This window comes from Vipera ursinii (assembly GCF_947247035.1).
Source record: "Vipera ursinii genome assembly, chromosome: Z".
Taxonomy (NCBI): Eukaryota; Metazoa; Chordata; class Lepidosauria; order Squamata; family Viperidae; genus Vipera; species Vipera ursinii.
The window spans coordinates 94,411,600-94,542,719 of record NC_139517.1 but is presented as its reverse complement, the minus strand read 5'-3'; the positions used below and the strand labels follow the sequence as shown (position 1 = coordinate 94,542,719).

At 36.6% G+C, this 131,120-nt stretch overlaps 1 protein-coding gene across 1 annotated transcript; it reads right to left on the bottom strand.

Moving 5' to 3' along the window:
• Nucleotides 1-9,526: 9,526 nt before the first annotated feature.
• Nucleotides 9,527-69,791, bottom strand: MEOX2 (mesenchyme homeobox 2). The gene is made up of 3 exons (XM_083377210.1): nt 69,029-69,791; nt 27,855-28,027; nt 9,527-10,797 (listed from the first exon to the last, which is right to left on the bottom strand). Exons 1-3 carry the CDS (start codon nt 69,564-69,566, stop codon nt 10,573-10,575), a joined length of 936 nt encoding a protein of 311 aa, XP_083233336.1. The 5' UTR covers nt 69,567-69,791; the 3' UTR covers nt 9,527-10,572.
• Between the last annotated feature and the right edge of the window lie 61,329 nt (nt 69,792-131,120).

The window sequence follows — 131,120 nt, the reverse complement described above, 5'->3', positions numbered from 1 at the left end:
GGTAATATTTATTTCTTTGCTGGAGTGTCTATGCTCCTGTGCAAGTCTTTTATGGAGACTATTTGAAAGATAAAATGTATCTTAGTAACCACATCTTTCAATATTTTATTAGCTGGATATTTGCATCTGCAGTTGCAAATGTTTAGAAGCATTTCCTAAAACAGAAAAGGGAAACAAATCCACAAATAATGGAGTATAAGAAATTATGTATTGTACAGATTTTAAACAATTATGTTAATAATATGCAAAAATATGAATTTATATATAGGTATATATAGACAATCTTAAAATTTCAGTATAGTTGCTGGAGTATAGCACTAATATGAAATGTTAAGAACTGGCCTCCAGAGGGCAGCTAAGACTTTATAGATCATTAAGATGAATATATCACATACATATATTACAATTTATAATAATAAAACATGCAAATTAAATTAAAGATCAGAGAGAGAAGGGGAAGAAGTATAAGATAAAAGAAAATTAAAATTAAAAAATCAGTAACTTCCAACTCTTGGTGCAGTAAAATACAATTATAGCCTCAGGTTTCTGCTATGAATTTCTGATAGATACAAACCATTTCTATAATAATGAAGTTAATTTAATAATCACATTGTCATTTTTTTTCTCTTTTGAGGATAAAGTTCAGAACTTATTTCCATGTGGAATCAAACTGGACAGTTAACTTTACCATGACTGTCAACTCTATCACTCTTTCCATCCATTCTTCCATTTGGGGAATTTACATCTTTTTCCATTTTTGCACATATAAGATTTTTGCCACTGTCAACATATATAATAACAAAATTGCAAATTTTCTTTTATGCTTTTTGTCCATAAGCCCTAAAAGGAAAGTGTCTGGTTTCAGTTTTATATTTGTTTTAAGAATCTTCTAAATTAAATACAAAAATTTGATATCAATATTTCTGTGCTTTATCACAAGTCCACCAGAGATGATAAAAAGAACTTTTTAAACAATTATATTTAGCATACATCTGAGAAATCTTTATAAATCTGTGACAATTTCTTGGGTGGGGCTGTCCCAATGATACATCCTTTTTTAAAAGTAAGACAAATGCATCTTCCTCCATTCTTACAAGGTCGGTAAAATGAAGACCCAGAGTATTGGGGGCCATATGCTGATCTGTAAACTACTTAGAGAGGGCTGTACAGCACTATGAAGTGGTATATAAGTCTAAGTGCTATTGCTATCTTTTGTATAAATGTTATTCAAAATGCTTTCATGTATATTTTTATTAATGTTTTTACAGCCATCCAAATTGAAACATCAGGATAGAACAATCATATGGAAACCTTGTTGATTCCTTCTTCCAGTGAGTGTGGTTAACGCAATGGCAGCAAAAACAACTACATGGTGTTAAGAAATATTAAAAATATAAATAAAGCGACCAAATTTAAATGCAGTGTCTTAAAAATGACCTTGCCTGTCGTCAAAACTTTTAAACCAGTGGTCACATTTGGAATTTGGACATTCTTATATAATAGCTATCATGGAACATATATCATCCATTTCCCAGAAGGCAAACTGGGAAGATTCATGTTTCCTGTCTCCTTCTGACCCCTTCCCAAAAATTGTCTCTACCAATACAACATTTTTCTTTTGCAACTAGGTAGACACACTTTTAAACAAATTCTATTATTTTTATTTCTTAAGGAAACATATGTGAGATCTAGAAGTGTTCTTGAAATGAAGTTGATGTTAAAGGCATATTGTTTGCTTTAATTAATAAAATGAAAAATTAAAATAACATTGGATAAGTTGTTCCACTTGAAACATTGCTGCCCAATATTGAGATAGATTTTTATATAGAATGTGGGTGAGCTGAATAATCATTGGACATTAGACTTACTGTTCAATTATAATTCTAGTTATGCATTATGCTCACAATTTAAAGAACTGGAGATTTTATTGGTGTGGGGAAATGGAAATGTGAATTGCAACCTGTAGTAACTGATGTAAATTTATCAAAGAGATATCCAACCTAAAACTAAAGAGAAATTTCCTGATAGTGAGAACAATTAATCAATGAATCAGCTTGCCTCCAAAAGTTGTGGGTGCTGGAGGTTTGGAGGTTTTGAAGAAGAGATTGGACAGCCATTTATCTGAAATGGTATAAGATCTTGGGCAGGGGTTGGGCCATAAGACCTCCAAAGACTCTTTCAACTCTGTTATTCTGTATTCTGTAACATACAATTATTTCAAGGTAGAGTAAAATGAGAATAAAAATTATTTCACTCCCATTTCTATAAAGTTTGAACTACAAAGTGACTATTAATTGAATGAATGAAAATATATGTACCAAAAGAAAACATTATTAAAGGGCTATGCAATTACATAGTTTAATATAGCCATACAAGATAACTAGGCTTTAATGCCTATATTAAAAGGAAACGAGCAGCAAGACATTTTTGCAGATACTTCTAGGATAGTAATTCTGTCTTCAGATGGAAAATATCCTGTAAATAAGAAGACTTATCATCCCTGGGGATAAATTTTGTTTTTTTGTGGTTGTTCCAGAGATTGCCATGGAGCACATGAGTTTGCCTATAAACTTAGTAGTTCCCTTGAGATGTGCAAGGCAATTAAAGGAACAACAAAGGGGAAAGTTCATCCAGATGGAAGACTTGAGCCTTTGTATGTCTCAAATTGTACCTCCCCATCCCCTCCTTCCCTGTCTCTCTGTTTTAACTCTATTAGAAACATAGCTGCCAGAACTTAGGGACCTTGTTCTCTGTTTATCTTCAAAAAGCCTTTTGTTGTTGTTATTTAAGGTCATTACCAATTATATACACAAATCTTCTAGGGAAAAAATCCATAAATAGTACATTCAGTTACAACACAGAAACTATTAAATATTGCTTCAGATCTCAAGCTGATCCCTCATTGTATGTATGGGTTGTTTGTACAGATCCAAAATATATATTGATCCAAGAGACTCAACTGGAAAAAATTCAGAAAATTCAGCACAAAGTCTTGGACTAATATTTTGTTCTTAACTAGTGCTGTTTTTCTTCATCAAGAAAGGAGACAAAGATCAAGTTCAAGGTTTAACTTTTTAAAAAATGAAGTTTCATCATTTAACAGTGTAGAATCCAAAGCATATAGATTTACATAGCTGGCATAGGTGGCATAGTGCATTCATCTGCCTAATTAAGATCAGGAACTAGTACTAATGGAGGACTTTTGCAGGTGCTTGGCCAAAATTTAACTGCACAAAATTCATAGGGCCATGAATTATATGCAATGAATTCAAATGCATAAAATTGCCATCTGATTATGTCAAATAAACTTATATGACAGTTTAAAAATCTGATTTGTAGAGACAAAGTATCAGTTACATCTATGTTTTCTTCTTCCAAATATCAAGGAACCTGCTAAGTTCAGGGTCAAGGAAGGCACCACAACCAAAATATTACTATTTAGGCCAAACAGATCTTGATACATGTATCTAAAAACTCAGCTGCTTGTGGCATAATGGTCCTGAACTACCTGGTAAGGTAAGGCCAGGGGTAGGCAACCTCGGCTCTTTTATGACTCATGGACTTCAACTCCCAGCATTCCTGAGTCAGCTGACACAGGAATAGAAGATAGTGGTAAGAGAGAAGAATAAAGCAATTGAAAAGGAAAATACTTCAGTTACAAAACTATTAAGACTTGCACCTACTACACCACACTATTTGACTGATCAATCAAGAAAGCCCATTAACATGACACAGCTCTGCATTTTTAAAATGGCAGCCCATGAGCAAGATAGCATGATTCACTATAATTCTCTAAATAAACTTGTACAGGTAGTCCTCAAATTACGACCACATTTGAACCCAAAATTGCCATTGCTAAACAAGACAGTTGGTAAGTGAATTTTGCCCCATTTTATAATTTTTTCTTGCCACGGTTGTTAAATGAAACATTACAGTTGTTAAATTAGTAACAAGGTTGTTAAATAAATCTGGCTTTCCCATTAAGTTTGCTTCTCAGAAGGTCACAAAACGTGATCACATCATGCTGGAACATTGTAACCATTATAAACAAATGTCAGTTGTCAAGAGTCCAAATTTTGATTATATGACCCATGTTACAATCCATCTGTTCTGGAACCAAACTTTACCTTTAATCAGAACATGTCATTGTAATTTCGAACTCTCACTAAATGAATGGATGTAAGGCAAGGATTATCTGTACAAATGTTGCCTAACTACTAAGTAGAGTTACATAGGGCTATCAGATTTGAGATGCTAAAATCTGGACAACTAGATGGCAACAAAAAAGTTTTGTATATCTCTTTATTACATTTAGTGATTCATATTTTTGCAGAGCAGTTCTGGTTGCTAAATGTTAGGAAGTCCAGTTTTTGTCATACAACTAAAGGATTTGAAAGTGAATGAGAAGATGTTACACATAATACATAGCTGTACAACAAAAGAACAGAACACTGAGAACAAATGTCACACTGGAAAAATTACTTTTAATTTCAGTATTGATTATTATGTGCATTTTCTTTTAGTGTTCACATAATTGCCAAATTGCAATAAAACGTAAGTTTAAACTTGTTTGAGTTTGTGAGAAGTTTTATATCAAAATATATTTTATTTTTTATATTGTTTCCATCTTCCTTTAAAACATTAACATTTCCATTCAGGACAAGCTCCTCTATAATCTTAAAACCCATCTCTTTAAACAAGCTGGCCTGGCCTGATGGGACGGGGTGGGATTTTTATAAATGAATTTTAATTTTAAATTTGTATTAATTTTATGGGCATTGTTTAATCATGTTTTAATAATTTTAATTTTTGTATCTAGTTTTTATGTATTGCCCTGTTCACCGCCCTGAGTCCTCTGGGAGAAGGGCGGTATATAAATTAAATAAATAAATAAATAAATAATAATAAATAAATAAAAACTGTGTTTCTGTGCCCCATTTCATTGCCCCTTAAAGGCAAACTCTCTGCTTTTAGGAATATTTTTTTTCTTTCCTTACACCTATCTGGATCTAATTTTTATTTTATTTTTATTTATTTTTGTGCAACCCTGCTCGAGTTGGAACCCCAAATTATTATTCTGATGAATGGCACCCCAGATGAGAACTCAAAACTAGCCTGGCTAGTGGACCTAGCCTGTGTAAGTTCACACAGCTAGCAGACCATTTTTGTCTGTGGGTGTTGCTCCCAGACTCTGCCTGTTTGGCACCTGTAGTAAAGGGGTTTTGAGTTTTGAATCAGACAGCTGCTTGAAAAGAAAAATCTTGCAAGCACCTCCAAATTTTAAGGGGGTGTGTCTGCCCAGGGAAGGAGTGAGTGAATTGTGTGGGTGGGTGGGTGAACTCTTTAATCTCTTTCCACTCTGCAACCTATTCTGACCTTTTGCAACTGCTAAATCTTTATTGATTCTAAATCTCTTTAAGAAAACTGTGAGGAATAATCTTTCCACCTTGGGTTGCCTGGCCAGCAAGGCAATGTGGAGAGAAATCTCTTTTCTCCTTTTCCATCCTTTTCTTATTCCTTTGCCCCCCCCCCCCAAATGGGACAGTTCTGTTTTGAAAATCTTGTGTGAGCATCTTGGTCAAATATTTTTTCCTGTCTGTAATATGTTTGTCAATTCTGCAAGGACAGTTCAGTAGAAAATTTAATCAATCCTAACTTTAGTCAGCTGGTTTCTTGAATTAATTCTGGTTAACTTACTGTTTTACTTATCACGTGTGCTAATTAAGAGGAATAAACTGCAAACCCACAACCCAGCAAAACTTGATTTCCAAACTCCATATATATGAAGTATATTAAAAGTAATGCTAGCCCAGTGCTTATTGTATTTGTAAAATATATTTAAGAAATGAGTGAAATGTATACATAAACATAACTGCCATGTTTACAGCTTTGATTTTCATAAATGTATATTCTTTGCTTGTAAGAAAATTAATGATTTGTAGCTAGATTGCATGTAGAAAGGGGAATTTGAGAAAGGAATGCCATGTTTTAGAAGAGTAGTCTAGATTAGATGAAGAGAAGAAGCAGGAGAAAAGCTTATACCGTATATAGTTAGTAGGATGAAAGTTTAAGAAATGAGATTCAGAAGATCTGAAGTTAGCATATGGTATGTAGCAAAATTTAAGTGATAGTTGTATTTTCATCTGGCTGTATCCTTAATAATGCATTTGGCATTACAAAGAGAAGACTAGTCGCTAAACTTATTTTTCTTTCTCTTAAAACCAAAGAAAAGAAGGTAAACAAATTTGTGATAAGAATCAGTTTGGTCTAAAGGAGTGGGGGGAGGGAGTAAAGAGGTGATGGTTCCATGCGAATAGAGCTTCATGTGCAAGTGCAAGCACTCAACACTCGTGTGAGTGGAGCTTCACTCATGAGCACAAATATTTGCCATTTACGCAAGCACTCATCCACCACTTGCATGGCCCAATTCCAAATAGGCCACAGCCCAGGGAACCCCTGGTTTAAAGAACCAAATTAGAAAGTAGAAGAATGTGAGTTCAAGTCTTACCTCAGCCATGAAAGCCACCTTGATGACTTAGGGCATTTTCTCTCAGCCATAGGAAAAAGGCACATTTTTGCTTTCCCAACTGTTGTAGCCTAATCTGCATACCATTGCCTAATCTCCTGTGCTGTCTCCAAAACAAATATGTATTCCATCCTCTATCAGTAACCCTATCAATTGACATTTCTTTATTGTTGACTCCATATGGGCCAGTAAGAAAAAAAACCTGAAGCTGTGTGACTTTTTTTTACCTTTTACCTGTGTTTTATCTTTAAAAAATCCAAAATGAGTCATGAGAGCATATTTACTGGGTTTTATCTTTGTTACTTAACATGTTGTCTGGTAAGGATAAAAAGGGAGGAGGGTAAACAGTATTTGATTAACCAATAGTCCATCTGAAACATGGGGGGGGGGGAATGCTTCCACCTCTTGGCTTTGGAAGCAATACAAGAAATAAATATATTCTCAGCTACCCATCCAGCTTTGCAAAACCTTATTCTGGGTAATTATTAAGAAATAGGAAAGCATTAGACACCTTTGCAGTTCAAGTAAAAGACAGTTCAAGTCTTGCCTTAAAATATAGGTGAATGGAAATAGTCCTATCACAGTATGGGTGGCAACTGGGATAATTTAATTTAATTTAATTTATTAATATTTCTATACCGCCCTTCTCCCGGAGGACTCAGGGCGGTGTACAGGGCAAGAATAAAACACAGAAATTTACAAAAACTAAAAGATGATTAAATACATGCCCAATTAAAATACAATTGATACATAGTAAAAACCCCAATACAAATGATAAAAAACCCCACCAATCCCCCCTCAGGCCAGGCCGGCTTGCTTGAACAAGTATGTTTTCAGATCGCGGCGAAAGGAGCGCAGATCGGGCGCCGTCCGGAGTTCAACCGGTAATAAGGCCCATGACAGGAGACTTATGAGATTCTGAGGTTGCAAACAGCTTGACCATGGAAGTGGAACCCACTTTGAAACTAAGCCATCTTGAATCTCAATTTGTTGAGCCTCACCCAATCTATGTCTAGCAAGAGAACCCTCCCTCAAGAAAGAAGGTTTGCACACTTCATATGTGGTAAGAAGAACGTGCTTTCCTGCTGGTGGACATAATTGAGAACTAGAGAAATAGATCTGAAAAATGCCCAATATCATCAATATGGAACCTGATTGGACACTTAATAACAGACTTGGCTCTACTGGGTATAGATGTATCATGAGTGTTAATGGAACCTGGCTCCCACACAATAATACTAACAATTGTCTTGATTCAGTAGACTTCAATAGTCACTTCAGAAAGAGTTCTCCAAGCTACTGAAAATTAAATAGCATTGAACTTGGTTAGCCTTCACCAACCAATGATGTTCTATTGCACCTCTTCCTGCTGATCACAATAGATGCCAAGACTAACCTACCAGAGTGTCATCACTGAAGAGTAACAGAATTGATTGATATATACTGGGACTCATGGAACAGAGGGATAGTGGGGAAAATGGATAATCGTTTGTATGCTTGTAACTATTGGCATGCTCTAATATATGCTATTATTATTGATGTACCATGTATCAACAATGCATGTGGACAAAATAAGACTATAAAAGAACCTCCCATCAAATAAAACTCCAAGAAAACTTGTAGTAGACTGGGTATACAAGAGTGTGAAGGTTATCACTTGTTGGGATAATTGGTCTTATATTGTCCCTTTCAAATTATTTTCCTCTCAAAATAATTTCTCAGTCCATAGAAAATAGGATTGAAAAACTTGAATTACTACAGCATTGGGGGTTTTTTCTAACAATGTTAATTAATTAACCACTCTTCCTAAAGATGTTTCCCTTATGATATTACAAATGTGTGTGTGTGTGTGTGTGTGTGTGTGTACACAAGGGGACAATTGTGAGAAGTTTTATACCAAAATGTATTTTATTTTGTATACTACTTTCATCTCTCATTAAAACATTAACAGAATCCACATTGGACTGAGAATCAGCATGTCCACTAGATAATTGACAGTCAAGATGAACTAAGTTAATCGAGTAAAAATAGCAAAAGGGGGAGGGAAAATTACTCAGACTTTCACAAAACCCCAAATAAATTACCCAGGCCTACTCCACATATCAAAGGATAAAGGCTGTAAACACAAATAAATTAAATTAGATCTCCCAGCAGAATTGCATGTTCACAAGAAGAAACATCATAGATATACCTACACACACACACACACACACACACACACACACACACACACATACACAGACACAAGTATCAACCTAAAATCAGCATGTTGACATTTCCATACCAGGACAAGGTCCCATATAAAAACTGTGTTGCTGTATCCCATTTTTCTGCAGCTGCCACTAAAAGCAAACTCTTTGCTTTTAGGAATAAATGTTTCTTCTTTCCTCACAACTGTCTGGATCTCATTTTTATTTATTCTTGCACAACCCCTGCTCAAGTTGAAATCCCAAATTATTCTTCTGACAAATTCTATGATGAGATGGGATATGACATTATTATTAGTTAAATTCCATTTAATATTTATTTATTAAAATTTATTTTCTTTAAAAATGTTGGGAGACTTATGTCTTTTCAAATAGTTGTGATCATAATGAATGATTGTTTAATTTACACCACATTTTAAAGTTACCATTTCCCTCCTTCCATTTCCAGATAGTAAGTGGAAGAAAAATATCCATTTCACAGTTGTATGAAACCTGGGAAAGTAGTTTAGCATAGTCCATGTTGTTCTTGGCAAAAGGTTTCTTTCGGATTGCTTTTTCCTATTAGAGGAAAGAATTTCCCCACTGGATCAAGGTAAAAGCTTTATCCAATATGAAGTACCCCATTTGTACAATGCAAACACAAGTACCATAGAGAATATTATTGTTCTAATATTTTGAATTGTCCATAAAACTCTAAAGAAGAACAAGTCTTATTCAAAAGGAACATTTATTAAGCATTTCCTTTACAAAGTACAATCAATGTTTTGTTTAAATTTTTGGATTGTTCCTATTTCATTGTATATACACAAAAGCTTAAAAGAGGGGAGAAAATATCCTTATTTTTTGTGTTCTGTACACAAACATATTTAATAAAACTTGATCATAACACAGAGAACTTTACCTTATTAATTTGAATACCTAATATTGGAAAATTAATACCTGATTACTAACACAAAATAATGGAAGGTAACAACTTTCCCATTTGTAAGAAAATACTGTTCACAATTCATTTTTAAGCAGCTTTGTTGGATATACTGGTGCTACTCTGAATTATATCCAGCTACAAGAATCATATGCCTATTATATTATTGTAGTAATAAATTCTAATTATTAATTAAGATTTAGTTTTATTTTCATTATAGGCATGATTCTTTAAAAATACCTTTGCTGTTAGAAAGTAAGATTTGAGGAACAAGGTTTAATAATTTCTAATTAGCAGCAGTTGATAGTAAATGCAACATAAAATTTGTTTTGTCTATGATATAAGGATTTCAACTAGCAGACTCATTTATACTACTTGTTATGTGAATGCAAATGTCTGCATGTATTCTATAACTCTGAAACACAAAACAAAAAACAGATTTAAAAAAGCCATTTATTCTCATGGGTGACTATTGCGGTCAGCTAATATGAATGCACAGCTAAAATGAGTGAAAAGTAAAAATGCTGAAAAGTAGATATATACAGAGTTAAAATACAATTCTTATCCTCTTGAGATAGTGTTTCTGTTGACACTGTGTGGAAAGCAACGTCATTGTTTGATGCAAGCTAAAGCAACAATATCTGCTCCATTGTCACTGAAAGGACAAGCGAATCTGGAATGTTCAAAAACAAATGTATCTCCTGTTTCTACTCACAAGGCACATGGGAGGCATGGCACTTACTGAATCTAAGCACAAAAAATAATAATAGTTCAAGAGTAGCAGAAATAGTAAATCCTAAGTTACTTTCATTTTGATTGTCAGAAAGTCAGTCACTTGCATACGTCAATGTCCACATAAGCTCGCTGTGTTAAACATAGCTTTCCTGAGAACAGAGCTAGGATTCCTTCCTGCCTTATCATAAGTGTGCATGCTCAGAGCTATGATCACTGTCGTGGCTGTCGTCATTTGCCAGGGAGTCCCCTGTATGTTGGAGACTGGCAGCACCAATACCAGAAAGCTCTGAAGGGAGCAGAGTGCCTTTTTTGACGTTTACCAATTCTTTCTCTCGGGCTGCAGCTCCCTGTTGCCCTCCTTTTACCCGTTTCCATTTCATCCGTCTGTTCTGGAACCAAACTTTTACCTTTAATCAGAACATGCAAACAAATAAGAACACCATCAGTAAATGGCCATACATCTCTCATCAGGGGGAAAAAGCAACAGTAGGTGCTCGCTCCTTATGTTTTAAATTGCTTAAAACAGGCAATAAGCAACTTATGGTCCTAGGCTTGATGGGCCTATGATTAATTTCTGAGATATATTCAGAAGATCCACTCAGATCTCTGGTAAGAGCTATCAGTTGGTCCTTATGTCCTGTTGAAAAGAGAAAAGAAACCTTTACTTGATTTTTATCTCATCTTTACTATTGTTATAAATAATGCAAGGCAATGAACATACCTAATACTCCGTCCTCTTCCTATTTTCCCCACAACAACCTTGTTGGACTGAAAGAGATTGACTGATCCAAAGCCACCTAGCCGGTTTTTCATCTTTAGGAAAGGACTGGAACTCATGATCTCCTGGTTCGTAGGCCAGCACCTTAACCACTAGACCGAATTGTCAGAACTTGGTGTGAAAGCAATAAGAGGTACTTTTCTTCAACCAGGCTCAGCATATGGTATCCTATAAAAATGCACTGGAAGAAACTATTTAGGATAAAGTCATTCCAAATAAATGGTTATTGTTTAAAGGTTCTTGTAGGTATGTGTTTATAGTTTTCAAATGGTTTTATGGTATTGCAACTATTGTATCTACTAGGAAATATTTATAAAATTGCATGCCTATTTCATGTTAGAAGTCTAGCCAAGAATATGTTGCTTAAAACCTTAGATTGGTAACAGAAACGTGAATTTAAAATAAGCCAATCTGAATATATTTTTTTTAATTTAACTATTTTTGTGGGTTTTCATTTGTATATTTATAGTTTCCAAGTAGATGTCTGGTGTTCCAAGCATTGTATTTATTAGCAAAAAATTATAAAATACATTTGAGTCATCTGAGGATTGAAAAATCTTCCAAGATCCTATTGGGTTTTCTGCCAAAGTGAACCAACATGCCATTATTAATATTAGTTTCACCACTGTTCAGTAATTGGCTGATTAGCTCACCACTGTTATAAAGTGTTGGAGCACAGACATTCATTTGCACCCTTAAAAGCAGACAGGCTTATTAATCTTAAATATCTATTTATACTGTGGTCTTGGGATATCAAAAATATGTCATTCTTAAGGGAGAAAGGACTGGATAGAAAATTCTGCACAGTGGAAACTTGTGGAAAGGGGAAAGTTGCCATATCTTTGGCTATAGCTAATTATTCACGTTTCAGAGCTTTAAAAAAGCAACCTCAAGGACTTTTATAGCATGATGCATTGTACATTAGCTGAAGAACCACAATATTTCTGTATTCCAAAGTCATATTTTATATTCACGAAATGTATAGATCAAGAATACATTTGGAAATTAAATTAAATTCTATTAAAATGATTTTGTTTTTAATTTTAATTTTAAAGTTGAGACCTATAATGCGAGGTTGAATAATTCACTTATTTATGTTCAGTCTGCTATTGTAACTAGAAATGTCTAGAAATTGGGCATAATGATTTCAGATTAGTAAAAAGCTTCTCCACCATGCTGAGCACACATTTCTTTTATACAATTTGCCAAAGCAGGCTAGTAAAACAAATCTGGTCAAATGAGGAATGTATTTAATTGCTAACTGTTCTGATGTGAAGAAATGCTGTTATGCCAACTGTCAAAAGCTTTCATAGAAACAATGTCAAAAGATTCATAATGCTTGTTCTCTTCATGTACTTCATTTGATAGATTATACGTGTCACTTTTCACAATGAATTTCCTCTAGTAAAATGTTGATACGATGGCTAATGCCAGCCTGCATTAACTATAATGTTTGGGATGATTATGTTGATATAAAATTGGTGAATTTGGTAAACTATAGGTTAACACATACTGTATCTTGTATCTTATCAAATCATTTTTTTATTAGTTTCATTCACAAGTGAACAAACATGTTTGGAGAAGTGGGAAAACATTCGTTTGTCATTGTCTGTCTATCTCTATATGCTGTATTTACCTCATAGAAAGACACAGTTTTCTTCTCTGCACACATTTAGGCTGTGATTTAGAAGGATGGGATGGGATAGATTAGGATAGGAGATAGGAAATTATAAGATATAGGAAATGATAGGAGACAGGAGATATTAGGAGATAGGATAGGATAGGATAGGATAGGATAGGATAGGATAGGATAGGATAGGATAGGATAGGATAGGATAGGGTAGGGTAGGGTAAGGTAGGGTAGGGTAGGGTAGGGTAGGGTAAGGTAGGGTAGGGTATATATATAAGACAGGGTAGGGTAGGGTAGAGTACGGTAGGATAGGATAGATAGGATAGGATAGGATAGGATAGGATAGGATAGGATAGGATAGGATAGTGCAAAATAAATAAAGAAATACTATTGCTAATAAACAATAAGTTACTAATTCAATTGTTTCAGTTTCCTCATCTGTCCATTTTTGAAGTGTGGCAGCTGACAGACATGCTCATAGATTGCATCATGTATACATACATATATACTTACAACCATAATTGGGACTGGAACTTCCATTGCTATGTGAGGCAGTTAAGTGATATGGCTTCAATTTTACAACTTTTTTGCTGGGGTCATTAAGCAAATCACCATGGTCATTAAGTGAATTATACAATTACAAAGCCAATATGGCCTCCCTCATTGACTTTTCTTGTTGGTAACAGTAAATTATCCCAAGAAGTTGCAGCCTTAATAAAAACACAGTGGTTGCCAACCGCGTGGATTTTAATCATGTGATCATGACAATCTTAAGTGTGAGGACCAGTTAAAGTCATTTTTTCAGCACCACTATATCTTCAAAGTCACTAGTTGGTTGTTAGTTGACAACTACCTGTCCAAATCTTTCACAAGCAAATCTTTATTGGGCAAAGGAAGGACTTCAATTGGAATGTCAGCTAAATTGATAAGATGTAAAAGGTGGATATTTATTTACTGTTTTGTATGTTCCATTCTTTTGGAGTGATGTTTTATATATATGTATGTATGTATGTATGTATGTATGTATGTGTATGTATGTGTGTGTATGTATGTATATGTATATATATATATATATATATATATATATATATATATATATATATTTGTTTTCTGAGGTTTTCGCGGGTGCCTGTATGTGGATCCTTGGTTTTTCGGGTTTTTCCCCGCGTAGAACTAAAGGTGTAGGCGCAACGTTTCGATGAAATCCCATCCATCATCATCAGGCTAGTGGTTTCTGCTTCCTTCTTCTGGGAGAAGTATGTATACTTCTCCCAGAAGAAGGAAGCAGAAACCACTAGCCTGATGATGATGGATGGGATTTCGTCGAAACGTTGCGCCTACACCTTTAGTTCTACGCGGGGAAAAGCCCGAAAAACCAAGGATCCATATATATATATATATATATATATATATATATATATATATATATATATATATATATATATATATATATATATATATGAAATTAATGGCTGCTGGGGCATACATTTTTGTCCAAAATGACTTCATATGTATTTTATTCAAACTTCTCAGTCTATAAAGTATAAAGGTAAAGGTTCCCCCGCACATGCATGCTAGTCGTTTCCAACTCTAGGGGCCGGTGCTCATCTCCGTTTCAAAGCCAAAGAGCCAGCGCTTGTCCAAGGACATCTCCGTGGTCATGTAGCCGGCATGACTAGATGCCAAAGGCGCACAGAACGCTGTTACCTTCCCACTGTAGTGGTCCCTATTTTTCTACTTGCATTTTTACGTGCTTTAGAACTGCTAGGTTGGCAGAAGCTGGGACGGGTAAGAGGTGCTCACTCTGTTACGCGGCACTCGGGATTCGACCCGCCAAACTGCCGACCTTCTGATCGACAAGCTCAGCGTCCTAACCCAACTGAGCCACCACGTCCCTACCTATAAAGTATACAATGTAGCAAAAAAATCATGTTTAGCTCAAGAGAAATGAACAAATCAAGATAAAAAATTTAACTATTCTATCACTATGATATATTAAAATCTTATACCCTTATTCACCACATGTAGTCCTCAACTAAGAACCATTCATTTAGCAATTATTCAAAGTTACGATGGCTTTGGAAAAAGTGATATGACTTGCACTTATGAACATTACAACATTGCCACAGTCATATGGACAAAATTCAACACCTGGCACCTGGCATGTGTTTACAATGGTTGCAGCCTGCTGAGGTCATGTGATTACCATTTATGACCTTCTTAGCCAGCTTCCAATGGGGAGGGGGGGAAGAGGGACCACATGATTTACTTAACTGCAATGATTCATTTAACAACCATGGCAAAATGCTTGTAAAATTATGTGTGACTCACTTAGCAACATTTGCTTAGCAATGGAAATTCTAGTCCCCATTATGGTTGTATGTCAAGAATTACCTCTAATGGAAACAAAGACTAACAATACAAAAACAGCAATCTTCCATTATGTCAAAATGTAACCAACTCCCCCCCCCCAAAACTGGAGACCTTAAAATTTTATGAAACTTGACTGAAGGAAATCTAAGACACATCCTTGTAAATTTTGAATTGTATCACAAGGGAATATAAGGTCAACTTGTATTTTGCACAGCGAACTAAAAAGAATAAAAAAGGAGATGTCTGTTTAAACTAAATACTGTAGCTCTCAGATTAATCAGTTGGTAAACTTTAACCTTATTTATGTTCAGAAGTAGATGATCATAGCCTATTACTAAGACAGATGAAAGAACAGATGTGTTCAGTTTTGCAACTGGTTTGTTTTAAGGAAATATGGATTAATGTGAAAGGAAAAATAACATTCTGTATATCTGAGAAATTCAGATAGAGGGGAAAAAAGAGCCTGAAGTAGAATGTGAACATGAGGAAACTAATGTCAAATATAATCATGCATATAAAATAGCAAATGCTATTAATGTTTGTTTATTTATTTATTAACATTAGATTTATATGCCACCTATCTTGTCTAGGAGTGACTCTGGGTTTTTAATTGTACTATGGGGTGTTCTGTGTGTCCAAGCTGGTTTGTAGTGTTGGGCAAACACAGGTAGATAAAGATATTTTAACTGAATTCACTCTAATAAAACATATACGTAAAAAGGATCAAGGCAAGGACCTTCTGAGGACCCAAGGAAATGGAAGTGGGAGAACAGGTCTGGCCAAGTTTTTAATAATAGTCCTTTATGGCAATGTTCTCTAGAGGAAGAAAAATTGGGCTGGTCAGTTCTAATCAGACTTTAGTTTTCTTTCTGCTTGTAAGAATATATATCTAAGTCATTGTCTTTTTGCAGAAGAATTGCAAAGAGAATGGAAAAACAGATAAAATTGCTTGAAATATAATAGGCTAAACTGCAAAGGTCATATGTAAAAAGAGGTGTAAATTGGCAAGTATTGGTTAGTCTAAGGAAGTGAGTAAGCCTATGGGAGTCTAAGTCAATCTAAGGGAAGCTAGGTTGGCTAGCACATACAAGCAATGCCTGGAAGAATGCATAAGTTAAACCATCTGAGCTGTCTCTAAATTTAGATGTCTTTTGGCAAAATCAACAAATAGTCTGTGTAAAACAAGACAATCCCTTTCTCCCTAACTCCTTTTATTCACTTTTACTTTCATTAGACCAGGTTGTGAATAAAGTCAATTAATTTATTATTCTCTTGGCATGAGTCTTAGTACTTTCCATTTAATGAAAGAAATTTAAGGGTAAGTGCTCTAATTTAGGGACTGAATTGGCCAACCTACGCATTAGATTTCAAGGCTGACACAGAGGTTAGATTCACACAAGCTGCAAAAGCAGAGTATGATTTATTTGTGACTGATCATCATATAGGTATTGAGCCATTGACTTACTCAGCAACCTGGTTTAATAAATTCTGCTCTACTATGAAGTATACACTAAGCCAAAGGGAGAGAAGAAGACCATAGCTCAGTGACTGAACATAAGCTTTGCAAGCCTAAGATTGCAGGGTTGAACTTCAAGATCTCAAGTATCCATGTTGAAAAAGACTTTAAAGCCTTGTAAGAACTGGGTCAGGGACAGAAATGGTATAAAAATCAGTCTGAAAACTGGACCATGGCATAGGAACATTATCTGACAGACTGCCTATTTCCAATCACTTCTGAGGTTCACCTGAGGTCTTCTCAGAAACTAGTCATCCTATTGGACCAAGGAAACATACTTTCTCTGCAGCAGACCCTGCCTTATGGAATATCCTCATCCCAGAGATACCTATGACATCCTAGGGTTTTGGAAGATCTTTAGGGTCTTCCTTTTGACTCTGTTTCCAGGCCTGGAGGTTGTATCCTATAAAGCCCTTGTTATGTTTTAATGGTAGTTATTTTTAGACTGCGCTGCCACATCTGGCTTAATGGGGGCCTTATGGGCAGCCATAATAAATTTAAATCATAATAATAAACCCATGATAAAGGGAATTAGAAATGAATACTTCTTTCACACAGATCAGTAAAGCCTTTCTGCCTTCTAATAAAAAGCTGAAAAGCCACTTCCAGTATAGTCTTAATTATTAGAACAATTTTGTATATGTACTTTCAGGTCGGTGTTGATTCCTAGTGACTGCTTGGATTACTCCTTGTAATTTTCTTGGAAGATATTGAAAGTGGTCTGCCATTGCCTCCTTCTTAGGTCTAAGGAAAAATGACTTGCCCTAGCTGTGTTTGTATCTAAGACATGACTAGATTGCACAGTTTCCTGGTTTCTAGTCTGATGTCTTAACTACTATACCAAACTGGTAATTGCAAAATCCACATTTATCAAATCAAATTAAGTAATATCAAGTTATTAAGAACTGCAGAATTCTCTTAAAGATGGCAATACTTTCAGAAGTCAATTCATTCAACATGTTGAAGATAATTCCCACACTATGGAAGAACATCCTCAAACATTTTATTTATCTCTTCTTATTTGATAGAAAATGAATTCAGCCTTATCATTCAACCAGGTCTTTTAAAATGCTATTATGTTATGTATTTTTAAAATGTGTTTTAATAATTTAATTTTTTTTAAAAATTAAGCTATCAGATAGAACAGCACAGAATAAATTAAACAGTGAATTATTGTGTTTTACATTTTGTAATATGTGCTAACTCCAGCTGGCAAGCAATAATGAGATAAAATAATGGTCTTTTTACAATAATAAAAATCATTATTTTTTCTCAATCTTCTCCATTTAGAACTCAACCAAAACACAGAAACATAAACTGATATTTAAGCCAACTAGGAGGCTATCTGCATTCACTTAGCAGAAATATTTTCATAGGTTTCAACCCATTCTGCTCTGTTATTGCTATCTTTCTGTAGATTATCTCTTAAAACTTCTAACAATTATTTTTAAATTATGTTGACATCATAAAGCATCTAGACCTCTGTAAAATTGATATAGTTCAGCTTAACCACTTAAAACAGGGGTATCAAATTTCCGGCCTGCGAGCCAGACAGGTCACGTGGAAGCCACGCCCACCCCATTGCCGGCAAGGGTAAACTGTCCCGATACGTTATGTGATGTCACATGACGCCGCGAATTTGACATGTCTGGTTTAAAATATTCCATGACTGCAAGTCTTCTTGGTAAGCTTTTGGAAGTGGTTTGCTGTTTTCTGCTTTCTCAGCCTGAGAGAGAAAGAAAGTGACTGGCCCAACTGACTTAGGACCTTATGATGGGATTAAAGCTCATGGTCTCTCAGTTTCTAGTCTGGTGCTGTAACCTCTATATCAGATTGGCTGTCTCATGTTAATTATTGGTTTTAAACTGAATTTATAACGAGTGGCTTGAGCTAGTCATTTAAAATACAGGCTTTCAAATATTTTGTAAGTCTGCAATACTGCATATAATTATTTAAACCTACTAAGTTTTATCATGTCAGTAGGATCTACTTCCAGGTAGATGTTGCTTAGTTAGACTGCCAAATTCTTACATCTTACTTATTAGAGAACAAATTATATAAATCTCTTTGGAAATAAATAGGTCTGAACTCCATTTATCACTTGTACTAAATATAACATCCTGGATGTTTCATATACTATTTCCTCCAGAGATCAAATTTAGAGAGATGAAATCTGAACTTCCACTGGATTTCATGATGAGTCAATAACGGAATGGATATATTATCCTGTAACATTTCAGAAATAGGAAGGATATATGAATTCTGAGAATGAATTCTCTTAAATTCCTGTAAATCTTGTATACTTGAAATTATTAAATAGCTTCCTTGAAAATCTGGATCTCTATAAACAAGAATTATCAGAGTAAGGAAGAAATGCATTCTTTTTCTTTATTTTTAGAAAAATAAATGACTAAGGTTGTTTTGCTTTTGAAATATTTTGATCTGTTTAATTAGTCAAACCTTATACTGCACAAATCAATGTCAATTACAGTATATTCCATATTCAGATAGTCATCGACTTACAACCAAAATTGAGCCCATAATTTCTGCTGGTGAGTTAAGTGTTGTGCCCCATTTTACAACCTTTCTTGCCACGGCTGTGAAGTGAATCACTGCAGTTGTTAAGTTAGTAAAATGGTTGTTAAGTGAATCTGACTTCATCATTGACTTGGCTTGTCATAAGGGACAAAGGATGATCACATGATCCAAGAACACTGAGGTTATCATAAATCTGAGTCAGTTGCCGAGTGTCTGAATTTTGATCATGTGACCAAGGGGATGTCTTAATAGTTGTAAGTGAAAAATGGCCATGAGTCACTTGTTTCAATGCCAATATTTTTTCCAAACAAACTGTTGTAAGTCAAGGACTACCTATATTTTAGTGGAACTAAAACACAAATCTTGTAGTTGAGGACAATATAAAAAGTATATCAACATAAAAATTCTGACCACCACATTAAATAAAGTTTTGTTAGATTATATATTATTTAAATACATTTTTAGAAACTTGTTTTTCTAAAATCAGTTAGATTTTAAAGCATAATTAAAAATTATGTTAAATTATCCTCATGAATGTTTAAGTTACACTTTTTCCATTAACAAACGTGTTTCCCTAAATATTCCATCTTAAAATTAACTCTGAAATACAGAACACATGGTTTAGGTTTTGGGATTTCATCTTAAGCTTATTGTGCACCTGATGAAAAGTTCTGGAAAAACTGAATGTTTACCCACATTCTCTGTCATTTTTATTGGCAGTAATGACCCAACTATGGATTTTTCAAAGCTTTATGCCTCAAACTGTTATGTAGCTGTGCATTTGCATTTGTAGTTGCAATATGGAAAATATTTTAAGTTGTAGCCAACTTTTTATCTATTCTATGTGTCCAAATCTAGTCCAAAAGATTTCCTAATTTTCCAGACCCAATTTGATTATGTGCAACAAGTGGAAGGAAGAATTAAAATCCATTGTGTTCTAGATGCTCTTTTGCTACAATGACTATAAATATTAGTTTGTATTTGTAATCTGTTTGCAACATTTCCAGACAATAGTCCCTCTGGAATGATGTTTTAATTTTAAAACAAGAACTGTAGTTTTTCACAGAACAGCATTGACTTTTTATTTAACATTGATTTGGATTCTGCCAATGTAATTTAGAATTGTAAATAAATTTATATGTTTGTAAATTATAATAATAATAATAATAATAATAATAATAATAATAATAATAATAAGTTGGAAGGGACCTTGGAGGTCATTTAGTCCAACCCCCTGCTCAGGCAGGAAACCCTATACCATTTCAGGCAAATGGCTGTCCAGTCTCCTCTTAAAAACTTCCAGTGTTGGAGCATTCATCACTTCTGGAGGCAGATTGTTCCACTGGTTAATTGTTCTAACTGTCAGGAAGTTTCTCCTTAGTTCTAGGTTGCTTCTCTCCTTGACTAGTTTCAATCTGTTGTTTCTTGTCCTGCTTTCAGGTGCTTTGGAGAATAGCTTGACTCCCTCTTCTTTGTGGCAGCCCCTGAGATACTGGAATACTGCTATCATGTCACCCCTCACCTTTCTCTTCGTTAAACTACACATACCCAATTCCAGCAACCGTTCCTTATATGTTTTAGCCTCCATAATGGCAGGAATCTACTTTGAATAAAGCACTTTAATACCGTACGTCATTCTAAATGCAATTATATTTATACAAATAGCTTGTGAATCTGACAAAGAATCAAACCTGATACCATAATCCTATGAAAATATATTTGTTAGTCGTATTTTGTTCTAGAGTAAGAGTGAAATCAGTTTGAAATTAATTTTCAACAGTTCTTTATTTGAGTATATTTTTAATGTCATGGATATACAATCCATCTGGAATGTGTAAAGGGTTATGTCTGAAGAACTACTATGTTCTTCAGATTTCACAAATAAAACATAAAAAACCTATAATTTACAATTTTCATGATTTTCTTCTTTAACTTGATTCTGAATCCACCTAGCAATATTTTATAAAAACATCCTATACAGAAGAAGTTAGTGAAGTATCCAGTATTTTGAAAGGAAAGTATCGTAAAATCTATACACTTCTAAATTTATCAGTTTGGGAAGAGGAGACACTATTGTTGTTTATTACATTATTAATTTCTGAAGATTTATAACCTGATTCCAGCTTCAGCCTAACTAAAACTGGAAAAAAAAAGAATACGGGAGATTATGCCCAGCAGGAAGTAGCTCAAACTTCAAGCTGAGTTTTTTGTCAGATAATGAATAATTATTTAGGGAAAATCAATACATGGATTAATGTCATTATCTTTTTAAAAAATCAGAATATTCTGAGTTAAATAAATGCAAAACAAAATTTCTGGGAATAAAATCTCCAGCAATTTTAAAAAAAGAGAGAAAGATATGGTGTTCCTAGTTAAAACCTAATGAAAAAATAGACTATTGTCAGTTTGAGGTGCTACAATTATTATTCAACAAATTAGGTCATATGTTTTTAATATTTATATTAAATAGAATATAAATGTCCAAAGCAATAATTCCTATGCATCTTTTTAATTAGTTTTGTTGTTTAAATATTTTAAACAAAACAGTTTATATCATTGCATATGTCTAATATATGTGATCATATAAAATGATAAAATATTTATGATTATAAATATAAAAATCATGATTGTATATTTTCTTATCATATATGCCTTATTTTATTTTGCATATTCTATTTTGTTTTATGTAGTAAGTTTTATGTAGTGAGTATGATATAGTTGGGATCATTGATCTATAATAAATAATTTGAATTTGAAAACCAGTCATTAAAGACAAATACCCACTGAAATGGAATTGAATTATACTATTATATTATAGCTGCTTATCTTAAGCATTTAACTCTGGAAGGTGAACTTAATAGAAAGAAATATAAAACTTCTAACATGAGCTGTGGTGGCTCAGTAGTTAGAATGCACTACTGCAGGCTGCTTCTGCTGACTGCCGGTTGCCAGCAGTTTGGCAATTCAGTTCTCACCGGCTCATGGTTGACTCAGCCTTCCATCCTTCCGAGGTTGGTAAAATGAGGACCCAGATTGTTGGGGGCAGTAGGCTGACTCTATAAACCACTTAGAGGGGGCTGTAAAGAACTGTGATTCCCAGGGGGAGGGTGTTCTCTGTGAGTGTGCCCGCCCTTTGGAACGAACTGCCGATGGAGCTTTGGACTGCCCCCGACCTTCGCTCGTTTCGCTGAGATTTAAAAACTTGGTTGTTTGAATTGTCTGGCCTGGACTGAGGGATTTTAAGTTATATTAATTAAATAATTAAATTAAATTAAATTAAATTAAATTAAATTAAATTAAATTAAATTAAATAATTAATTTTAAATTTAAATTTTTAATGTTATCTTAATTGTGGGCTGTATTAATTTTATTTTATTTTATTCTCTCTTTTGTATTGTTTTTAACTTGCCCTGTGAACCGCCCTGAGTCCTTCGGGAATAGGGCGGTATATAAATTCAACTAATAAATAATAAATAAATAAATTAACAACTATCTTACTTAGCAACAGAAATTTTGGGCTCAATTGCAGTTGTAATTGGACTACTGCAGCATGGACTACAGGCTTTTGAAATTTGGAAAGAACCATGAGTCCTTTTATTATAATCACTTTTAAAATTATTTTGTGATTTACCATGCCCAGATATTAGATTATGCTTTGCTTCTATGCAGTCTATTATAAACATCATGAAAAGGTTATTAATGGATCTCATTTACTTGAAAATGTTTCAAAAGAAGTCTAAGAAACAGAAAGTCTCACTGAGATCCAACTCTTCTCTACAACCAGAACAATCAACATATTTCTACTGGTTGACATAAGAAGGCATTTCATAGGCATGGTTAAAAATTGGATGGCCCATTTGCAATTTGCAATTCTCTAAACTCCCATTTATCAGAAGCTAAGTTGAAGATGTTATTCCTTACTTTATCCCTTTAGGGAATTGGCCACCATCTCATCTTAACTTTTTTTAAAAAAAACTTTTTGTAGGTGGCTGGCATATTTCCAAAGGATACTTTGGGCTACAGGCATCAGTTTGTTTTGCTTTATTTTATTTTTCTAAGAACAATTATGGCTATGTCAGACTCCCCCAAGGCTAGTACAACATGCCAGAGAGTCTAAATGGCTAGGATTCAATTTTTATTGTAATTCAAGAATGGTAATTATTACAAATAGTAATTAGCCATTTAGGCTGATTCTGAGTATCTCATATGTGGATTCAAATCCAGCATCTTCTCTTTCCATGGTTCCCTCTGTGACATGATATCCTGGCCTTTTTTCCCCCATAGTTTTGAATGCCAGTTGCTTATTTACATTATTTGCATTTCTGATCTGGGAAAAAAATAGATAATAATGAACCCTGACAAAATGACAATTGGAGATCAGTGCTTTCTTTTGCAATGTATACCAGCTTCCTGTACCAAAGTCAAATGGGTTCCAAGACAGATGCCTGAAGATAGATCAGTGTCAGCAGGAATGTATATATAATTTTATCCCATTATTCGCATTATCTAATGCTCATTTAAAGAAATAATTCTATGAATGCAGTCATAGCATGCCTTAAGCATGAAGCTTTTTAAATTAAAGCAAAAGTTTTGTTGCGTATTTGTCATACTTAATTGAAAGAAATTGTCTAACAAAAAGAAAAATGTCAGAAATTCCTTTTTCACAAGCTCTGTCCTTCTGTACTCTACATATGTTTAGTCCCAACATTTTTAGAGTAGCACCAACAGAACTGATAATTCTGGACGATGATTACTATGCATATATATGGAAGATGCCCGAACAAAGACAGATGGGAATCTTTTTGCTTTGTCTTTAGAGAGGGCAGGAGCTGAATCTAGTAACATTTGAATGCAAATTATTCAAAACTCTACAAATTCTGCTACAGGTAGTCCTCAACTTACAACAATTTAGTGACCGTTCAAAGTTACAATGGTATTGAAAAATGTCACTTATGATGGTTTTTCAGAGTTTTGACCTTTGCAGCATCCCCACGGTCACATGAGAAAAATTCACATGCTTGGCAAATGTCCCAGGGTCATTTGATCCCCTTTTGTGACCTTCTGCTAAGCAAAGTCAATGAGGAAACCAGATTCACTCAACAACCGGGTTACTAACTTATCAACTGCAACGATTCACTTAACAACTGTGGCAAGGAAGGTCATAAAATGGGACAAAACTCATTTAAATGGGTCGCTTAACAACAGAAAGTTTGGATTCAATTATTGTCATAAATCAAGGATTACCCGGATTGAACAATAATTGCAGCTAATTTGACACAATAGTTTCCATTCCCCTAAAAGACAAAGGAGCCTTGGTGGAGCCATGGGCTGATGCCTCCTTAAGTAACACCAGCTGCCTGCAATTAGTGCAGGTTCGCATCCCACCAGGCTCAAGGTTGACTCAGCCTTCCATCCTTCCCAGGTAGGTAAAATGAGGACCCAGATTGTTGGGGGCAATAAGATGACTTTGTAATAATGCCGCTTGGGGGGGTTGTGAAAGCCCTAATAAGCAGGCATATACATAGAATGAAGGCTACTGCTAAGTTTGTAAGCCGCCCTGAGTCTTCGGAGAAGGGCGGGATATAAATGGAATTTTTAAAAAAAAACTACTTTGCACCTTACTTTCCCATCTGAGAATTCTATAGGTATACATCAAAGAAAAAATTCTGAGAAATTAAAAAAGTACTTCACATCTTAAACATTCCTCCACCACCACCTCCAGAATAATTATATAATTATTCAGCAAAATGAGAAAGAGAGAGAGAGAAAGTGAGTGAGTGAGAGAGAGGGAGGGAGAGAAGGGAGGGAGGGAGAGGGAGAAATATCTCTGCACAATACTAGCTTGGAGACTTCTTTCCTTCTCACTCACTCCCTTCCTGGAGAACGCCTACAGTTTTGATATATCTCAAATTATGCTGATGGTGCTGCAGCAGCAACATAATCAGTTATTTCTCTATAGAGTGCTGAATCACCCAAAAAAATGAATTATTGCTTTGGGGACAATACGATCATTTCACTGCCTCTTTATTTGTTGCTTCATTTCTACTTCTTCTCTCTTCCGCTCTCCCTCTCCCTCTGTGTGTGTGTGTGTGTGTGTGTGTGTGTGTGTTTGTGTGTGTGTTTGTGTTCCATAACTTTTCTATTAAAAGCCTGAGGGCAAAGCACTGAGCGCATGGTAATTATAGCCTGTCCTTGAGGTTATGATTGTTTCAGCACCCGTATAATCATGTGACCAAATTCACGTTCTTTGGAGCCCATCCACATGAATGATTCAGAGTTCAATTCCTTCCACATACCTATCTCCCTCCCATTTGTAGTCCTTTCACTGCCCTACACATTGTTACCCCAGCCACTCCACTCCAATACCTGCCATCTCTAAAAGCCCCAGCTGACCTTTGCCATTTTCTTCCACCCATGGCTGATGAGGCAAGCCTGTCCTGCCCTTGATGAGGCAGCTGCTGACAGCCTGAGGTCTTCCTGAGGAGATTTGCAATGAGGCATCAGGAAGGTCTTGTCTCACAAAAGGCCAATCAAGACTTGTCAGCAGAAAGAGGAAGCAAATGGCAAAAGTAGGGTGGCAGAAAACAGCAGGGACAAAAAAGTTCATAAGAGTGGGTGGAGAGCAGAGCAGGGAGGGGGCAGAGTGCAGAGCAGCAGGACAGTCAAGTCAGCAGCATGCAGAATGTCCAATAGGATATAGGTTTGGTGGGAGAGATAGGCAGGTGAGGGGAATTAAAATAGAGGCAGGCGTAAGTGGGGCAGAAGTGTGAGATCCTGGCATAATGACCATAACTACCAAAATTGCTATCACTATAGTCACATGGTGTTCCAACTACATTTCTATAGTAATGGAGATACCATTCCCAATTAAGGTTGTTAAGCAAGGACTATCTGTATTAATTATATCTTTCAGCTTCCTTTCTATCATTGTTCTTTTGTTGATATAATATTTTGGATTAAAGTCAATTTGTTCACTATCACATGTAATGGGCTGTAATAAATTAAATTATATGTAATAATAAATATGTTCTTTATGCTGCAAAAATATTTTTTTTGTTCTAAGATGCCTTGGGATTAATATGATTCTGTTTCATTATCATTAACATAAATAAATGGGTTTCCTTTAAAATCATCTTTTGAATTCCTCCAAAATCCTCTGAAATGATAGATTTATATAGTAGATTTATATTTGATAATATGAATCCCAGGTCAATGCTTTCATAGCCAATTTATGGCTGATTTGTGATTTGAATAAGCCACCAGCAGGTGGCTGATCTTGGCTAATTTTGAAGAAACAAAGTAAGTTCTGACTTGATTAGTACTTGAATAGGCTATAATTATAAAATGTGGGGGCTATGGATTAGAGTGGGATGGAATATAAAAATAAAGATTTCAGAAGGCAATGGAAAATCACTTCAGTATTGTAATCAGGAAAGGGATATAAATACATCCATAATCACTAAGAGTCTAGCTCAGGGGTGTCAAACTGCTGGCCCACAGGCCGGATGTGTCATGGCAAAACTATGCCCACCCCATTGCTAGCAATGGAAAAAAAGTTGTGATATGTCGAGAGACATCATGTGATATTGTGAGTTTGACACCCCTGGTCTAGCTTAATTCAAGGAACCCCACCTAAGCATAGAAACCCTAAATGCAATTTTAATTTATTGGAAACAAAACTTGAAGTCAAACGTTGGGCTTTTGACTTCAGTATTGTCTCTATTGAGGAATATCAACTCTGTAGGATCTTATATGTGGGTCTTTCCCAGATTCCAGGAGCTGATTGTTGAAACTTTCACATGCTCATAAAAACTTCCAAGACAGACCTAGTCAGAGGAAGAATTATGCTACTGTTCTGTAGCTTTGTTTTGATTAATGACTTATTGCATGAAAAGTGGACTCTCTCTTACTGATATACAATTTATTCCTAACAGAGAATGAATAGCTTAGAGGAGCACAAAAAAGAAAAATATCAGATAACTTATACCTGGTATGAGGTTAACTCTGTTTCTGTTTATTTATACTATTTCTGTTTATAACATATCTGTATTTAAACTATAGTAGCAACACAGCAATAAGCCATTAATTAAAACAAAGCTACAGAATAGTAACATCATCCTTCATCCGACTATGTCTTTCTCAGACCTTATTCCTGCAGCATGTGAAAGTAAGTTTCAGGTATGTACAAAGGTTTATATACTTAGCAAGCATCAGGCTCAGTTTTTATTAGCAACTTCAACATCAATTTTTTTCGTATTTATTTTAAATGCCAGAATTAAATGAAGTATGAGTATGGTTGAATGGGGATTACAATAGAGAGATATGATAAATGAAATAAAAGGAAACATGCTGTCATTAAGAGAAAGCAGGCAGAGTGAATAAATGGACAGTGTCTCTAGGAGAGAAAGACTAAGATAATTAATTCTCCATGCTGTTATAGTGTGCTAATTTTGGAAATATTTTTAAAGATAATTACTGTTATCCAATAGGGGTGCACATTATACAAATGTTTCATTATAATTGTATTTTATTCTGCATATTCTTATGTTTACTTGTAACTTGGTTTGATCTAGTATGAGGTAACTTACAACTCCACTTGGAACACCATTAGCTTGTTGTATATCCATACCTGTCTTTCAGTGAGATCCAGGTTCACAGCTATTTCATATCTCCGCAGCCTGGTGAGGTAGTTATGATGGGCAAACTCTGCTTCTAACTCTCTGATTTGCTCTTTGGTGAAAGCTGTTCTTTCTTTTCTTGGTTTGCTATTGACCTCAGATTTATAATTTCCCTCTTGAGAATCTGAAATAAAGACAAAATCAGGTCCAGAGTCAGGACAATTCTACAATTTATTTGAAAGGAATGATTACAGATGAAAATATTGTTATAGATTAAAACATTGTAGTAAATATTTTATTATAAAAATATATGTAATAAACATGTTTCTGATTTAAAGTCATTAAAGTTGACTGGATTATCATTCAAGACCAACTCAGTGTTGTATTACTGACATCAACACTAAAAGTCATATTAGTTACTGTTTCATTGTTTTGGTATTATTTATTTATTGTTTGATTATAAATGTGAGCTACCCTGAGTTGCTTAAATAAATACATTGAAAATAATCTGCAATAAATTCCATATCAAAATATTAATCTAGAGAGAAGCAAGGAGAACAGCAGTTCATATGTAAATTATAAGGTCATTTGACCACATTGCGCTATTAATCTTAATGGCAGAATAATGCCATTAATCCCAGGTTTTTTTAAAAAAATACTGGTCATCAATAACCATGGGCAATAGAGGGTGAACTGGAATTAAAATCAGTAAGATTAATATGCTTCATTGATTTCACTGTCCCCTTATTAAGCATAATTAAATCTAGATGTAACTCATTTGTTCAGTACAAAATGTTTTCTATGCAATAATAAGAACTTTCACAGTTATACCAAACTGCCATCCTCTCATTCTAATTGTTTATGTCATTCAAAAGGCAATATAGTCATATTTTTATAATACTTTTATGGAAAGTTCATTTAAGAAAAAAACCTTTTAAATGTTTTTAATAATTAAAGTATCATTTTATTCTTTTTTTCATGCAGTCCCCAGGAATGCACTTGTTATTTTTTTTTACCTATTATAATAATTTGCTGAGGACAGGAAAGCCTGGAGGAACGTTGTCCATAGGGTCACGATGGGTCGGACACGACTTCGCAACTAACAACAACAACAATAATTTGCTGTGCATGTTCTAATCTCATAGTACAATAGTAATTACAGTCTTATACTGTAAACAAATATTCATACTGAATCAATTATGTAAAATTGTATCTTATATAAGATCCATTTTCCATATCAATTTAAGGGTGCCTTTGATTATTTGATCCCTATTTCTGTTCTTTGAATTTTTTTGCATTTGGTTACTTAATAAATACCACTTCTATGAAAAAGTTAAGAACATACTGATTAGTCTTTATAGCATATTGTTAATTTATGGAAGTTATATCAATATAGGAAGTCATCCCATACAACATGCTTTTAAATCAAACTATGATTCAGTTATCAGATTTCTTTGTCCTCCCTATCCCCAATTTTATAGCTATTTGTTTCTAATCTTGGCTATGCTATCTGGTGTAAATCCAAAATTAGCTAGTGTTCCACAAGAGAATCACTGGTCAACTTTTGGCTTCATCAACCATCTTAAAAATGTCACAGATAAATTCACACTTCGGCTGATGATTTAAATAGAAACTGCTTCAGCTTCCAAAAAGATAGTCTCATAAGCAGAATCTTTATGACACTGAAGGATACAACATCGGCATTCTGCAGATTATCTTGTTCTGCCACAAAATGTTTACTGACTGCAACTTCTTTTAAGCTGTAAAAGACTTGGATCCATGTTAAACAGCATTCTTTAGAGAAACAGTGAAAAAAATAATAGTTTTAAAAGATATTTTTGTGATAATCTAATCATTATTGGTACTAGTGTAGTGGCCATTGAGAAAATATTTTATGGAAAACCCACAGGTCCATTTATTTATTTAAAAGCACACATTTAAAAAAGAACTGTGTACTTACCTGTAACCGTAGTTTAAACTGGTTATCTGAATTCACACCCATGACATATATACCTATATAAAGCCCATTAGGAATCTTCTATAATCCCATTCCCTATGTGTACCATGTTACTAGGTTCTTGCCATAGCCTTTCAATTTGATAGCACAGAGTTCCAAAAGACTAGGAGGTCACCTGAGATCAAGTGGAATAGGAAGGAGATTATATGAATTTTCATATGACTATTCAAAGCACTGCAGTAACAAATGAGTAGTCAGCATTTCTTCAGCGTGAGCTAAACCTCAAGTTCAAAGAAATATGCTAACATTTTAAAGGCGTTTTGGATGCAAATAAGCACTTGAATATATTGCAGATAAGAAAAATGTTGCAATTTACTGTTTAGCAAATGCTTACCAATGTTTATAAGTGTGCATTGCATGATGTTTACCTATACAAAATTACATAATTCATTGCCATTCAAGTTAGATAAGGGTATTTGCCTCTGAAATACTCTCATGTATGAAATAAGACTGTAAGTCAAAAATCTTGATGCCTGGGAAAGGAAGAAACGTATCCTGAAAAGCAACTCTAAGTGATTTTGAATAAGAGTTGAATGAAAGAAAGTAAGGAAGAAAAACTAAATAATTTCAATAGAAGAGAAAATGTACATGCTAACTTTATGAGATCAACGACAAATCAACAGTGTTCAGTGGGAGCCATAAATAAATCACAGAATAATTATTTTGTTTTAAAAGGTTAATAAAATTAGGGTTGTATATAATTAAAGGAAATAGTTTTTTTTCTTTTTTAATTTAGAATGCCTAGTCATCAGACAAAACTAATGAAATCAGAGCTAATACCATTATTATCTGTTTCTGAGCTTTCCAGAGAAACCCTTTTGGGATGCTGGACTCATGGAACTTCTTAAGCTTTTGTCTTGTATACAAAACAAACATTTTGTATCACAAAAATATGGTCTTTTTTACTAGCCTAAGTCTCAGGTAACTAAGTCTCTAGTAACTTTATCAGCTGACCTATCTATACTTGTATTACATAACCAACATGTGAGGCAGGCATACCTGCAAAAGACAAAATGACAGGCACAACTATGAATCAAAAGTCCACCATTTGAGCATACAACAGCATCACAAATAGAAAGGGGAGTCTGCCGGTGAGTCCACCATATTGAACCTTCTTAATTATGGATGCTTCAGATATAGATTGTTTCTTCATACCTACAATAGCTTGCCAGACAAACCAATTGCCAAAATTGGTAAAACATTTTTATACTTGTTTTACACTTTTACACTTATTCATAAAGACCAGTGGCAGGCAATTTTTCACATTTTAAACCTCAGTTAATAATAAGCCATTGGTGTGTTTCTCAGTTGAAGAAAATGAGTCATAGCAAAAAAATGGATTATTTGCACTGTAAACTAAACGATTAGGTATGAATGCAGAACAGGTCACATTATGTCAATTCAGAAAGATCCAGTTTAAAGCTAACACATAAGAAGACACATAAGAGATCATTAGATCTCTTTGCCTTTACTAAGTAGCACTGTTTCATTGGCAGACTGGCATATAATAAAGTCTGCACACTACAATTTAATTGTGTATCATATACATAGACTTGAAGGCTTAGCAAAGTCTTTATGTCATGACTATTCATCTTATTGTTTTCATCTCTGCCTGATTGTTTTTTCTGTCATTTGTTTTATGTAATTAATTGAAATCTTTATAAATATATTAAAATATATTTTCATACATAATTAATCATAATTAAGAACAGTGGTAAAGAGTATACAAAAATGTTTACTATTTAATTAGTGAACCAGAAGAATGTTGTGGATATAATTTACTTGGACTTCATTAAGGCATTTGATAAAGAAGATCACATCCTACTACTTGATAAGATAGAAAAATGTGTGTTAGACAGCATCACCACCAGATGGATTCATAGCTGGCTGACAGGCAGTACTCAGCATGTGGTCCTCAATGGAACCACATCTACATGGATGGAAGTGTGTAGTGGGGTGCCCCAGGTCTCTGTTCTGGGCCCAGTGCTCTTCAACATCTTCATCAACAATTTGGATGAAGGGATAAATGGGGAACTCATCAAATGAGGACCCATATTGTTAGGGGCAATAAGCTGACTTTGTAAAAATGCTACTTGGGGGGGCGAAAGCCCTAATAAGCAGGCATATACATAGAATGAATGCTATTGCTAAGCACATTGATTTGTGCTTCTTAGATTGTAAGCCGCCCTGAGTCTTCGTAGAAGGGCGGGATATAAATGGGATTAAAAAAAATTGCAGACGACACCAAGCTGGCAGGAATAGCCAATATTCCAGAAGATAGGCTTAAGATACAGGAGGATCTGGATAGACTTGAACACTGCGCGCTATCCAACAAAATGAAATTCAATGGTGAAAAAAGTAAGGTTCTACATTTAGGCAGGAAAAACCAAGTGCACACGTATAGTATTGGTGGTACCTTGCTCAATAGTAGTTACTGTGAGAGGGATCTTGGAGTCCTAGTGGACAATCACTTCAATAAGAGCTAGCAGTGTGCTGCAGCTGCCAAAAAAACCAACACAGTGCTAGGCTGCATTAACAGAGGGATAGAATCAAGATTATGTGAAGTATTAATATCACTTTTCAATGCCTTGGTAATGCCACACCTGGAATACTGCATCCAGTTTTAGACACCACGATGTAAAAAAGATGTTGATACTCTAGAAAGAGTACAGAGAAGAGCAACAAAGGGGACTGGAGGCTAAAACATATAGGGAACGGTTGCTGGAATTGGTTATGTGTAATTTAATGAAGAGAAGGGGCTGCCACAAAGAAGAGGGAGTCAAGCTATTCTCCAAAGCACCTGAAAGCAGGAAAAGAAGTAATGGATGGAAACTAGTCAAGGAGAAAAGCAACCTAGAACTAAGGAGAAACTTCCTGACAGTTAGAACAATTAACCAGTGGAACAACCTGCCTCCAGAAGTGGTGAATGCTCCAACACTGGAAGTTTTTAAGAAGAGACTGGACAGCCATTTGTCTGAAATGGTATAGGGATTGGAGTAGATGATCTCCAAGGTCCCTTCCAACATTATTATTATTATTATTATTATTATTATTATTATTATTATTATTATTATTATTATTATTATTATTATTTACTAATGATCAAATAAAAACATATATTTTTAATGCTATCCACATATAACCCTGCAACAGGAATGAATTCATGCTGAAATTTATATTATTCCCTCATAATTTGTATCAAAGAAGTAAATGTAAAACAGTTTGTTGTTAGAAAGTACTGGTACAATGATGTGATACTTTTTTTAATTCCAGTTTACTCCAGATGTATTGAACTATAACTTTTGCTTACCTTAAACAATTTCTAGAGGGGGCTCTTCTATTATACAAATCTCATACAAACTGGAAAAATAAAGTGACAAAACGTGATCTGCCAGAACTTTAAACCTGATTTACAATTAAAGTGGAAAATCTCTAGTTGATTTGTATAGCTTCTATAATATTACTATGAAATCCTTGCTAAAAATGTTGTTTATAATGCCCTTTCTAATATATTGAATATGGTGAATTATATTTTGACCTTGCTGAAGTATTTGAGATATAAAATGAATTAAAAAGTTACACTATATTTAATATTTAATTAAATGACATATTGACATATCTAAATGATGTATTTGACATATTATAACATTCAAGTCAGTAAAAAAGCGAATAAAACATAAACAAAATATATTATAAAATTGCCAAAGTGCATAGTAATCCAAAGTCCTGATTACAAGACCTATGCAGCAGAATTAGAAAACTTTTAACACTTGCATTTTCACAAATACATTGCTTTTATTCAAATTTCATTTGAATATTAATTAAATGAAATTTATTAAATGTTGCTTGACTTGGAATTCCAGAAATCTAAGTCATCTTAAGTAACTTAAAAACATAACAATCTTTTAAAAGAGCAAACCCTAAAGCACCAAGTACCTATTCCTTCCGCCACAATATCTCCAAGTTCTTTTCTACAAGTAGCTCCAACTTGATTGTTCTTTATGCTTGCCGGATGTTTCCTAACATTGCATGGTATCAGCATTTTCTGTTGCAGCCTTCCTAGCCAGGGACCACTTGAAACCATTCAGGGACATTACAATCTTATTGGCATCATAGGTCCTATGATTCTATTAATTCTGTGATTTCTGCCAGCTGAATCAGAAACTCAGTAAGAACAGGCATACTGAAAAACTGCAATGGAACAGATGCCAAAAGGGATAAAGAAATAAGAATCCTAATATCTATATTAAACAGAACACTATGGTCTTTCCCTAAATCTTCCTTTTAGACCAAAAAATTCTGGATTGTTCTTCTCCATTCTTCATTGACAATGAAAAAACTAAATTCTTGATTTGGGCATATTATTCTCTATTACCCTTAGTTCTCCCTTCTAAGTTCTAGATATACTTTGGGCAGGCACCTGTTGTTTCCCTTTGTACCAGTTAATAGTATGGCCCTGAACGTTATTACCAAAATTATAAATTTAGTACTAAAACAGCTGAAAAAATGTGGCTAGACAAAAAACACACACCCCTTTTTATATAAAATTGTTCACTTTAGGCCTATCAGCTGGTGATCCTTTCAGCTGCTGCTGAGAGGATGACATGAAATACAGATTGTCATTTTACAATTTCAGGAGTTCATCAGCTTAAAAAACAAAACACAATCTGTGTGATATACTGTATGCTACTGATCTAATCATTATACCTTTAGGAACTGCCTAAGCTATTCCTAAGAATTCACTCTGGTATAATCACATACATGGTGTATTATTGTGATGTAATTCAGAGATGCCAGTGGAGCAATAGATTTGAGAAACTAACAGTAAAAATACCCTTGAGGTTATAAATTCTGGAAGAATAGGCTTAACATGATACTTAATTTAGGACCCTACTTTTGTTTTGTTTTGTCTTTTGTTTTGTACCACATTTTCTTTATTTTCAATTAAAACCAAATTACTTCTCCAACGACAGCTTCTCCAGGCCCCGGTCGACCATTTTTACCAGGAACCTTAGACAGCGACGATAGCGGAGGCGGCGTGGCATCTCCGGCCCGCACCCTGAGCCGTTTGCAGCCGTTCCAAGTGGGTGCCGACGACTCCTCTATGCCCCGGCCCCCTCAACCTTTTTCCTGGGCGGCGGCAGTGTCTCCGTGCCGATCTTCACCAAAGGAGACACCACGGACCAGCTGATCAGTGGAGACTGAACCATCGAAGCCGACGCCAGTAGATGAACCTCACAACCTTGCCTCTACCAACTCTCAACCTTCCTTGCCCACCCTCTCCCCACAGGACATGACGGGCCTGGGTGCAAGCGACGGTGGCAGAATGGCTTGGCCTTACACCTGCAGCCCCATAGAGGTGGGAGCTCTATTGGGTATGCTTCACCCAGAGTGCGTTCTGGACCACCCCCGGAAACAGAGTCACAACCCATCGTGAGAGGATGGGGAGTGGCCTGCTTCTAGGGTTCACCCGGCCAAGTGTCAGTGGCTGGGTGACGGTCCAGATACCCACCTACCCGAATCAACCCTCCTGCTAACTCTCCATCCAGGGGACTGCCTTCCCGAAACCCTTGTGACTCTATGCTCCTTCAATACTCCAGCACAGAACTGCACGCCCTCAGGGGTTCCCCCCTCTCCTGGGTGCGACCCGCCTACACTACATCCAATCTCGATGACGGGCCCGACCATTGGGCCTCTGAGAGATGGCCAGGCAGGGTCAGGGGCCTCCAGCATAAGTCCAACAAGAGGCCCCTGGTTAAGTTCTTAGTTAAGTTTTTTGTCGGGTTAGGGAGGGGGGTGGGAGAGGACTATGGTTGTTCGGCGAAGGGGGGCCTTGCAACAACCATAGCGCAGGCCAGGCCTACGATCGTTCGCAAAGGTGAGGAGCGGGGTTCAGTCGCCGACAAAGCCCAGTGGCGAGCTGACGGACAACCAATTCCCAGGACGGTGGGGAACGGCAGAAGGTGCACAAGCAGAGGGCCGTATCGACACCGGGAGGGTCATCTCCACTTTCTACAAGTACCCTCTGTACTTTCCCTGAGGACCCGGGAGCGAAAATGTGCAGCCTCCTGAGCTCAGGCTGGTCTACCTAAATGCCAGGTCCGTTGCTAATAAGGCTCCTCTTGTTCGAGACCTAGTGGAGAGTGAGCACGCGGACCTGGCTTGCATCACGGAAACCTGGCTGGGCCCAGAGGGTGGTGTCCCTCTGGTTGACCTCTGCCCGCCTGGTTTCCGGGTGCTGCACCAGCCTCGGGCCCATGGTAGGGGCGGAGGAGTGGCAGTAATCATCAGGGAGACCCTTAGCCCGCAGGAGACCACCATCCCTCAGATAGTCGGGTGTGAGTCTCTCTTTCTGAGATACGGCCCTGGGGCGCAGTTGGGCCTGCTGCTGGCATACCTTCCACCTAACCGCTCAGCGGCAGCCCTGCCTAAGCTACTCGATGTCCTCTCGGGGTTGGTGGTTGAATTCCCCAAACTCATGGTTTTGGGCGACTTCAACCTACCATCCCTAGGAGGATCGTCCGAACTAGCTCGGGAGTTCATGGCTTTCATGAAGGCCATGGACCTGTCGCAAATAATTTCAGGACCGACTCATGAGGGAGGCCACACCCCCGACCTGGTGTTCCTATCTGGACGGTGGCGTGATGATATTGGTGGGGGCTCCCCAACCGTTATGCCCCTGTCGTGGACCGATCATCACCTCCTACGGCTAGACTTCCGCTTCGCCACCCCCCGCCGTGGGTGCGCGGAGCCAACCAGATGGTACTGCCCCAGGTGCCTAATGGACCCTGATAGGTTCCAGGCAGCGCTTGGGAACCCACCTGCACTCCCTGCTCACAGCTCGGCGGATGCCTTAGTGGAAGCCTGGGAAAGGGCAGCCACAGAGGCACTTGACCGAGTTGTACCCCTGTGGCCCCTGACCCAGCGCAGATCCCAGCGAGCCCCATGGTTCACCGCAGAGCTCCGGGAGATGAAGCGTCGGAGACGGGGCCTAGAGAGCCGTTGGAGATCCAGTCGATCCGAATCCGACCGGTTGCGACTAAGAAGCCACACCAGGTCTTATCTCGCAGCGATAAGGGTGGTGAGATCCAATTACTTTTCCACCCTCATCGCGTCCGCAGATAATCGCCCGGCTGCCCTGTTCAGAGTGACTCGCTCCCTTCTGAACCAAGAGGTGAGAGAGGAACCCTTACAGGGTCGAGCCGAGGAATTCGGTCAATATCTGTTGTATAAAATCGCTCGGATTCGAACCGGCCTGGACTCCAACTGGGCAGAGTCTGAGGAACAGGACATGGGCAGTCTTGTCAATGTCATCTGGGAGGAATTTGATCCTGTGACTCCAAAGGAAGTGGACAGGACTATGAGGAGGTTGAGCTCCTCCACATGCTTACTGGACCCGTGCCCTTCCTGGCTGGCTTATGCAGCTCGAGAGGGGACACGAGGCTGGTTTCAGGTGGTCATCTCTGCTTCTCTGAGTGAGGGTCACTTCCCCGCCTCCTTGAAGGAGGCGGTGGTGAGACCTCTCCTCAAGAAGCCCACCTTGGACCCAGCTTCATTGAATAACTTTCATCCAGTCTCCAACCTTCGCTTCCTTGCGAAGGTTGTTGAGAGTGTGGTGGCGCATCAGCTTCCTCAGGTCCTGGATGAAGCGGATTATCTAGACCCATGCCAATCGGGCTTCAGGACGGGCTACAGCACGGAGATGGCATTGGTCACTCTGATGAATGATCTTTGGAGGGCCCGGGTCAGGGGCCATTCCTCTGTCCTAGTCTTATTAGACCTTTCGGCGGCTTTCGATACCATCGACCATGGTATCTTGCTGCGGCGCCTCAGGGGATTGGGAGTGGGAGGCACTGTTCTGCGGTGGTTCTCCTCCTTTCTCCTGGGACGCTCGCAGTCGGTGTTGGCAGGGGGACAGAGGTTGACTCCGAGGCCTCTCGTTTGTGGAGTCCATCAGGGGTCGGTTCTCTCTCCTCTCCTGTTCAACATCTACATGAAACCACTAGGTGAGATCATTCGTGGTTTTGGAGTAGGGTACCATCAGTATGCTGATGACACCCAGCTTTTCATCTCAACTCCAAACAGCATCAGGGATGCCCTCGACGTGATGTCCCGTTGCCTGTAAGCGGTTCGGGAATGGATGGGGAGGAACAGGCTTCAACTGAACCCGGATAAGACTGAATGGCTGTACATACCGGCATGCCAGAATACTCAGAGCATTCCATCCCTTAACATCGGGGGTGAGTTATTACCCCCTGTTGATAGGGCCCGCAACCTGGGTGTCCTCCTAGACTCACAGCTATCCTTGGAAGATCACATAGGAGCTGTGACCAGGGGGGCCTTCACTCGGGTTTGGCTGGTGCGCCAACTACGACCTTATCTGGACCTGGATGCCTTGCATACAGTCACCCATGCACTTGTGACCTCTTGCCTTGACTACTGCAACGCTCTCTACATGGGGCTGCCCTTGAGAGCCACTTGGAAGCTTCAGCTGGTGCAGAGTGCAGCTGCACTAACACTTTTGGGAGCCTCCCGATACTCCCATATCACACCTCTCCTCCGTGAGCTGCACTGGCTTCCGGTTGCCTTCCGAGTGAAATTCAAGGTGCTAATGATGACATACAAAGCCCTACATGGCATGGGTCCGGAATACCTACAGGAGCACCTACTGCCAACGTCAACACCCCTCCGTCCTGTGCGCTCCCACAGAGAGGGCCTCCTCAGGGTGCCACCGGTCAAAGAATGCCGGCTGGTGACCCCCAGGGGGAGGGCATTCTCAGTGGGTGCGCCAACCCTCTGGAACTGCTTGCCTACCGATATCCGGATGGCCCCCGACCTTCGCACCTTCCGGCGCGACTTAAAAACTTACCTGTTCCAGCAGTCCGGCCTGGCCTGACAGCTCTTGGGGTTTCATTTGTTTTTTACTATTGTTTAACTGTATACATACGTTGCTCTGTACACCGCCCCGAGTCCCTCGGGAGAAGGGCAGTATATAAAAACAAATAAATAAATAAATACTTCCATTTCTTTCTCTACTTACTGTTTTGCTTTTCAAAACAGATCAATGTTATTTTGCTATAGTCTTCCCTTTCCATTCTTAGGTATTTTGAGCAGCAGGTATTGAAAGATTCCGTTCCTTTTTGAGTTCAGAATCTGTATTGAGTATCACCTGAATGTTTTTTTTTTCTTTGGTGGAAAATGGCTGAAAAAAATCTGGAAGAGATTTCTGGCATGATTCATGTCAGCCTCCCATATGTTTCACAGCTGTTGCAATTGAAGCAAACCCTTCACTTTTCCTCTTCTACCTCCATCATACGCCAAATGGTAGATGTAGCAGCAGCAGTAGAAGACTAAAAATCTGGAAGGGCCACATAATTTCCTCCCTCTCCGTATATAACACTTTAAGTATTAACATATGGTATGTAACACCTGAGGTTAAAGGAAGACATTATGCATAGGATATATTGTACTCTTGCCCTTGTTCCAACTTGCATATATTTTTATAAAATGTAAATTAATCATCAGGATGATTGCTCAGTTGTAGCCTTTGTTCTGCAAAACTTTTGTTCTCTGTGATTAAGCTAACTCAATCAGACAACAAATATCAGGAAACATACCAGTTTGCTTCCAAAAATTGTTTCCTCTTTAGGCTCTAGAATGCTCCAGGGGGATCTTAAATTTAACTGCTATGGCAAGAAAAGAAACTGCAAGTCTTTGCTAAGAGACAGAGGGCTTCTTTCAGTTTGGGACTGAACCTTTCAATACCTAGGCAAATATTCAACTGTTCTCTTTTTTCACATATGACAAATGGACACAGAGAGAAACTGTAAGACAAATGGTTATGATTATGTTAGCTGAGAGAATTAAACCAGAGCATTAGATTTAGATTGGCTTTAGAGTCTCTCTCTCTCTCTCTCTCTCTCTCTCTCTCTCTCTCTCTCTCTCTCTCTCTCTCACACACACACACACACACACACAGAGAGAGAGAGAGAGAGAGAGAGAAAGAGAGAGAGAGAGAGAGAGAGAGAGAGAGAGAGAGAGAGAGAGAGTCAGTCAGACACATACACAGAGTGCCATTGACAATACTGGCATAAAAGTCACAACTTTCACTGAATATTTATTCTATGTACTTCAACATTTCTTATTTCTTATTACATTTCTTATTACTTATTACTCTAGAAAGAGTGCAGAGAAGAGCAACAAAGATGATTAGGGGATTGGAGGCTAAAACATTTAAGGAACAGTTGCTGGAATTGGGTATGTGTAATTTAATGAAGAGAAGGGCGAGGGGTGACATGATAGCAGTGTTCCAATATCTCAGGGGCTGCCACAAAGAAGAGGGAGTCAAGCTATTCTCCAAAGCACCTGAAAGCAGGAGAAGACGCAATGGATGGAAACTAGTCAAGGAGAGAAGCAACCTAGAACTAAGGAGAAACTTCCTGACAGTTAGAACAATTAACCAGCGGAACAACCTGCCTCCAGAAGTGGTGAATGCTCCAACACTGGAAGTTTTTAAGAAGATACTGGACAGCCATTTGTCTGAAATGGTATAGGGTTTCCTGCCTGAGCAAGGGGTTGGACTAGGTAACCCCCAAGTCCCTTCCAACTTTATTATTGTTGTTGTTGTTATTGTTATTATTATATTTAAATGCATCAGTATTTATTTATATTCCATCTTTATTATTTTTACAAATAACTTAGGCCAGCAAATATATCCAACACCCCTTCCTACTTTCCGCACAACAACAACCCTGGTTGGGTTGAGATAGCATGACTGGCCCAAAGTCACCTAGCTGGCTTTCATGGCTAAGATGGAACAGTATCCCACTTTCTAGTGTAGGGCCTTACCCACTAGACCAAATTGACCTAATGATGTCATACGTTATGCTAGCACTCATTGCTTGAAATTAATCTGCTACTATTTTATATATTTCCACATGTTGCTAAGCATTGTCTAAAGTGGTCTTCACTCCTATAACTGTTTTCTTTTTTCACACTTTAATTTTCTTTCAATAGTAAAGAATATATGTAGTTCCAGACTGAACTGTTGGTTTCTTGCTGTTCTCTGAGCTTGACTGTTTTCTTGTAGATTATTAGGCCAAGCGCATCATCAATTTTCTTTACAATATATATAATATACTGTCATGTTAAGCAACCCTATATACACAGGAAAGGGTTAATTGAAGCATTTAGTATAGATAGTCCTCGACTTATGATCACAATTGACCTAAATTTTCTGTTGTTAAACAAAACATTTATTAAGTAAATTTTGCCTCATTTTACAACTTTTCTTGTCATTGTTGTTAAGTGAATCACTGCATTTGTTAAATTAGTAACATGATTGTTACATGAACCTGGCTTCCCCATTGACTTTGCTTATGAGAAGGTTGCAAAATCTGATCACATGACCCTAGACACTGCAGCCATCAAAAATTTGAATCAGTTACCAATCATCCACATTTTGATCACATGACCATGGGATGATGCAATGGTTATATGTATGAAAAAATGTCATGTCACTTTTTCCAATGCCATTTTAATTTTGAATGGTCACTAAATGAACTGTTCTATGTCAAGGACTACATGTACCTTGTTAAAATAGCCACATTGGAAGTCCCATGGTGGTTTCGGAAGATTCCTTTGTGAACTGTTGCTGATACTTTTCTTACCTTTCCTTTATTTTATGGTCACATGGAATAATAAATGTCTCCTACTTCCTTTTGGACATTGTACATAAATAAAGTAGATATTTTGGCTGAGGTTTGTTGTCCAAGCTTGTTTCAATATAATTTCTGAACATTTGTTACCAAACTAGGTAACATCATCAGCAGGATTTTCTTGTCCTATTCTCTTTAGCTCAGGGGTGTCAAACTCAATTTCACTGAGGGCCGCATCAGCATTGCGGTTGCCCTCCGGGGGCCGGGTGGGTATGGCCTGGGTGGGCATGGCCTACTGGGTGGACGTGGCTAGAGTGCATATGGCCTACTGGGTGGGCATGGCCAGCTCTACATCGTTCGCATCAAGGGTGCCTATGGGGGCCTCGGCAGGAGTGGGACAGATCTGAGGGTCTCTGGCAGAAGGAGGGTCTCTGGGCCAGGGCCAAGGCAGTGGGGGCCATTCCCTCACTGTTTCCAGGATGGCTTCGGGGGCCACATGAAACCACTTTGCGGGCCGGATCCGGACCCCGGAGTTTGACATGTCTGCTTTAGCTTATATAGACTAGTTTGTAACAAAACGTTCAGAAATTATATTGAAATAAGCTTGGACAACAAACCACAAAATCTAAAACCTGAGCTACAAGTATTCTCTATTATTTCAAAGTAGATATTTGTCTAAATGTAAATGGTGCAATTCTTTAAGAGGACCAATTGGTCCAGAAGACGAAGAAAGACAAGGAAAGAAATGAAGATTAAAAACAGAGCTGAAACCAATTAAAAGCTGTAATTACAAGATTATGTAATAATTTATATTACTTATTGTGCACAGGGAAACCCGTATAATGAAATATTCTACATCTTTTTTTCCGTTCAATTAAGTTAAAACTTCTTGAATTCAAGAGTTATGAAACTAGCTTTAGAATTCTTGTTACTCATTGATCACTTACATTCCAACAGAACATTGATGTAATTCAAACATGTAAAAATGTTAAGAAATATATTTGTTAATCACATATTATTTTCTACAGAAGAATTACTTTTTGTGTAGAAAAATAATATATTCAAAAGCTTTGTGTCAAATAGGATATCTTGTAAAACTAAACAGAAAAAGCAAAGAATTTTACTGTTCATATTAAGCATTTTTCAGAACATATTTGTAGTTTTCAGTGAAGGTGAACAAACATCTTGGTTTCTATAACTACAATTGGTAGTGATTTTTGAGTGTTTTATAACTGTGGGTTACCTATCCTAAAGTACAGAGGAAATTATAAGCAACATTCATTTTACTTTTTTAAGCTTTCTCATAAGCATTTACAACATTATCTAAGAGTAAGCTCTCACAAATGATTATTTTGTGTACAAAAAAACTGAATCAAGTTTTATGCTAATTTGTTTACCCTTAGAAAAGCAGAAAGGTTATGGGAAAAAATGAGAGCAAGTATTTATATGCAGAATAGTTCAAATTCTGCCATCTTCCGGTAAACCTGGAAAAATTATTCTTAAACTCGATGGTGTGATGTGGTAAAACAGTTCATTTACTCAAAAATAGCATCATTTTTAAATGTAATTTGGAAATAAGCATAGTTCAAAATTTTACAACTACAATCACAAAATGTTAGAGGTCAATCGTTATACTGGTAATATGTTTCCTCTTAGCAGTTTTTTCCTAGTTATGTAATATCTTAGGAATGTATGTGGAAAGGCATTTGCTCAGAGGACCAGTTGGTAACAAAGAATTAAAAGGTTAAAATAAAACATTATACTGAAATGAAATTTTATCTTTCAAATAACTAGTTTTTATAGAGAATAAGGCATTTAATGAATGATATGTACAGGTAATGAATTATTTATGATCTATTACAAGACAAAGGCTCAAATACAAAAAGTTGCAAGATGCAAGAAAAAAATCCAAAATGGCTAGCAATTCCAAATTTCCAACTATTATCATGCTAGTTTCCAACATGGATTTCATATTTTTTTATGGTTCCTTTTCTTCCAGGGAAAGGGAGTTCTATCAGAGAATTTGCATAGATATATCTTGGCCTATATTTACAGACATAAACAATTTGCTATGCAATATTAAGCTCCTTATTAAATATTTGGGACATATATAATAAATAGATAAATCCAGATTTTTTTCCTCTTGCTTTTTTTAATGGAAATTTATGATGACCATGGTACTAAAAATGTCAAGATAGATCAACTTACATACTCTATAACAGACATGTCAAACACAAGGCCCGGGGGCCGGATCCGGCCCATGAAGTGGTTTCATGTGGCCCGCGAAGCCATCCTGGAAACAGTGAGGGAACGGCCCCCACTGCCTTGGCCCTGGCCCAGAGACCCTCCTTCTGCCAGAGACCCTCAGATCTGTCCCACTCCTGCCCAGGCCCCCATAGGCACCCTTGATGAGAACGATGTAGAGCTGGCCACGCCCACCCAGTAGGCCATACGCACTCCAGCCATGCCCACCCAGTAGGCCACGCCCACCCTGGCCATACCCACCTGGCCCCCCGAGGGCAACCGCAATGCTGATGCGGCCCTCAGTGAAATTGAGTTTGACACCCCTGCTCTACAACAAGATTAGATACCTACATCTTTTACTACATAGTGCTTTTCTACATTCACTTGGTTCCAGTACTTTTATTTAAATAGCACAACCCCCCCCAAAAAAAACTACATGTACAATGGAGAATATTATTGTTTATTAAATTTATATACCACTCACCTTAGTATCAAACTAAATACTGAAAAGTTTCGTTCAATTTTAAGCTTTTACAATACTGAACAATTAGGCACAATCTATAGTTTACTGGTGAAGTATGTCTTAGAAGCAGTGGTGGGATTCAGCCAGTTCGCACCACTTCGGCAGAACCAGTAGCTAAATTTGTTGCCCAGACCCAATAAGCACCTCCGGAAGTGGCATCCACACAGAGAACCAGTTGTTCACATATTTGAATCCCACCACTGCTTAGGAGCCAAGGAAATGCACTATTATATAATTAAATAGAAAATCTGAGTATAGTTATGGAGAAGTAAAGTGGAAATTTCAATGGAAAAATGTTTTCTTGAAATATTATACTCAGAGAAAACAGATATAAAGTATGCATCATTCCATTTTAATTCCTAAAATAAGTGATTCATTTTTTTGAAAAATGCTGGAAATATGTGTATGATGTGAAGTCTCATGCATATCCCAAAGGAGCAGCACTTCAAATGAGATCACACTGCTTTCATCGTTTGATCAAATTAACAAAATCTTATGGTTACAACTTGTTACCATTCAGAGGTAAATCACACAAACTCTGCTGGACTTAAGTGTAAAGCAATTGTCACCAATCTATCATTGTTTCTGTTTCCTTTTATTTATTTATTTATATACACAGCTGCCTCATCACATACCTTTGTTCACAGAAAACACAAGATAATCCAAAGTAGAATGGTGCCACAAACAGATTGGAATAAGGTTGCTAACTGTTCTTTTAGCTTTAGGTTTCCTCTGCTTAGCTATAAAACTGAAACATTGACAAAGACTAGTTAAGTTTTTTGTTTCAATAACTTTTTATTGCTTTGCTGAAAAAAATGTTATTTGGAAAGTCAACTGTGCAGGCAGGTTGCACAAAGGACAATGGCAATTTGTACTAGCAATTCACCAATGCTTAACCTTAGATAACAACAAGGATAGAAATAAGTGTGACATGGCCCAATTCTCAGAAATATGAAACACTCAACAAGGGAGCCATAACGTGTACTGTACATTGTTCTTTTCTCCTTCTGAACAAAAGGCACTTGAGTTAATAGTAAAGTTTCCTAATGCTGTTTGCTTTGCAAACTCCATTGAGTTTGCCAGAATTATAACATATGCAGGTAGCTCAAATTAATCATGCAGCAATACTAAATCACAAACATGCTTAATCAATAATACCTGTAATATAGGATATTACATACATAGAGTGAATAGGGGTCAGAAAGAGTTTAAGATTCCACATTACTGGAAGCATCAACAATGAATATTCCCCAACTGGTGTGCTTTCTTTTCAATAAATAATACAGTGCTCCTCTTTTTATTTTTTTAATTGGAAAAAAATAATAAAACAGATATAAATAAATAATATTAATTGCATGAATTCCAACTTTTTAAAAATAAATAAATAAATAGCCTACACTAAAATAGTGACTGTTCCTGATACCCATCAATGGGCATATGTGGACAAAGAGATCATATTTAAATGATATATTGTTGTTTTTCATCAGAGAAATTGCTGAGAATGTATAAAAACACTTTGAATCTTTGCTGGAAATGTGAAATACATGAAGGGACATTTTATTACGCTTGGTGGACATATAGATTAAAAAATGGATACAAATAGATCAATTAATTCAGAAGATTTTAAAGGTTAATGTACAATTGAAACCAGAGACTTCACTTTTGGGACTAATGAAAATGTAACTAGAAAAAATTGTTTTATGCATGACAACTGCAGAAAGATTACTATGCTCAAAAGTGGAAAGTTTCAACAATACCCACAATAGATGTATAGTTGGCGAATTCATTTCTGATTAGAGAAATAACAGTATATTTATGGCTGACTGAAAACCCTTCATAGACTTTTTGCAAGAAATGATAAAAAATGCACTTATGATTTGTGGTTTTGCTGACTAGAAAAAAAGAAGGATAATAGAAAAGAGTGATTTTGTAATGCCAATGGATAACCTCACTCAATGGTTTCATGTAGATGTTAAAATAGCAGTAGAGAACAGATAGATTTAAATAATTAAATAATTAAAATATATAGCAACCTCTTCTGAAGAAGTAAACAAAGCTGTCTGGTTAATCAGTTCTCTATCATTTATGAAAAATATTTTTAAAAAAACAAAATTTTAGTGTTTCACTTTTCAAAACTGCACTACATTACCCATATCCCCACATATCTGATAAAAATAAACATTAATTTACTCAAAACTGCAGGAAAACCCCCTCAAAAATTAAAAGGAAAGAAACAAGCTGAAAGCCACCAGGATAAAGAAACTACCATGAAATGTTACAAATTCCATTTGTAATCAGCAGTTAAACTCCACAAGAATAAGGGTTCATGCTGGATAAAATCTGTGTATGACTCATCTAACAATGAATCAATTGTCAGCTTGGATAACCACATTCTCAGAAGCTGTTTTAAAAAATAAAAATGTTTGAGTACTCCAACATTACTGGAAAGTCTGTTACTTTCCCAGAAAAAGGGTAAAAATTAGGAAGTATAATTTGAAGAATAATAGTATAATAAAAAGTGTAGGATTATAAATGTGGTTACTGTGATTAATCAATCCACCTTAGGTGAATAGACCCACATTAAAAATCCTGGTAGACAGTATTGCAGATTAAACAATATTGTAAGAATTTACCTCAAATGGAGATACTTTTTCATCTAATAAACTGAGATGAAAAATGATGATGAAACAAAAAGAAATATGATCAAGAGCATCCAGCTGTTTTCCAAAGTTAATTTAAGAACTTATTCTAGCTAAACCTATCACAGATCCAGCCTTAAAATGTGTGTAATATGTTTATTTTATTTTTATCAAATTGATATAGCCATCCAGCTCACCAAAGACGATTCTAAATGACACACAAATAGATAACCCGCAAACTACAAGATAGCAAAAATAAATATAAAAAACATAATAACAAATATCCTAAAAATCAAAGCATATCAATAAATGCAATGATAAATGAAGAATTAATAAATGAAGGGAGAATAAAAATGTCTCCCTCAACAAAAGAGCTATCGAGACAAGTTGATGGAAGCCCAGGCCTTGTGATGCAAGAGACTGCACAAGAACTGTCTCTGGTACAGGTATGCCTTACATACTGCTGAAAAAAATATAGTTTAAGATCTACACATCAAGGGTCTTGACATTTCTCTTTGTGTTGAATGAAACAAATGTGTGTCCTGATATATGTCTAGTATGTTTGTCCTGTTTCTGGCTGAAACATGGCTAGTGATACATTTATGCATGTGGTGCTTTCAGAAGATATACTTATGGCCTCTGTAATGGACGAGTCATTTTACATCCAAAGATCCTGACCACTGGTACAATAGCACTACTGTTCTAACCAAACCCTTCAACCAGCTTTTGCCCATATTTTCTCTAAAGTCGTGGAGAGGTTATTTGCTGGAACCTAGAGAAGTGTGTTTTCCTTGGCATAAATCTACTTACATCAATGAAACAATTTCCTTACGGAAGAAAATATTTAACAAACTGAATCGAAGCTGTATTTTAGTACAAGAGTTATATGTGTATTTACTTTGCTCTACTCCGGCTTTCAAGGTAATTAGCAAAATTTCAAATAATAATACAATTCACTATAAAACAACTCTACTATCCATTATTGTTTATATTATTAAAAACATATAGTTAACTACACTAAATATGTATAAAAGCATACAGATAACCATAATAAATAAATACAAAAGTATCAAGTAAACCATACTAAGAAAGAAATATTTATGTTTTTCCTACCACACATCTTAACTAATGAATGAATATAAACATTCATACTTTTCATTTAACTAGCAACTACCACTTTTTTAAAAAAGCAAACCTAAAGCACTATCAAGTGCAAAACAATCCAGAAATAGGAAATTTACTTCAAAGTATCTTTTTTTTAATTTCTAGAATATCAGTCCCAATTCAAGCCTTAATTTCATTTAATTTCTAATCTAACATATCTTTCTACATTGAAAGATAATTATCATATGCTAGTTTAATTTATCTTCAGTGTAGTTCTTTTACAGTAGCCATCAATCAATTAATGTTTTATAGAGAAATAAATTATATGAAAAAGAATATTTAGTTTTTAACCTATGTTTAATCCAATTATCTTTCCCCCCAGCAGTTAATGATTTCAGCTGAATTGTGACTCAGCTGAAATCTTTTAAGTGTTTCAAACATAGTAATCACCAGTAATTGGTCACAGTCCCTATCTTCTAATTTTAAATGAAGAAATTCTTCAAAAATTGCTGAAACAGGAATTTATTAACAATAGGGAAAGGTAAATGTATTTGACTAAATTTTGAATAGTTTGTTATTTATTTTTCAAACTGTCATTTCTCAAAGTAAAGTACATGAAATTAAATTATATCTTGTCCAGTCTGATTTTTGTTAGTCTAAATTGGGTACTACAGATGAAGCTTTGGAATCCTACCCCATAAATACATATACAATATATAACTTTGGTGTGCCTGTATATTTATATATTTCTGCCAGAAACTACACTCTCACAAAAAAGCATGGTCAGAGCAAAAATAATTAACATGGGTTGAATTTAATCTATATATTAATACAGGCTTCTACAAGTCAGATAAAATCTCATAAAGCTTAGTCTATTCCATTTTGTCTCTCTTCAGCCCAGCTCTAAGAATATTATCAAAAAAGCTCAGGAATAAAGACCTTAATTTGTTTGCTTGATTATTTTTTTATCCCCCCCTGTGTTATTTTCTTTAATAACTGAAGATGGTGAACCTTCTTAGTACTCCTTTTTTCCTCACAACAACAAGACTGGGAGGTGAGTTGGGCTGAAAGAAATGACTAGCCCATAACCAGTCTTGAAACTGCAACAATGCATTCTTTCTTGTACATAAAGAGAACATTAACAATTGCTTTTTAAAGGAGCCAAATCTCTGGTTGGAAAAAAGCTGGGAGAAGGAAGAAATTAATTTCAAACAAATATAATGAAGTCTAATCAATTTGGTTAATTGCTTGCCCTATTTTGGTCTCTTAACCAGTTCCCATATTTGGGAAAAGGATAGAGTGTTGGGGAAAGGGTAGAGTTTTTGCCTATGTGGGTCCTGCACTATATTTTTGTGTGCTTCCTGCCTTTAGCTGCAATCAGTTCAAAGGTTACAAGGTCCACAAAAAAGTGTTTTAAGGACTGCATCCTGAAATAAGAAAGAATTTTCAGACACAAACATGGATTCTGAACCAGCATTGGTGGCACTGAAGTGAAGGAAGTTCTCTTTCTTTTTCTATTAAAGACTGTAAGAATATAATACATATATATTTCATTAATTTATAAATATAGGCTAAATATAGCTATAGCTATTTAGATGCTAAATCCAAGATCTTTTTTAGAAACAATAAAAGAAACTGCAACTATAATGGGCTTCTTTATTAGAAAGGCATGGTGAGCTGATGCTTCAGACAAGAAGAAACATTGAAAATGTTGATATGTCATTTTTCTCAAGTCTTATCAGAGTTCTAGCTAGTTGGATCAAAATTTCTTGGAATTATACACATGATGTAGTAGGGATGCTTTGGCTCATAATTTTTATAAAGAATAAACAACTCTTCCTGTTCTCATATTTGTCAGCTAACAGACATTGGGAAGAAAAAATAAATAAAGTGTAGGAATAGGAAAAAAGTGTGGCCTCTTGACGTGGAGCTCCTGATGCAAAACACAACTCTTGAAACATTTAAAGTTCTATGGTAACTCTAGATTATTTACCAGACATGGCATGAAAGACGTCTAATTTTTCTAAGTTACTGCATGCCATGCCTCTGGCTATATGCCCAGGATCTGTAATTAAGATTTAGTATAGGTTGGCTTCATTTTTTAAACACACATCTGGAAATAAAGCCACAGATGCTAAAAAGGTTCCTGCTGATAAAAAGAACAACAGAGGTCTTCCTGGCAACACCACCATGTCTGAGCTCTGCTTGGAGTTTTTCGCCTAGTTTTTCATTCAGTTCATGTTTCAGTTTTTACATACATATAGTGCTGGAACTAAGCCAGGGCTTTACAACTTAACCTAGGATCATTTGAAGTTATTACACCAACAACAGCTTATTTCTAAAATTTATTCATTGCCCTATAATAAATTGCTCTTAAAGAGATACAAGATGATACACAGGAACATAGACACATATCAGTCCAAACAGAAACTATGTTTTGGAGAGTTATTGGCACACCTACTCTACCTGTCAGTGCCTCCTTAAAAAATCTTCACCATTTCTTAAATTTACAGAATAACTGCACAGTGGTGAAAAAAATATGTGTTCGACAGTGTAGTTGCATTCTATTTCAACCTCCTTAATACCTTCTTAAATTAAACACACATTTTCTTAGAACTTATACATAACCGTTTTGACTTCTTTTAGAAAACGTTCAACCTACAGGAAACAATATACTGCTCACCACCACCTTCCTACCAGTATTTGCACTTCTTAAAATCTTCCCATCTATTTCACTATCTGTATTAAAATTTAACAATACCAAATTCATACACTCATCCATTTGCTCTATTTTGAGGCATTAATGTATAACTGGTAATTAGTCACTCCTTTATCCTGTCAATCATAGCTACACTGATCTTTAATGGATTATTTTTCAGATACTCTTATTGTATCACAAAATTTATCCACTGTTCACTGCAAAATAACCTCTGTCGTTTATCGGAACCATGACAATTGAGTTGCTGGTTGAAGGAAGCACACATACAGTATCTTCTCATATTTATCCAATTTACCTGTAACACTACATTCATTCCTTACACATTTATCTATATTTACATAGGATCTGTGATAGTGCAGTGGTTAGAATGCAGTAACTCTGCTGACTGCCAGCAGTTCGATCCTAACCAGCTCAAAGTTGACTCATCCTTCCCAGGTCGGTAAAATGAGGACCCAGATTGTTGAGGGCAATGTGCTGACTCTGTAAATCGCTTAGAGCAGGTTGTAAAGCACTATGAAGCAGTATATGTCTAAATGTTATTGCTATTGCTATATTAAATAACTGGGGGAAAAGAGACATCCTTGCTTTACTCCCTGCTTAATATTGCTTCAACAGTTCTGTAAAATTATCATCATCATCTTTTTCATCATCATCTTCATCATCATTCATATAAATCAAATTTTAAAAACCTTCATAAAATTATCCATTATAACAGGAAACAAAACATTGAAAGATTGAAAACAAGCAGAATAAAATTTAAAACCTCCACAAATAAGTATTTAAATCTGAAACACCAAATAAATTTGTTGTGCCTAAATGTAAAAAAAATAAATGCAAATAAGTTAACTTTGAAAAAAAATTAAACCAACTTTGATGAATTAAAGGTGAAATTGTCTTAAGAAATATCCTCCAAGTGCTTGTTTGAAAGAATTATTTTTCATTATTTATATACGTGTGGTTCAGAAATTATGCTCCATAGATGATCCAATAATGATGCAATTATTTATGCAGAGAAACTGCCATCTGAAAGGAAAGTGTTACAGTAGCCCAAGGATAAAATGTGTAGAGGAAAAGCAGTTGTATCAGCTACAATCTAAGAATCGATGACAAATACCCTTTATGATAGCTAACAATTCCCAAAGGCTTGTGTCTTGCTTATTTCATGCATGGATGTAATCAGCTAGAACTCTCTATGTGCAATGCTTATTATGGTTTTTTTAAAAAAAATAACTTTGTGAGTGAAACAGATGATCCACTGAATTTAAAATTATGGTATGTCAAATCTAAAAGAACTGTAAAACAAAAGCAATCCATCATAATTAATAGACTGTGATTGGCAGCAAACGTGATGAAAGTCAGATAAAGCAAACACATCTTAAACATCCATTTTAATAAGAAAATGTGAATGGTCCATTAAAAAAATGAAATTTGTCTGAATGCCAAATGCCCTGCATTTTATTTTTTAAAAAATATTTTAATGTTCTTAGCATTATTCTGATTACTACAGATAATTCAATTGTAAAATCTATAGAATTATTCCAATTCCGCACCAAATGGCATAATTTCATTCTTAAATTACTAGTTTTGGAAATATAATAGAAGACTAAGATATTAATTTTCTAGGAATCCATAACTACTTTCACTAGGATACCGGGTAAAAAGTTTGGTTAAACAATTCAAGATTTTTTCACAGTTGTCCAATCCAAAACTATAGAAGTGCTTTGCTAAAAAACTATAAACAGAAAATGAACACATTTGGCTTTAAACAAAACTAAAACGGATTGTTCCGTTATTGTAGTTAAATGGCAATTCTCATGCAGTCCATAAAGTATAATACTAAGTGTTTAAATAGGCTATAATTTTTTTTCTTCCTTCCTGCAAAATGTGAATTAGTTGTTACATAAATAAATCTGCCAAGAACATGCTTCAAAACTTCTAAAAGATCTTTTTTATACTTCCTGAGAGGTACACCTGTCCTTGTTTAGCTTTCTTTGCTTCCGTTTCTACGTTTATTTTCAAACCAGTTAAAAGAGGTATGAAAATATTAATCTGAATGATGATTCATATTTGCAAATGCCCATAGCAAGCTTAGCAATGCTTGATAGAAATAAAAATAAATGTAAAAGAACAAAGACACTTAAAATAGATACACTAACATCCTGAGCAAATGCCAAAGAAATGAAATCATACGCCTAAACCACTCAAAAATGTTATGCAGTAAGCATTTTCAGACTTCTTTAATAACTTCAGCTGAAACATTATTCTAATTAAATGTTTTTTTAATATCAATTGTATTAAATTGTGCTAAAGAAACACACTTTAATTATATAGATATTTTAAACTGCCATTCATCTGGAAAGATGTGTGATTTAATTATATTCTTATATATATGAAATTCATATGAATTTATTTCCTGCTAATAACATCACTCTGAGATACATAACTAAACAGAACCATGAGCTAGGTTCAACAATTGAATTTTTCTAAACTTTATTTAAAAATAAACAAAAAATTCTGTTCCTATCATTAAGGTAAAGGTAAAGGTTCCCCCGCACATGCGTGCTAGTCGTTTCCGACTCTAGGAGCCGGTGCTCATCTCCGTTTCAAAGCCGAAGAGCCAGCGCTTGTCCGAGGACGTCTCCGTGGTCATGTGGCCGGCATGACTAGACACCAAAGGCGCACAGAACGCTGTTACCTTCCCATCGTAGTGGTCCCTATTTTTCTACTTGCATTTTTACGTGCTTTCGAACTGCTAGGTTGGCAGAAGCTGGGACGAGTAACAGGCGCTCACTCTGTTACGCGGTACTCGGGATTCGACCCGCCAAACTGCCGACCTTCTGATCGACAAGCTCAGCGTCCTAACCCACTGAGCCACCGCGTCCCTTTCCTATCATTATAAGTGGTATTTGTCTTCCTCAGACTTAGTCTTCTACCACAGGCCAGGGAGGAATTTGACAGTTTGAATCAATATCTTAGCTGCTCCTAAATATATCCAGATCCAGATTTGTGTGTGTGTGTGCACATTAGTAAAAGAAATACTTTTTGTTTTGTAACTGTGATATTTTGTGTTCTACAAGTAGTCTTTGACTTAAAACAGCTCATTTGGTGATTTTTTGAAGTTATAGTGGCACTGAAAAAAAGTTTCTTAAACTTATGATCATTGTAGCATCCCTATGGTCACAACTGGTCAAAATTCAGATGCTAGGCAAATGACTCGTATTAACAATAGTTTTCAATGTCCAAGGTCATGTGTACAGCTTTCGAGACCTTCTGACAAACAAAAGTCAATGAGGAAGCCAGATTCCCTTAACAACCATGTTACTAATTTAACAAATGTTTATGTTATTTATGTTGCTAACATAAAATGGGACAAAACTCACTGAACAAATGTCACTTAGCAACAGAGATTTTGGCCTCAGTTGTGGTCATAAGCTGAGGACTATCTGTGCTTTCAAAGGTAGGAAACTGTATTTCAGTTTCTGAAACTGTGGAGACTAAAGGACCCATCCTGGACTTGACCCAAAGTTCTAAACATGAAAAATGAAAGAAATGTTAGAAATCTCCAGGCCTTGTACTTAAGAAGTAATAGAATAACAAATTCCTTTTAAAATGCAAGGACTTATTAATATAATGGGGGGAAGGGATAAGTATAGTAACAGTAGATTTCTTTTCAGTGCAATAGCACCCATTATATCCCATACAACTGTCAACCACTTACACTAGAATTCTACATAGAAATAAATATAAGTAAATCCCATGGAAGTTGACAAAACTTACAAACACATTAGAAATCATTAACTTTTTAATCTATTCATTTGCTTCTATTCACCCAAGCATAAAGCTTATACTGTATTGCTAAAGATGGAACTTTTTATTTCAGGAGTAATATGTGTAGGATATTTTACAAAGTCTTGTTCTGACATCTTAAAGATATTACAGAGTTTTAGAATGGCATCTATTAAAATACGGAGATATTCTGAGTTGTTGTTGCTCACCTACTTGTAACAGGATATATATTTTACTGAAGAACTACATTTCATGTATTCTGGTTTATTTCTCCAATTATTTTTTCAATTTTAATTTTGCAAGGAACTGAAACTCCCATCACACTGAGCTAGGTCAGTAATATATTGTATTTTATTTTAGCCATAGATTGTTACCAGATCAATGACATAATTAAAAAGTTAATTATTCTCTAGATTTAAAAAATTCTACGGTATACAAACTTTCTTTACAATAATGAAAACTCTGTGCCAAGAAAAGAACTGCAATCTTAATAAGATAATTAAACACATTTTTATTTGGTTTTTTGAGTATAAGCAGGGGAACAAAGAATTACAACACATTTACAAAGAATGTTAACCATTCAAATTTCCTAATAGTTTTAGATATTTCAACAAGCACCTCGTAAACCAGGCCTGTAGAAGAGACAGCAGACTGATAGCTTAAAGTAATTTTGGCCCACAAAGGAATAGCTGGCTCGTCAATCAGCTACTTGGTAACTAGAGCATAGCGGCAGCTCTAGTGAAGGATGGAGGTGTTGGGGGCCCTTGTGAGTGTGCCTTTCAGGGTGGAAGTAGCGGCAGAAATCTAGGCTGCTGTGCCAGATCCTTCATTGGGGCAGCAACATTTGGTGGCAATGGATTATTTTCAAAAATCTCAGGGACCATGCAAGGGTCCTTAGTGGCCCACATACAGTAAATAGGTACATGTTGTATTGGCCTGTCCTAAACAGTTTTACTTCTACCTAAAGGCTTTTAAGACTAAAAGCTTAGATCTTCCTCCCTTTTTTAAAGGGATGCAATATAACTGAAATAAAATTGCTTAATCACTACTTTGACTTTTGTTCCACAATTACTTGCCTGAGTTTCCAGAGACACAAAAATGTAATCAGATTTACTTTTCTTAAGATTCATACAGGAATGCAAAAACGTATTTAATTTTCATATAGGTAGCAGCACCGAGAAATTAAAACCTCAGAACAAATAACCCATACATAAATTTTTCATGGTGATACAACTAATGAAAATTAAGGCATAGGAAACATTCAGCTTTATAAAATAACTTTTCAAGGAAGGAATTAAACTGTTCCACATTTTTATATACAACACAGGGTGTGCGTTACATATAAACATCACGATGATGATTATTATCATGATGATGACTATGATGATGATGACAATGATACAGAACTAACATTGCATTGTTCCAAAATAGTTGATTTTCAGTTCTTTATTAAGAAAAGGATAGTTGTTTTATTAGATAGTGACCAGCTAGTTGTATTTTTTATCAAACTGGCTTTATTTTAACCATTCTGAAAATCCTACCATTAATGTCTTTTGGTAATCAGCTTTTCTCCCACCATCCCAGGGCGCTGGGTTTTGTTTTAGTTCCTTTTGAAATCCACTGCACTGTCCAACAGGTATGAGCATGGGAGGATTCCTTCAGCTGCACCTCATTTCTACTTTCTGACTATTTTATCTCAATAGCTGAACCAAAGTGGCTTCTGGGTTTCCTGGAAGCCCTCTGCTTCAAAGAGACAAATAGCGATTTGTTTATTTCAAAGGAAATAGAGGCCAGGAGGTGATGATAGATTTATTACTTACATGAACATCTCTCTCACAAACACAGTCATGCTGGATCGGCTAAATTCTAAGCAGAAATTCATAATAAAAGATGAGGTTTGCATTACTAAAAATCAATTATTCTCATTCAGAATTTTATAGCAACATAATACTCTGAATGCTAAAAGTCAGCCTTTAAGGTTATCCTATTTCACATATCTCTGAATATTATATTAAGCTATCATGGTTTATCTAAAAACTGACTCTCTGATCGTTTTAGGAATTAAAATGCTTGAGGTAATTTGAAAATTCACAGACACAAGGAGAGTGCTTAGTCTATTAAAATGTATCATAATTCCTATTGCTTGATTTTGATTTTGTTGATTTTGTCCAATGATACTGATGTTGCTGCCCCTGAACACCTACCCACCCATCCACATAAAACAATGAGGTCCCACCTTTAAGACTCATGACATCTTAGGAAGAAACCTTTTTGCATTCTTAGAACTTGCCATACTCTTATGTAGTTGTAAAGGAGGAGCAATCTAGTAATCATGGAGCAATCTAGTAATCATGATATAGAAATTCATAGATAAATCGAACACTGTGACTGATTAAACTTAGACTACAAAAATAGGAGAGCAGACGCAGATGTTCTTAAACATAAAATAAAGGTATGTTATAATAAGACAGCACAAGTCTTTTTAGTGAAGAAAATCAGAGTTTTATAGAACTAGTGCAGCCTGCCAGTAAGCAGAAAACATAATGACTATTCTAATAGCTGTATCACTGGAAAAAGGGAAAGGAATCATAGCAGCATCAGCAAGTTTGGCTAACTGCTGATTTTCCATTATATATATGAAAGATTTGATTGCAGCAGGCAGTGAAATCCAATCAGGAAATAATCTTTGATCCAGATTAATTTTGATTTAAAATCCGATGTCTCAGCCAAACATCTGTAAAATTGGTCACTTGGAAAATATATGTTATTTTCATCAAGATTAAAATATAGTTTTGCCTCATATCTATAGACAGAAATAATTGAATTATATCAGTATCCTTCACAGATAGAAATCCATACTAGATTTAACATTCAAATATATTTCTCCCTGATTTTTTCTCTTGTTCCTTCAATACATTGTTAACTCCTAGTGACTGCCTGTCCCTGCAGTTTTCTTGGTGATGTTTCCAGAAGTGGTTTGCCATTGCCTTCTTCCTGGGGCTGAGATAGAATGATCTACCCAAGGTTACTTAGACGACTTTATGCCAAAGGCAGACCTAGAACCCAAGTTTTCTTACTCTTGGTCCAGTGCTTTAAGGACTAAAGCACTTTAAGCACTAAAGTGACTCCCTCCCTGGTCTTAAAAAGGCCCAAGATTTGCTTGGTACTTTTAATAACTACATCAAACCGACTCTTTTCTCTGACTGCTAGGTATAACATAAACATATTTTAGTAGTGTGGATTTATTTAGAGATGACTCTTCAGGATCACATTTGTGATTCATAAAGACTGATCAAGTAACAATAAGAATGAACAATCTAAAGCATGGGTGTCAAGCTTGTCGCATCACATGACATGTCACGATGTATCGCGACTTATTTGCATTGCTGGAGCTGGGGCGGGCACTGCCTCCAGATAATGCAACCGGCCCATGGCTGCCAGTTTGACACCCCTGATCTAAAGGTCTTTGCAACCCTTCCCTTTCAAGTTGGAACATGCTAGTTTGGTTTTTTTAAAGCAAAACCCTTTGCTGGTAATAAGACTATTTTCAAAACACTCATTAAACCTTACTTTATTAGGACAAGTCAAATAACAGGAAAAAAAATGTGCAACTGCCAGAGATAGCAAAAGATTTCATCTTCCCTCAGATACAAACATCCAAATCCACATAAGAAGAGTTCAGTTAGCTGTTTTATTGCTTAAAAATAAATCAGGAATCTTCTGAGACTAGCAATTTGCAGCTAGATAAGCCTAGATAAGGTTTATCCTCTTATGTCCATGTAAGGTTTCCAGACTAATTCTCCATTCTTTAACATTGACTAAGGTTGTGATCTTGAATTTCATTTGAATTTTGTTTACAGCGTCTTTTGTGATTTAGCTAGCTTTTGCTTTTCTATTTGGAAACTAAATTTGAGAAATAGGTGCTCAATTCAATAAACAATTATAGTCATTTACTATAAATTCAAAAATGAAATTTAAAATCTTAGGAACCCTGCACTGTTGTGACTGTAGACAACTATAATAGCAGCTAGAAGCTATCAAATGTACTGAATGAGATTACTGGGCCAGGCTGAAAGTATCTAACACAAATATTGAATCTAAATGGTATTGTTCAGCTCGCCTGATCTCTTAAAGATCAAACAATTAAAAAAATGGCCAGAGCTGCTGCTTGTAATTCTGGCTGAGATCTTTTCCATTCACTAGAATATAAATATAAATATTTAAGTAATTACTTAAATTCCACTGTTCATTGATTTTATTAATATAATTCTAACTTTTCAATTATTTAATATAAAGAAATCAATACAAACAATATCTCAAAAAACAATATTTCAGTGGCATGGTCTTTCAGATATTGCTAAACATTTATCCGCTCCTGCCTAATATCCAAAGGAAAATTTAATGCATATTTAGGTGCAGTTACAAGTCTTCCAAAATAAGTATTTCAGAGGTGCACAGACTGATATAAACAGGCCACATCTGTCTCACTTGGTAAATGATGGGATAAGAAAATAGGACTCTGGACAGACTGAAAATCAGCATGTAACTGGGAAGCCACTGAAAGTTTGCTAAAGAACAGCAACAAATAAGAAACTGCAATCCGTAGAGCTAGGGTGTTTGAGAAATACATGTGTTCTTCAAAAAAGCATAAAGCAACTAATATAATTGCTTAAAATTAAAATGGTGGATAAAATTGTAATTTGTAGTAATTAGTAAACATGTATGGTTTGAATAGAGTAATAGTTAAGGTATTTTTATTTACTTGGTACTTTTCATACAGACAAGATTCCTGCAGAGCTTAAACATCTGTGAAAATCCTTTTATTGGCTTTGGATAATATCATGATTTACTATTCTAGGCCGATACTCATAAGATTATTATTTTATTTCACAAAAGTGCCATGAAATTTGGCTTTTTATAACTAAGATTAATTTAGCATTCATAAAAATTAAATGATTTATACATGGCTAGAGGCAGGTTAACTTAGACAAAAAGCTGTAAAAATATCTCCAAAAGAATTGTGCACATGTAACTCAATCATGACACCTATTTTTCCCTTCATTTCATTCCTAAAACAGAAGTCTTTGGAACTGAGTCTTTATTTTTTGTCAAATTGTAAGGGGGATTTCTGAAATGGGAACAGACCGAAGATCTTTGGGATAAGTAGTAGACCAGCCAATGTTTAATTTATATGCTCATTTCAGCTATTGTTAAATACCATAGAACCCTCCATTGCTTAAATCCAATTGACTTGGGGTTTACAGTCCAACACATTCTAAGGGACACATGAAAGTAAGCCACTTCAAACAAGGCTTAAAAAAATAATAATGAGAATTTCATTTACACAACAAAGGAAACTGCTATATTAATTTCCACCTTGTTCTTCAGAAAATTAAACAGGTTTACTTATAGTTTGCTTTCTTAAATGCTTCTGTAGCCAATCTTGCAGGAATTCCATAGCTAACTTCTACTTGGAAAGGAAATCTTCAGGCTTGTGGAGTTGGGAAACTGACTGAAGTTATAAACAACAGTAGAAGAAGCTATTAGCAAATTGATTCTGTATTGTTCTCAAGAAAGCTGCAGACACATGTTTTTATTGTTGTTCAGTCATCATTTTAATGGAATAAATGCAAATAAATCATGAAGTAATAAAAATTATGGGTAAAAAACAAAAAGAATTTCATGAGATAGAGGTTTGAAGAAAAGAATCAGGGTATACTTTGATCTTGACAACATTCTTAATAGTATAGTGAAACTTGGAAGTAAAAGGTTTTAATTCCTTTCTTTGAAAATAAATTGATTTTTTTTTCATCTTGTTTTACCCGTAATCAAAAAAGCTCTTCTGTCGCTATTCTAAATACTTATAATTAATACTTTCTAAATAATAAGACAGCACCTTCAGCAGTTATTAATTTGAAGCTACTTTTTATGTTTACATTGGAGTGATGGACAGAAAATGCCTTTTTTAACCTTCCTCCTCCTTTCTGAGAAGATTTTTATAATGTTGATAAAAACAATGACATATAAAGCATATGAAAATTAATCTTTAGTGGATGTTATTTAATTAACAGAATTACATCAGCAACATGAATGCAGGATAGCTATCTACCCTATTATTTTAAATATATTATTTTTTTAACAATAATAGATTAAGAAGCTGCATAGTCCCAATTTAGATAGGGAAGGGAGAAAGAGAATCACAATAGGCAGAACCTAGAATCTCTCAGGCTATATCTAGTAGGTTAAAATTATAGCATTAATTTGTCAAGATTCTGTCTATTAGTTGCAAGCAAATAAAGGATCAAACTTGACTGGATCTCAGTGGTCTTGTTCTGATCTTGCATCTGACATATAGCCACACAAGCACATATTAAGATATAGTAGAATCACAGTTGAAATAAGAACCAGGGATTCCAGGCTACAGATGGTAGTTAACTGCTTGGCTTCAAGATCATCATGGCTTCAATACCATACTATATTCATTATTTCAGGAAGACAAGAGCAGAAGCCCTACATTTAAGCTTGAAGACTAAAAATGCCATTTACATCTTCTGACTGGTAGTATTAATCACCTATTGTATGTGTGAGTGAGTGTGGGTATAGAGTATATGGCTTATTCTTGGTCTAGAACTAAATTTCTAATCTAGCCAAAGTGTGATCTTCCTACCAAGACTTGCAAGGTGTTAAGTTAAATTGCCAAGTGTTGGAAAATCAGTAATTTGCTGCAAAATAATGATTGGAAAAGGTTGTCAACATGACTTTCTCCTATGTGCTAAAGAAAAGGAAAGACTTTAGGTTACTGCACTATCTTTTGGAAAAAAGAATCATTCATACTTTTCATGGTACACAGGTTATGTAATTAAAACTTATTATTGAGCTTCATGCATAATTATTTGTGTAAAAGGAAAACAAGCTGAGTCTTGAATTGGTTTATATTCTATCAATTTGAATTTTGTGGCACATGTTTTAGAGTTCCAACACAAAACATAGTTTTTCATTTAAAAGCTATGTCAACAAAAGGAGTGAGGAAAAATGACTTGTAAAATAGTTTCCAAGTTATCTGCTTAATAAATGTTTACTTCCCCCATGGTTAAAAGCTATGTTCTTCTGTATTCTATACAAATAATAAAAGAGGTTAACACTGAAATCAGCTCTAATCAGTGGTGAGATTCAGCCGATTTGCACCACTTCAGCAGAACCAGTAGCTAATTTTTTGTTGCCCAGGCTCAGAATGGATTTCTGGAAGCGGCATTCACACAGAGAACTGGTTGTTCACATATTTGTATCTCACCACTGGCTCCAATAAAACAAATTTCAAGAAAGTTTACATTGCCTTCTAAAAAGCAAATAGATACAAGGAAAGTAAAATCATTTGCAGGACAGCAATTATAAATTCCAAATGCCACTGAACTAATGAAATTCAGGAAAAAGTCAATAATCAATACTGACAAGATCAGAAGATCCAAATGTTTCGGTAAATTCCTGCATTCAGCAATGGCATGAATTTAGTACCTAAACAGCCTTTTTCAACCCTTTCCTTTTTGGATGCTCTCCCTAAAAAATTACAAACAATGATCATACGATCTTGGAACACTGCAACTATTGTAAATACATGCTAGTTGCCAAGAGCCAGACTTTGATCTTTTCATTGTCAAGATGCTACAATGTTTGTTAAGTAGAACTGTCAAAAGTTATTTTTTTAGCACTACTATAACTTTGAACAGTTGCTAAATGAATAATTGTAAGTCAAATACTATAATAATGCACTATTAAATGTTTCACAATTGCTTCTGCTGGCTCTATTACTGCCACCATGCAGCACAGCTAACCACAAAGCAGGTCATAGACATACTACATATCTAAGGTCAGCTTTGCTGTCCACTGGATCAGAAAATTCCAGAAAATTTAACAGCCAGATCCAGCATATAATTCCAGACAAAACAACCTGTTTCTAAAAGAGCCATGTTAGTGTATCACTAAAACACATAATATTTCAGGTCTATTAGTACGGCATTTTGGATTACAAAGATTTAAATACAGATTATGAAGATTTTGATTATTCAGTGTTTGAATCATTTGTTGTGTTTCCTAGTTTCTAGCATTTAAATATAGTGAAGAGTGGAACATGAACAGAACAGGAAGAAAGTAATGGCGAACCACTTCCAAAATCTTGCCAAGAAGACTGCAGATAATTCTCCAAGCAGTCACCAGAAGTAATCCTTTTGAGGTAAAAAGAGAAGAGAAGAGAAGAGAAGAGAAGAGAAGAGAAGAGAAGAGAAGAGAAGAGAAGAGAAGAGAAGAGAAGAAGACAAGACACTGTAAATATGTCTTGCTTAGAATCTGAAAACACATACATTGCTAGTCTTTTAAAAGAATCTATTCCTGTATCAATCCCAGCTATGTAATTTAAAAACTACACTTGGCCTTGATGTTTTCAACCTTAAGAATTTTCCCTTTAGCCAGGTCTTTTGAAATATATTTATAATAATGTTATTATTAAGACATTTTAGATAAAAAATGCCTGAATTTTGTTTGAACTGTCTCATTAATCAGAACCATGACATCTACCTTTTCCCACTGGGATTTAACAATTACAATAAAAAAGCTACTACCTATTTTTTACTGCCTTATATTTTCTGTGAGTGGGAGAAGCTGATTATAAACTGAAATAATAAATGCTAAAACACACCTAGTCTAACCCATAATAATTGAGATAAATGTCAGTGACTCTTAAAATGAAACTTTCCATTTTAAAGTTAAATTATTGGGATGAGGCTAATTTTCTTTTTCAATAAGTACAATATATTAAATAATTAACATTTGTTTTTGTTTTTCATTAAGCTTAAAATTAGCTGTCTGCAGAAGGGATCCACTTTTATCTGGTCTAATTCTTTAAAATAAATCTGAAATCATCTTTATTTTAAATCAATTAATATAAAATTATTTTTCCCCAAACAATCTACACTCTACTATATTATTGTCATAGTAGTTATGATTCCAAAATACTATACTATACTATACTATACTATACTATACTATACTATACTATACTATACTATACTATACTCTCTCTCTCTCTGTCCCTCCCTCTGTCCCTCCCTCCCTCCCTCTTCCCCCACCCATGAACAGGATCTAACTTTGATAAGGCAACACCCAGTATCACATGGAAAACTGTATTTTAATTTGGAGGGACTTCAGAAACAGCTTGTATTTGGTACTGGTGTTTACCATTTAGACAAATGGAATAAAAAAGTGTTAGGGCTTGTACTGCCAATATTAACCAGGAACCAAATGCTCAACTTAAATGACCAAAACATTTCCTATGGAAATTTTTCGCTGTTTTTATAGAGGAGCATTTCCCATGTCCTAACAAAAGTTCAAAAGCAATTCACCATGTGGCATGGAGAGTTGCTTTTTAAGAACTAGGAAGCCCAAGTCCCAATAGGCATCATGCATGTTGATAATGAAACCCAGTATCGTTAACAAATTAACTCTCTCCAGAAGAAAATCACAAAGAATTCTATTTGCTTGTTTACACTTAGCAGCATGCTGAAAGGTTTAAGAACTTTGATGAATCATTTATAGTGCTCCTTTTGAAAAGATATACAAGTCATTTTTCTTACTGAAATGTTTTGGAGAGTAATTAGAAGTTACTAAAAGCAATGAATTCATATTGTTAACACCGATTTATCAAATCATTTTCTCCGACATGTATATCTTCGAATGTACATGTTTTTTCAAAGACATTTCTTGGAAACTACACTAAATATTTATAAAATAATCCATCAAACATTACTTCTGGACAATCTCTATCCATTGAGTAACATAGGACTATTATATTAGTGCTACTTCAATATAGAAAACTGTGCATCAATTGTACTCACACACAATTACAAAATTATAAGCCCTTTATTTAAAAGGTTAAAACATGTACATTCTGTCTCGACCTTTAAATATGGCATAGCAACATATATTACACTAGAAGTCAGAATTTTAGAAAAGCTTCATTTTCTTAATTTTTGAAAAAAGTAAAACATATTTTAAAATGTATCTGTTCTTTTTAATTTTGTGATCTATGGAGAGATCATTAAATATTTCAATGTGTAATCCAGAATAAATGCTAAATCTTTTTACCTTTCAATCATCATTTTGTTAAACTGGTGTAATTGTCCCCTGAACTTCATTGGCCTTGTAGCCTTTCATTTAACTTGGGGCTGCAGGATCAGAGCTTTTTAATTGTCTGTGTAGCCTTTTAAATACAAACTATAACATCACATGAAAGGAAGATGAGAACATATTATCAGCCCAAGAAAATAATGAAGATAGACATATACTATATAATATTTTGGAATTCCAATAACAGAGCAGATGGTGGAAGAATAAAAAAGAGAAATTATCTATCATCTCTCTCTCTCTCACACACACACACACACACACACACACAGACACACAGACACACAAACGCACATACACAGAGACACATCTATCATCATCTAATTTCCTATTTCTTAACCATATATCTCCTTTTAGAGTTGTCAGTTTTACTAAATGCAAATTTATTTGTGATTTTATTTTCAAGATTTTATTATAAATATTACACAATATTTCCTGAAATAAAAAAGTAAAATTGTAAGCAATATGAGTCATTTAAAATGAACAATTTTATTTTATTTTATTTTGCTTATGTTGCATTATATTAGAGAAGGTGGGTATATTTTGTCAAAATAAATTTTTGGCAACAAAATACAAGCAATCATCTATTACTTTTGATTACTATATTTCCTACTGTGAAATATATCATACTCTGCTTTACTGGGTTCCTGTTATATGCTGTTATATGCAGGGAAATCCTTACTGTCCATGGAACATCAGTATAAGACAGAATAAAAATTATATTTCTTCAGCTTTCTGTGACTTTCTTTTCTATGCAGAGGTTTAATTGGGAGTCCCTGGCTTCTATGGTAACAACCTTGGATACAGTGGTGAGATTCAAATATGTGAACAACTGGTTTTTTGTGTGGGTGCCGCTTCCAGAAGTCCATTCTGGGCCTGGGCAACAAAAAATCATCTGAATCCCACCACTGCTTGGAAGTCCACTTTCAGTATCAGTCATCAGCCTAGAGGTATACTCACAGAACAGACTTGCTCACAAGAATAAACAGCAGCAGAAATAGTTCAAGGTATCCTCAGACTACAACTATCAGATTTGAGCTATCAAAATCTTGAGTAGATAAAAACAAAGAGAATTGACTGTTTCTCTTTGGTTCTATCTCCCGGTACCTAGTCTCCACCCTTAGTGCAGGTAGTCCTCGACTTTCCACCACAATTGAGCCCAAAATCTATGATGCTAGGCAAGAAATTCGTTAAATGAGCTTTGCCCCATTTTATAACTTTTCTTGCCACATTTGTTAAATGAATCACTGCAGCTGTTAAGTTAGTAACACATTTGTTAAGTGAATCTGGCTTCCCCATTGATTTTGCTTATCAGAAGGTTGCAAAAGGGGATTGCATGACCCCAGGATACTGCAATCATCACGAACCAATTGTCAAGCATCTGAATGTAAATCACATTCACTATGGGGATGCTGTAACAGTCATAAGTGTGCAGAAAAAAATTCACACTTTCATTTTTTTTCAGTGCTGCTGTAACTTCAAACGGTCACTAAAATGAACTGTTGTAAGACAAGGACTAACTGTATATTCTGAGGCTATCTGCCATTACTTATTTGCTCCACCCACAAACCATAATGCCAACCTGCACAATTGCCTAGATTTCAGTATGGGACCATGTTGGCCCCACAGGAGAATAAATAAGATTTTTTTAAAGATCAGGGGCCCTATTCCTAAGAGCAACAATGAGGCTGTGAGACCTGCCTTGTTACCTCTGTATCTATACAGCATCTATGCCAATGTTTTAGCAAAGGACAAACACATTGCCATTTATATTGTAAGTATTCCACAAATAATTCAACACCAGAGAATACTGTACTGCAGAAATAACTAAAGAATATTTTCTCTATTTAACTCTAAATAAATATTTAAATATTTTGCGAAATTCTTTCTTGATTTCTTTATGTTAGAAAAGTATTTTTTAATTAATGCACTGATCAAATTAGTCTCTCGTATGGCTTTACATCTTTTATTTTAAATATATGTATGTAAATATAAGAAATGATAAGATAAAATAAGGTAAACATACAGCTCCATAAAAATATTCAGATATGTAAATAAATATAATCCATTTATCATAATATATGCAGAAACATTTGGCATATGAAAATATATGGGTTTTATTATCTTAAACTTGATATTAGCAATCTGTAGTTACACTTATATTGAAAATACTGTTCAAAAGTATAGTGAGTGTATTTTATACTGTATAAGAAAAATTAAAGAAAGATATAGATTATTAATGCTAAGGTGGTTGATATTATAACCTTATATTGGAAAGTTACTCACACTGAATTTTTTTCTTTGTAAAACCTAAACATAAAACTATAATTAAGACTAATTCCCAATCAAAGTTTTATAGAATTGTGTTCTAATATTTAATTAAATATATCACAGAGCAATCTACTATAATTAATTTTTAATTATCTATGTATCTAAGCTTTAATAAAAGTTAAAGGAGATTAATATTTCTGTTTAATATTTATAAAGATTTTCTTTTAATTATCACATAACACTTTTCTTACAGTGCATTATGTAACATTATTACCCTTACAAGTCAACCAACTATTATGTCTCTGGAATATAATAATTACTTTTATTTGATTCATAGATAATTATAATTCAAATAAATCCCAATTGATGTCTCTTTCAAATCTTTAGCCTGTCAGTTACAAGAAACAATTATCTTAAAATTTAAAAAAATGATATAATTCCAGTTTTCTTGATCTAATTAACATGGAAAATAGTTGAAACAATTCTAAACTAATCAAAAATATGGACAATTTAAAAAGCCGTTAATTTTTTTAAAGGAAATACAATTTTCAGTAAAAGATTCGGATTTCTTCTTATTTTTATTCATAGGTAGAAATCCTTCAGATTTCTGTATCAGCTTTATACCATCCTATTGCATGTGTGTGAAGATGTTTGTACATGTATACAAATCTATTTCTTACCTTTAGCAGTGTTACAATGAAATCCTTCATCCAGGATTGCCTGAAGATTTCTTACCCATTTAAATATTTTTATAGAAAAGTATATTTTGTAACATAGTTTTTTAAATGCAATTCAAATCAGCTTTTCAGTTTCTCTTCCTGAACTACAAGACAGAGTACAACAAATTTCAAAATAAGTAGGACTCAAAATATTTTGCATTAAACTGTCAAGGAAGTACATTTCTATATAACAGTCCTAAGAATTCAAACATAACTATGGATAGTTTTTCACTTTCAAATTTCAAAGTAGATCATGACTTTTACTTGATCAAAACTTGGAATTATATATATATATATATGCACACATGTATGCATAGACACACACATATACACATACATATATACACAGACACACACACATACACACACATATAAAAGCAAATTTAAACATTAATTTAATAGTACAAATATAATTCAAAAGTATCCAACTAAGCATGAGAAAACAAATATAATAAAATTAGTGTGCCAAGATGCTAACTTAAGTTATATGAAATAATTATACTTAGAGCAGGAACATACAAACACTCATATTTGTACACATACACTTTCATTTGATTATTTTGATGTACTTTTTGAGGCATAGGAATCCATTTCATTTGAAAAGTAGAATTGTTTGCATATTTGCACAATCTGTCTTCATTCTATAAGCCTAACCAAAGTAAAACTACAGGCTTCTGAGAAGTAGATTCTATCTCAATTCTACCAGTGTTCCAGAAATACTTTAGGTGGGCAGTCCTAAAAAGAAATGGAATATACTCCTTGAGTGGCATGAATACAGACATATCCTTTTTCTTAGGTAGAATTTTGACAAGAAAGAAAAGATATAGGTGACTGAGGGATAAACTTAAAATATTAGATGTCCCCAAACTGCGTCCTTTAGAAAGACTGTGATTCTGCAATCCTTCAAGGGTCCTAACCCCAAGGTGTCCTAATCTGTATTCTTAACACTTGTGACCTGTCTCTATCATGAGACATGGAGCAGCAAATATAACGATTTAGTTAGTGTAGTGGTAGGCCAGTGTGCTACAACTGGGGTCTTGTCACTACCACTCAAGGTATCAAGCAGTCATGCGCCAAACGCTTCCAGAACAAATCCAGTACCTGGCTTCACGATCACCCATCCCGGGTTTTTTTTTGTTTTTTTTTATTTTATTATTTTATTTTATTATTTTATTTTATTATTTTCTCTCTCTCTCTCTCTCTCACACACACACAGAGAGAGAGAGAGAGAGAGAGAGAGAGAGAGAGAGAGAGAGAGAGAGAGAGAGAGAGAGAGAGAGAGAGAGATGAATCACTTTCCCGGACAGAAGAAACGCAAGGGAGGGGGCTTTACCTGAGCTGTCGCTTTTCCGCTTGCCCATTCTTTTCTCCGTCTCCACCGGGGACAGCGCTTGCCTTCCGTAATCTCCCGGAGCGCATGCTGCTCCTGTCGGGGTGCCGGTCCCCAAACTTGATGAATTCGTGCACAGTCCGGGGGGACTACTGGCTAGATCCGGTGGTCCAGCCGAATCGGGCTGAAGGCACAGACTGTGTCTGGATGAGGCGGACTGAGGCGGTGGAGGCGGTGGCGGGGAAGCCATCTGCGGGATGTGCCAGTTTGTCTGTAAAGACTGCTGGTGCTGCGGCTGCTGTTGTTGGTGGTGGTGGTGATGGTGGTGGTGGTGGTGGCCCCTATGGTGCTGGCTGCTGAACATGCCCTCCTCGTTGGGGTATCCCGCTATGATGCAAGAGGAGGAGGACGCGGAGAGCTCCGGGTAGGACATGTGATCTGAGCGGCCGTGCAGGGCAAGCGCAGACTGTGAGAATGGGTGCAAGCCCTGGCCAGGGGGATGGTGGGGACTGCGCAGGCAGCCGAAAAGCGTGTGATCCATGGCATGCGGCAGGACTCCGAGCGGCCACCCCGCTGCCAGCGAACGCCCGCCGGAGGACAAGGAGCGACTCGGTCCTCCCCTCTCCTCCCAGCCACCTCTAAGGCCGGTGGCTGCGCGCCGCGTCGCTCGGGTGTAATCCAGATCTCCTGCGCTTGGTTACCAATCCCGACCGTGGCTTCCCTCGGATGTTTCAAGAAGCGGCCGCTCGGGCTCGCAGGCGGCGGAACAGAGGTGGTCCGCGCTAATGATCGGAGGGGGAAGCGCCTCGCCGAAGTTATAAATACAGGAGTGTGTAACGTGAGCTGGGGGCTGGCTTAGCGGCGCGGCGCTGACCACATACGAACGCCAGCCCAACAGCCACCCCAACAGCGACCTGCAGCTGCCCTCACCCCCGACCCCAGTTCAGCTTCGCTCTTTCTTGCCAGGCGTCGGGTGAGTCCCAAGAAGTAAGCAGTTCCAAGACCTTAATAAGCTCTGGGCGAGAAACCTTTAGGGGGACCAGCCTGCCCTCACCCGTGGCCCTTCCAGCGCCGAGCTCCGCCCAACACGCCCCTCATAAGGCGCGGGGCATGAAGGCAGACCTTGCTCTTTATGTGGCGCAGAACGAGAGTGCAGGTAAGAGAAGTACACCTGTCACATCTGGAGCTTCCTCGTCCTTCTTTGTGACCTCGTTAGGGCTAGTAGTGGATATACTGGAAACAAGGATGTTCCAGAAAGTGCAACCAGGAAAGTCTGGAAGGGCAACATTTACATATTAATTTCTTTAAGAGGTTTTGTGATAAATACTAGGTGAAGTATTCTTTCTGGTTAGAATGAAGGAGAGGATTTTGGATTATTCCAGATGTGGGCAAGGAACACTGTCGGTTTTTGCTTATATTTCTTGGTGTAACCCATGTCTTCTTACTATACCTTCTAGAGATCACTTTCTTGTCATTTCTCATTCATCCACCTGCAATTGTTCTTTAAGAAGTGTGGTGATATGAAAAAGGGGCTTTGGAATCCAGGTTCTCATTTTGTCACCCAGAAAAAAAGGAGTAAGTGGATGGACCAAGTGACCCTACAAACTGCCTGCTATTTCTTTGCCGAGGTTTTGATGCTCTGGAGAGTGAAAGTGAATTGATATTGCATATGGGCTAGCTGCTCCTATATATATGGCTCCATTTCTTTCTACTTTCCACTTTCTGTCACTTGAAAAACTATCATATCTTGTGGGAGTGTTCTGACAATACCAGCTCTATAGCATCAGCAGGACAAGCATTATTGTGCCTCAGAATATCCTGGTTGCTGAACATTCAAAATCTGTATTCTTTAAAAGGTAAAGGTTCCTCCACACATGCGTGCTAGTTCTAGGGGCCAGTGCTCATCTCTGTTTCAAAGCTGAAGAGCCAGCACTTGTCCAAGGACGTCTTTGTGGTCATGTGGCCGGCATGACTAGATGCCAAAGGCGCACGGAACGCTGTTACCTTCCCCCCATAGTGGTCCCTATTTTTCTACTTGCATTTTTACGTGCTTTCGAACTGCTAGGTTGGCAGAAGCTGGGACAAGTAACAGGCGCTCACTCTGTTACGCGGCACTTGGGATTCGACCCGCCAAACTGCTGACCTTCTGATCAACAAGCTCAGCGTCCTAACCCACTGAGCCATCCAAATCAGAAATATCCACTATGCAGTGCATTTTTCACCTCAACAAGGCTTTTATGATCCAGTTGCTCACAAAAATTTCCCTATCTATACATCACAGTTCCTGCAAGGTCAGGCTAGCACACTGATCATTACATTCATATTGATGGTGGACATCTCCTCACACAGAAAGTAACAAAGCTGAGAATGAAGTAAAATCGCAATTTATTTCCAACCAATATTCAAGCCAATGTTGAAGTCAAATTAACAGCACCCATTTATTTCAACCTGTTTATTCGCAGAGGAAAAGTTTGGACAATTGCAACTTTCAATCATCAATGACTTCATTTAAAAAGCAATATTTATAGAAGTGTATTAACGTGATCAACCATGGTTTTAAACATAGTTTATTATGCTAAACAGATCCCAGGTGTGTGGCTATGTTAGAAGCTTGCCATTTGATCAGCACATTGTAGGTGACAAGCTTTTTTTGAATATGATTATTTTGAAAACAATACTTAAATTTACCTTTTGGAATTCTACTTTATGGTATAAAAATAAAGGCACTTTTAAAATTCCATTGACTGGTTTAAAGTTCTGAATAACAGCTTCATTTCCTAGTTTCAGTGTTGGGGATTCTAACATGTCACATTAGCTAATGTATTTCCTATGATGTTCAGATTTAGCAGCGGTATTTCATGGTACACCTGGAACAGAAGCAGAGGTTTCTCACAGAATGTATCGTATGACAATTATGATTAAGTCTTCATTAGCAAATAAATATTTCCTTGTGTCATCTTCTCAGTAGAGTCTTTTCTTGGTCACAGCTACATTCCATGGAATTATTCAAGCACTGTAGAGAAAGTATCACTAGATGTGGCAATGAATCTTAGTAAAACTGCATGGGATTGGGATGTTATTTAGAATTGTGTGACTCCAAAACTTATAAAAGGCTTGATATTACAAAATAATCTAGAAAAATTTCTTTTGTCACAGTTTACAATATAGGAATAATAATACTTGGGTTTATATTAATACTGATTGCCAAGCCAATCTTCAGGTTTTCTCATTATTCTGTCCAAATAGTAATTCTCAGAGTGTGCCACAAATATGGAATTATTTTAAATCTGTTTTAATGTCAGATAGGAACACTCACTTTCCTTCAAAAGGTCATACTGTATAGATTTCAAAGGAATTCATTATAAAAATTATCACTTCCTATAAATGATTAGATTAGGAAAAAGGTAACATGTTTCTACTGCATTTAGTTCTTTGGATAGAAATGCAATGAATAAACCAATAATTTTATAATTTATAATTCATTCTTATGAAGTGTCACTTTACACTAGAATATAAATAATTTGGGCTATTTGTTTTGTGGTAAAGAAAAATAATACAGACCATTTTCCCAATAGGGCTTATCCAACCTGATTAAAGCGTACAAATGCTTTATTTGGGTTGGATAAAACCTCAATATTTGATTGAGTGATTTATATCCTCTTTTTCCTCAATATTCCTGGCTCCATTCCTTACTCCCTTAAAAAAACCTCTATAAGATGTTTGGGCTGAGTGAGAGAAGAACTGGTCTACAGTTATGTAGTGAGCATCTGAATTTGACAAGCTCTAGTCTATTAACCCAACAGAGACATGAAGTCTGTATGGCGAAGACATAGACAATTGGTAGATAATGAGTGCAATGGTTTACAGGCAAGTCATTCTTTTTATTATAGTCTCCATGCAGATTATTTTATGAACTCTATGGATAAATTTGGGGCATCTGGTTTTGTATCAGGTACAGAATGGCACAAAAATTATGATATAGATAAATTATCTTTCTTTGAAATCATTTCTAGACTTGCCAAGTTCTGTTAATAGATCCTTCAGGTTGAAACTGTAGGCCAGTTCTTCTCAACCTTGGCAACTACTGGTAAAAGAGGCATGAAGTTCAACTACCAGCAAGCTAGTTGGGGAATTCTGAGAGTTGATGTCCACATCTTTTCAAGTTGTCAAGATTGAGAAATCCTGGTAAAAGATAAACAATTGTTAAGGTCTGGATCCACACATTTTGTCTCTGGAAATATCTGATAATCTCCTAAAGAAACACAGACCCTTTTCATTCAAAACATCTGATCCAAAAGCTTCAATTCTTACTGAGCCCAGTTTGTAGAGTTCTGTTTAGACTGGTGATTTGGGGACTCATGTCCACATTTGGCACTGCTTTTTTCTAAAGATTTGGGCACCGTATCATTAAGGGGAAAGGAAGTTCAGCCTTGAGCCTTTGTTATGCTGGACCTCATTTCGAAGGACAAGCCATCCTCAACAACAACAACAACAACAACAACAATAATAATAATAATAATAATAATAAAAAATTTAGAAGGAAGGTCATCTAGTCCAACTTGGAGGTCATCTAGTCCAACCCCCTGCTCAGGCAGGAAACCCTATACCATTTCAGACAAATGTCTGTTTAGTCTCTTCTTAAAAACTTCCAGTGTTGGAGCATTCACAGCTTCTGGAGGCAGGTTGGTCCACTGGTTAATTGTTCTAACTGTCAGGAAGTTTCTCCTTAGTTCCAGGTTGCTTCTCTCCTTGATCAGTTTCCATCCGTGGCTTCTTGTCCTGCCTTCAGGTGCTTTGGAGAATAGCTTGAGTCCCTCTTCTTTGTGGCAGTCCCTGAGATATTGGAACACTGCTATCATGTCCCCCCCTAGTCCTTCTCTTCATTAAACTAGACATACCCAATTCCAGCAACCTTTCGCTATATGTTTTAGCCTCCAGACCTCTAATAATCTTTGGAAAGGCTCACTTGGATAGGGAAAAATTAAGCAAATGAAGCGTAAATGCAAAGCGGGGGGCAAGAGAGAAGCAGGGTCCAGAAAGGTACACCTTCGAGGCAAAGACCCAGACCTTCGGATATGCGGGGCGCTAATGGGAAGCGCCGGAGCCGAAATGTATCAGCGGCGCGAGAACCGTTTCCCGCCAGATCAGTTTGGTTCATTTTCAGCAGATCCGGGAGCGTCCCAGAGGCAGGGAGGGATTGGACTCCTCCCGTTTTGTCACGACTAACAAAAATAGAAATCTCGGGCCCGCCGCCGGTTTCGAAATTACTGCAAATCCCCCGAAAATGCCATATAACAAACAGCTCTTGACAAATCAGGTGGAAACGATGCTGCCGCGTCCGCAATTGCGCTGGAAGACTTCCATGACGGCATCAAGGTCGAGTTTTACCGCGACCCAGCTCAAAAGACTCGAAAGCAATATCCAGGCAAAACCAACAGTCTAGTACCTCTCTCTCTCTCTTTCATTCTCTCTCTCTCTCTCTCTCTTTCATTCTGTCTTTCCCTCTCTCATTTTCTCTCTCATTCTCTTTCGTTTTCTCTCTCTCTCTCTCCCCCTCTCCCTCTCCTCTCGTTCCATTTATCCACAAAACACTCCTCGCAAGAACACGTGCCTGATGGAAAAACTCTGCTTGTCCCCTGAAAAGAAAAAAACAAAACAAAAAACAAAACGCAAGCGCACGACACCCTAAGAGCCTTGATTGCCGTCCTTTCAAAATAACGTTTCCGCCTTCGCTTTACGGGACACCTTCCCATTGAGCGAAAAGTTTATTTTGTCTCCCTTGGTGGCCTCGCCTGCATTGTCTCAGGTGTCTGGAAAAAAATCGAGGGCGCTTCGCGAGACGCCAGGGCGGTAGAACGAGCAGTATTAGTTCACGCTAGTTCAACAAAGTAACTGTTAGTTAAAGGTAGGGTCTTTAAAGACATCAGGGTTATTTTTCCTCCCTTCGCGCACCTCCAAGTCTTGTTTTGATTCTTTGTTGTTCCAGTCCCAATCCATGAGATTTCCAGTGCTTTGCATGAAAACACGCGCCCGCGTCATTTTCATCTACCACTGGCAGGGCCCGCGGGGGCCGTTATGAGAATTGCAAGAGGCAGTGGCTTAAACGGAAATTGAGTCTGATTTTGTAGGGAATTAGTTTTGCAGACTTTCAAAAAAAAAAGAAAAAAGAAAGAAAGAAAGAAAAGTTTTGTTCAACAGATGCTCTTCAGGTCGCCCGGCTCCACAGCGATCTTCTGGGGCTGGTAAGAGTTTTCTCCACTTTTTGACCCTATTTGTTATGATGTTTATAATCGTCTGAAATCATTGTTTGTGATGATGCTTTCTAGTATTTCTTTCTGGAAAAAAATAGTGATGGCTATAGTGACTGAGAAATCCAGAGTTGCAGTACATAGTTTTCTGTCCCCTTCTTTTTTCAAAGGAATATAACAACTCTGATTGAATTTTCTATGCCTTATGTTTTCAGTTGGAAGTTCCAGTATACATGATTGAAATGAAATGCAGCCTTCTCCATTGCTGATCTTTCTGAGGAAAACCTTCCTTCCTTCCTTCCTTCCTTCCTTCCTTCCTTCCTTCCTTCCTTCCTTCCTTCCTTCCTTTCTCATATCTATTAATATGTTGCAGCTTTAAAGATGCCTCTACTGTACAGTTGTGGCATGTTGGTAAAGCTGTTATTTGGCTGCAAATGCCCAAGCAGTTAAACTTCCATCAAAAATGAGACTTACTTTTTGAACTGATGTAAGTAAAGGTGCACTGGCAATTTGATACCCTCCCTGCTGCCATTTGGTAAAGTACAAAATTTTAACACAATTACTTTAATTTTCATTAAGATGCTTTGGAGAAATAACTGGGAATCTCAAAGGCAAATATCACTCTGGTCTTTCAGGTGAACTATAAACAGTGTTGCCTTTAATCTCTGATAGGTGGAATAATTAGCCCATGATTTGGGCTAAATTCTCTTCCCTTATTTTCCATGGTTAATGTGCCTTGAAACATCTTCCCAACCTGCTGCTGTCAATCACTCATTGTTGATGTGGGACAAGGAGCTTTGAAAAGGGGGGAAATTTAGCAAAGGCAACAAAGTTGACCACTCAGTTTTTAGCCATAAAATGCTTTAAGCCACTAAGTGAAGGGGTTACTTAAAATAGTTAATGTTCTAGATCAAAGACAAATGAAGTAGGGTACTTTAGGACTACAGATGGAAAGGATGCTATGATAGTTAAAAGGAATTAGGCATAAGAAAAAGATAAAAAGGGAATGAACTAACCTTTTAATATTTGTGCATGTGTAATGGACAGTGAGGGATACTTAAAAGGAAAACAAAATAATGAAAACAACACGGTTTAAATGTGTTGCATGCATCTTGTTTGTTGTTTCATAGATGTAACAGTCACAAGGAGTGCTCTGGATTTTAAGTAGTCCCTAATTTATTTTAATTAGATAGGATTATTTAGTACTGTGAACGCATACAGTTGTACAACTGCAAAGGGTTATTCCCAAGATATTTTTGTTAAAGAAAATAATATATAAAATAATTTTCTTATATATGTAAAATGTGTAATAAAAATAGATCATACTGTCTTTTATGCAGTTTGTACAATTATGTAGGTGAATTACTAGATTTATAAAGTATTGATGTATTCACATTTTAGAATATTGTCAAATGTCAATTACAGCAAAATATCACATGCCATAAGTTTTAGAATGAATATTTATTTATTTATTTATTTATTTATTTATTTATTTATTTAATGAAATAATAGACAAAACAAGTGAGTTAGTCCAAGTATCTATTTATGAATCTGCAAACTATTTAACAAATAATTTTTCATACAATATTGTATTTTTCAAACATGGAATATTATACGTTGTAATGCATGTGTGTGTGTGTGTGTGTGTGTTATATTTTATACAGTGATCTTTATTGATTTAAAATTACAAAGATAAAATACTAATACAAAATAATATGAACAAGAAAAAATAGAAAATAAATAACATCCCCTTTGTCAAGATGAGTATAAACTTTTTCAATAGCTTAACACATTCTCTAATGTTTCATCCCATGATTCTGATCATCCCATGTATCAACTTTTATTTATTAGCAAATAATAACATCTCATCTTTCAATGTTAACCAGAAAATGTCCATTAAAGGCTATGAAAAATACATACACACACATGCACACATATATGTACACAGAGAGAGAGATGCACACACATGCATACATATTTTAAATAAATAAATAAATAAATTTTGAAATTCTTTCCTGACACAACATTTGGTCATCTTCAAAACTCTTCTTCCCATGTCCATTAAGAGCTTCTAGAAACTGGTATGATGTTCATGAAATTCACGTAAGTTTTCCAAACCAGAGAATAATCAAAATTTATTTCATCCACAAATACACCCGGTCAAAAAAAGTTGACTGAAATAATACTGTATTTACTTACTTACTTGCTTGCTTGCTTGATTTATACAGCTGCCCATTTCACATATGTGGATTTGAAAGCTTACAATAAAATAGATAAAATCAAATAAAATACAACAATACAATGTACAAAATGATAACACATTAAATAATTATATCTGTCATCCTTCGTTATTTTAGCTTCTTAAATGTCAATATGTTTAGAATAAATGATATTTTATTCATTGTTCAAATGGAACGTCAATCAAAATTGCACTGTTTTTTATTGTACCTTTGTGTTAAATCTCTTCCATTCTATATTATTTTTAATCCATAAATTAAAATATTCAGACATGGCCAAATTCCAGACAATCACACATTCCTGTCAAGATTTGTACACTAGCTTTGCTAATAATCAGTGGACTTTTAAAAAGATTCACTTGATGGGTTCCTTTTTTTAAAAAAATAATCTTCACCTACAATTGAAAGGGATTCTACAAAAATAACAGATACAATCATAATTTATTTTCTTTGAATGTACTATTTATACAATTTGTTAATTGTATAAATTATACACTTAATTTTGTATAATGACTTTATTCAAAGTTCTTTGAAGCCAATGTTGTGGGTACTTCATCACTCAAGGTTTTTAAGAAGTGATTGGACAATCACTTGTCTGAAAGGATATAGGGACTCCTGCTTGAGCAGGGGGCTGGACTAGAAGACCTCCAAGGGCCCTTCCAGCTCTATTCTTGCATATTTATTAAAGGGTATGATTTATGAAGACTTTCAGAGTACACATTATTAAAAAATAAGCATTGTAAATAAAAAATTATGCAATTTAATAAGAGGCATGTGCAAGCTTATTTTACTGTTTGCTTTATTAGGACCAACTTTTGATGGCTCTGTAATCTCATACATAGAATTTTATTTGGGTAAGTATAGAGAAATGGATCTTCTAATGCTCACTAGCTCCATCTGCATTTCCAGTTCTGCCTGCTTATAATATTCAACAGTTATTCTGAAAAAGGGAATAACTATAATGCACCATAAACAGTAGAAATTAAAAGAGAAAAAGCCCATCCAGAATCAGCAAAAGCAATACCCTTATATATGTGTATTGTAAACTACCCAGAAGGAAAACATCTCTTAATACCAAGAAGAAATTTATAATATGAATTTGAATTCTTTTATTTTCTAAAATGTTTTCTTGCTGTGAATACACTTGTTTTATTGTTTATTTAGTACAATAAAGTCACCTTATGTGAAATATGTCCTGCATTTATTTACATTTATAAACATCATGGGTCATTTTTTTTTCTTCTGGCAATTAATAAATCAGCTATTTAATAGTAAACATGCTACATCTCTGTGTTTTCTTATACTGAAATAATCTTCATTGGACTCAACATAATTTTTTTCTGAGTAGGCACATATAGGATTGCAGTTTCATTTTGTTAATCCATGTATCTCTGGAATTTATGTAACTGCATCTTATTAGAGTAAAAAATGAAAATTATAATTTGAAGAGCATGATTTTTTTAAAAAAAATGTTATTTAACTCATTGAAGTTTTAATTCATTAATTGATGTTCAGGTAATATCATTTTAAGGTGAAAAAAAAGAGAGTTCATATTGTAAGCTTTGTTCCCAAATAAGTACAGTACTCCTGTATAATTATTTTTCTTATAATATTATAAACAATGTTTTCTAGAAGGTGTTCCATTCATCATGTTCAGCATTTTATCTACAGATAAATTACCATTACATTACTACATTATCACCAAACTATTCTGCTTACCAAATCTCAGTATAAGCATTTGACTATACTGTATAAAAAAACTTCAGCATTTGGAGACTGTTCTTTTGTAAGTGCCTGTTTTTTTTGCACTGTTTTTTTTAAAATTTAGAAGAAATGAAATATAATTATACTTTTTATTACTCTGAAATATTTGCAAATAACACCCATCCTATTAATGACTTGCATAGTACCCTTTGTTTCAACAATATTTGAATAATTATTTTGTGTAAGACTTAGTTTTTTCCTTCATACAATAGATATAACTCTCTTACAAATCAAATACTGAAAAATGAACAGAATTGGAATAATATCCCTCTCTCTTGTTCATTAGAAGGTCTGTGATGACTTGGTTATTTCATCATATTGGAAACATGATTATCTCTGTTCATTAATGGGTATTTTCCATTCTCTTTATGGAGTGATTGGCTTCAACTATAAGGGATGTTTTAGAAGGTGTGTAACACTGTTCAGAGTTGGTTCACTAAAGCAACATATGTATTCTTTAAATAAGTAAGATATTATGTTTAAAAATTTACTATGCATGGTTATTTATATAGGAAAAAATATAATGATAATTCATATCTTCTGATCACAGTAGAATAGAATTTATCATTGGAAGATGAACATTACATGTATGATTTTTCATGAATAAAATATATGAATATTTCTGATTACTAACAGCACATTTTTCCTAATATGTAATCTATAATGTGATTGACCTATAGACTTCTTAATATTGATAATATTGGTTGTCAAATATTTTTTAATTTTGAATGAAAATATTTATTTATTTATTTATTTATTTATTTATTTATTTATTTATTTATTTATTTATGTATTTATTAAAATGAATTGTACTTTATATCCTCACACAAATCTACCTTTACACAATATTCCATAATATTTAATAAATTTTGTTCTATCTGTTTAAATCAGGTCAGGAAACCTTTTACCTTTTTTTTAAAAAAATTAGTAATGGAGGTGTTTTTCTGTATATATTTGGGGGGGCATGTTTGCCAAGGACATTGGAAAATTTGTGGGGTAAGGTGTTAATCCTAAAAAATATTATACATACCAATTTTATTGTTTTTATTGTTGAAAATTACTTGGTAGATGTATCTCTGATTTTCAGTGGTTTGTAGATTAAATGCAGATATAACTTCTATTACTGTGGAAGTTATTCTAAAAAGGAATTCTAAAACTATGTATACATATTTTCAAAAATATTGGAATATGTTTTTTAACTTTTAAAATTATATATAACGTATCTAGTGATATCAAATTTCACATTATAATGGGATTCTTTTAAAATAGATTATTATGTAATGGAGTATAAATCTATTTTAATAAAATGTTTTTTTGTCCAGAATTTTTGTTGAATGTTTTTGTTTTTTGTTTTTTTAATTTGGAGAGTACTATATTGGTGTACACATTTCCTACTATTTATAAACAAAGTGAGAATTAGAGTGTTTTCCATTAAAACAGAACAATTGAATTATACCATTTCACCTTTTGGCTGCAATGTTAGCATTTGGTGATTTAAGGAGCTAAAATGTTTGTATTTCACAAATGCCCCCTTTTGTTAAATATGTGCCATTTGCTACCAGTTTGTGTTAGGATTTGATACACACTGTTTTGCTTGATCAAGACTGGCTCAGTTGCATGTTAATTCCATTTTCAAATAGAGAAATTGAAAGCTCTTTTGCTTACTTTATTTTAGTTGCTCATATGGAAGCATTTCTCTATCTAAGATATGCTGTACAAAATTCACAGATGTTCAGTCATAACTGCAATTAAAATATCAGAACTAACACCCAAGAGCAGTGCCATTTGGCAGTACTTCCAAGCAGTTCATTTTATGTTTTGGCTTCAAGGTTTTTCTCTTCTGCTACATGTCTAGAAAATTACAATCAAGACAGATTCTCATTGTGCAGACAACAAGAGATGATGGTTGGATATCTAAGTCACCTATTCCATCTGCAGTAAGCCAAATAGAATTGGTATTCTGGACATTGTTTGAAATAAAATTTTAATCAATTTAAAAGAAATATATTCCATTTAAACTGTACAGTATGAAAGATTATGGTTTTATTTCAAACACAACGTTTGTTAAACTAATCCTCTGTGTACAAAATTAAATATTGAGTTTATTCTGGTACAAAATGGCTAACTCCTATTTTTTCACCAACCTGGGAATTTGGTCTGTATCAGAACACAACTGTGTATGAAATCTGTGAAGAAATGAAATGAAACAGTCATTTCTGTCAGTCAGCACCAGAAACAAAGAGCATGGATAAGCTAGTGGAGCAGGAACTCACTAAATAGTGTAAATAACTGTTTATCTCTACTATACACCAAAAACAAAACAAAATAAAACCCAGATTTCTCAAAATCCATGGATGAAAATTTTCTGGAGTAGAATTCTAGTGGGGCTGCTTTCCTATGAGTTCTTATAGGAGTTTCACAATGTAAACAATTTTGTCCCTTCCCTGGCTATAAAAAGGTAAGAAAATGTGGAAAAGTAAAATCACCTATGCTTTAAGACTTGATTAACACAAGTTCTTATATTATATAAACATGTATTCTGGTTTCTGGTTTCCTTTTCAAGGACCGAATCCCTTAGGCCCCTTCATACAATATCTAGAATTGCCTTGACTTTCCTCAACACAATAACAGAAAACAGAAAAAAGGTGCCAGAGAAAGGCTGATAGAATCTTCTACCCTCATACACTGCCCAAACTATCCAGACAGTTTCTGATTCAGAATGGTTCACAAGAAGAAAAATGATAACTTGCTTTGCAAAGAAGAAGCAGTGCTCCAGTGCCACAAAGAAGAGGGGTTCAACCTATTTTCCGAGCACCAGAAATCAAGGCAAGAAACAATGGAAACTGAACAAAGAGAGAAGCACCTTGAACTAAGGATACATTTTGTGACAGCAACAACAATCAACTGGTGGAACAACTTGCTTCAGAAGTGTGGGTGCTCCAACACTGGAGATTTTTAAGAAGCAACTGGACAACCAGCAGGGTTTGGACTAGAAGACCTCCAAGGGAGGAGGAGGAGGAGGAGGAGGAGGAGGAGGAGGAGGAGGAGGAGGAGGAGGAGGAGGAGGAGGAGGAGGAGGAAGAAAAGCCCTGTTAACGAGAAAGAAAAGCAATGCTAAAGAAACAATCACCTGTAACAACAAGGAAAACAGAGTAGCAGACACAGGGCCCTTTTCAAATGCTGTTACCAAATTGCATTGCTTGGGGTCTTATTTACTTGCACTGAGAAGCATGTGGGAAATATGTGAATGTTTTCAGAGTTTAGGCAGGAAAGCTTGTTTCCATTCATTGCTGGCTATAAGGAATTAGAGAATGAATGACTGGAAGCAGTCTAAAATGTGGTTGCTAGTTTCTTGGCTGCTTCTTGTAACCAAGTCATGCTAGTGGCTGACAGAACTCTAAAATGTCTTATAATAGAGAGATAAGACCTTTTCAGGAATTACCAAATACACTAATTCTACTTGTAAAGTTACATTAGCAGAATCTTGCAAGTCTAAAAATAGAATTTACCTATCTTCTACAGACCAAGAAATTTGGGAGGGTCTTTTCTGAGCCTCTTGCTCCACTCCCAATCCAACTGCACTCTGTGTCTCTTATCGGACTGTTCCTGAGACAGCATCCCTTCGCCCTGATTCCAAGGTCTTTCAAGGTCCCACATACCATTATGGTGTGATGTGGTGTGTGTGTGTGTGTGTGTGTGTGTGTGTGTGTGTGTGTGTGTTGGTGATGGTGGTGGTAGTGGTGGTGGTGGCGGCGGCTTGTCCTGTCCAACAAATTGTTCTTATTTCAGAGCTATCCTTGAACACTGAACATGGTGATATATCTTTGATTAGTGCAGTAAAGCAAGTATCAAAATTCCATCAATGACTGGTCTCCAATATCATTTTACAGACACCTGAATTTGGAAAAATGTGGAAAATAATATACCAATTCCTTCCTAGTACTATTGTACTGCTTTCAAATAGAAAGCAAATGATCTTAAATATTTTCAAATGTCTGCTTTGGGGCCTGCTTAAACAAATCCCCAGATGGATTTTGAATGAAGACTCATTTTGGCAATGTTACTTGGAATTTTTTCTTTTGATTTTAATGGAAGTTGGAATTGATTCAAAATATTTTTACAAAAACAGTAAAATAGTTCCTTAACTAGAATATTCTTTTAATATTGCTTGACAAACAATGTAGTTCATGAAAATAATATTTAAAAAGATATGCCTAAAATTTTACAATCTAAATATAAATAAATGTATTTAACAAATTGACAACTTGAACACATTTGTATCCTGCATATTATTTATCTCAAGCACATTTACAAGAAAGTACTAAACAGAATGACTCTTTAGAACCTGTTACAAGGGATATGTTATAATTACTGTTAATTTTTGTTAAAAATGTCTTTCCAAATAGACATTTGGAAAGGCAGATCAAATAATTCATTTCAACAAATAGTATTAAAAAGAGGCATTTTAGTTATGTCTATTTCAGCCATAACATTTGGGTCAGTATTCATTCCTACACTGCCAAGGTCACATAGTTCTGTATAAATATATTGATGGATTATGTGTCTTCAGATCTGGGTTAATTCTTAATGACCACATTGATAGATTTCCTCCATGACAATCTATACCTAACCATCTTTCAGGTTTTATAATAGCACATCTATTGCCATTCTCAGTCCAACAATGCTGGTTTCCTTCTTCTGCTCTTTCATGCTAGCTTTCCCAGCATTAGACCTTTTCTAAATTACTGATGTTGGCATAAAGTCTCCAAAGCAGAATAGTTTTATCCTGGCCATTTGTTGTTCTTGTGAGAACTCTAAATTGATTTGTTTAATGATTTATTGGGGGGTGGGTTTTTGTTGTTTCTATTTTCAGGACTCTTCCACTATACCAAAGTTCAAAAGCATCAATATCCTTCCTAGTCTTATTCTGATATTTGTAGATTCACATCATTTGAATAATTTTTCCAAGATTTCATGGTTGCTGGTATCAGTGTTAGTCTACGATGTATTTTTTTGATTGCTTGTTCCTTTACCATTCAATAAATCTATCCAAATACAAATTTCATACACCAACACTCACACATCCTTATATACTTCAAGCATTGTGCAGTCTTTCTAAATATATAATCAGACATTTTAATCATATATCATCTGTAGCTGTTTAAAATATACCTTGACTTGAGGATGAGAATATTTGGGTCTAAAAATAGGAGATACATTTCTCTGCTGATATGTCAGAAATGGCATTGATCCAGAGAAGTGGGCAAAATGTTTTGTAGTTAGCTAAACATTTCCAACTAGATTTCATTAAATACAGCAAACATAGTTTTTTTTGTTTTATAGTATGCTAAAAATTGTTTTTTTCTACTGATATTTGCAATGCTTCATTCCAAAGAAACCAAAAGAAAAGCATATTGCATATGATGTAGGAATATGCTTTCAAGCATTTATTGTATATAACTAGGAAACGGCTCCTAGCAACTAATCTTGAGCATCCATAAATTGCAATGTAGCATTACTTCCGTGGCTATATGCATGTACCACAATACACAAGGGTGTTAGCTCAATCTCTCTCATCCGGAATGGGGGGGGGATTGGAATTGAAAATGCTTCCAACCTCTTTTTTGTACCACATGTCTTGGAAACTTATCCTTCTTAGAAGAAACTGAGCCTTCTCAGATCCACTTTGCCTATCGGGGAAAATTTTGTTTCCGTCACTCAATTCAGGATAATGTTTGTATTTCAGTAACAGAATAGACTCATAAAAAGATAAAAATGATAGTCATAATACTAATATACCAGGCAAACTTTATGGAGACTATTGCTCTCAGATCATGGGTGGGAGGGGAAGGAAGGAAAGGCTAAAGCTCTCAAAGCATCCTGATGCCCTACATGGTTACCTAACTTGTTAATGTTCCACATTCAACTACTTGGTAAATAGATTCAGTATAATTGTGCTGAAGGCTTGCTTGAATTACACTGAAATATTTTAAAGTTTCTCAAGCTTTCCAAAAGTTCTTTAAAAATTCCATACAATAAAAAAGTGCCCCAACTTCTGCCATGAATTGGTAAAAAATAGAAATATGGTTTAAAACATTTTGTTTTAATACTTTATATAGTTTGGGGTGGCATAATTGTTTGCATACAGCATTATGCAACCTTGTAGCTTCTTCTGCTTAGCTCAGTCCAATAGATTCTTTCTTTAAAAATGAACACAATCAAATCTGATCATATCAAACATGAGCTAAACAACTCTAAATTGCCACCAAGCATGGTAGCAAAGAGGTATACTTTTCTGTACCTCTCTACTGCCATCTGATGATAACCCAAGTCTTTGCTGCCTGATTATGCTAGTTAAAAACAAAATGAAGATTTTCTTTGTCAGTACTATAAAATGCTGCTCTTTAAAGGAGTTGTCTTCTAGAAATGATATATTGTAGTGCAATAGCAGTGGATATTAGCCTTAGCATAATTCATCATTACTTTAAATTCTGTAACACAGTATTTCACAAAGAGAAACAGAGGACAAAAGAAATGCTTTTCTGTGATGATCTTAATCTCAGTTGTAGAACTCACTAAGCATTCCGTATGTATTTCTCAGGCTGTATATAATTTTCATAATATTGACTTAAATGACATTCTTGAAATGATATAGTTTTTCAGGCAGATTTGTTCTTCAAGAGAGAGGCTGTTTCCATTAGCACCCAATACTGCGATTTCTTAATATGGACTAGATTGAATCCCTTCTTTCTCCCAGAAGCTCAAGACAAAATACATAGTTTTCTTTCCTCCAGCAACACTGTAAGTTATCTTGGGCTACGAGAAAAAATAACTGACAAACACTCAGCTTTCAGTATGATTACTTCAACGCCTCCATTCCAAAGGCAAGAAGCAAAGTGATATCTGCTAACAAAATTTTCTAGACAAATTATGAGGAAGTAGAAACTTTGCATCCATTCATATTATGCAGTCATACATGGTGGTGCCATACCTACTGAGGGCCTTGAAGGAGTAACAGATTACTGATCTATCTTGGGTGCACTGATTTGGCTTGGATGTAAGTAGCTTCAGTCTGCAAGAGGAATTTCATTTGGGTCATATATCTTAGCTTTTTTGTTTTCTCTACAATAATGTTAAAGTCTCAGTATGGATAGTAGGCAGGACAGTGAATTTTACAAATAGGTCATTTCCCAGCTTCTTGCCTCCTACTCTCTTATTCCTTCTCCCTAAGGAAAAAGAAATAAAATCTTTTCATACACCATCAGGAAGGGAAGCTAAAAGGTCAAGAATCAGGGAAAACAGTTGTTTTTTTCCACCAAGTGAGTGAGAATAAAGGAGATGAGAAAAAAGATCTGATTTAAATCCCCCATTGTGCTGCTTCCCAGTTTGGTCTCATGTTATTTTATTCCATAGCTGTGGAGAGAAGGACATAATTTTCTATTAATGATTATCATCAATATGCACATGAATGGAGGAATGGAGAACAAAATCTCTCTACAAGTGTTAGGCATAAATAGGAGCTCCCTTTGCAGCCAAGCAGGTTTTTGACGCTAAAGTTTGGCTGAAGGGAACAAGTATGTAAAGGCATAAAATCCTCACCTTTTCCAATTTTTAGTCTCCAGGTTGAAGGGAATTGAGCAGCAAGATCATGTTTGTCATTCAGTATGATACCTTATTCTTACTTAAAAGCTTTCAGTACGTGTTGTGATTAAGTACTCCATCAACAAGATTGTTTATTGATCACTAAGTTCAAAGGACTTGTCTCTTTCCTTCCCCACATCACTTTCAATTAAATATATCATTTTAATTTTATTTTTATTTTTGGTGTGAATTGCAGCATTGCCATTAACTGCATATGCTGTACATTGAGAAAGTGGATGATAAAAGATGTCATTGATGGTGAAAAATGGAATTGAGGAAGCTTAGACCTGAGTAATCCACCTGGACAAATTTATTTATTTTAATTCCATTTATGTCCCGCCCTTCTCCGAAGACTCAGGGCGGCTTACAAGCTTAGAAGTAGCCTTCATTCTATGTATATGCCTGCTTATTAGGGCTTTCACACACACCCCCAAGCGGCATTATTACAAAGTCAGCTTAATTGCCCCCAACAATCTGGCTCCTCATTTTACCTACCTCGGAAGGATGGAAGGCTGAGTCAACCTTGAGCCTGGTGGGATGCGAACCTGCACTAATTGCAGGCAGCTGGTGTTACTTAAGGAGGCATTAGCCCACTGCTCCACCAAGGCTCTATAAAATTTAATTCTGAATTAATTTACAACCTTTAGTCTTATACTGAATCAGCAGAAATCCTTAGTGTGATCATGTGATTTTAAGTCATACAGATATTTTTCAGCTTACGATCATTTGTAAGTTAAAAAAAAGAGACTTATGACCATTTTTCACAATTACAAGCATTGCAGCATCCCCATTTTCATGTGATCAAAATTTGGATGCTTGGCAACTTGCAGATATTTTTTACAGTTGCAGTGTCCCGGGTTTATGTGATCACCTTTTGCAGTCTTCTGTCTAAAAAAGTCAGTGGGGAAGTAATATTCACTGCGGCAAAACTCACCTAACAACTATCTTGCTTGGCAACCGAAACTTTGGGCTCAAATGTGGTTGTAAGTCAAGGACTATCTATATAGGAACAGGAAATAAATAAGCTTCCCTCGAGTTGTAATTTCAAAGCCTAAGAAAGCTTTCTGAGAAGCTCCTTCTTGGTTCAGACATATATGTTTAAGTTAAGCTTTGTTAGAAAATAGTATTTTAATGTCCTGAAAGACAGTTTGGTGCAGTGGTTGAAGGCAATAGATCAGAAGCCAGGAGATCATGAGCTGAATGACTCTCCCTGAGCCCTAGTAAGCAGTGGCAAATCACTACAAAATCTTTTGCCAAGAAAACTGCAGGGATTAATCTAGAGAGTTACCAGAAGTTAAAACTGGCTGGAAGATGTACACACTCACACATGCACACACAATGTTTAATGCAATACTGGCTGGTATCAAATCAAAATTGAGAGTTTAAAAACAAAATAAATGATGAAAGAAAAATATGGTTTCAATTTACAAAAACTTGGATAAAATTCTTTTATTACCCTTCTATTTGGCTTTAGATAAACCACTATCTCATTGTTTAATTTCTCTTACTGGATTACTGCGAAGTCTAACTGCCTATTTTGAGGGAAGGAATATGGGATGTCAATATAGCAAATAATATAAGTAAATACACCCACACACACACAAACACATATTTGTATTACGCAATTATTTTCAACAACTTTTTTATTATGCCTCTTAGAAAACAGTTAAAAATGTGGAGTGTTTCCAAGTTTCTAGGCCTTTTAATAAGGATCTATTATTATTTCTGATTTTAATTATCTTGACTTTTAACTTTCTTTATTCCTTGTTTTTCCACCCTAAAATCATTTTCAGTAGAAAGAAAATGTATTTTCTAGAAAAGAGTATTAGAGCCATAATATAATTTATCAAAATAATATTTGCAGGACTGCCCAGTCCCTTTCTTGATTTATATAATAAGAGTGAGACTTACAGACTTAGGCATTTTGTTTTTATTCTGATATCTCGGAATAAAAATAAACAGCTCACTTTCCCCTGGCTACTAAAATCTTAATGACTTTGTATTTTAGGTATGGCTTCTTTGTTATCCATTCATATTTATTTGCACTTATTTTATTTTATTAGTGATTTGTAAATACTGTTGACCTTTTTTGTATCCTAGAACAATACAGCTTCATACTTTTTGTGATACATTATATATTTTCTCTTTTTATCTTCTTAAGGTAATTTAATAGCCCCCACCACAGTTTCCTTGACATTTCCTATTTTCTATGTGTAGATTGTCCACCCTCTACAAATGTTGCAGTCTTGTTTTAATTGATAGTAACAACCTGATTCTACCAAACTCGGACTGTGAACTTCACATTTCAAGGTTTTTATGTTTGCCTAACATATGAAGTGAGAAACTGCCAATTAATTTTTCATAGACTTGAAATATAAGTCAAATCAGAGATTTCCTCTTCCAACCCTTTCCTATTTATTTATTCCACAAATGTCTTTCCTCTTACTGCATGTTACACTTTAAAAATCCTGACAGCCTCACAACTCTGTTTCCTCTTATCAACTCCACTTACCACACATTGGCTCAGCTACAGTATTATTCTATCACTGTGCTAATGAGAAAGGAAAGAATGAAGGCTGCTGTCTTTATTTTCTCCAGTGCCAGACACTAGAAAATGTAGTTACAGATTTGGTAACTGCTCTTGTGGTATGTTTTCCCCAATGCTACATGTGGTTTTATAAATTGGCACCCTGCTATTTGGCTTACAAAGGACACTGGGACTATATAGAGTATATCTGTTATTTCCTGTGGTTTGGAGTCATCATTGGCCAATATGACAGGATGAAGAAACAGTAGAATGGACAAAAAAACCCAGATAACCAAAATTTGGATTGCCTCAAAAATAAGGCAAATAATGTCCATGTAAGACAAACTTTGCTTTTCCAAAGCAATTTAGGAACAATTTCATATTCTTTATCTGTTTTGGTTTAAGAATTGCTAAAAAAATCTTTTCTAGATTAATGCGTAGAGAAAAACTGAGTAGTGATTTAAATAATCAGATATATATAATTTTTGCATAGACCTAAATAAAGCATACTAAAAGCAGAAATTGCAATCTGTAGATACCTTAAATAAGACAAGGTCCTTGAGATGGTAAATTTCATAAGATATGTTCAAGAGGCAAGCATGTTCACAGTGTCTTGACTTACACCAAGAGTTCATATTTTGCTTTTTATTTTGCTTCCTTTTACTGTAATCAATGTACCCACTTTCTCTAAGGATCCAAACACCAAAATGAATACCAATGAAAACAGCATAATGAAACTTTGGTAAAGGGCGCTTATTTAGTAATGTACAACTAAAAGGTCCTTCACATCTCTGGACTGGGACTGCACCTGCCCAAGGAAGGTATACTTCACAATTTGGGAAAACCTGACTACCATAGACACACTGAAAGGTAAGGTATCATAGCTTAACTCAGCAGTTTTCTTTGCAGCAATACAAAAATAGTTTATCGGTGCCATCTTTGGGGATTTTTTTAAAAAATCTATTTTGAGTAATTTCCTATTCATATATTAACTAGACTACATTCTGAGACTAAACAAAGTCAGTTAGGTGTTCCCACCTGATGAGGTAATGTCATACTGTACTCCTGCAATTTCTTGAGAAACATTCATAATATAGTATAAATTTGTCTACCATATCTACTGACTGTTGGTTTAAAATTTTGATTTTTGGGAAAAATAACAGTTTGTGTAATTTATTACGGTCTATTACCCAATCAGTACATTGAGATTTCAGATAGTCTAGCTGTATTTCAGTTATAAATGACTGAACATGGTTTTGTATGAATATAGTTTTATATGTTCTGGCATAATTTCATCAGAATTATAACTATTTGGGAAAAATATCATTAAAGACATTTTACATGCATAGATCTAAAATTGTCTCAGTCCTTTTTTGGGTAATTCACTGTACCTTTAACCCAAAATAAAAAGCTTCAAGCATTGTTTTTCTTAAAAAAAAACTAGGAAACAATACATACATTAATAATTGGAAAAATAGATCAGGGCAGCCTTTTCTGATTAAGTAATACCCAGAAGATAGTTCTGTGCATTCCATTCACCAGAAGTTACTCACATATTAAGATGAAGGCCTGGAAAAATCAAAAGTCTTTTGTAACACACCAAGGGAGTTATAAGAACTTTGTGAGGCAATATGCTAGGATAGATGTTATTCTATTCATTTATATGAATCTACATACAGATGTTAACATGAACATTAATTTTGATATATGTAATCTTACAGAGTTTTATACCTAATGTAACATGGCCTATGGAGAATAGGCTAGTTCACAGATAGCAACTAGATAAACAAAATTTGAATATAAATGTCATAATTCTTCATATAAAATCTTGACCTCAAGTCCTTGTCCAACAATTGAATCATTCCATTCCATGGCTTTTAGTGATTCCATTCACATTTAAATGATGAAATCTGGTAAAATATCTCCATAAAATAATTTAACATAGTTCTAATTCAAGGAATATGCATACTTGGAATAGTTATAGACAACACTATGCTGGCTAAATTAAGACACAATTTTAATTTGTCTTTTGTTAAAAAGATAATTTGTCAGATTGATAATCCATTACATTTTAATAGCCAACCACTATTTGAACACTTAAGAATCATGAAAACAGTAACAATATTCAAATCCCCTAAATATTATTACATTCTGTAATTATTATATAACTTGACTAATGAAATTAATGCATATTTTTATTAAATGTATCTATAATGAAGGTAATACTTTACTACAATATACTTTATTACATCAAACTATATGCAGTTTGACTATTGAGGGTATGTATGTATGTATATATGTATGTATGCATGTATGTATATGTATTCCATACAAATTCTACACTGAATTTTTTTCATTGTTAGCATAGAAAAATACAGGATAGCTCAATTTTTAAATTCCGTAATGTTTTTGTCATCTACTGATTTATAGTTCACAGAATATGGCAACAAGCAACTTTAATAGTTACATGGATACTCATTACTGGAATATTCAAATCTCCAAAGGGCTTCAGCTGGTTCGAACCGGTTCAGCAGAACCGATACCTAATTTTTTATTGAGTTCAGTGAACTGGTTATGATAAATCTATGTTTTCTGGAACACATCTGATTTTCATTCAACTTCCTTCCAGGTGGGAAAAAACCCTCCCAAAAGTCCAAGAGAGGAGTGACGGAAACCAAACGGTACCTTCGATCATGTCAGCTGCCTACCCACCTCTTCCCTTTCATTCCCCTACAAGCCAGACTGTCATGCTATGGACAATGGGCTTTACCTTCTGCCATTTTGAAGCTGGGGAGCTCTATGTCCGCTGCTGGATGGGCTTTTATCAGTCCCCATCACCTCCTTCTCCTCTCCCAACTCTCCTGTGTCTTGTGCCATGACCTAGGGGCACAAGCCTCCCCTGCCACCTCCATCTGCCAGCCCTGGTATCCCTCCACCAGCCCTCTGTGGCCACCACCACACTTTCTTGTGTGTACTTTTTTGCCACTCTGCATCAGCCTGTGTCTCCCTTCTCCCTTCTGGAAATGGCAGCCCCATTTTCTGCCACTCTCCTCCCAGCAGAAGAGAGGGAAGGAAGGACTCTTCATGTGGATGGATGCTACAGTAAGCTCCGTAAAAATTACACGAGCTGGAGCTGGGTGAGGAAGGCCAGGCTCCCCTTCCTTGATGGTTCTGCAAAGCCCTTGAGGGGCAGATTAGGTCGTGAATCCACTCCTTAAGGCCTTTGCAGAACCATCGGGGGAGGGGACCCTGGACTTCCTCGTCCAGCTCCAGCTAGTGTAGCTTTCCCGGAGCTTACTGTAGCATCCTTCCACATGAAGAGTCCTTCTTTTCCGCCCTTCTACTGGGAGAAAAGTGGCAGAAATGGACTGCCATTTCCAAAACAGAGAAGGAATGCAAGGTGGCAAGAAAGTATGGACCAGGATCACTACATGGAGGAAGGAAGGAAGAAAGGAAGGAAGGAAGGAAAGAAAGAAGGAAGGAAAAAATGAAAGAAAGAAAGAAAGAAAAGAAAGAAAGGAAGGAAGGAAGGAAGGAAAGAAAGAAGGAAAGAAAGAAAGAAAGAAAGAAAGAAAGAAAGAAAGAAAGAAAGAAAGAAAGAAAGAAAGAAAGAAGACTTAAGAACACCTGATGAAGCAAAGGAAGTTACCATTAGCCGCCTTTCTCCCTTTCCCAGGCTGCTGCTTCGCTGCAAGCAGGTGACACCCTGGCAACCGAGGCTCCTCAGGGCCACTTAAGAAGTTTTGTTCCTGGGTGGTGGGTGAAACTGACCACCCTGCAGCAGTTTTCCATCTGTGCTTCTTACTCCACCCCACCCCACCCTTTACTTTTAGCATTCAGGGAAGCCCATGCCTTTACATGTGCTTAGGTTGCTTTTCAGGCAGAGAACCTATTGTTAAATTATTTCAATCCCACCATTGCTGATAGACCAGAAAGGACTGACTGTTTGAAAGGGCTGTATATAAGTCTTTGTTGAAACTGCATAAAACATCTTGCTGCCTTTCACTAATGATATCATGTTAAGAGATCGTTCTTTTTTTCAGATAATTTGCATTTTCAAATCATTAGTTTCTTTACACAAACATATAAACAGGTAATATACTGGAAACTTTCTGTTTCATCATCCATTGTAGGAAATAACTCACTAAAGAACAGTTAGGTTATGATCTACTAAAAGACCATTCATTTAAGATAGATGACTATCACTTCACCAAAAGTTAAACAGTAAACATATTTCTGCTCATGCATCGCTGAACGGTGACCAATTTCAACTACATTGTTAGCAGGTTGTACAATAGAATCTATTTAACCTTAGATGAAGAAGAATGTCTGTAAGACCTGGCTTCACACTGTAATGCCAATATGCACGTGTTTAGGAATGGGCATTATAAGTGTGCATTCTTCAAAACTGATTTTTCTCATGCACTTTGCTTGTGGCAAGCTGGCAATGAGCACTGGAAAATATGATCACATCACTGCAGCTGACTGCAGCAGTGTTGCGGTATGGCAGGTTAGTTCAGTGGCACTGCAGCAGCCACAACTTTGCCAATATAACTGGTCTAAAGATCCTTGAAAATTCAATCCCATGAAAATAATGGATCCCAGATTTTAGACACATTCCTTAAGTTTGTCTGTTTGAGATGCCTTGCTTCAAAAATTGTTTCCACATGATGCACTGCTTCACTAAATTGAAGGTTACAAAGAGGCAAACAGACAGAAGAATTATAATAGAATATATATATATATATATATATATATATATATATATATATATATATATATATATATATATATATATATATATATATATATATATATATATATATATATATATATATTTGTATTATTTGTGTGTTTATTTGTAAACTCTTGCATATTTATTATGGTATTAACATGAATGGAAACAACTCTCCTGATGAAAATTGTAAAAAAAAAATCATGTATCTGCTAAAGAGGTTGGAATAATCCTGCTTATCTTTAAAGAGTCAGAAGTCTTTTAGTTCCTACAGTGTGGTAAAACTACTACAGCATCAGAGATTTGATGCATTTTTTTCGGTATCACTGAATAGAATTGATTATTTTCTTAGAACTTAGAAATTGTTCTAATTGGGCTTTAAAAATATATACCAGATAGGTCAAAATATACCAATTATTAGAACAAGAAAACCTTGATTCCTAGTTATTATAGGATGAACTTGGATAAGAGATGGAATCTGTGCCCCACTGTTTCTTTCCTTCCCAGAAAGATCTGCATAGCCATGCCAAAAACACAATACATTCATAAATACATACATATGATACAAAAAACTTCCACACTGATTCACTGATATCTTTGCACATTTATTCAAGATTTTTCCCCATCTTCTATTCATATATTTCTTTTTCACTACCAACAAAATCACTATCAAATCTCATACACTTAATTTTTGTAGTTCTTTGGTCCAATTTAAAATTGCAAGTTCAATTCCCAGGCAGCATGGAAAGTGTAGAATGGTATTCCATAGCATTAATTCTGCATATGCAGCACAAGGGGCAAGGAGAATAGTATTAGAGAACCAAAGGAATGCTGATCCACCTGCTAAATACTCATTTTTCAAAATATTTTTAGAATATAAGCATTTTTATAATCTAACCTGTATTAAATATCACTTCCTTCTTAGCCTTCATGTTGTTCAAGTTGCTATCTATGCTGTCAATGTAGCCTACCAAAACAAATTCATCCACATTAGTCTTTTGGCAAGAAACCTATTCATATTCTGGCAACCAAATCTAAGCTGTAAAAATTTAAACAGTCACAAGATGGCAGCAAGGGGACTTCTATACATGTCCTTGGGATTTAAAGTGTCTGCATTCCTAATTCTTGAAAGGCCTTCAACTTCTTTTACTAGCTGTGGTATGGGACTTCAGCCCCATGGCCTATGTACATCTCATGATTTATTTTCATCTTCTGAACACGTAATCCTGCAGAAAATACATGATTACAACTTAAGATCTGCTATTTACTTACTTCCTTTTCATTCTTTTCAAAGCACATGAGTCTCTGCCTACAATACTGTATGGTCTCTTAGCAAGACCAAGGAGCATAAATAAATGCTGTTTCCTGGTCTGTTTCTCTGCTCTCACAAAAAGGTTGGAAAAGCTTTAAATCTTGCTGCTGCTTCTCCTCCTCCTCCTCCTCCTCCTCCTCCTCCTCCTCCTCCTCCTCCTCCTCCTCCTCCTCCTCCTCCTCCTCCTCCTCCTCCTCCTCCTCCTCCTCCTTCTTCTTCTTCTTCTTCTTCTTCTTCTTCTTCTTCTTCTTCTTCTTCTTCTTCTTCTTCTTCTTCTTCTTTGCAGTCTTGATCTGTATGCCATTACTATCACTACTGCTATAATGATTGGTCCCACTATCAGCCAGATGTTTAGACTAGATTTGACATTTTTGTTCACGTATCTAATCCTTCCTGAGGATTTGGGATAGGCAGATGTTGTTTAATAATGTTGCAGGTATTGTCTCAAGATGTAAACTGTTCAAAAACTGTTTCAGATAACCTCTTCTTATTAGACTTGATTAAATCAATGAAGGAGAATATTTGTAACTCAGGATTGAAATGAGGGGTCCTTGTGCTCTCTGAGCTTTCTTGCAGACATTTCATTACCCTAATAGGGAGTGGGATTGCTCTCTCTAGTGGCTTGCTCTATCAATGTTGTTGGGAATCGTCTGGTTAGTGGTAGTTCTTTGGTTAGACTATTAGCTTGTTTTCAGTCCTTTGATTGAGATGTTTGCTTCTTGATTGTTGGTCTATGAGTATGAAATTGTGACTATCTTGGACCAAGCCCAAGTCCAAAGTTACTAGAGAATTCCTGGAAGCCTGGTATTCTGACAAATTGGCCATCAATAGGCACATAGACATAAACAACATCTATATACTATTCAAAAGAGTTATTTCTTTTTGTTCAAAGGTTGATCACAGCCTAATCAAGTAGTTTGACTTCAATTATTTGGGTCCTAGCTAAAGACTTAAGAATTATGGAGTTACAACAAAATGTATGGTGTTGAAAAAATAGCACTGTTCACTTCAATATGTATGAGTTTAAGATTGCTAAATATTTGGTCAATCTTTTTGGTATTGCATGAACATTTCTAATTAACAATTCAAATAGAATAGAATTGTTCATTGGCCAAGTGTGATTGGACACACAAGGAATTTGTCCCTGGTGCATAAGCTCTCAGTATACATACAAACAAAAAGTGATGTCATAGATCATAAATCATAAGATATAATCATAAATCATAAGATATAACAATTGATAAATCGTATACCAATAGGGAATGGTAGCAGAAAAGATGAGAGGTGAGAAAGATGAGAAGATAAGAGGGATGAGAAGATGGGAAGGATAATAGCAATACCATATTCCACAATGGTAAAGATGTTTAACAGAGCAATGACATGGGGGAAGAAACTGTCTTTGTGTCTAGTTGTTTTGGCATGCAATGCCCTGACATCTTGACGGGAAAAGCTGAAGTGAAGTGTGCGTAGATATTTTTTTCAGCCTTCTTTCTGGTTTGTGTAGTATACACAATTCTTTTTTCTGCAGACTGTATCTGTTGAAGTATGTACCTGTCCTGTTTGGTTGCTGTGCCAAACCAGACAGTTATAGAACTAAAAATGACAGACTTAGTAATTCCTCTGTGTATTAGCAGATCCTTGAACAATCTGAGCTTTCTGAATTGATGCATGAAGGACATTATTTTGTTAGTCATATCATCATCATCATCATCATCCAGACTTCTACCCCATTTTTCCTAGACACACATGATGATGTGCATAATATCCCTTCACCATTTTTTTCAACAATATCATAAGGTAGGTTGGGCCAAGAAAGATTGACCAGCCCAAAATTGCTTGATGAGTTTCAATAGATGACAGTGAATGTGAACATCTTCAGGTGTAACCCAACACTAAGGAGGTTTTTACTGGAGTAAAGATATTTCATCACTATTGGTAAGTGAGCTATAGATCCCACATCCCTTTAAAAAAATCTGATTGGGTTAATAACTGGCCATTGATATAACCTTAAAAGTAAGAAATGAAGAAAATTCATGTTATATCCCCCAATGATCTTATTTCATAATGTTGCCACTGCTGTTCCATCCATTCGTTCCCTTTCTGTTCCTTTTTCCTTTCTGTAGTTTGCTTTTTACAATAAGACAGATTTATCTGAAATTTACAGTCCAGTCATAATTCCAGTGCAATCATGTTGAGGAATGATTTATTTGATTAACTATAGCTTTTATTCCAAAAGGCTGGATGCCAGATCATTACAGTGTTTCTGGTGTTCTGCTGTTAAAATATATGATCTAGTATTACGATGCTGTACAGAGACTCAAACAACCACAGAAAAGAACTATGGCAAAATCTAATAACTAATTTATAGTGTCCTTTTTTTATCTCTACCCTAATATTCAACAAAAAGTAATAATTCATCTGCCATGGTGACTGCATGGTTATGAGGCCTTTATCCTCCCTCCTATCACAAAATGCATACATTTATACTTTTGCAGTGATTTTTTAAAAAGCAAAAATTGCTTATTGTCACATTATATTTCCTGGACTTCTGGGTTTTTTGTTTTTTTTTTCCCAAGATGGTGGCGGTCGTGAGCTGAGCTCCGTAAGCTCTGCAATGGGCCGTATTGATTGGAGCAGTTTAAGGAGCTCCATGGGGGCTTTACATTTCCACTAAGGTTTGGAGTGGGGAACAGCTGCCGGGTGCCGTTTTTCTGCGGTGCGGAGGCTGTCTTTTTCCCCCTGAAGTTGCCGCGCTGTTTGGCTTCTGGAGCCCTTGTCACCGCGGATCATCTGTGGACACCGCGGATCAGCTGTGGATGCCGTTTTCAGCGGTGCTGAGGTTTCTTCCTCCCTCTGGAATAGTGGTGGGTTGAGAGGCTGGCGTTCATGGACTTTTTGCCATTTTAAAACAATTGATGGACGCCGTTTTTTAGGATGCTGTGGCCTCCCCCCCCCTCGGAGTGGTAATTGATAGCTGGAAGATTATGGCGGCTATAGGTCATTTTTGGCCGCCTTGGAATCAGCTGATGGGCGCCGTTTCTGTGGTGTGAAGATTGGGGATTGTCATAAAACAGCCTGAGATTGATCTTGCACCTCGGAATAGCAATTAGACGTTGCTTCGCCTTCCTTCCTTTTGGAATGGTAACAATGGCTGGGATATCATGGCGGCTTGAGGATCGATCGTGGCCGCGATTGCATCTTGGAACTGTCTATGGGCATCGCTGTATGATGCAGTTCCCTCCCCCCCGAAGCATGTCCCTGGAACATCTCTGCCAATTGCTATCTTGCCACCCATTGGGTCGGCTTGGCTGGATATGGACATGGTGGATATATTCTTGCTTCCATGACTCTCCTCTGAATAGCCTGGAATGGACCCGGGAATCGACCGTGGTGAGAGGGTGGTTGAACTGACCATCTTCCCACCCCACTGATGTGAGAGATCAGTTGGGGTGGGTCTATCCCGGAGGTCTGTGATCAATCTACCCCAGATCTGACACCCCAACTGCTGTGAGAGGACAGTTGTGGTTCCTTTGTCTGGTTGCCGGCTCGGGTGAGAGTGGGGCTGGATTGGTGGATCTAAGACACTCTCCGGACTTAATATTCTTAACATCATTGTAACATGAATTGACCATCTGCCTGTTTATAACTGCCCTAGCAGACATTGTTAGTATATGGTTTTGTTGTATTATTCTAGTGTGGACTTGTATGCCCTTAGGAGGGTTCCTCCCTCCTGCTCTATCCCTTGCTTCCTTTAAGGATGGGCCCAATTGTTGGGACCCTGAGAGGTGGTTGGGCATTGACAGGGGCCATTGGTGGAAACATATCAAGAGGCCCCTGGTATGTTTTTTAGCCGGTTGTTTTAAGGGGTTAGGGATGGAGGGGAATGGTAGAGTTGGGAGGGATATTTTATCAACCGGTTGTCAGTCCAGGCCTGAGACGGTTCCCGGCGAGATGGGGTTGGGGACCTCCGGTTTTCCCAGCAGTGGGGTGGGGTTTTCAATCCCCACGATTGGGAATGGCAGCAGGTGGTTACATGGAGGGCCATATCAACATCTGGGATCACGCCCCCTCTATCTTCAAGCAGTGGCGTGCTCCAACCCTCCGGCTGGTACCCATTTATCCGGGGGAGAGGGGGATCAGGCCCCTGAGCTCAGGCTGGTATATTTTAATGCCAGATCTGTTGTGAACAAAGCTCCCCTCATCTGTGACTTGATCGAGGAGGAACACGCGGATCTGGCATGCATTACCGAAACCTGGTTGGGCTCAGAGGGAGTTGTCCCTCTGACTGAGGTTTGCCCTTCAGGTTTCTGTGTGCTTCACCGGCTGCAGGCTCAGGGTAGGGGTGGGGGTGTGGCGGTGGTTATACGAGAAACCTTATGTCCACGGGAAACTACTGTTATACAGATGGGCGGGAATGAGTCGCTCCTCCTGAGGTGCGGCCCTGGGGCTCAGTTGGGCTTGTTGCTGACATACCTGGTGCCCAGCACTGTAGCAACGGCCCTGCCCGAGCTTCTCAACACCCTTTCAGGGTTAGTGGTTGAGTTTCCCAAACTTATAGTTTTGGGGGACTTTAACCTTCCTTCCCTGAGGGGATCGTCAGAATTAGCTCGGGAGTTCATAGCCTCCATGACGGCCATGGACCTGACCCAAATAATTCAGGATCCGACTCATGAGGGGTGGCCACACTCTCGACCTAGTTTTTCTATCTGGACAGTGGTTTGATGATCTGGGAGGGGGCTCGCCAACTATTGTCCCCCTGTCATGGTCCAATCATCACCTCCTACCTCGTACAGTCACCCACGCACTCGTTACCTCCCGTATAGACTACTGTAATGCTCTCTACATGGGGCTGCCCTTGAAGACCACCCAGAGGCTTCAGCTGGTGCAGAGTGCAGCTGCACGGGTAGTGATGGGAGCACCCCGATACTCCCATATTACACCCCTCCTGCGTGAGCTGCATTGGCTACCAGTTGCCCTCCGGGTGAGATTTAAGGTGCTGGTACTTACCTTTAAAGCCCTACATGGCTTAGGGCTGGGATACTTGCAGGACCATCTGCTGCCGGGAACAAATTCCCATCGCCCAGTACGCTCACACAGAGAAGGCCTCCTCAGGGTACCATCAGCTAGGCAATGTTGGCTGGTGACCCCCAGGGGGAGGGCCTTCTCTGTGGGAGCACCAGTCCTATGGAATCAGCTCCCCCCTGACCTTCAGATGACCCAAAATCTCCAGTCCTTTCGCCGCGGCCTCAAAACACTCCTTTTCCACCTGGCTGACCTGGACTGACAGGCATTTTAATTATATTTACAATTTTTAATTTTATTTTTAATTTTAATTTATTGCACAGATGATTTTAATTTTATTTTTATCTTAATTTCTGTACTTATTATATGTTTGGTTGTTAGCCGCCCTGAGACCTTCGGGAGATAGGGCGGGATATAAATCCCATTAATAAATAAATAAATAATAATACCTCCTGTGGCTGGTCTTCCGTTTTGCCACCCCTCGCTGCTGGGCTGCGGAACCGACCAGGTGGTTCCGCCCCAGGCACCTAATGGATCCGGAATGGTTCCAGACGGCGCTTGGGTCTATACCTATTCCCCTCACCCACAGCCTGGTCGATGCCTTTGTGGAGGCCTGGGAAAGGGCGGCCACCAAGGCACTTGACCGTGTTGTACCCTTGCGACCCGTGATCCGGCGCAGATCCCGTTGGGCTCCATGGTTTTCTGTGGAGCTCCGGGAGATGAAGTGTCGGAGACGGGGTCTGGAGAGCTGTTGGAGATCCAGCCATTCTGAATCTGACCGATTGTGGTTGAGAGCTGCTACGAGGACGTACCTCGTGGCGATGAGGACGGCGAAGTCTAACTACTTTGCTGCCCTCATCATGTCTGCCGATAATCACCCGACCGCCCTATTTAGTGTGACTCGCTCCCTCCTTAATTGGGAAGTGAGGGAGGAGCCCTTGCAGGGGCAGGCCGAGGAGTTTAGTCACCATCTTGTGGACAAAATTGCTCAGATTCGGGCCGGTCTGGACTCTGACTGGGCAGAGACTGATGGGGAGGAATCAAGCAGTCTTGAGAATGTCATTTGGAGTGAGTTCGATCCTGCTACCCCAGATGAAGTGGACAGGACCATGAGGAGACTGAGTTCCACCACGTGTTTATTGGACCTGTGCCCCTCCTGGCTGGTGTATTCATCTCGGGAGGAGACACGAGGCTGGTTCCAGGCAGTAATAACTGCTTCTTTGAGAGAGGGTACCTTCCCTACTACATTGAAAGAGGCGGTGGTGAGGCCCCTTCTCAAGAAGCCTGCTCTGGACCTGGCTATTTTGAATAACTATCGTCCAGTCTCCAACCTTCGCTTTTTAGCGAAGGTTGTTGAGAGTGTGGTGGCGCATCAGCTCCCTTTGTTCCTGGAGGAAACTGATTATCTAGACCCGCACCAATCGGGCTTTAGGCCCGGGTACAGCACAGAGACGGCATTGGTTGCACTGGTTAATGATCTCTGGCGGGCCCGGGACAGGGGTTGTTCCTCTGTCCTAGTCCTATTAGACCTCTCAGCGGCTTTTGATACCATCGACCATGGTATCCTACTGCGGCGTCTCAGAGGGTTGGGAGTGGGGGGCACTGTTTTACAGTGGTTCTCCTCCTACCTTCTGGGCCATTCGCAGTCGGTGTTAATGGGAGGGCAGAGATCCGCCCTGAGGCCTCTCGTTTGTGGAGTTCCTCAGGGGTCGGTCCTCTCTCCCTTCTTGTTCAACATCTATATGAAGCCACAGGGTGAGATCATTCGTGGTTTCAGGGTGGGGTATCATCAGTATGCTGATGATACCCAGCTTTTTCTTTCCACCCTGAACCAACCCAGTGATGTCCTCGATGTGATGTCCCGTTGCCTGGAGGCAGTCCAGGTTTGGATGGGGAGGAACAGGCTTCGACTCAATCCCGCCAAGACTGAGTGGCTGTACATACCAGCATCTCGGGAGAACCAGTTTTGTCCATCGTTAACTATGGGGGGTGAGGTGTTACCCCCCCATTGATAGGGCTCACAACTTGGTGTCCTTCTGGATTCACAGCTCAGAAGACCACATAGGAGCTGTGACCAGGGGGGCTTTTGCCCAGGTTTGCCTGGTGCACCAGTTGCAGCCCTATCTGGACTGAGATGCCCTACGCACAGTCACCCATGCGCTCATGACCTGGGGGTTAGACTATTGCAGTGCTCTCTACATGGGGCTGCCCTTGAGGACCACTCGGAGGCTTCAGCTGGTACAGAATGCAGCCACACGAGTTGTGATGGGAGTCTCCCGATACTCCCGTGTAACACCTCTTCTCCACGAGCTGCATTGGCTTCCAGTTGCCCTCCGGGTGAGATTCAAGGTGCTGGTGATGACCTATAAAGCCCTACATGGCATGGGTCCTGATTATCTTAGGGAGCACCTGCTGCCAGCATCAACTTCCCATCATCCTGTGCGCTCCCATAGAGAGGGCCTCCTTAGGGTGCTGCCAATTAGGGAGTGCCAGTGGGTGATCCCCAGAGGGAGGGCATTTTCTGTGGGCGCGCCTGCCCTTTGGAATGATTTACCTGTGGAACTCCGGACCGTCCCCAATCTGCGTTCATTTCGCCGGGACCTGAAAACCTGGCTTTTTGATCTATCAGGCCTAGACTGAAGGGGTTTTAGCTTTTTAATATTGTTTTAATTGTTGGGCTTTAATTAATTTAATTCATTTTAATTTTATATTATCTTTTTATATTGTCTTTTATACGCTGCCCTGTAAACCGCCCTGAGTCGTTCGGGAATAGGGCGGTATAGAAAACTAAATAAATAAATAAATAAATAAATAATGTTTTAGTTTGTGTCCAAGGTTTTCTGTTCCATTGGCTACTTTTATTTAATAGTTATAAAATGCTAATAATATATGTGCAAATTTAATGAACACGATACTAAAATGTCTGGCTAGGTGGTAGCCTACCTAATCTTAACAAATATTAGAAAGCTTGCAGATTCTGCCTTGGTTAATTCTTGGAAAAGCCCAAGGCTATAGACTATATTGAGGGAGGGGGGAAAATAGGAAGCAATAAGCCAATTCCACATTGTTGTCAAGAAAATGACATTAATAAGTCCATGAAACCACCAGAAGCAAAGTTTAACAAAACTGAAAAGAGACTTTCTTATCTGTAGTATACATCTCTGTTTATTTCAAAGTAAAATATATTTTTATACAATATTTATTGTTTTGTTTTTTTGAAAATGAAAATATGCTTTTGGAAAATATTCAATTTTAATTAAGGCTGACCCCTAGAATCAGTGTTTTAGGGCTATTTGAATTACTCACATCTCCTTGGAGTAAATATAGTAAATACAGGGGGAAATGTAAATTCAGATACAATAATCTTACAAGCCATCCAGGAATATAACCTTTCAGAATGCCTAATTTGTGTTATTTGTACACTCTTCTCCCACAAGTATAAAATTAGTTTGCCTTAGTTTGGCTAATTTAAAACACAGATTTTTTTTTGTAATATGTCTCCCAAAGCTGCCATGTAGGCAGATGGAGACCAAGGTACAGTGAGTGGGATAGATGTAAATCCACAACAATTAAACATGTTTATAATTTTTTTACAAAACTTGTAGATTACAGACAAGTGCCAAGCTGTTTGTGATATTTAATATCCCATAAGTGATTGGAATTGTTTTTAAGCACATAGAAAAGCACAAACAAAAGTTCCTTTTCTATTTTCACTTGAATTTTCTAATCTGAAGGAGCATTCGGAAAGTTTTTAATGACATAAATATATAAAAGAAGGGGTTAAACTCTTTCCCTCCACAGTTTTAATTCACAACACTCCTTTTTTAAAAACAAAGGAGGACAATCTAAACCACGGGATTCAAACAATATTATGATCCTCTGTGAATGTTGTGACTCAATGTAGCTTCAAAACCAATAGCAAAAAAGGATGCTCAGCCTTCTTAGATGTCTTGTCTTTTCTCCATAACTAATCTGATTTATTTGTTTATTTGTTTAGACTTATGTCCAATTTTACTCTATTTTCTAAACAAAGAAGAATTTAAAGCATAGAATTAAAAATATTTTTGTATGAATGATGTGAACCACCTTAACAAAACATCTGATTTTCATAGATGATTTGTCTTTTGTGCAGAAAAAATATGATATATTTCTTTATATTCACATGTATTTTCTTATTTACGGGAAGCTAAAGGGACTAAAAGTAAAATAAGATAAGCAGAACTCAGTTTTTTTAAAAAAAGAAGTGAACCATTATTAATCTAATTCAAAAGGCCTTTCTGAAAAACTTTATTTATTTATAGTCCATATATCTTAATGAGCATGCATAAGAGTTTCCCTAGTTCTGTCTCTGATCCTGTCATCAATTTGAGCTGAGAAAATGATTGGCACAAAGTTTTCTATTGAACTTTCTGGCACAATAGGCTTTTAAAGCTGGGTATTTGCAATTCTACTTCAACCCTTCAACCCTTCAACTCTGCTTCAATAACTACAGATCTGGGTGGGATTAATGGTCATTTTCTCTAATAAATAATGACAGATTGTTGAATCTCAATGCTGAGATCCTTATGTACTTTCCAAAGAGAAAATTTCTTTGAACAGACTGATATAAAATTATGCACACATATTTTTCACAATATTTTGGTTTCTAGGTTTTGACAGCAGAAGGAAGAAAAAGAAATAGAGAAAATCACAAAACCCGAAGACCTCCAAATAGAAGTAGAATGACTGAGGCTAAGGAAAACAAATAGTGATAGATGCCTTGGTACAAATCCCAAAACTCTGGAGCACCTTTAGCATTGACTAAAATACCAACAGTCAACTGCAAAAGGCAGCTTTATTTTGAACAACTCACATTCTGTAATGATACTTTCAACAGAATCAAACAACAACATCTGACTATTCCAAGTCCTTGGGAAGGACTTGATAGGTGAATAAAAATGCCAAATCCAGTCTAAATATATGGCTGGCATATGCAACAATCTATAGTAACAATTACAATTAATAATTGTGATCTAAATGCTGATTTTAAAATCAAAATTACCCTGGCACTTATTCTAATAGTATTATATCGTACCTCAACAGCACAAATCAGTACTGACTCAGTAGGTGGCCTTTTTGCTTAATTGGTGCAGCATCTGTATTTTCCTTGGAGTTCTACCCAAAACTTGACATGGTCCAGCCCTTCCTTTAATTTATGATACAAGATGAGAACCCACAGTGATAGGAATTCTGGCACTGATTTATAAAGAAAGCTAGAATTAGTTAATAAATATGCTTTATGTTACAGTTCAATATTTAAACTTTCTCTGTGTGGAAAATAGAGATCAAAGAGCCATTCAGGACAAAGAACCACTTGTGAGACTCCTATCTGTTTCACTGAGAAATTGTTACAATTTTTGGTTCAGTGTTCTGAACAAGATTAGTTCAAACCTGATATGGGATACTTTTGTTACTTTTATTCCTAATGATTGATTATAGTTCCTATATTATACCCACTTTCCAGAAGGAATAAATCCTAGTACATTGCATAGAGTATATTAGCACACTATAAAGAAGAAAAAAATGTGTACCACAGGGGTCCTCAAACCCTGTCTATGGACTGGCACTGGTCCACATCATGCCAGAAACTGGGCTGTGCAAATGCAGGCAGCACCAGAAACCACACCCCCTCCAGTCCATGGAAAAACCTCTCTCACGGAACTGGTCCCTGGTACCCAAAATGTTGGGGGCCACTGGTATAGCAGATTTTATGCTTGAATTCTATCTTCTTCAAACTTCAATTAATTTATAGAAGAAGCGAAGACAATGCAAACTAATTATATTACAATGAATTGATCCTGTACTGAAATCAGTGCTTCTGAATTATATAAGTAAAAAAATTATCTAGTCCAAATTATAGCAGTTTGCAATGTTTCCTGGTCAGTCATGATATAGTGTGTTACATTACAGCTGTATGAAATGCATTAGTTACAAATATTTTTCCAAGATGCATTTCAAGGTGTTGGTTGCTACTTTTAATGTCTTCTTTGGCTCAGGGTATGGGTATCTAGGACAGTGTTTTTCCACCTCAGAAACTTTAAGATTTATGGACTTCAACTTTCAGAATTCCTCAGCTACTATTCTGGGAGTTGTAGTCCACACATGTTAAAATTCTTGAGACTGAGAAATACTTATAGGATACCATCTTTGCCAGATCAATTCTGTGTTCCTGTGTCACAGACCAGAGAATCCCCATTTACCAGAAGGAAGGCAGGAAGTGTTCAACAATGAGTATTTTCTGTGACAGCATCCTTTCTGTTGGACAGCCTGCCTTCCAAAGTGAGGGTGGCACCCACGCTCAGGACGTTTTTGGAGCCTAATAAAAACTTTCTGAAAGCTTGTGGAATACTGAGGGTGCACTGATGATTATATTGGCTTATAGCCAGCTCTAAATAACAAGCAAGCAAATCATTGACATCCAGAATTTGGGCTAAAGATGTTGTCCTCTTGCTTCCTTCTTGAGATCTGTCTTCAGTTTCTTGTTCACCTTTCGTTTGCTAAGGTTCAGCTGATAGTCCCCTTTGAAGTAGTTGGCATGTTTTTAAACAGCCTCATAAAACTATAGTTGATTTGGTCTTGTTTTGTTATTCCTCATGTAATCCTCAACTTGTAATAGTTTGCTTAGTGACTGTTGAAAGTTACAACAGCACTGAAAAAAGTGACATGACCATTTTTCACACTTACAACCATTGCAGCATCCCCATGGGTCATGTGGTCAAAATCCAGACTTTTGGCAACTGTCTCACATTCATGACTGTTGCTGGGTCTTCAGGACCTGTGATCACCTTTTGCTACCTTCTGACAAGCAAAGTCAGTGGGGAAGCCAAATGCACTTAACAACCATGTTATTAATTTAATAACTGTGGTGATTCACTTAAAAACTGTGGCAAGAAAGGTTGTAATTTGGGGCAAAACTCACTTAACAAACTTAGCAACATAAATGTTGGCCTCAGTTGTGGTTGTAAGTTGAGGACTACCTGTATTATGATTTATTTTTCAGGTACTTTCTGCTGTGCATTTTGCAGCTCTTTAAATGTTAGTTATTTTTTGTTAATTTATTGATTAAAGTACCAATTACAGAAAGTAACAAAGAAATAATTAAACCCTAATTCTAGAACAGCAGCAAGATGCAGAGCAGAAATGAGATATTACAGAAAAACAGTATAAAAATATACACTGGAGATACTTATTTTTGTTCTCTGAGCTTGTAGGTTGGTTTCTGAACGTTTCATTACCAGGGTGGTAACGAAACATTCAGAAACCAACCCACAATCTCAGAGAATGAACCTCCACTCTCATCCTACACCTGAGCTACAGATGTTTGCCACTATTGCATACTTATTTTCATCTAATTCCAATTGCAGAGAAGGCGGCTTTCTGGTGTTCTCCACCTTCTGTGCTTCAGCTACATTTCCTTGTCTCAGGGACTGTGTGCTCTGACATTTTCTCATGACATCCGCTTGCTAGTGATATTTATATGCCATTTCAACTGAGGAGTAATGCTGAAATCTTCAACTAAGCTTATTTTGAAATATTTCTATTGATTGCTAGCTAAGTGTTAATTTTGGCGGCTTCACAAACAGGACAAATTTATTTGCTAATGACCATTTATTTGCCAAAAAAGCTCATTTTGAAAAATTTATGTCTTCCAAGATCTAGTGTAACATCTATTTTCTCGGAAGAAAACAGGTTAATAAATAATACTATGCCTGAGGTTTATTAGCCTTTTTTGTCATTCATCCCCAGTGGGAATTATAGCAAGGAACAGTTGCCCTTGTTAACCTGCAAACATTTTTCACTCAACTAGATCATTGACTCTGGCTCAAGGGTCCAATTTTCTTTTTATTCATTAAGCACATTGGGAAGCAAAGTTCCTAACCCTTTCCAGTCTAAATGTGGAACAATCACATCCCTTCACAATCAAATGCCAATGTGTTGGAAGCACCACGTTTCACTGCAATCTCTCAGTGACGCAGATTTTTAACAATTGAAGGATATTAAGTCAAAAAGTTGTTTTCTAATTGAAGGTGCTCGGGGGATTTTGAGAACACAGTGGAAGTTGGTACATGTGCCTTTCCAATTATCTTTGCTGAAATCAGGGGAAAGGGCATCATAAATCTCAGGCAGCAGTTTCCAGAAGCTAAGCTTGGGAATTAAAGCCTGTTAGGATAACACATCTGATGGCCACAAGCATTACTACTGCAGCCAGCCCACAAGAATGTAGTATTTCAATGGATGGTGTTTACATTGCAATCTCAGTTTAGAAAGAAAAATAGCTTCCGTGCAAAAAGTCAATGGCTTGGATCCAAAGGTCCCCTTTTCTTTCACTGACCCAAGAGGAATGGGGTTCCTCAATTTTGCCAATTTCCTGCAGCTCCCCTCCCTTCTATGCTATTCCATAAGGTTATTTAACCCATAGGAAAATTACACAGTCCTCAAGGGTCTGGAATATGTGGGTAAAGAAATATTAGAGGCATAGGACTGACCTGTAAGTTAGCCAGCATTTTTTTCCACATTAAAATGTGACTACATTTTGGAGTCCTGTCTCCAGTTTGGACTGTGTAAGGGCCTGAATCAGAAGAAGGAAATGCATATGAAGGACCCTTTCATGAATCAAAAGAATATATCCCCACCCCACCCCACCCTTCAATCAGTCACCAAACTCAAAGATTGCAAAACTCCAGTTGGAGGAGTTTTACAGTAATCTGCAGTCAAGGATAAACCAAGATTTCTTATGTAAAATTGGAAATATACTTAGTATGCATATTTTTCCCCTCTAATAACAGCAATGTTACTGAGATTTCATGGGAAGATGGTTTCAAAAAGGCAAAATGATTACCACAATAGCATTATTACAGCCGTCTTTTTTTAAAATTTATATATGCTTTGCACATGTAACACGTATGAACAAGAGTAAGGTTTTGATTACATGAGCATAACTACTAACTTGATTTTTTTTTTACCTCTCTCAGCAGATATCTCTAAATGCTATCACTTGCATTAGCTGGACATCTCAGAGAAAGATTGTATGAATTACTTCAGCAGCTGCAGCAGCAAACTGATGTTAGTAGATGACAACAAGTCATTGTCCCACACTTTTGCTTCATTGTATTAATAGCAAAACAAATTCTCTATGGCGCTTCCATTTTTCATTCTCTGGAATACTGATTTGGAATTGATTTGATCTTTGACCATCCGTGGAATATGGGAAGTCATTTCGCCATGTGCCTTGGATGATACATGAGTATTTGCAGAGTGTTCTTTTCCTTGTTAAGGAAATCTTGAAAAATAACTGGAATATTTGTATTACTTTCAGCAGCTTTTGATATTACCTCCTAAGTAAAGGCAGCATCAGTATGGTAAGATCTGATAAACTCATTGAAGTACACAAAGTACTGTATGTGATTGCATTATTGACTACATAACTGATGAAACTGCACAGGTTTTGATTTCCATTGAAAATGAAACTGATGGGTTTAATACCCAGAAGAGTACTTTCTTTTCTTTTTCCTCTGTTCTGTCACAGGTCTGTCTGAAATCTAAGTCTAGGGCCCCCACAGTAGCTCCTTGTTTGCAGTCTGCCAACAATAACCTAATCCAGAAGGCAATGAAAAACAAAGAAATGACATCATAAGGTGCAAAGTGGGACTCCAGAGCAGAATGTCATCAGTGTGTTCTATATAGGCCTAACACCTCAATATTTCAGACTATGTGACTCAATACATCTCTGTGGCTGTCATATGTCTCATCTATTCAATGTCAATAACCTCATAAATTTCCTAGCCAATAACAGTTTTCATTGTTTCAGTTTCATGTTTGCAATCCAAATTCTAGAGAACATTATTTAATGCTGCCATCTGAGAGACTACATTTCTATAACTTCTCTTTTTCCTCATCATAAATCAAGAATAAAATTTGTGCACATGAGGATGGCACTAAAATGTCCATCCTTGAAGTTACTGTGCTTTAGAGCTTGCCAAAAAAAAGTTTTTTAAAAGAACAAGATTGTTCAGCTTAAAGGAAAAATGTCTTAAGGAAAAAAACCCTTGAGAAATTCTAATGCATCTGGTGCAGGGCTAAATGTACTCACAGTGAGTATGAAATGTGTGTTAGTGTCCCACCCCTTTTATAATCATCTCCAGTGATTTTCTCAGGCATTATTAAATCTCAAGGAAGAATGCGACTATATTGGCTGTAATAATATACAGCATTAGCAAGAGGGATTTTTGTATTTCTTTTCTGTCATAAGCTGTCCATTTTTGCAGCCTAATAATTAAAGAACACTTCAAGTAGGACAGTTGACCAGGATACTAAATAATGAACAAAACATGTAATGGATTGCAGGAATGATTCCCTTTTGAGAGGAGCAAACCTTTGAAAAAACAATATTAATCTAGTTATACCTCTTTCCTTTTATCAGCCTGTTAATGTCAGAATCAACTAATCCATCTGTCTGTCTGTCTATCTATCTCTCTATCTCTCTATCTATCATCTACATATATAAACAATTAAAATAAATTTGAAATACTAGTTAAGAGCAATTAACATAAACTATAAATAAGTACATGTGAGAATGCATGAAAATCTCACATACCATATAGCAGCAGCCACGAACCTTTTGGGCACAAGGCACCAGTTCCATAGACAAAGGGTGTGGTTTCATGTGCTGCCTGCATGCCGTGGATGGGGCTTTGCTTGCTTGTGCGGCCTGGTTTCTGGCATGCTGCAAACTGGTGCCACTCCGTGGATCAGGGTTTGGGCATCCCTGTTGTATAATACAACCATCTTGTATTGTGGTTAAAGGTGAAATTCTCCAGCCAGCCATTCAAATATTTCAATAGATAGATATCTGAAACTATGGAAAGTAATTTTTGGTGCTTCATATGCAGCAAACAGCCTCAAAAAGCTGTGCTTTAATAAATTACACAAGCTTTTAAAGGGTAGTCACTATTTGTTGTAGTAGTTGTATAGGGATATGAATCCAGGTTCCTGTAGCCTTAGAGTTCTAATGTACCTCATTGTCTTAATTTAGTTTCAAGTATACTATATTGTTAAAGGGACATGGTGGCTCAGTGGGTTAGGACGCTGAGCTTGTCGATTAGAAGGTCGGCAGTTTGGCGGGTTGAATCCCAAGTGCCGTGTAACAGAGTGAACGCCTGTTACTCGTCCCAGCTTCTGCCAACCTAGCAGTTCGAAAGCACATAAAAATGCAAGTAGAAAAATAGGGACCACTCCGGTGGGAAGGTAACAGTGTTCCGTGCGCCTTTGGCATCTAGTCATGCCGGCCACATGACCACAGAGATGTCCTCGGACAAGCGCTGACTCTTTGGCTTTGAAACGGAGATGAGCAGCAGCCCCTAGAGTTGGAAACGACTAGCACACGTGCGGGGGAAACTTTACCTTTACCTTTTATACTATATTGTACATCTATAAATTTTCTGTTTCAAATAAAATCTGTGAAATTTGTGCCTGTTAGGAAAACAGTGCAGAACAAAGGGCAATGTATAAGTCATAAAGAAAGCTGTAGTGCCTAAACTCCAAGAAATCCAGTGTGTGTTTAAACGGTCTCAAATGGAAAATATGAAGATTACTGGAAGCAAATGTGTTAGTCCACAACCTCCTCATGACCTTCTGGTCAAAAAAAAATGAGGAGGAGGTGATGGACCCCTTAGTCAGGCAGGACGCTAAGAAGTACAGATCATTTTTAAAAATGCACACAAATGCAATATTTGAATGATTGTTGGGGAAGAAAAAGGAATCTCTAAAGAAAATGGATCATATTTTCCTGGCGGACCATTCTTATTAGAGGAAGTAAGGAGAACCCAGTTTCATTGCCAGATTACTAGGCCCTACTTAGCATGCCAGAAACACTTTCCAATTGAACTAAATAGAATAAGAATAGAAAATCTCCCATTTCAACAATCTTTAACTCTTGATTACCTGAGTGCAAACCAATGAACTGAGATCTTCGTTAGTTCTTTTATAAACTGGTACCTGTTGGCAATGGTAGGATTCAAATATGTGAACAACCAGTTCTCTGTGTGATTGCTGCTTCGGGAAGTCCATTCTGGGCCTGAGCAACAAAATATTAGCTCTCAGTTCTGTCAAACTGGTGTGAACTGGCTGAATCCCACTACTGCCTATTGGGTGTAAGAAATTTAATTTCATTTTTCATTTATACAAAATAGGGTGATTGAGTTGAAAATAGTAGGTTGCAAAATGTTAGAAGACAGAAAAGAACTGTTTTTCCCTCTTTGAACATAAGTGTCATGATGTGTGTGTATGCATGCACGCACACATGTGTGCTTATGCATATGTGACAAATTAAGTTTTAAAAATCAATTCTCCATTCCAAACACCAACTGCATGGGCTTGCTTACATCAGATTTATCTTCTTCCAAGATGACTGCTGTATCTCACTTTGGAGAAACTTTTGCCTGCAGGACAGCAGTGGCCCTGCGCAATTTCCATTGTTGAATGTACATCATGATCTTGCATGTACAGCTGAAAAGGCCAGAGCCATTGTTGAAACAGTGCCATACTCATTTTGTCCTAGGGATGAAGCCTTTAGGTTTTCTGGATACTTCTTCCTTTAAACAAAGCAAATTATTATTATTTTAATAGGTTTTTTATTGATTTTCCAATGTTACAACAGTATCTTTGAAAAGCAACGTGGTGTCTGGGTTACAATAGTTCCATTTCATACAAATACATATTATTACAAATCTCCAATTTATTGTGACCAGTATTTCCTCTCCTTTTTCCTTAAATACATATTATCTCTTATCTAAATTAACATACTTCTTATTGTTATCCATCTGTTATTTAGTAGTTTTCTTACATTTGTCAATACTTTTGTATATTTTATATACATTCCATCTTTAAAACCTCAAGCACCTTATATATTTTTCCAGCTTTAGTTTTGCATTGATATTAAAATTAAACGTTTGAAGTTTCTCATTTTTATATTTCTGGGGGACCTCCCTTCCCTTCACATAATTCTCTCCAATACCTGGTAATATAAGTACACTTCTTATCTATCTGATTTCCATATCAACGTTAGCAATACAATATAATATTCTTATTTTCATTATGATTTCCACATATTGAAAAATAGCCAAACTTTTTTCCACTTTAACATTTAATACATTCTTTCTTATCACTACATCCAATTATGTTAATTACATTATATCATTCTTAACATATATGTATGTATATATATATATATATATATATATATATATATATATATATATATATATATACTGTATATATATATATACTGTGTGTGTATATATATATATATATATATATATATATATATATATATATATATATATATATATATATATATATATATATATATATATATATATGTTTTCTGAGGTTTTCGCGGGTGCCTCTATGTGGATCCTTGGTTTTTCGGGTTTTTCCCCGCGTAGAACTAAAGGTGTAGGCGCAACGTTTCGATGGAATCCCATCCGTCATCATCAGGCTGGTGGCTTTGGCTTCCTTCTTCTGGGAGAAGCATGTGGCTGTTTGTTCCTCTTTTTTAAACTGCCAGAGGGGGTGTGTTCTGTGGAGGTGTGCTCTGATTGGGTAGGGGACCAAGTGTGTTCTGATTGGGTGGGAATGTGTTTTGAATGGTGGGTGTGTTCTGATTGGGTGGGGGGGTGTTCTGAGTGGATGGGCTGGTCTCAGCTGCCAGCTCCAGACCTGAGCTGGTGAGTTGTGCTGCTTTTGTTCGGCTTCGTGTTTGTGGTGGTGCCATGTTTTTATAGTGGGTGTCAGTTTGCTTATTGTGTGGTTTGGAGGGGTTTAAAGTGGCTGATGTTGCAGCTGTAGTTAGGTTTCTGTTTTGTGGTTGTGCCTCATTATCATTGTGGGTTCGGATTTGCTTTTTGAATGGTTGTGTGGTGGTGATGTCATGTGATGTTATCATGAGTTTGGGTCTGGTATCATTCTTGGTGGTTGGGCCTCGTCTGTCAATCAAGGCGGGTTTCCAAATGGCTGGTAGGTGAGAGGTATCATCTCGTTTATTCATGCTGTGGGGGCGTTTTTCTATCTCAATGGCTTCTCTGATTATTCTGTTGTTAAAATGTTCAATTTTGGCGATAGTTTTGGTTTTTTTAAAATCAATTTCATGTCCCGTGGCTTCAAAGTGTTGGACCACGGATGAAGTTTGTTCTCCCTTTCTGAGTGAGTTTTTGTGCTCTTCAATGCGTGCACTTATTCTTCTGTTGGTCTGTCCGATGTATGTGGTGGGGCAGGTGGTGCATGGGATTTCGTATACTCCTTGGTTTTCTAACCCAATTATGTCCTTGGGGTTTCTTAGGATGGTGGATATTTTTCTGTCTGTGTAGAATGCTGTTTTGATGTTGTGTTTTGGAGGACCTTGCTGATTCTGTCTGTGGTCCCTTTTAAGTATGGGAGGAGGGCTTTGCCATTTTCTTGTTCTCTGTCTTGGGTTTTTGTGGGTGTCTCTCTTCGGATTAAGTTGGTAATCGTGTTTCTTTGGAATCCATTGGCTGTTAGTACATTAGTGAGAGTGTGTAGTTCGGTTTTTAGATGTTGTTCGTCAGCTAGGTGTTTTGTTCTGGAGATGAGTGTCTTGGCTACGGAGTTGATCTGTGCTGGGTGGTGGTGTGAGAGTGCGTTCAGATAGCGGTTTGTGTGTGTTTTTTTATGGTAGATAGTGTGTCCTAGGGAGCCGTTGGATTTCTTGTAGACTAAGACATCAAGGAAGGGAAGTTGATTGTTAGCTTCTGTTTCCATGGTGAATTGTATTTTGGGGTGTAGGCTATTGAGGTGTATGAGGAAGTCATCCAGTTTTTCTTTGCCGTGTGGCCAGATTACGAAGGTGTCATCTACGTATCTGAGCCAGAGTTTGGGTTTGTGGTTGGATTTTTCTAGAGCGAGGGTTTCAAAGTGTTCCATGTAGAGGTTTGCGATGACAGGTGAGAGGGGAGATCCCATGGGTGCTCCTTCCATTTGTTTGTATCTTTGTCCATTGTAGATGAAGTACGTGTTAGATAGGCAGTGGTTGGTCAGATCTAGGATGTGTTTTGGGGGGTTGTATTTATTTCGGATAGCTGTCAAGGCTTCTTTGATTGGCACTTGGGTGAAGAGGGATACAACATCGAAGCTCACAAGTAGGTCACAGGGCTGTAAGTTTAGTTTACTTTTGATCTCTATGAATTGGAATGAGTTTTGTACGTGTGAGGTGATGGAATTTGCATAAGGCTGTAGTTGTTTGGCAAGAAATTTGGCTAGATTTTGTAGAGGTGAGCCTATGGAGCTGACTATGGGTCTGAGTGGGGTTCCTTCTTTGTGTATCTTGGGCAGACCATAGAGCTTAGGACATCTGGATGATTTTTCTCTGGGAATGATTGTTTTCTGGATCTCTTCACTGATGGGGGTGGCTTTTATTTTTGATTTTGTGGTTTTTTCCAGGTAGGTGGTGGGATCTGTCTTGAGGAGTTTGTATGTGGAGTCTCGGAGTAGGTTGGATAATTTGGTATGGTAGTCAGATGAGTTCATTACCACCGTGGCGTTGCCTTTGTCTGCTGGCAGAATGATTATGCTGGTGTCATTTTTTAGGTTAAGTAGTGCTGTCTGTTCCTCTTTGCGTAAGTTGCTTTTGGGTGGTTTGCTGGTGCAGAGGATGTTGGTAACTTCAAGTCTGATTTTGTTGGCATCATCAGGGTTAATTTTGGTCAGGCTGGATTCGACTCCGCATATAATGGTTTCCGTGGGAATGTGTTTGGGAGCGACTGCAAAGTTAAATCCTTTAGACAGGACATTGGTTTCGGCTTTGGTGAGAATCCTATCTGAGATGTTGTGCACAGTTTGTTTCATGTGTTGCTGTGGGAGAGGAGGGGTTTGTTTCTGGCGTTCCTTTAGTCTTCGGAGTTTATTGGTGTGTGTGTCTGTTTTGTAGGCAGTCTCTGTTTCAGCTCTCCAGACGGCGATTTGTTTGAATTTGTCCCAAAGTGTGGGGTGGATCTTGTTGCTGAGTTTGAGGTGAAGTGTGAGGAGGTCTCTGTTGATTCGGTCCAGGAGGAATCTTTTTGTGTGGAGTTCGTTTCTGATTAGGGCCAGTTCAGTTCTTATCAGGATGCGTTTGATGGCTGCAGAGTTGGAGTGGAATTTCAATTGGAAGGATGTGGGGATTAAATTTTGATCTCGGCAGTTGCGTAGGAATGTGAGGTCACACAGAATGGAAGCTCTTCATACTTCGAGTTTTTCATAGGTCTTGGTTAGCTGGTAGATTTCCTCCCCGTAGAGGTAAGATATTTGTTTTCTGAGGTTTTTGCGGGTGCCTCTATGTGAATCCTTGGTTTTTCGGGTTTTTCCCCGCGTAGAACTAAAGGTGTAGGCGCAACGTTTCGACGGAATCCCATCCGTCATCATCAGGCTGGTGGCTTTGGCTTCCTTCTTCTGGGAGAAGCATGTGGCTGTTTGTTCCTCTTTTTTAAAAAGCTTTTTTCAAAAAGCAAATCCGAACCCACAATGATAATGAGGCACAACCACAAAACAGAAACCTAACTACAGCTGCAACATCAGCCACTTTAAACCCCTCCAAACCACACAATAAGCAAACTGACACCCACTATAAAAACATGGCACCACCACAAACACGAAGCCGAACAAAAGCAGCACAACTCACCAGCTCAGGTCTGGAGCTGGCAGCTGAGACCAGCCCATCCACTCAGAACACCCCCCCCACCCAATCAGAACACACCCATCATTCAAAACACACTCCCACCCAATCAGAACACACTTGGTCCCCTACCAAATCAGAGCACACCTCCACAGAACACACCCCCTCTGGCAGTTTAAAAAAGAGGAACAAACAGCCACATGCTTCTCCCAGAAGAAGGAAGCCAAAGCCACCAGCCTGATGATGACGGATGGGATTCCGTCGAAACGTTGCGCCTACACCTTTAGTTCTACGCGGGGAAAAACCCGAAAAACCAAGGATCCATATATATATATATATATATATATATATATATATATATATATATATATATATATATATATGTGTGTGTCAAATGCTTGTTAACTATTTTAGATTACCTTGCTAGGCCCCAAACATTGGACAAATCTTTATTTCCTGTGTCAGCCTAACCTGAAGGCCATCGACAGGCCTTCAGGTTAGGCTGACACAGGAAATAAAGCAGAAAAAATAAGCAGAAAAATTAACTAAAATAAGGGTTTTCCCTTCCTTAGATCAGACATTTTGCCATTTTGCCATAAAGCATATATATATATGCTTTAAAGACTTTGAAAGTTGTAGTGTGATTGCCTAATACTTACACGTGTATTTATTTCCTCCTGCTTTGTGGGATGAAATATCTATGTAGAAATTGCCCTCTTCATTGTTTTACTAGTACCTGTTCTGTCCCAGCCTATGTACATCCTTGTTAAATGCACAAGGACAAAACCCCTTTTGACAAGTAGGCTGGAGACTCAGAAGAAAACAAACCCCTTTTAATATTGGTAACAAACCTGCCAAATGGTCCAAAAACAAAGGCAACAAAAAACAATGCAAATGGAGAAAATTGTCCACATGAAACACAATGCAAAACAGAGAATTATTCACCAGCAAGACCAACAGAACATGATCCCATGAAGTACTTTACAATGGTTGCCTTCAGCAACCAGCACCATCCACACATTCCCCTTTTGTAATTCAGTCCTCAAGGCATGGCTTCTCAATGCCTTCTTCCCCTCACCCAGAGTCGCCCCATTGCCTCCCTCTGGCCTACTCTCCTGGCCTGTCTTCATTTGTGGGCTTCTCTCATGTCCTCCAGCTATGCGTCCTCCGAGTCCAACCCAGCCTCCCCACACAGCAGCATCTCATCCTGAGCACAAGTGGAAGGGCCAAGCTCCTCACTGGAATGTAAGTCTTGAAGCTCATCAGACCCTTCTTCTGACTCTGATGGTTCCCCAGGCCCCTCCTCCTCCTCCCCAGATTCCCCAGACTCAGCTGCCAGGATCACAGGCTGGCATGGAATCACAACAGTACCAGAGCTGTGCAAGCATTAAAAAGAGCAAGTAAATGTCTCTTTCCAAACATTAAAGCAACCATGACATACCTCAAATGTTTGCTCTACATGCGATGTGCATTTACAGCCAACCATTGCACTAGAAAAACCAGCAAAGTGAAGACACAACTGGAGTCAGCTTTGGAACACCCCTTGCAAATGGGTGTGATACAACACACACTCAGGCTTCTGAATACAGGAGCTGGCCATGTATATGTAACCAATTGCATTGGTTGACGATTAGCTAGTGACCCAGAATCAAGATTACATTTTATATATATAATGTTCTGAATGATTTTTGTCTTGACTTAATGACCAATGTCTTAAATGATTAAAATCATAAATTACTTATAACAAGGATACCTAACACACATATTTAATAAGTAACTAAGATGATCAAGTTCTGCTTTGTGCATGAAGATTTGCAGAGTATCATACTGCAATTACTTGTGGTTGAATTACTTGATCAAGTGTTTCCCTGAAATCTGTGAAGAACCAAGTGTTTTCACATAAACAATGTGAATTATTCATCTACAATGATTTCACCAGGCCCTACCCTATATAAGTTCTGAATGAATTCTTTCTATTTAGGTTTCATTCTCCCTTTTCCATACCTTTTTAATGAATACATTTTTGTAATTTTTAAAATTGTTTTTTTAGTATTGCACTCTAATATTTTATCATAAATTTCTTTCAGATATAACTGAGGAAGAACATATAATTTTATTACATAAATAAGCCAATCAGGAATGATCTTTCATATGTTAAGCAGCTTCTTCTGATATACCTCCTCATAACCCTCCTCCTGGGTTGCATAAACAGAGGCATAGAATCAAGATTATGCAAAGTATTAGTACTGTTTTATAAAACCCTAGTGAGACCACACCTGGCATACTGCAATCAGTTTTGGTCACCATACTACAAAAAATATATTGAGACCTTGGAAAAAGTTCAGAGAAGAGCAACTCAGATAATCCAAGGCCTGGAGACTAAAACATATGAAGAGCAGCTGCAGGACTTGGGTTTTGCTAGTCTAAAGAAAAGAAGAAATAGGGGTGACATGATAGCAGTATTCCAGTATTTGAGAGACTGTCACAAAGAAGGAGGTCAAACTATTTTCCAAAGAACCAGAGGGCAGGACAAGAAACAATGGCTGGAAACTGATCAAAGAAAGAAGCAACCTGGAATTAAGGAGAAAGTTCCTAACAGTGAGGACAATTAACCAGTGGAACAGCTTGCCTTCAGAAATCATGGGTGCTCCATCACGTGAGGTTTTTAAGAAGAGACTGGACAGTCACTTGCCTGAAACTGTATAAATTCTCCTACTTGAGCAGGGGGCTGGACTAGAAGACCTCCAAGGTCCCTTCCAGCTCTATGCTATTCTAATATTATAGTTCAGCACTATCTGGACAGCAACAGTTCTATATCCTGGCTCTTTTCTACATACAAATAAGTCCTTTAAAAGTATTTCTGAAAACTAAAATAAAAGATGATTCTTGATAGTTTGCAAAGATTACTCTCTTCTGTTGAAATACAACAGAATTGTTGTATAATTTTGAAAAGAATGTTTCTTAAGAGACACTTGCCATATACATTCTTATTTTCATTCTAGGATTGATTAAAAATGTGGAAGGTGTTAAGGACAATCTTTTAACGGTCCTTGAGATGGACCTAATATCTAAAGAATTGCTGCACTTCAGATGTGATACACTTCAGATGTGAGAACTAGTTCTTACAAGTCAGAGGTAAACAGCCTAAAATAAGACTAATTCAGTAACATAATAAAAAAAACAGCTGGAAACAATTCCTCTGAGGTTAAAATAAAAAAGAAAAGCTTCAGATTTGTTGCATCAAGCAGATGGGATAGAAGTTAAACACAGATGAACCTCAATTCTACTATAAATAGGGCCTGTGTTTGGAACATAGCAGTTTTTAGAATTCTTTTGTAATAGCTTCATTACCCCTTTCAATAAAATTATATCTCTGAGATCTGCATTCTTAATTCCAGTTATACTGTTTGCTGAAAGAAGCCTGGTATCAGATCTCATATTAGGAAGAATATTTACAAATGGATTTGGGGAGAGTAAAATGTGACAACTGATTTGGGGAGGGGGGGTGAGTTTTCTCCTACCTATATAAATTTTACATGAGAAAGCAGAATCATGAAATTTTCTATAGTACATTTTGGCATTTTTCTTGTATCACCTTAAATTATAAAATTATGCAAGTAGAAAGATTGATTTTATTTCCATCAAGGCTGATCTGTTCCTATATTTAGAAAAATTAACTGATCTTGGGAAAAATTTAAATTTAAATCCAGAAGCTGATATTTAGTGTACACTTGTATGAAGAAACCTGAATAGTTGCTTTTTTAAAAAAAATCACAATGCTTCAAATGGCAGGGCAAAATCTGGACTGAGCTCCATTAACAGATTGGGATATTGTTGGTGGTGTAAGAGAATTCTGTGCAACTGTTACAGCAATGGCAATAGCATTTAGCCTTATGTACTTCATAGTACTTTATAACACTCTTTGGGTAGTTTACAATTGTCAGTATTAACAGTATTGCCCCCATCAATTTACAGACTTCAGAAGGATGGAAGGCTGAGTCAACCTTGAGTCAGCCAGGATCGAATTCCAGGCTGTGGGCAGAGTTTTCCTGCAATTGTGCATTCTAACCACTGTGCCACCAGCACTCCTTATAAACAGAACACCAGTGTTGGTTCCATTTTATTTATGATCAAAGGCCAACTTTGAATGTCAGCAGCACTCCATGCCACTTGGAGTGTTGGTGACATGACAATATTTTTATGAAATATCATGCAGCGTCAGTAACACATGATGCAGTTCTTACAGTATCATCTGTAAGAACACAGATTCTTTTAAGTTTTTATGAGGCTAATGAAAAGAATTGAGGAGAAAATTAGGCAATGGAACATTTTGCTTTCTTTGAATTCAGGGTAGGTAAACATCTAGAAAATGAGCCATTATGTGGAAGCAAAGATGTATTGGTTTTTGTTTCATTACCCTCAGGCACTTTATCTTATTAATTTCTTCAGAAGAGCTCTTTGTAATGCAATTGGCCCCACAGCACAAATGGGGCAATCTATGAAAGACATATGAAATTAAGCTTAACGTAGCATTTAAAGGGAAACCGGCTGACACAGAGCTGACTTTGAGGCTTGTGCTGATGACTGAGAAATACATGCAATTTTAGGGACTATTGAGTAGTTGTCAGACAGAGGAGGGTTTTTTTTAATACATAAATTCCACTCACATTATTAACAATATTAATTCATTCTGGTTAATCATGTGTGCCAAATGTGTTGATCAGTCTTGATTCTTGGGCAGTTCAATTATAAACAGTAATAACTGCCAGATTTGAGTTGCTAAAGAAAAACAGTTGTTATAAAACAACAAAATAGAAACAATCCATATTATCAGACCACCAAAAAAGTTAAGAGTTTGGCACAATTATTAAAGCCATTGTTCTACCAAGTTCAAATCCAGACCACACACACGCACACTGCTTCAATTAAAATAGATTTCATTTTCTAGAAAAGCACTGGAGATTTATAAAATAAAACAAAAAAAACCTCCAAATCATACTGGCAAAGGCAAAGCTGTATGATTTTAGAGGTAACACCAATATGCTTAATGGTTGATTACAAAACAGCAAAGCCTTTGGTTAGCAAAAATGTTGAAACTAAACATTTATACATTCTCTTGCTGTATTAAGCCAGGGTTTTCTTAATTATCCCATTATTCCTTTATATGAATTTAAAGAGTAAGTGCAATTCAGCCTTCCATATATTCCCATTAGGGCTATATTAACTTTTTCTTATTTATTGATAATGTCTTCATTATTAGCCATTATATGGCTCATACTGATGTCCATATTATTAGGATTAATGCAAATGTAACCTAGTATCATTCTATACATTTTTAAGAAACATTGAAGCCTGCTGTAGAAACAATGCACCAAACCAAAGAAATATTTGCACAGCCTCCCTGCCAGCTTAGTCTATAGGTAAATTTCTTGTTACCTACCAAGTGCAATCAACATTACCCAAGCATTTTCTATACCAGTATAAATACCATAAACACCACAGTTTTCACCTTAATGCAAACTGTCTCAGGCTTTCCAATGCTTATACATGGGTTCAAACTTTCTGTTAGCATAAGCAGAACATTGAAAATTCAGCAAAACCCTGACAAGGCAAATTTAAAAGAGGAAAAGCCTTCCATTCCATATAAATTAGCCGATTAATTGAAGGTTGCATACATATGGAACCCAAAGGCCCATACTGACATACGAATTAGTATAGGACTCATGAGAAAAGTTGAGTCATTATACATGTCTGAAAAAGTTAACGTTCCAAACAAAAATTAAATAAATTGTACAAATTAACTAAGCAGACTCTGTGTGTGTGTGTGTGTGTGTGTGTGTGTGTGTGTGTGTGTGTGTGTGTGTATGGGTGTGTAGAACTTCTTTATGCAAACAATAAAGATTTGATCCTTGCTCAAGGTAACAGAAAATGTTCTAAAGAAAGCACAATAGGAATCCACTTCAAAGAGTTTCTGCCATGGAAACATAGACTCAATAGGAAAGTATAAAATAAGGTGATTATATTTCCAAATTTTTAGAGATGGTGGAATTCTTTGAGGAAAAGGGTGACTTTTGGCATACAATGTTGTTGTTGTTACCTTGGATGGTAAATGTTGGGAGAAGTCAGAAAACTATTGAGCAGAGAACTAAATGTCTAAAATCAACAGTGTATCCACTAAACTACCCTCCTGCTCTTGAAGACAGTGAAGATTGAGAGTGTTGAAGATGGACCTTCAGTCCTATAAGAGGGATGTAGGAAAATTCCAACTTGTTCTTTGCAATGAAGAGGCAGATGTTCAGCCTTAGTAGGATTTTTGATATAGAAATTAGCAGTAAAGGGCAAGTGAGTGTTACAAATAGAGTAAGAACAAAAGTCAGACATCACTTGTATGGATCAGCTGCAGAATAGTTCTGACAGCATTAAAGAGAAATGGATTGCCAATCCTTTGGTTCTCACGAGACCGCATTGATTTTAATAGAAATTTTTTTACTTAGATCATCTTTTTTTTGTTGGCATAGCATTAAGCCTCACAAGACATGAGAACTTTGGGAAACAAAATCCTCTTTATGTCTATCAGCTTCTTTTGTCAATTTGTAAAATGGTGTTCTCCTGGCACTCTCTCCTTCTCTCTTTCTCCTACTCTCTCTGTCTCTCTCTCTCTCTGTCTCTCTGTATCTCTGTCTTTCTGTCTCTCTCTCTCTCATTTTATAATTTTTATTAAAGAATAAAAATTATACTTTCTAAAAATTATACTGTTAAAGTAAACTATACATTTACTTTGTTACTTTATTAAGAGAATAAAAACCATAAGAAAAAAAATAAAGATAACAAAGAAGAACAATAAATAATGAAAAAGAAAAAGAAAAAATATGAAGAGGTGGTTTCTGATCTTCTGGACAGCAGTTATGGATATATTTTTACTTTGCCCTCTCTCTTTAAGTCTATATCACAATTTCCTTCTTGCCATAGGCTACCTTTTCTAATCTTCCCATAATCTCATAGATCATTTTTCTCTTCTTTAGCAACAGATCCATAAAGGGTTTCCAATCACTAATAAATTAGATTAATTTTACAATTTCTGCTAGTTCCATCCATTCCTCTATTGTGAATATTTGAAAATCTTTCCATTTTCACACATCTAACCTGATTTCAGTTGTATGTTAATCTTTACAATACTTTGTATCATTATATGTATTTGAACACAGAAATTTCTGGCATTTTTACAAGTCAAGAAAGCTTCGCAACTCTGTCCCAAGCTGGTTCACTGTCATTATGGAGGGATATCTCAGGCTTCATTGCTCAAAGGATGGGGTGTAAAAATGGGTGTAAGCCCATCCAAAGAGCACAGCTAGGAATTGGATGATGTTCATAACTCTTTATATGCTGAAAAATATTTGCTTCAGTTAATTTTTCCACCACTATTTAACCACACCAGCCATGGCTAGGAAATTCTCTGTCTTGGTTTTGCTAAAATATATTTAAAGAGTACCCTATTATGAGCTCCACAACATAATTAATTTTGTAATATTTTCTTATATTACCATGTGTTGTGCACTTCCACAAGGTCACACATGCATTAAAATAATCTAATAAATAATACAAACCATACAATTTAAATAATATTTGGTTATTAAATAAACATAAACTCTCAAATCAAGGTCATCTCCTGAAGGTTTAATAGGCATATTCATGTTGCATTGGCAACAAGTGGAAGAAGTTTGCCATTGCCTTCTTTGAGGACATTTTTGAAAATTAGTTATCAATATAGTCAACAACCAGGGGATTTTCTGCTGTGTTTGATTCAACTTAGATTCTCAAATTTAGCTAGATGCTGCCATGATGAAGGAGCAAAGCATAAAAATATTGTAATGTTTTTCCTATTTCCAGTGTGCTGAAATATCCTTGGATAAGTGCTTAGTTTGATTTTTTTTTGTCCTGGAAAGAGATCTCTCTGGAGACTAATGATAGCTTTTGCAGTATTTAGGTTCTTCATAACTCTTCTTACTGAATAACAATGAAGTCATGCAAGTCCATATTAGACCTAAAATAGCATAGTCCATATCAGACCTCCAAAACTCCAAATGTTTTCAACTTTGCAGAGCCTAACACTCCCTGTATTTCAAAGTCTGTCTCAAAACGATAACTTTTGTAAGTTATTGATCCTGAACATATAAAATTCTGTTTATTTTTCATAGGATCAACTTTCTTTTTTGTAATTTGATAAAATGTTCTACATTTGGCACTAGAATTCAGTTGAGTGGAAGTACTGTTTCATTTCATTTTACTTTGTTTTTATCAGAATTTCAGAAAGGAAGGAAGAACCAGAATGGTTCAGGATTCCTTGAAGAATCCAAAGTTTGAATGCATTAAATTTACTTTGCTCAACATCTGTCTTCAGTCCTCCTCCTCCTCCTCCTCCTCCTCTTCCTCCTTTTCCTCCTTCCTTTTTTACTGCTTTGGATGTCAAAAGAGATACAAAGTTATGGCTCTCGCTCTTCTGGCAGCCTCAATAATTGTTAATTGATATTGTTGTAATCTGTGTTTAATGTAGTCTCTCCATCTTCTTCTAGGTCTGCCTTGTGTTCTTTGACCTTCCCTTATTTTTGTCTGTGCCTTGTATGATTAATATCTTTCAATCCTTATATGTAGTGGTGGCATTCATCTGGTTCGGTAGAACTGGTAGCTAAATTTTCAGAGAACTGGTTGGCTTCCAGAAGTCCAGTCTAAGCCTCAGAGGCCTCTGCTTACATGTCATTGCAGGTCTTTGGTTTACAACTGTTATAAAACTTGCCCATTATGTTCATAAGCCATGACAGTTGTAAAGCAGATCACCCATGTTACTCAACTGATTATTTTGCAGTGTTTATTATTTAAATGCCATAAGCACACAGCAAATGTGGGGTGTTAATCATACCAATTGTTTTCTATGGTCCAGTTTTGCCAAAAAATGTAAGTAAATGATGATTTTCGGTAAAAACATTATAAAACATGATCACATGACTGCGAGACACTGCAAATGGCTATAAATCTAGGCCAATTACCAAACATCTGTCATGCGATCACATAATCATAAGAGATGAGAAGGGCTGTCATTGGAACTAAGTTGTAAGTATCCCTGGAGAGTTCTATTGTAACACTGATCAGTCTCTAAGTGACTGGTCAAGATTCATGTTCTACTTGCATACATTGGTAAATTTAGAAGAAGAAAAAGCAAAATATTGAATGCTAGGTGGTTGTATTTATTAGTCTGGGAGATACAGAGTGAGTTAGGTGAAGAGGTAAAGTGGGAGGAATCCGAGTATAATAGAAAAGGGGAAAGAACAGGATTCCTGGATTTTTAAGGGTTATTGGTGGGGTTAAAAACATGTTAAACACATTTTACACTTCATGTATAAACAGTTTATATATTTCCTCTCTCCAAATGTAACACCTCTACTCCGCGAGCTGCATTGGCTTCCGGTTGCCCTCCGGGTGAAATTCAAGGTGCTGGTTATTACCTATAAAGCCCTACATGGCCTGGGTCCAGGCTATTTGAGGGAACACCTGCTGCTGGCATCAAACGCCCTTCGCCCAGTGCGCTCCCACAGGGAGGGTCTGCTCAGGGTGCCGCCGGTGAGAGATTGCCGGCGGGTGACACCCAGGGATAGGGCCTTCTCAGTGGGAGCGCCTGCCCTCTGGAACCAGCTGCCGGTGGAGCTGAGGACTGCCCCCGACCTCCGATCATTCTGCCGGGGCCTGAAGACCTGGCTCTTTGAGCTCTCAGGCCCAGGCTGAGGAGAAATTTTTAACTGGGGTTTTAAGTATACAGGGTCAATTTAATATTTTTTAATTTGGTTTTTTAACTTTTGTATGGTGGATTTTTATTTCCCTGTAAACTGCCCTGAGTCCTCAGGGAATAGGGCGGTATATAAATGTAACTAAATAAATAAATAAATAAATAAATACAGGGGAATATATGGTAATAGTTAGAGCATGCTGCAAATGCAAAAAGAAAGAAAGAAAGAAAGAAAGAAAGAAAGAAAGAAAGAAAGAAAGAAAGAAAGAAAGAAAGAAAGAAAGAAAGAAGTTAAGGTGCATCAGATTTCCCACATCTCTCACTTTTAAGCTTGGACTCCTCCATCTTCTTTGAACAGACATAGAATTCAGTGCATTCTTGAGGGAAATTTCTTATCTGGCTTTCCTACAAATATTTATACATTTGAATATGGGAGATTTGAACTTTTAACAAGGTACATTATATATTTTGCTAATCAAACTGGGTTTCAAGATGAAATCTGTCATCATTTTGGTGTTCCTCCATCTGTTAACATCAGCAAATGAAACATATCAGAAAGATTCCCCACTTCCGTTTCAAATAACTCCAGCAAGTCATTAAACATACTCTGGCTTTTGTCAACAGCCGGGTAAACATCCAGAAAAAAGTAATCTGAATCAAATAGTTTATTTAACATTCTTCTCTTCCAACTGCTGATTAGGATAAATAGTTTGGATAAAAAGCCTATCTGCTCCAAAAATCACAAAAAAGAAAGAGCTCAGTTATCAGCTGAGTTTAGATTGGGCTCCAAATACTTAAACAACAAAAGATTTCTGGACACTCTTTGATATTTTCGTCCATCTTCAGGATATTGTGTTAGCACCATGTCAAAACAAGATGAACATAAAAAAGAGAATCAATAGACAAACACCAATGGATTGGAACAAAAGACTGTAAAATGAAATTTCAGACACAATGCAGGATTTTGAAAGTGTCTGAATAGGCTGTATGTTGAAATGGTTTTATTTGCAGGAGAACTAAGGAACTGTTATATCAGACCAATGAGAAATCTAATTTAATAATCATAAAAGAGAAATTTATGAGTTTATGATGGACAATTCTGTTAAGGCCTTAGTTGCCAGCTAGACTCAGTAAAGGGAGGGGCAGGTAGAACAGCATCAACCTAAACAAAACTCTGCCTGAATGGCCTCTCCTGGTTCCTCAAAGCAGGGAGATGGGCTTTGTGGTACATTGAGTTGTTCTGGAAGATGAAGTGAGTCAAAATATGCCTAAAGCACAGCCAAAGTGAATCACACTAAACATGATAAAGGACTATACTTATCATGGTCATAAAAGTGGCAAAAAGTCAGTATTTCTGTGCACCTTCTGCATTCACAATTTACCATCCAGAGTCTTTTTTTGAACATAAGCCAGATCATGTTAGGAAAGGATGGGTATAATTTTCGCTGTAAGAAATTTGCTGGAAAATAATCCACTAGGATTTAGAAGTGAGCTTTGGAAGTCTGGAAGGCATAACAGCCATTGTCTTGAGAGATTGATGGTAGCTCTTTGAGGTATTCCAGACCAAATTTGAAAGTTCCTCTCCCCTCCGCTGCATTTACTCTCCAGAAAACCAGGGCGGGTCCCTTCTAATATATTTTTTTACCCTCATTCCTCTTTGGAGTCAAATTTCATTTACTAGACCATTTTCTAGGCTGCAGCTCTTCCTTCTGTTTCCCAAGACTGTTCTCAATCCCATTACAGTTTCCTACCTTGCTCTCTTTATGTTCATGGGATCCATAGTGTGGACTGGGACATTTATTCACACTACATTCTTTGTCTGGACTCTTTTATTTGACTATTGCCTTGGTATCAGCATTTCTTCCTGTTCCACTAGATCATTTCCTCTTCCCTCTATAGGTGGCTACTGTAATCACATGGATATCACAAGCTTAGCTAAGAATGGTAGCATGACATCATATCAAAACAATAAGATATGGAGCTGCAATACAGAATGAGGCTATATTTTTTATGATTAAAGGAACATTTTTTTCATAAGCATACCTGAATATTAGTGAAGTATCTGAATATTAATGAAATAAGGATTCAGTGTTTTTCACTATTCCAACAGCAGCTACTTTCCAAAATAGTTTTTAGATTATTAGCCCCATAGTATATGGTACTGTCAATGTTTTTTTTAAAGAATTCATTTAATATTATCATCCTCTTCTCTTTTTATCTGATGCTCCTTATAATGTAATTGTCTTAATTTGTAGATTTTTAGAGATGAAAAGAAAACAAGAAAACATCATGTCAAATATTGTGCTCATGAATTCATGTGTGGTCCTGGAGATATTGATTATCTCTTGGCATGAATTTCTATAATAAAAAATGTAAAGTTGCTGACTTTGTAAAAGATGTAAAGCAGGTGCTGATTCACCCAAAGCGTCTCCTCCCAGTTCATTTTTTTCTGTAGCATGCAAGCTGTTTGGAGGATAGAAGTACTTTCTTTATCCATGTGGAAACCATATTTTTAATGCTATAAAGTTATTTTTAAGTGCAAGTATGCCTGTGCTGCTTGTATATTTGTGCAGAAGTGAGCCATATGGAAAATATATGAGGAACATATTCTAAAACAATATTACTTAAAATAATGAAAGCCTGAATCTTGTCATTTATATTTGCTCTTTTCTAATCAGTGAAGCTGAAAATGAGAACATTTTCAACCTGGACTTAGATAAGAGCAAAGCCCCATTCATAAAAATGTAAAAATGGATCTATATGAAAAATTGGCCAACAGCTCTGTTCACTAAGAGTTTATGGTAGATATCTCAATAAGCAATAGACAAGATTCTTTGCATACAATGTATGAACATGAACATTATGACTATGAGGATAAGCTATGAATATGAGGACAGGCCATATTAGGGGAAGGAGGACCAGTGCATTCCTTTGCTTCTTTGATAGTCATGCAGATAACTCAGGAAATCAGCATTGTTCTAAATCAAACCAAGAAGAAAGGTCAGTTTTGTTATTCCATTCACTAGAGAGTTAAATTGTGTCAACTGCTCATTGGCAAAATACTTAAGATTGCTGCTAGTATATGTATTATGTTAGTGAGATGAAATCTTTGCTGCAATTATCCTACAGTACTTTCCCAGTGTACTTTATAATTTCTTTATATATTTTTTGTAATGTTTCTGTGCTTAATATATAATTACAATGGAGGTGCAGGTTTTATTTATCTCTTTTGATCAGATATGGCTCCACCCTTCTGTAGCATACACAACTGCCTCCATTTCCTGATCTAAAATAATAACAACAACTATGTTAAACAAGTAAGTTTAACTTAAAGTTCTGACACCAGTTAAGCTGACAACAAATGAAAAACTTTTTGGGCATTTTTTTAATCCCATTTATATCCCACCCTTCTCCGAAGACTCAGGGCGGCTTACAATCTAAGAAGCACAAATCAATGTGCTTAGCAATAGCCTTCATTCTATGTATATGCCTGCTTATTAGGGCTTTCGCCCCCCCCCCCCCAGCGGCATTATTACAAAGTCAGCTTATTGCCCCCAACAATCTGGGTCCTCATTTTACCTACCTCGGAAGGATGGAAGGCTGAGTCAACCTTGAGCCTGGTGTGACTCGAACCTGCACTAATTGCAGGCAGCTGGTGTTACTTAAGGAGGCATTAGCCCACTGTTCCACCAAGACTCTTTACATCCCTCAGCTGTTTTGTTATTATGCTAACCATGTTTATTCAGCATTTTTTCTATACATTGCCAAATAAAACCAGTGTAATTTGTTTTCTATTCAACTCAATCAGACTTTTCTTTTTAAAAAATTCAAAACAATATTTTTATACAGCACTGGTATGATCAGTCATAGAACTCTGATACAGCTTTCCTGGTTCTGAAACATGTCTGTTTTACTCTATTATTTATCACTTCACCGCCATAAAGTGCCATCAACTTAAGGAAAAATGAGTATAGTGGTAGTGCAATACTGTTGAAAATCCATTCTACCTTTCTGAAATAAATACCCTAAGACAAAGACTGTAGTTAAAGAATAGAATATATGTTCCATCTCTGTTTTTCAGGTAGAACCTTAAAAAGATACCTTTGTGAATTCCTAGAGAGCTGCTGACAGA

Coding starts and splice junctions, on each gene's coding strand:
- MEOX2 (XM_083377210.1), bottom strand. CDS start 69,566: ATGGATCACACGCTTTTCGGCTGCCTGCGCAGTCCCCACCATCCCCCT. Junction 28,028..69,028: donor GCGGAAAAGCGACAGCTCAG/GTAAAGCCCCCT, acceptor TCTTTATTTCAG/ATTCTCAAGAGGGAAATTAT. Junction 10,798..27,854: donor TGGATCTCACTGAAAGACAG/GTATGGATATAC, acceptor TTCTGATTAAAG/GTAAAAGTTTGGTTCCAGAA.